General features: G+C 42.9%; 3 protein-coding genes and 1 long non-coding RNA gene across 7 annotated transcripts; 2 read left to right on the forward strand and 2 right to left on the reverse strand.

The window, feature by feature from the left end:
* Positions 1 to 262: 262 nt before the first annotated feature.
* MASP2 (mannan binding lectin serine peptidase 2) lies at positions 263 to 25,577 on the forward strand. The gene is made up of 11 exons (XM_023499871.2): positions 263 to 679; positions 1,347 to 1,566; positions 2,161 to 2,338; positions 2,753 to 2,884; positions 8,016 to 8,212; positions 9,943 to 10,090; positions 15,190 to 15,308; positions 18,001 to 18,079; positions 22,230 to 22,367; positions 22,889 to 22,963; positions 24,695 to 25,577. The coding sequence occupies exons 1-11, from the start codon at positions 666 to 668 to the stop codon at positions 25,459 to 25,461; spliced, it is 2,067 nt and encodes a 688-aa protein (XP_023355639.1). The 5' UTR covers positions 263 to 665; the 3' UTR covers positions 25,462 to 25,577.
* Positions 4,981 to 8,009, reverse strand: LOC116422850. The gene is made up of 3 exons (XR_004233388.1): positions 7,640 to 8,009; positions 5,773 to 5,876; positions 4,981 to 5,360 (listed from the first exon to the last, which is right to left on the reverse strand). It is a non-coding gene; the product is annotated as an uncharacterized LOC116422850 (long non-coding RNA).
* Positions 25,578 to 26,521: 944 nt separating the features above from the next.
* Positions 26,522 to 34,641, reverse strand: TARDBP (TAR DNA binding protein). Of its 2 annotated transcripts, none has more exons than XM_031962875.1 (6): positions 34,549 to 34,641; positions 33,240 to 33,492; positions 31,836 to 31,999; positions 31,167 to 31,307; positions 30,415 to 30,585; positions 26,522 to 29,956 (listed from the first exon to the last, which is right to left on the reverse strand). In XM_031962875.1, exons 2-6 carry the CDS (start codon positions 33,475 to 33,477, stop codon positions 29,426 to 29,428), a joined length of 1,245 nt encoding a protein of 414 aa, XP_031818735.1. In that variant the 5' UTR covers positions 33,478 to 33,492; positions 34,549 to 34,641; the 3' UTR covers positions 26,522 to 29,425. The 2 variants fall into 2 exon arrangements, with proteins under 2 accessions (XP_031818735.1, XP_031818736.1); XM_031962876.1 differs by lacking the exon at positions 34,549 to 34,641 and adding an exon at positions 34,157 to 34,267 and having other exon boundaries at positions 29,269 to 29,956.
* A 729-nt stretch (positions 34,642 to 35,370) lies between these two features.
* On the forward strand, positions 35,371 to 92,038 carry C3H1orf127 (chromosome 3 C1orf127 homolog). Of its 3 annotated transcripts, none has more exons than XM_031962872.1 (12): positions 35,371 to 35,451; positions 53,523 to 53,612; positions 57,466 to 57,554; positions 61,440 to 61,538; positions 67,059 to 67,183; positions 69,055 to 69,198; positions 74,519 to 74,557; positions 76,002 to 76,139; positions 78,159 to 78,243; positions 82,019 to 82,215; positions 84,822 to 84,945; positions 89,643 to 92,038. In XM_031962872.1, the coding sequence occupies exons 2-12, from the start codon at positions 53,587 to 53,589 to the stop codon at positions 91,763 to 91,765; spliced, it is 3,189 nt and encodes a 1,062-aa protein (XP_031818732.1). In that variant the 5' UTR covers positions 35,371 to 35,451; positions 53,523 to 53,586; the 3' UTR covers positions 91,766 to 92,038. The 3 variants fall into 3 exon arrangements, with proteins under 3 accessions (XP_031818732.1, XP_031818733.1, XP_031818734.1); XM_031962873.1 differs by having other exon boundaries at positions 84,825 to 84,945; XM_031962874.1 differs by lacking the exon at positions 76,002 to 76,139.
* Positions 92,039 to 124,764: the final 32,726 nt, after the last annotated feature.

Here is a 124,764-nt window from a genome sequence, read left to right on the forward strand (position 1 = left end):
GTAGAAACCTGGTCATTTGCAGAGGGGAATAGTGGGTTCAGTTTGGGACGTGATGAGTTGGAGATGGTTAGGGGAAGTGTCCATGAGGCAACTGGTGTTAAAGGGAGAATAAAGATAGATTATAGATCTGGGAATCATCTACATAGAGAGGATAATTGAACCCAGGGAACTGAGGGAGTCACTGAGTGAGATAATATGGAGGGATCCAAGCCAGAGCCTTCGAAGACACCCTGGTCAGTGGCTATGACCTGGAGGAGACTGGTGAGGGAGGTGGACACCTCTGGCGTCAGCAGGGACTCAACAGCAGTGTGGGGGCTGGGGTCGGTCTCCGTCTGCTCACTGGGGGCCTCTGGACAAAGTTTGCTTCTTCTCTGAAGGCCTGCCTCCACCCTACCCCACTCCCTTGCCTTGTCCCACACTAGAGGGAAGAGGATCCTTTCATCCCTGGCTCCCTCCCCTGCCTGAGCACTCAGGAGGTGGGAAGCGAAGTGGGCAGCTCTGTTTGGGACCCAGGAATGGACGAGGAGAGATTGAGTCACTCCTGTTCAGGCTGGATTCCCAGAAACCCTGGGTCAGTGAAGGGGTGGGGTTAGACCTAGATAAACAGACCAAAGGTGAATGGAGCCTGTAGGCCTCTGAGTGAGCTCCAGCTAGGAGAAGGGGACATGGACTTCCTGAGGTGAGTGGGACAAGGGGGATACTGCACTGGACATAGGAAGGACATGAAATTTCCACCTTCCAAGAGGAAGGAATCCTTCTGCTGGGGCCTGGGGCTCTGAGCCGCAACCCTTGCCTCTGAGCCAGGTCTCCCGGCCCAAGTCCTTCCTTCAGCTTGTATCCCACACCCCGAACCTGAACTCTCTTCCGCTAATCCTTGCTTCCTGAGCCTGGATCTCACTCCTATGTCTAACCCTTCTATACCTCAGACACCATAACAGCCTTTGGATTAGTAGCCCACATCTGTCAAGATGTAAACTATGGCTGACTAGACCCCAACCCTGAGCCTTTAACCCTCATTCCCAAGTCCTTCACTCTATGTTCCTGACTCACCTCTCCTATCCCAGTCTCTAATTAGAATAATCTAAACCCAGACCCTTTATCCCCTTCCTGCTCTGTCCTCCTGGCCCTCCGGTCTCTGCTCCTTGTCCTGAATCTGAATGTTCTTACCTTGGACCCCCATCCCCTAAACTCTCACCACAACTGGCTCCCCAGTCTCTGCCTTGTGTCCTTCATCTGAATCCCCTTGGCCTTGGACCCCCGTCCCCCAAACCCTCACCCCTTGTCTTCTTCTCTCTCAGCGTCTCTGTCCCCCACTGCCCTCGTCATCCCCTGTCATCTCCCACCAGGCTGAGTTTCTTGCTGGCAATGTCCCTGCAGCAAGTGGGCGGAGACCCATGGCCGAAGGCCGTATTTGGGCGCCTTGCATCCCCCGGTTTCCCCGAAGTGTACCCCAACAATGAGGAGCAGAGCTGGAACCTGATGGCCCCCCCTGGCTACCAAATCCGACTCTACTTTACCCACTTCAATCTGGAGCTGTCTTATCTCTGCGAGTATGACTTTGTAAAGGTAGCTGGGGAAGCACTTGGGTGTGGGGGGGACAAAGGGAGCATGGAAGGAGCTGAGACCTCGGGGGCGGAGGGGACGCCAGCACCCACAGACATCCCCCACACCCCCCAGGTTGAGAGGGAGCGGGCTGCCACAGCGGCCCTGGCACGTAGGAACCGCCTCCCAAATGCTGCTTTGCCAGTCTGGCCCAGGGTTAAAGGGCTTCTAGAACCTTTAGTTCTACCGGGAGTTGGAACATGACCACCCAGCTCCCCTCTAAATGGATTAGGCACACTTCCTTCCCTGCCATGATCTACCTGGACCCACCCATTCTTATTTGCAATCCCTGAGGCATAAGTGAAGGGAATTGTCCAAGTGTCTGAGCCAGAATTCGAATCCAGGCCTTCCTGACTCCAGGTGCAGAGCTCTGTCCATTGCCTGCACTGTCTCCATCATCTCTGCCCTGCCCACCCTACCTCAGGGACCCCAGAGGGTTGCCCAGGGCTCCACTGTATAAGGGCTGGGAGACCTGGACTTTGGGGAGCCTCGAAGGGGCCCCAAGGAAAGGCTAGTCACCGATTGTTCCTCTCTCCCCTCGCCCTCCCTGGGAGGCAGCTCTACTCTGGGGACAAGCTGCTGGCCACCCTCTGCGGGCAGGAGAGCACGGACACGGAGCAGGCGCCCGGCAACCACACGTTTCACTCGGAGGGCAACCGCCTCCGCGTTGCCTTCCGCTCCGACTATTCCAATGAGAAAGACTTCACCGGCTTTGAGGCCTTCTATGCGGCCGAGGGTGAGTTCTGCGGTCCGAGCGGTCACCGGTGTGGAAGCCCACAGGAGAGGTGGGAGGGGAACTGGCCTGGTCCCCACACAATCCTAGGACTCAGTTTCCCCATCTGAGAAGCTGCGCTCCTCCCACCTGTTTCCTGAAGAGCTGGGGTCAAACTTAGGAGCTTAGAGCTAGAAGGAATCTTAAGAGACCCCTACCCCCATTTTACAGAGGAAGCAACTGAAGCTCGGCTGACTTTCCCAGCAGGATCTAAGAACACCCTAGGCAGGCAGTCGATGGTTGGATAGATGAGCTCTTTTAGGAACGCGTCCCCCTCCTTTCTCCGTCTGGGCTGTGGATCGGGGCCTGGGTCTCTCCTAACTCTCCCCTGGGCTCCAGCAGGTGGGGAGTCTGACATGTTGCCCCCTCCTCCTGCAGACATTGATGAATGTGAGGTACCACCTGGAGAGGACCCCATCTGTGACCACCACTGCCACAATTACCTGGGCGGCTTCTACTGCTCCTGCCGAGCCGGCTTCAAACTCCACAAAGACAAGCACACCTGCTCAGGTGAGAGGCTGCCCCGCAGCTTAGCTGGCCCCTTTCCCTGCTCGTCCTCCCTGCCCTTTCTGGGCACGCCGCTGCCCTTCCCCGCCTGCGGGCTGCCCCCCAGATCTAGGACTCAGGGGCTAAGGAGAAGGCGCCTCCCTTCCCAAGCTCTCTTTGAGGGGGACAGGGCACAGGGCACAGGCTGGAGGGTGAGGGAAGGGCCGGGAAAAGGCCAACGAGGGTCCAGCTCTGGGTTCCATCCGGCCCTTGAGGCTTACCTCCCCTCTGACTTCAGGTGAATCACATCACTTCTCTGGTCTCAGTTTCCTTCTCTGTAACATGAGGAGCCAGGATGAAGGGCCTCCAGGGTCCCTGTCCATGAGCCCAGAATGGGACAGCCCCAGATTTTACCTCCCTCCCACTCTATCCTCCTTGCCTTGTCTCCCGCTCACTCTAGCTCACTTTTCCCCAGCATCCTTTGCTGCTTGGCTCCCTCCTTAGTCACAAACCCCGATCCCAGGCCCTTCCGGGGGAATACAAACAACGGGCACCCACTGGTGGCTCGGCTGGGGGCCAGATCTTGGCTCTGAGGCTGATTGGGTCTGATGGAATCACTGCCGGCTTTATAAGAGATATTACTCTTATTGTTATTAACAGTTATTAGGTGGATCTTTCCTGCTCTCCTGTCTCTTTCTCCTTGGACACTTCCTGGAGCCCCTCCCCTTGCCCCCTAACCCCCTGTCCCTGTCTCAGGGTGAGAGTGGAGAGCCTTGCTCTTCAGGATGGCCTCTGATATCATTTCTTTCCTATCTTTATTTTCCAGCACAAGATAATTAACATCCCCTTAGCCAGGAAAGCCAGCGAGGGTCCTGGGGCCAGGGCCGGGCATGAGCCCTGCTGGATGAAGCATCAGTGCCAGGAGGCGGCTCTCTGCTGCCCACATCCAGACAATAAACCTGGCTTTCTCCCAGTGCTGCCCAGTGGCTGCCTCCAGGCGTGTCTTTGTGGGGGAGGGCAGCCCAGGGACCTAGAAGGCCGCTGGGAAAAGTACTGTGGCCTTGGAGACCAGCCCCTTCTGCAGGGGAAGTGGGAGGTGGCTGCTGGCCTATGGGGCTGAACAAGGGCATAAGGCTTTGCTTGTTTTCTCCTGTCTTTCTCCCTTTTCACAGAATTAGGGAATGTCAGAGCTAGGAGGGCTTAGAATACAAGATGTCAGAGCTGGGGGGGGGGCCCTTAGAACCCAGGAGGTCAGAGCTGGGGGGGGGGGGGGCCCTTAGAACCCAGGAGGTCAGAACTGGGAGGGCCCCTAGAACCCGGGAGGTCAGAGCCGGGAGGGCCCCTAGAACCCGGGAGGTCAGAGCGGGGAGGGCCCCTAGAACCCGGGAGGTAGGAGCCGGGAGGGCCCCTAGAACCCGGGAGGTCGGAGCCGGGAGGGCCCCTAGAACCCGGGAGGTCGGAGCCGGGAGGGCCCCTAGAACCCGGGAGGTCGGAGCCGGGAGGGCCCCTAGAACCCGGGAGGTCGGAGCCGGGAGGGCCCCTAGAATCCGGGAGGTTGGACCTGGGAGGCCTTTGACCACCCAGTCCAATCTCATTTAATGTATGAGAAAACTGAGTCCCCTAAATGAGAAGTGATTTTTTTCAGAGTCACAGGTGAGTTAGTGGCAGAGCTGGGCCCAGATTCCAGGTCTTCACCTTGTTTGCAACAACAGTTTTCCCAAGACTCCTGGTAGTTGTGCAAAGACAACCTCAGCCCAGCTGCCCCACAACCATTTGCTTCCTATCGAGGCATCTCTTGGTTTTTTGTCCCCGGGCCCCACTGGCCCTCCCTAAGGCACCACCCTGATCCTTTCCATTTATCCCCAAGACTTAACGTCCCCTTCCATCTCCCCCAGACCAGAGGCTCCTGCCCTCCCTCTGGTGGCTGCTGCGCTCACTTGCATGGGAAGGCTCAGCATCTGGTACATCTGGGGCCCGGCCCAAACCGCTCCCCCGCCCTGAGCCCCCACTGCTCGGACTTCCTCAGTCTTGGCTCCATGTTGGTCAACAAGAGAACTGAATGAGGCTCTGTCCCTCTCTCACTGCAGGAATGCTAAATGCCGGGGGGGGGGGGGCTCAAACCTGTGCTCTTGGGTCACCGGGGTCTGCACAGAGCTGGGGAAAGAATCCTGGCTTCGAATTCTGGTTCTGAGTCTCGCTAAGAGTGTAGCAAGTTGTTTGGGCGTGTCCCTTTACTAGTCTGGGTTCCGGTTGTTCATCTGTAAACAGGGCCAGAAGCAACACAGAAAGTCCCTTCTGGCTCTCAGCTGACCACCCTGTCAGCTCTGCAGGGTCCCAGAGTAATCCTTCTCTGAGAGGGAGCCAAGCGGCATCACTGCCCCGTCTCCAGGGAGACGGAGGCCGGCCTTCCCCAAAGCGCTGGATCCTCCTCCTGCTCAACTGCAATCTCTTGAGATCATTAGGTTGGAGAACTGGAAGCTCTGGGTTCTAGCCTTGAATGCTGAGACAGAGACAGAGAAAGATACAAGAGAGAGACAGAATGAGATACACAGAGAAAGAGAGAGAGAGAGAGAGAGAGAGAGAGAGAGAGAGAAACAGAGAGAGAAAGTGAGAGAGAGAGAGCAACAGAGACAAAGACAGAGAGACAGAGAAAGACAGAGAGACAAGAGAATGACAGAGGTGGAGAGGCAGGAATAGAAACAAAGACAAGACAGAGACAGACTTTATTTCCAACCCACTTGGCAGGTGCATAGAGACTTAGACTTACATAAGTGAGGTGGGCTCTGGGTTTAGATCCTGGCTCAGACACCAGCTGTATGATCTTGGACAAGTCACTTAATTGGGGCTCTCTGCCTGTTTCCCCATCTATAAAATGAAGCCGTTGAACTTCATGACCTTTAAGTCCCTTTTACCTCTAAATCTATGGTCCCAGAAGTCAGGAAGTTCATCTCTGCCGCAGACACCAGTTATCTGACCATGAGAAAGTCAGTATAATTATGTGCCTCAGTTTCCTCATCTGTAAAATAAGAGTTTTGGGCTAAATGACTTTGAATCCTCCAAACAAGTATTTATCGAGTACTGACTATGCGCTGTGGGCCTGGGCTGGGTGCCGGAAATATAAAGGCCCAAGTGACATAGTCTCTGTCTCCGAGGACCTTATGTTCTAATGGGGGAAGCGGCATGTGCAGGTTTGAGAACGGCTCAGAATCTGGGCCTCGGAGTTGAAGCACACACGTAACTTATATGAGTCAACAGAAGCTAGTTTGGGAGGGAGGCCTCAGGGAGCGTCTCAAGAAAGATCAGACGTTGTGCTTGAGCCCAACTTGGAGAACAGAGACCCCGAACCTGAGGGGGGAGAGCTTTCCGGGTCCTGGGAGTTAGGGGAGTGTGTCTAGAATATGGTCAGACCAATGTTGGCTTGGCTGGAAGAGTGGGGGGGGGGGGAATAATCCGAGAGACAATTGGAAAGGGGGGAAGGGGCCAGTCTGAGAAGAGATTTAAATAGCAAAGAGTATTTTATATTTTATTCCAGAGAGATTAAGGAGCTGCCAGAGCTATTTTGAATAAGTGTCTACAATGAATTAGGCCTGGAGAGACACAAGGCCCTGAAACCAAATAAGGGCCAGACTGGAGATGATGAACTACGATTGTGGCCGTGTGAGGGGAGTGGAGGAGGCTGTGAAAAGACACTGTGGGGGGAGAAACAACAAGATTTGATAAAAGAAATCTCTTGTGGGGAAAGTAATAGAGAGGAATCGGGATGACAAGGAGGTTGTGAGCCTGAATGACTGGGAGGCTGACGGTGCTCTTGACATTTAGGAAAGCCAGGAAGAAGGAGGGGTGGGGAAAAGCTAATAAGAGAAAAGAAAGAGAAACAATATAATAATATATATATATATATATATATATATATATATATATATATATATATATTATTATATGTACATATACATATATATATATATATATGTATATGTACATATATATATTATGTTATAATATATAATAGTAGAATAATAGCATAGAGTATATAGAATAGTATACATATATAATAAATATATATAATAGTAATATAGTATAGAGTATATGTATAGAATATTATAGTATATATATAAATACATATAATAGCATAGTATTATATATATACTAGTAGTATAATAGTATATATATAATAGTGTAGTATAATATATAACAGTATAAGTGTGTACATAAATAGTATACATATTATATATAGCATATATATAGTATAGTACATATATAATGTTATAGTACATGTATAATACCATATATAATAGGTATACATAGTATATATGTAGTATGTATATACTATATAGAGAACACATAGTATGCATAAATATATAATACATATATAATATTACACATGTAATAGCAGATGTATAATAGTATAATATAATATGTAACAGTTTAATAGTATATATATAGTAGTATAGTATAATAACATATATAATAGTACTATAATAATACATTTATAGTGATATAGGATATATGCAATAATATAGAGTATATAGAGAAAATATGGTAGTGTATATATATATATATATATATAATAGTATAGTATATATATAAAAGTAATATAAATAGTATAGATTATATATATATATAGAGAGAGAGAGAGAATTTAATAATATAGAGAAAAAAGAAAAGAGGACCAGACACCATTAATAGGTGTGTTGAGAAGTGAGCGAGGAATGTTGCAGGTGCCATGATCAGCCAGGCTGTCCGGGTGGAAAGCCAGCACTCTTTGACTGTTCCACTTACCTCCCAAAGTGGCCGATGGGGGTTCCAGGGGCTCTCTGGACAATGGTCATTTGCAGGCAGATCTGAGTTTACCTGAGAGGTTTAGTCATCTGAAGACTTCTCTGGGCCGGCAAGTTGCCGACACTCGTGGTCAAGCCTTGACTCTGCGGACCAGTGGAAGCAGCCCCAAGGGCCGGACCTGGAACCCCCTGATAGCTGGGGCCCAGCTTCCCAGCTTTGTGACTCAGGCTCCTTCCTAAGCAAGAAAGGGATATTCCAGCTCTGGGTCTGGAGTTGGGGAAGGTGGTCAGATGTAACCAAAGGTGATTTCTCTGGTGAGAGGAGTGAGGGGAAGGAGTCAGGTTCTTACTCTGGCTCTTGTCCATTCTCTTGATAGCTCAGTGCTCAGGCCAGGTGTTCACCGAACGATCCGGAGTGATCATAAGCCCTGACTACCCCCAGGTCTACCCCAAACTCTCCAGCTGCAGCTACAGCATCCAGGTGGAAGATGGTTTCAACATCATCCTAGAATTTGAGGACTCCTTTGATGTGGAAACTCACCCAGAGACCTTGTGTCCCTATGACGTCCTGAAGGTGGGTTGCCCGGGATGTTTTCCAACAACGTGGCTCATGTGTTTAGACCAGCAGTTCCCACACTTCAGCCCACTATTTTGTTTCCTGCTCTTGGATTAGCTTCCTACACCCCCCTTCCAATAAACATGCAGATGGGAGTTTTGTGCTTCTGGACCATATTGCTGCTATTTACCCAGTATTCATTTCCTTTCACAGAATCAATCCCCAAAGCTCTTCTGCCCTTTTTAGCCTCAAATAAATTTCCAAGCCCACTTGAGGTGTCTGTGCAGAGAAGTGAGTGACCTTCTCATTATGTCGGGCATCCTCTGTCAATAACTGTCCTTATAATGAGGAATATTCTTCTCCCCCCCCCCCCACCAAGGCAATTGGGGTTAAGTGACTTGCCCAGGGTCACACAGCCAGAAAGTGTAAAGTGTCTGAGACCAGATTTGAACTCAGATCCTCCTGACTTCAGGGTTGGTGTTCTATCCACTAGCTGCTCCATGTCCTTATAATGATATAATAAACTAGTAGCATGACTTGAGTTTCCCCAAGGGGGTCTTGTTGTGCCCCCAGATCCCTTCCTCTTCCCAGGAGTCATGGAGCTGGGAATCCTGGCATTACTGTCTTCTCTCAGATATGCTCATGGTACTAATAAATAACAGGAGAAACATTAGCTTCTTCATCACAGAATGTTAGATGTGTAGGGAATCTTGGGACATAGAATGTCAGAGCTAGCAGAGACATTAGAACATAAAATGTTAGAACCCAGGATGTCAGAGCCAAGAGGGGACTTAGAACCCAGGATGTCAGAGCTGGGAGGGCCCTTAGAATAGACAATGTCAAAACTGAGAGACACCTTATAACAGAGGATATCAGAGCTAAGGGGACCCTTAGAATATACATATAAGAAAATTAGAAATAGAATGTCAAAAATAAAGATGGAGAACATCAGAAATATAGACTATGGAATGTCACAATATGGAATATCATGAAATGTTAGACCATAGAATGTAAAATCGGGAGGGATCTCAGAATGTAAAATGTCGGAGCTGGTGGTGATATTTTTAGAACATAAAATGTTAGAACACTGAACATCAGATCTGGAAAAGACCTTAGAACATAGAACATGAACTGTTAGAGATGGAAGGGAATTTAGAACATGAAATGTCAGACCAAGCTGGAAGGGATTTAGAATATAGTCTGTTAGATCTCCAAGGGCCCTTTAGAGACCAGTTTATTTTCTGTAGGAGGAAGCTGGGTCTCGGAGAAAGGCAGTGCCGTGTCCAAGGTCTTTCAGTTCAGAGCCCAGGACAGGGGTTTCCCCCTATGGGACATTGTTCATGTTGGGAAGTGCTGTCTGGGCTTTAAGTTCTGGCTCCTGTTATAAGACAGCCCAGTATGGTTAAATGCTGCCAGGGTCAGATGACAGCCCTCACTTTGACTGGCTCTCCCAGAACCTGGGAGCCCAGACTGAAACATTTCCCTTTAACAGTTGTCCATCGGGGCCCAGACCATCTTGGAAAACTGGACCTGTGGCGGTCAGATGTGGGGGACACACTCGCTGCTCCCGTCAGTTTCTTCCCTGCGCCATCATCACCATTCCCACCATGGCTGTTGCCACTGAACCTTCACTGCTGTTGTTCTTTTTGGCTTTCAATGTCATGCTGCCAATTCCTTGGGACCCTCCTCCCACTTCCATTTTGTCCATAGAGATGTACCTTCAACTTTGTGTGACTTTATTGTTTCAGATTAAAACAGACAAAGAAGAATATGGTCCATTCTGTGGACAGACCTTGCCCCCCAAAATTTACACTAAAAGCCACAGTGTGACCATCACCTTCATCACCGATGACTCGGGAGACCACACCGGATGGAAAATCCGATACCTGACCACAGGTAGGAGTCTCAGAACCTCATCAGAAGTCTCCGGTGTTACAGCTTTCAGCAGGCTTAGGAGTTTGTTAGGAGAGGAGGAAGTCACATCTTGGAGCTGTTATGGTGCTACCTTTAGCAGGGGTCCTCAAACTTTTTAAATAGGGGGCCAGTTCACTGTCCCTCAGACTGTTGGAGGGCCGGACTATAGTAAAAACAAAACCTTTGTTTTGTGGGCCTTTAAAGAAAGAAACTTCATAGCCCTGGGGGAGGGGGATAATCGTCCTCAGCTGCCACATCTGGTCCGTGGGCCGTAGTTTTGAGGACCCCTGCTAGAGAGTAGCAAGGTTACTGACACTGGAACCTGAGGATCTGTATTCAAATCCTATCTCTGACATTTACTACCTGAGTGATAAGACAGTTTACAATCTCCCTGAATCTCAGTTTCATCATCAGCAAAATGAGAAGATTGGAGATGATTTCTAAAATCCCCTCCAGATCAGTGGATGAATTTGGCCAAAAACTGATTTGAACTGATGACGCAGATGGTCATGTCCGTTTTGGAGGGATGAGGCTCTCCCTTCTTCAGTCCAAACGAATCTTCCAGTACTTTGAAATGTCACTATGAGAGATTCATTTCTTTGGGTGAAGGTTTAGGGCAGGTAGTCTTACTTTTTTGTGTGTTACGCTGGGTAAAGCATGTGGACCCTTTCTCAGAAAAAAAGTTTGTGGCCATTATTCATCATTGAAAGAAATACTAAAGTTTTAATGTTTTTGTTTGTTTAATTGTTCCTGACTCTTTGTGACCCCATTTCCAAATGGGAGTTTTCTTGGCAGAGATACTGGAGTGGCTTGTCATTTCCTTCTCCAGCATTTTGCAGCTGAGGAAACTAAGGCAAACAGGATGGAGTGACTTGCCAGGGTCACTCAGCTAGGAAATGTCTGAGGTTTGTTTTCCTGACTCTAGGCGTGGTGCTTTACTCATTGCTCCATTTGGCTGCTCCAGTTTTAAGTAACAGGTCAGAGAAAATAAAGATACAATTTTTTCCCGATCCAAGTTCAGAGGCCCCACTGAAATCTATTCATAAATGACCCCTTGAGAGTCTAGGAACTCCAGAGACTAAGGATCTCTGGCTTGGAGATTCTTTTTAATGAGAAATTCCTAAAAATAATCCTGGATAGAAGACATATTAACTTAATCCCAGCTTTTGTTTCAATTTAACAAACATTAGGAAGTGCCAAGAATACAAAGAAGGAAGGGAATAAACACAAATATAGCAGTTATCACACACTAAGCATTGTTAACAAATCTTATCTAATTCAATTCACACAAGAATCCTGGAGGTATATGTTATTACTATTTTCATTTTACAGTTGAGGAAACTGAGGCAGACAGAGATTAAGGATTGGAACTCTGTCCTCCTGACTCCAAGTCCAGTTTTAGCTGCCTCTGAGACAAAAAGAAAAAATTCCTGCTCTCAAAGTGTTTATGTTCTACTGGGTGAGGGTGAGATAACAGGCACACAGATACATAAAAATAAAGTGATTTGAGGGGCAGCAGTATAGATGGCACAACGGATAGAGAACTGGTTCTGGAGTCAGAAGAGTTTAAATCCAGCCTCAGACACTTATCACATCCTAGCTGTGTGCCCTGGGCAAATTAACTCCATTGACTTGCTTAAAAAAAAAGTGATTTCAAAATGGAAGATTAGGAAAAGGTTTCAGGTAGCCTCTGAGCTGTGCTCTGAAGGAGCCTGGGGATTCATTCTAAGAGATAGAAGTGAATAGGAAAAACATTCCAGGAGTGGGAAATAGCCAGGTGGGAGAAGGATTAACTTATTTGGGGAACAATCAGTGGGCCAATTTGACTGGAATGGAGAGTAGATGGGAAGAGCTCCCAAATAGGGAGCTCTCAGTGAGGAAATAACCTTTATTAATGTAAGTCAGCATCTCTAGGTCATTTACAGCGTTCCCTGGGAACACTGAGAAGGTGAAGGTCTTGACTTGATTCCAAGTCTTGGGCTCTAACCATTACACACACACACACACACACACACGGGCTCAACTAGGTCAAGTGGTCTAAAAGTTCCTGTGAGTCTCAGAATATCCAATTAAGAGAAGAGTTTGTATCAAACTGATAAAAGGAAAGAAAATGGGATTCTATATAGGGACAACCAAAACCCAACTAATTTATAGAATGCCCCTGAATCCAGATCTGGGAAAAGAGGCTATGGCCCCTTAATCTGGGGTCACATAAAGGCAAGATGAATTTACTTGTTTCTCTTGAAGATCCTTTCCAACTTTGGCAATCTAGTTTCTAAGTTTTAAGTGAGGCCTTTTTCCATACTGGATTGGCAGTTTCCTAGGTTAGGTCCTGGGGAAGGCTTTTCTAAAGCCAAATACATTTCTTGAAAGCTTTATTTGGCTTCATGTGGGGAATTAGTTAAGCAGGGAGCACTGTATCTTGACTCCAACATGGTGACATTATTTTGGTCCTTTTTGAAAAAGAACAACCAATCATTACAAGGCTCTGGGGATATAAATACATAAAAGGAAATAATCCTTTTAAAGATCTTATATTTTCATGGAGGAGACAACAATTACACATGAGATATAAACTGAGAAATCACTAACATCTACAAATTAATTCAATACCAGATGGTTTGGAAAGGAGCAAGGGTGTTAGCAGTTGGTGAGATCAGAAAGAGTTTTATGTAGAAGATGGTGTTTGAACTGGGACTTGAAGTAAGGATTCTGTGAGGTGGAGATGAGGAAGAAGGGCATTCCAGGCATAGGAGATAGCCAGGATAAAGGCTTGGAGATGATAAATGGAGTGTAGTGAGAAACAGCCAAACAACCACTATGGCTATATTACAGAGTGTGGGAAGGAAAATAATGTCCAATGAGGCTGGAAAGGGAAGGGCTAAATTGCTTAAGGCTTTAATTTTTTTTAACGGGCTAGCGAATTTATTGGAGTTTTGTCAAAATGACACTTGAACAATCATGTGGATTTTTAAAATAGTATTTTACTTTTCAAAATATATGTAAAGCTAATTTTCAACATTCATTTTCGTAAAACTTTGTGTTCTATTGCACAGGTTTTTTTTAATAACAATAATTTTTTAAAAAAATATTTTTAAATACATGCAAAGATAGTTTTCTACATGAACCCTTGCATAATCTTGTATTTCAAGTTTTTTTTTTCCCTCCCTTGAGGATAGGGGCAGGGAAGAGGGAGAAAAATTTAAAACACAAAGTTTTTTTCTTCTTTAATAGTCTTTTATTTTTCCAAATATATCAAAGATAGTTTTCAATAATCACTGTCACAAAATTTGTGTTTCAAATTTTTCTCCCTTCCTTCCTTGATTCCTTCCTCAGGGCAGCAAACAATCTGATATGGGTTAAAAATGTGCAATCCTTTTAGACATATTTCCACATTTGTCATATTGTGCAAGAAAAATCAGACCCAAAGGGGAAAAAAAAAACCACAAGAAAGAAAGAAACAAGCAAACAAAAAAACACAGAAAGTGTTTTGAGAGTTCTGGACCATTCCTCACATAGCTGCCAAAATAATTCCCCTTAAATCCAGATTTGATCTCATTGCTCCCTGCTTAATTAACTCCCCACATGAAGCCAAATAAAGCCTTTCAGAAAGGCTGTGATTGGCATTCTCCATCCCAAATCCACTGGAATTATTAAGGTTTTAAAATTAAACAGGGGAATTTATATTTTATCACAGAGACCAGCATTGAAGTTCTGTACTTTAGGAAAATCCTTTTGGCAGCTGCATGGAGGATGGACTAGAGTGGAGACAAATGGGAGGCAGGGAGACCATTTGGGAAGTTATTGCAATAAAATGGGTGAGAGGAAAGACTAGAGCCCAATCTAAGATAGCAGCTATGTGAGTAAAGGAAAGGAGTCAGACGAGAGCAATTCTATGAAGTTATGGAAGGGCCAAGATTTGATGACTGGTTGGTACACAGTGAGGAGGAAAGTATAAAGATCAAGATGAGGGAGTCACTTTGTGGGTCATTAGTGGACAACAAGCTCAGTATAAGACAACAGTGTGATATTAGGCTGCTGAGAAAGCTTAAGCAATCTTAACCCATACTGAGAGAGTTATCTAGGACGGAGGAGGTGATCCCCTTGTTTCAATCTGCCCTGAAATTGTGTCTTCATTTCTGGCTGCCCCAGTTTAAAAAAGGTGAAGAACAAGCAGAAGAAAACAGAATGCTGAGGGTTGTATTTGGTATCGTGCCATATGAAGCTAGATGACCGCTAAGATAGTCTGGACTAATCAATCTCTGAGGCCCCTTCTCTGGTTCTAGGAAAAGCCAGTCCTTGGTTCATCATCATCAGGTGCTCTTCACCCCTTCCTTTCCTAACTATCCACTCTACTAGTCCTGTATACCCCAAATCCATCCAGACAGCTTGACACTCATATAGCTGGGATAAGACCAGAGTGAACACTCCCATTTCTTCCTGAAAGATGGAAGAATCATCAAGCCTTACTCCTGTCCATGTTTTACATATGTGACCTGCTGATGCACCCTGGGAACCCCTCTGCAGCACCTTAGAACTTTGGGGTCGTTTGAATGGCCCTCTATCTAAAACCGGCTGTCACCCCAATTAGAATGTGAGCTTTCTGGGGCAGGACTTTGGGGGTTTTGTTGTTGCTGTTGTTGTTTGTTTGTTTGTTTTTGGTCTTTTTGTTCAGCACAGTGCTAGATACATGGTAAGCATTTAATACATATTCATCTACTTTCACCAGATTTGGGGGAGAAAAAAGTGGGACTGTACACTGAGGCCTCTGCTGCACTTTAGAACTTTGGGGCCGTTAGAATGGCCCTCCATCTAAAACGGGCTGTCACCCGCATTAGAATGTGAGCTTTCTGGGGGCAGGACTTTGGGGGCTTTTTTTGGTTTTGGGTTTTTTGTGTTTTGGTCTTTTTGCTCAGCACAAGGCTTGATACATAGTAAGCACTTAATACGCGCCTTTTCATCCATTTATCCATTCACTTTCACCAGGTTGGGGGGAGAAAAAAAGTGGGACGTACATTGAAACATTATTTCTTCTACCACCAAGAGTTTAATCTTGTAACATTTCTTCTCCATCCGCTCAGCTCAGCCGTGCCCTAATCCAATATCGCCACCTCATGGTCGCATCGCGCCAGTGCAGCCGAAATACATCTTGAAAGACCATTTCTCTCTCTCTTGTGAGACGGGATACGTCCTTTCCAAAGTAAGTTCTAGAGAGCGAGAGGGTCCTCCCCCGGAAGCCCCTTCTCTTTGGAGGCGGGGACAGAAGGTTGGGGATCAGGAGAGTCGGTTTCTGTCTGTGTGGGCCCCCCAATTAGGACCTAACGTGTGGACAAAGGCTGAGCCCAAAGGCGGGCAGGAGGATGAGTTACCTGTCCAGTGAAACACCTCGGTATTAAAAAGGAGGCAGGCAGGCAGTCCCCCTGGCCCAGAGATGACCTTCCTCGGCAACAGCTCCTGGGCCCCCATGCACCAAAAAAATGAGATGCCAACAGGAATTCGTATATTCTGCAAAGTTATAAATAGTGATCACTGGTCAGGGAGAGGGAGTATAATTTTAAAAAATGCTTAGCAAGTTGCTTAAGTGGCCCAGGTAGGAGATTAACATGTCCTCTTTATGTTCTTCAAAATTGTCACTAAGTCCCTGTAGTAAAAAGTAATAATCCTGAAATGATAGCTAGGCAATCCACAGTCCTGCAGAGGGACGAAAGAGAAGAAGGTGAGACACTTTTCTCACCTTAGCAAAACTTCTAGTTCCCCTTTCCCATGATGCCTCGGCTAACACCGATGCCAGATTGTCAGGAAGCCCGTTCCATGAGTCTTTGCGTCACAAGGAGGTCTCTCTGTCCAAGCTGCCTCCTTCCTTGTTGGAGGCTTGTTGGTTTTCCTCCAGTGGGGAAGAACTTCGGGGTCACTTAGAATGGCAGAATGGGAAAGATTTGTAAAGATCTTCTCTTGTGCCCTCCTATATTTTTAAAATAAAAATGGAGGCCCAGTTGGGTGGATGACTTGCTCATTCCTAAAGTTACTAAATAGCAGAGACTCGATCCACACCAAGATTCTTGGATGTGGACTCTTTGTTATTTTAATAAATATTGTATTGTGGCTTCTTTTTGACATCACACACACACACACACACACACACACACACACACACATCTCATAGAATCTTCCCAGGTAACAAAGGCCAGGGTAGCAAAGAAATCCAACACATTGACCATATCTGACAGCTTCCCCTTGTGCTGCACCTGTAAACAATGGATCACACACACAGATTCAGAGCCAGAAGAAACACGGGGAGCCATGAGCTCAGACAGAGATGGAGTGATTTTCAAAGAGGCGCTCAGCTAATAAATGTCAGATTTGAGCTGAGAGCTTCCTGACTCCAATCCTGGAGCTCTAGCCACTGTGACTTCTCTTCCAGGGAAGATACAACTTTTCTAGCCCCGCCTACCCCTTCTTTCTCCACCCCCTCTCCCACTGCCTCCCTCTTCCTCAATCTTCTTCTCTTCTTGAATTGAAAAATTAAATGAACAGTTATCTACCCTCAGATAGTTCCTAGCTGTGTGATCCTGGGCAAGTCATTTCACCCTTTTCTGCCTCAGTTTTCTCATCTGTAAAATGAGTCAGAGAAGGGAATAGCAAACCACTCCAGTATCTCTGCCAAGAAAACCCCAAAGGGAGTCACAAAGAGTGGGATATAATTGAAAATGACTGAACAACAACAAACATCCTGCAACTAATATTTCTCAAAGAACTAACTTAGACCTGGGTCTTCCTGAGTTCAAGGTGCCCCGCCATATGATCTCCACATCATATGTGAGTATATGGTATCTGAAAAATAATACAGCAATTAAAGCTAGATTACACAGTGAATCCAGAGCTGAACTAAAAGTCAGGAAGTCCCAGATTTTAGTTCTTCCTCTGACATTAATTATCTGGTAACTCCCTATACTGATAAAGGTACAAATTCTCTTCTCTCAAGGGAAAAATAACATCTTTCCATCCTGGCATACAAAAACCCAAATACAGCTCAGAACACAAAGAGATAATAGATAGATAGATGATAGACAGATAGACCAATATACATATGGATGGATAGTATGGGTAAATAGATAGTAGATAATGGGATGATAGATTGGATAGATGGACCAATAAATGGATGGATAAAGGGATAGATAGTAGATATAAATAAATAGATAGACAGATGGACCAACATATATATGGATGGATGGATGGATGGATGGATAGTAGGTAGTCAGACTGAATAGAATAGATAGATGGATCAATAAAGGGATGGATGAATAAAGGGATAGATAAGTAGACAGATGGGTCAATAGAAAGATAGATAAATGGACGGATGAATGGACTAACATATATATGTATAAATAGATAGATGGCCAGGTGGACCAACATATATATTGATAAATAGATGGGCCAGCATACATATGAATGGATGGATGGATAAATAGAGAGTATTTATTAAGCACTTACTTATATGGAAGAAACTATGCCGAGTGCTGGAAATTCAAATACAAGCAAAAAGAGACAGCCCTGACCTCAAGGAGCTTACCTGCTAATGGGAAAGATAGTATATGAGAGCTGAACAATAGGAGGAGGCTGCTACCTATAAGAAGGAACGAGACAAAAGTACAGTGGACTTACACACAAGCCTGAGCAGTTCCTAAAAGGAGGTTCCATGCATGGACTCCTCAATGGGAGAAGGGAAGTCCCAGGAGTGGAGGTTTCAGGCCAAGAGGCAGCTGCTAGCCAGGAGAGTCAGGAGCAGAGTGCAAGAGAACACTAAGGAAAAGTCAGTTTCTACATTGCCATTTTTGTGATGTCCCCAACTTAGAAAACTTTTAGAAACCAATGTTTTCTCTTTTTCTCCTCAGGATGAAAGGATTTTGGAGTCTTTTACTGCAGTCTGTCAGAAAGGTGGAACCTGGGACCAAGCAATGCCAAAATGCAGCAGTAAGAGGCTGATTCAGACAGTAGGGATGATAATGGTTCTTTTATCTCGACAGAGCAAATCAGAAAATAGGGTATAAAACCAAGCCTCTAAACCACGGAAGGGATATTTAAGTCCCACAAAGTCACCAACTTGTAAATCATGCTTTCTTCACTTATTTTGATACCAAAAAATAGCAATAGTGATCAAAAATCAGAATGCTCCAGAATGCCAGATTACAAAATAGGAGAAGCCCCTGACCATATCCTTTTTTATGTTTTTAATGCAAAACAAAAAAATATATGAGTACCTGGTAGAAAGGCTATTGTAAACTATATAAATGCGGTGTTTAAATTACCATGTTTCAGATACACTAAATAGTTATTGAGCATCTGTTGTATGCACAACTTGCTTTTTGGATCTGATTTAACTACCTTCAAGAGGCCTTTCCCAAGTAGTTAGTGCCCTTCAGGACCTCATATTATTGTGTGCTATTTTTATATTTCTACCACTGTTTCTCTCAAGTCTCTCCTTGTCTGTAACTGTTTCTGTCTCACTTCCTCTTCCTCTCCTTCTGTCTCTGCCTCTTTTTCTCTCTTCTCCCCATCTTTTCCTCCTCTATGTCTCCCCCCTTTTCTCCTCTGTCCCCCTCTATCTCTGCTTCTTTTTCCTTGTTCCTCCTTCCCCTTTTCCTACTCTATCTCTTCCCAAATATTTGCCTTGAGGCAGGGATTTTTTTGGTTCTTGTCTTTGCATCCCAGCTACTTAATATAACACCTGGAACCTAATAGGTGCTTTAAGAAAACCCTTGTTGAAGTTTATCATGTGCCTCTGCAATCACCATTCCACATCACCTATTCATTTATTCAGCAAATATGTATTAAGTATTGTGTAGAGCTTGAGGCTGAAGGAGGAAGGAAACTTTAGCTACAATACGGTCTCTGTTCTCATGGAACATGCAGTCCGACAAGGTTAGGGAAAAATGCAAATACAGAGAAATCCAACACACAAAGGTACCTGATCTGTTCATTAGAGAGGGGCAGAACAGAAAGCCAAACTTTCCCTAATAAATGGAGCCGTAAAACTTTAAAATTCCACATTTTATGGTGCAGCCCAATGTTTTCTTATCTGACCATTTCCAGATCGTAAAGTGATACTTCTGAAGACAGTCACCCTGGTGCCGAGGTGAAAGTTTTTACATTCTCTTCACAGAAAAAAATCTAGCGATAGTGAAGAACTTAGAGGTCATATAGCCCTTTTCCCATGTGTAGCTTTTTCAAGGTCCTTTCTGTTCTAATGTCTCGCCAAGTTATAAATTGAACATTATCCTTGGAGCCAGGTAGACCGTGTCCAATTTTCTGCACCTTATCTCTCTATATCGGTTATCCCCCTTCAGCACTAGAATAAGATAGACAGGGGACTCTGGAAGTCCTTTGAAATCCCTTTTTCTTAGGAAGGAAAGAAAAAGGGGGACCTGGTGGATGAAATTGTACAGGAGAAGATAACTTAGAGAAAGAAGAAAGAGGATCCTGTAGATTAAAAATTGTAAAGGAATTGTCATTCCAGGAGACACTGAGTGGTCTAAAGCGATGAATGTGGATGCACAGGGAACTCATTGAAAAAGCTAGAGTTTTAAAAGGCAGGCGCAGCCGGTGAAGCAAGGATAGGATAAGGAAGGCCAGAGTGACACAGCCCTTTGAGAATTGTGCCAGAAGCCCCTGAACTCAGGAGGAGCTGAGGCTGGCAAGGAAAGCTAAGGACAAGGAGGATTTTAAAAAACTTATCTTGGGGCAGCTGGGTGGTGGTGCAGTGGATAGAGCACCAGCCCTGAAGTCAGGAGAACCCGAGTTCAAATCTGGCTTCAGACACTTAACACTTCCTAGCTGGGTAACCCTGGACAAGTCACTTAACCCCAATTGTCTCTGGGAGGAAAAAAGAAAAAAAAAAAGCTTATCTTGGAGAAAAGCGGATTGGCAGAAATGATAGAACTACTGTGAGAGGGATAGATGAGGTGACAGTAATGAGTATGGAAAACTAGAAGTGTCCAATTCCAGTTGTGTTTCTGGATCGGTTTTGCTATTTACCGGCTAAGAAGAATTATCTTTAAAGTAGAAGGGGGTGGGAGGGGAAGAAATGCTGACGAGGGTGTTGTTTCCTTTCAGTAATAGTAAGAGAACACCTAGCTCTGTTTCATAGGTTCAAATGACCAGATTGGCATTAATTTTTGGTCATGTCTCTTTATGACTCCAATTGTGGTTTTCTTGGCAAAGATACTCGTTTGTCATTTCCTTCTCCAGCTCGTTTTACAGATGAGGAAACTGAGGCAAACAGGGTGAAATGACCTGCTCAGTGTCACACAACTAGTAATAATTGAGGCCAGATTTGAACTCGGGAAGATGAGTTTTGATATCAGCTCTGGCACTTTATGCACTATGGAACCCCTGAGTCCACTCGAACTGTGCTGGTAGATGAGACCTTCTGGCCACAGTCAGCAATTATGGGGAGACTGTGGAAATGGGGGAAGTGTCGAGAAACTGGAGAAAGGCAGCACTGTGAACTTTCAAAGGAAGGAAGAAATCTGAGGAAAGGCTTAAACATGGGATCAAAAATCCCCAACCTCCCCAGGCTAGGAAAGGTGCAGCTAGGCGGTAATTTATCTGAAAAAGATAAAGGTTTTAGTTGACTGTAATCCTGACTTGCGTCATTAGAGGCTGCCAAGTAGTAGAATGTCATCTGAGATTAGATTGAGCAACAATCTAGGCAGGTGGCAGTTTTGCTGCGCTGGATTCTATCCGACCACATCTAGGGTATTGTGCTGAGTTTTGGGGTCCATATTTTGAGAGGGACTCTGTTAAGGTCCTTGTGATTAAGTCAACAAGCATTTATTAAGTACCTACCATATATCAGATGGAGCAGCTGGAAAGTGTCGAGTTCAAACCTGGTCTCAGACATCTCCTAGCTGTGTGACCCTGGGCAAATCACTTCACTCTGTCTTAGTTTCCTCTTCTGTAAAATGAGCCAAAGAAAGAAGTGGCAAACTGCCATGAAAATCCAAAATGGGGTCATGAAGAATTGGACACGATTGAAAAAATGACTGAACTGAACCCATAGCTAAGACTCAGCCATTGTTCCTGGAATGGACGGATGCCTCAATCTATTTTTATACGGCTCCATTCATTCTTCTGTATCTGTATCCCCACTGCTCAGCACATAACAACCCCTTAAAGGATACCTATTTATTCATTCATTCATCCATATAGAAGGGATAGATTTTTTGTTGTTGTTTTGCCCCAAGAACCAGAACTGGGATCACGGGGCAAAAATCACAAAAAGATAACTTTTATAGAAGGGAACTATCTCAAAGTAGAATTGACTGCCCCAGAAAGTAGCGGGCTCCTCATCAGAGACCTTGAGTGAGGGCTGAGTGTCCGCCAGTCAGGAACACTGCAGGAATCCCTTCCAGGAATGGGAGGCCATGTGGTCTCTTAAGGTGACCCAACTCTGCAAGGCAACTTGTCCCTTCCTTTAGGAAGGGCACCGTCAAAGCCTAACAGTATAGAAATAGCAATTTGCTTATCTGTGGCCTTTTATGTATTAAATGCTTTGCTTAATTTATAACAAAAGTTCAGAGAAATTAGGTGCCTTTCTCATGATCACACAGCTAAGTATTGGACCTAGCACTTGAACTCTGATCATCTGACTTTAAGCGCAGGCCTTTTTCCATCTTATGGCAGTCAGATGGTGCCAAGGATAGTGCCAGGCCTGGATAAAACTCCTCTTCCCGAGTTAAAATCTAGCCTCAAACACTAGCTGTGTGGCCCTGGACACATGCTGTTTGTCTCAGTTTCCTCATTTGTCAAATGAGCTCAAGAAAATGGCAAACTACTCCAGTGTCTCTGCCAAGAAAACCCCAAAATTGAGTCGGACACAACTGAAAATGACTAAACAAATTGCATCTTAAGGATGCAGGTAATGTTTTGAAGTTGCTCTACAGAAGAAATTAAGCGATGCCCACTGTGTGCAGGCTAACGACATTGCCTGGGGATGGATGGCTCCATGCTGCCACGCGTCCGAATGAGTTGCTTACAGGCTCTAGCCCATTTTCATCTTGGTACATAAACTATTTTACTTCATTTGCTTTTTCCTCCTCCTCTCCTCCCCCATCTTTATTAGTTGTTGACTGTGGCCCGCCTGATGATCTATTCAATGGCCAAGTGACATACATCACAGATAGTGAAGTGACCACGTATGAAGCCGTGATTCAATATAGCTGCAAAGGCCCCTTCTACACTATGAAAATGAATAATGATGGTAAGATAATTCTTTTTCGGCACTGGGGATGGACGATGTTGGGAACACATACACTCAAGGCCTGAAAATAAACTTTAACCAACATTTTTGGCCAAGGCTAGAAGAAAGATTAAAAGGCACTTTTCCCATTGCTAAGTGAAATATTATAGCTCAAGTGACATTTAATGTCAATTTGCTAGAATTCGAAAACAGATCTTATCCAGTAAATGACTACTCCAAACACACAATATATTCCAAATGGTTTAATTTAACAAGCCAAAAACCGTATCATTAAGCACTTGAGATCTTGATACATATTCAAGTTACACATCTAAAAGGTTTCCACTTTGCAAGCAAACATGGTAATGCAGAGACCTCCTGTTTATGAAATCATGTAAAATGGTTATTCAGACGCCTCTATTTCCTACTGATGCTCAAGAGTCAACATCCTTCAAGGTGGTATTCAGACAAATGACAACCATCTTATATATGCAGTTAATTTAAGCTTTTTTTTTTTTTTTTTCCTTTTCAATGATTTGCAGGTAAATATCAGTGTGGGGCTGATGGCTTCTGGAAAAACTCCAAAGGAGAATATTCACTCCCAGTCTGTGAGCCTGGTAATGGATATACTTATATAAGAAATTTATAATTGATGGAGGGCAGAACTACTTGGTATTAGAATATAACTAGGGCTTTTAGCTGTAGTAGGCAAAATCTGACTCCAGCGACTGGCCCTTAAACCCAGTTACTAGTGCCAGCTAACAAATTCTCATTACTCCCTTTCCATATGGAGCGGTTGTTAGGTGGCAGCTACATTAGCTGTTTGATTGTGGTTGACCTTTTAACTAGGCAAGCATAAAAAGTTAAATGATTTTTTTTAAACTACTATCTTTACCCATTTGTAAATATGTTCTTCCACTGAGTTACTTTCCTTCTATGTTAAAAATGCTATTAAAACCCAGAGCTAATAACTTGTTGATTATTTCCCTAAGCTGCAGCTTTCGAAGGCATCTCATTTTTAAACATTAATGCAATTTGCCTTTAATAGTACTTTAATTTAAAATTTTACCAGAATTGGCTCTCAAGAAATATTTGAGCAAAGTGATTAAAGTCGAAGAACGTGAGGGTAATAAGTGTGTTATTACCTTCCTGCTTTTTTTTCTTTTACTTAGATTCTATCATATAACACTTGTAAATTGTTGTTTTTATAAGTATCCTGCCACAACGGGAAGTTGAGAGATGTTGTAATAATCGGAGTTTAGTTAGCAATAAAGACCTCAAGTAAAATGTAATACTCATAAAAGCCAACCAGGGAATAATAATTTCTGGACTGTAAATGCCCCAGCAACAACAGTACCAGTGTGGGTGTCCTATTTTTATACATTAAAACACAGCAAACCGAATGCTCCAAATTGAAAGTACTTTGCTAATCTTGACATCCTAATCACAACAGCACCTGTTGTACTAGGATGGTAGGATGGCAGATTGCCCCATTTCTAAAGATGGGGAAAACTGAGGCTATGCAGGGTTTTATTCTTAGATACTCCAGCATGATTCTTTTATGAACTAGTCTAGGCATCTCATTCTTTATGGTCATCATCCTTTAAGTTAATTTGCTTCTATCATGTTTATGGTCACAAAATGATTTTCAGAATCTTCAAAATTAGGAGCTATATAGCAGCTGGGTAGTGCAATGGACAAGCCAGTTAGAGATGGAGTCATAAAGCTTTGAGTTCAAGCGTGACCTCAGCTATTTCCTAGCTGTGTGATGTTGGAGGCAACTGTTAAACTTTCACCATTAGCACTTACACCTCCAAAATCAAAAGCTACAAATTAGGGCTTGATTTAACTTTGTAAACCTAAGGGGACACAATGTTAATGCAGGTTAAAACTGTGTCATGTACACTTTGGGGAAGGGGTGGGAAGAGCTGGTTATTAAAACATTTTACTGGTATACCCTGTGTAAAACTCTGGATAGGTCACATCCTCTGCGTCAGTTTCCTTATCTATGAAACAGTGATAATAGCACCTACCTCCCAAATTTGTTGAAATGAGGTAAAGTGCTACATATCCTTATAGGGTGAAGTTTCTGGCAGCCCATAAAAGTATAAAGGCTCTCCTTGAGCACCTGACAGTCAGCAGGATACTCTTAATGCTGCTCAATTCTTAGTGCTTCGGGGAGCAGTGAAAGCTAATAAGGCGTGCCCCATCCCCGAGATCTGCATTTTTTAAAACCATCACCTCATATGAACAATCTGAAAATGAATTTCCGCCAACCCCTTTACATATTCCAAGTTTTCCTTGGCTTTGAAGTCGTCTCCTAACATAACTATCTGTTCTCTCAACAGTTTGTGGCGTGGCATCTCAGAGACTGGAGCGAGTACTTGGAGGGAGGAAGGCCAAGCTTGGCGAGTTTCCCTGGCAAGTCATGCTCCTTGGGGACGCTCTCGCTGGAGGTGCACTTCTGCACGACAACTGGGTGCTTACAGCTGCTCATGCAATCCATGAGCAGAGAGACCTAGGATCTCTGGAAATCAAGATGGGGCTTCTGAAGCGATCCTCGCCTCACTACACAGAGGGCTGGGCAGACAAAGTCTTTATACATGAGGGTTACACCTACGATGGGGTCAACTTTGACAACGATATCGCACTGATTAAGCTGAAGAATCACGTGCAAATCAACAGTAATGTCACGCCAATCTGCTTGCCAAGAAAAAATGGAACCCGTGTGAAGACAAATGATTTGGGAACAGTGTCTGGCTGGGGAAGGACTGAAAAAGGTTTCAGAGCTCACAGTCTCATGTATGTTGAACTACCAGTTGTTGACCAGCAAACCTGTCGAGCAGCACTAGAAAATAAGACGTCCCCAGAAGGCAAATCTCTCATCCTAACTGACAACATGATATGTGCTGGTTTTCAAAGTGGTGGCAAGGATTCTTGTTCTGGGGACAGTGGAGGGCCCTTTGCATTTCAAGACCATGAAACCAAAAAATGGTTTGTAGGTGGGATTGTGTCTTGGGGTTTGGGATGTGGTGAGGCAAATCAGTATGGAATGTATACCAATGTCATTAACTATATTCCTTGGATTGAGAATATAATTTTGAATAACTCTTAAATTACAGACACTTCCATTATCTTCTCCCTTAATAAAAATTATTTTCCCAGCAATCTGTATTGTAAGCTTCTAACAAAGTAAACTGAATTTGGAACACTAACATGAAACTCAAAACAATAAGCCCAAACATTCTAAGACGAGGTTTCTGAAAACACACAAGAGTACATTTTTAACAGCCCAGGTTAACCTTTGTACAAACAGGAAACATCTGCTCTGAAGAGGAACTATAGTTGGAATTGCTTCTTACTAGCAGGATTCCCTTCTTTCTATCTACTCTTCAGCCAATCCCCCTTGTGACCAATGGACAGAGTATTGTATTGCAGACCAATCATTATAGATCACTTTTGTGCATCTCTGCCATCATTTTGTAAAATGGAAGCGTATACTTGGTACTATTGCTTCCAAAAACCAAAAAGAAACTGAAGCTTTTTTGTTTACAATATACTAAATAAATGTAAATGGTAAATGCTAAGGTACAAGTCTGGGAAGGATTATCATACTGAGCATTCATAAGGTAGAACTAAGTTCCTCAGAATTTAAATGGCAACAATTGACAAGAGCAGCAGAAAAACTGTTCCCTGTGGTATGAGACACCCTGGCTTGAATATGTTCATTGAAATTCACTAGATATGAGCCCACTAGTCAATTGTTAAGTTCTTGAGTCATGCCTGGGATGCATAGGATCAAAAATGTACAAACTTTAAGGTGCCATGTTCAAACTATTATGCAACCACCAAGCTTTCCATCAATTCCCAACATACACAAGATAATATCTGCAGGACAGTGCACTTAAAAAATGCTTTGGTTCAATCTTCTAATCTCTTTGATATTTAATTAAGTCTATACCCCTAAAAACATCATGAAATCTCTTCATTTCAGCTGCTCTAAGAAAAGTACCATCATTAAGCTTCACTGTGGGGCTCAGTTAACTATATACTTTTATGTATGAGGCACTTGCTACAGATGACTGTCTTCCAGTTTCCTAGGTACAAACAGAAGAAAAACAAACCAATAAAAACCCACCATGCTTTTTTTTTTTCCAGTAAGACTCCAGACACAATTATGATGGCAACAATAACTTTTATTCAATTAGTTTAAAAATATTTAGAATAAATGCATTTAGAGAAGACCAAATAATTTTAAAACAGTTCTACACCAAATAGTTTAAAAAATATATTTTTGTATATTTTTTTCTGAGAGCAAACTAATACCCCACCATAGCTATTTAGTCCCATAAATAGATTTTAATAGGAGACTACTCAACACTGTACGCATTCTATAATTTGATTCTGGACTTATACAAGTGTAAATAAGGGATTAAAACCATGCCATTGACAAGTTAACTTACCATTGGGTTCCTTGAAGGCTTGCCCGTTTAGTCTTTGGAGGTTCCCGAATACCATTTTAAGTGTTACCATGTTACTGCTGCTGAGTAATAGTGCAAGGGCTAAAATGCAAAATTCAGATGGTACAGGATTTGGACATCATGCAGCTTTAGATGCAGAAAAAAATTAAAACAACTCAAGATCCTTTTTACAGAGGAAAATGAATAATGAAACAATTTGGGGATTACTTAAAAAGCTAAAGGAAATCATGACTTCATTGTTTGAAACAGCTTGCAAAATGACAAACCTATTTATTGTAACCCAACTAGATAAGGGCATTAAAGGCAGTAACAACACAAGAACTCTAATGCTCTTACATGAAATACAATAATAAAGAATGAACATATTATTGCTTTCACATACTTAACAACGCAGCACAAGAGCCTAATCTGAGGTTTGCAAATAATTTTATTTACCATTACTATACTTCCACTTCAAAAGGGGAAGAGAGGGGAGGGATTGAGGGAGAGGATAAGGACAGAAATTCCTAAAGGTTCTCCCCCCTCCCTCCCCAGTAAAATAAGAAACCAACCCTATCAGTTCATAAGCTGTCACGTTTCCTAAATGATTATTTTAGGCACAAGACAAACTTTGTGGTTTCTTCAAACTTATCCCCCATTACAATTAACTTCACTTTTCCCTCTTACATCCATCAGGTAAGGTGTCTGTATAACCATTTTTAAAAAGAAAAAAAAGCTTATCTGCTTTGCTACAAAGCATAAGAGAAGAACAATCTTTTAAACATTAACTGCTCTACCCAATTCCCCCAAATCAAAACATTCTAAAAGGTAGACATGATTTCCCCAAATGGAAATTCATATAAACTGTGTAATAAGAATATCACCTAATGTGCAGAGGCACTAAGGAAAGTTGGAGGGTACTGCTTACCATTTTAGGTGAGGTCACCCAGACTCATTAAAAACTAGATTAAAAAAATACAAAAAACAAAACTTATTTTGGACAATGCAAGAACAAATAGCAATTAAGTCTGGGTATCAGGTGTCAATGCATGACAGGTGATGAATCCATTTGACTTGAGACAACTTTTCAAACATGTTTATTTGAAGCAAAATGAACTATTGCCAAGAAACTTATGAAAGTTCCATCTCAAAAGGGCCAAAAAAGGGGAATTAACTGCTATGAATTCTTTGCATTCAGGGCTGCAAAACAAAGACACATATTATTTAAATCAGTTTTATTTAAGAATTTCCAACATTGACAAATCTTCTAAAAAGCATCCAAGCACAGAACACAGAACTGCAGCAAACAGCATTCTTAGGGGTATCTTACAGACATTAGAACTTCCACCCTTCTTTGAGACACACCCTGAGCTCACTGGTGGACTCTGCTTCAAAGAAACCCTGCAAAGCACACCACAAGCTCAGTCAATGTTCCCAGTCACAGCCCCCATCATCTTCAGGTCACATTACCACACTTACATATCATTAACAGAAAAGAACACACACCATACAGCATTCACAGCAGTTGACATAAGGGAAAAAATACAAATAATTCATTTCACTTAACACATTCAACTAGTTGAACTAGGAAGAGAACTCACTTAAAAGTCTTCCAACACATGTGGATGTCCTTTGAATGCAAGAAACATTCGTACATTACTGGCTATCATTGCTCTCTGCACACTCTCTCACCAAAGCCACAGGATCGAGAGACACATCTCGCCAAGTTCAATGCACCACCAAGTCTCTGCACGCGCTCTCTCCTGTTTCTCGCTCATACCATCCTCTCATGCCTCGGCACCACCATCAATCCCACACAAGGTTTCAGAAGTTCAAACAGCCTTCTGGTTCCATATCACAGCCTTGCGTTCATAGCGTTGATACGACTCCATGAAATAAAGAGTAGCGGATAAAAATGGGACACCCACCGTCAAAGACGCAGCATGTGCAGGGTGAGGAAGTATTCTTGAATGAGAAAGCATGTAGACAGAAGTATTCCTATGGCGGAATATTTACAGCACTACTTTCAATGAAGTGCTTCTTCCATAAACATTTGAAATGAGATGAACTGCAGAGATTAAATGAAGCCTTCATATCGTACTTTAGTATATGAGGAGAGACAGTGTTAAAAAACAAAACAAAAACCAAACGAAACAAAAATACCAACATCATGACACCATGTACTCCAGATCGGAGATTTTTCTAAGGAAAAATCTGTATGGTGGGGATCAAATTAAAACAAGGAAAATGTAAGTTCTGACTAATGGTTTCCATTTTGAACATGCAAAGAAATTCACTTGACGAGAAGTCCAGGGATAAAATATCACAGGAGAAATCTTTTTTTTTTTCTTTTTATAATCAATTGTAGTGTGTTAGTTTACCCATCAGGCAAATAGCAGTTCACTTTCAACCATTCAGTATTTCAACCCTTTATGTAATAAAACTTATAAAATTCCTTTATTTTTTTTTCCTCTTTTCCTAAAGAAAAATGTCAAAAATACTGCTGAATATACTGCACACGGAACAAACTGATTCTGAAAATTTTAGTACATATGTATTTTACAATATACTTACCATGAGTTTAGAAAAATTTAATTCCCACCATAGTATCAGAACTGTCTACATTCCCCAACCTGACGATTTGGAATCCATGCTTGAACCAAAGCCTCCATTAAATCCACTGCCTGAGCCCGCATTTGATGCTGAACCCCAACCAATAGCTGCACCAGAGTTAGAGCCACTATATGAGTTATTTCCAGAACCAAAAGCCTGGTTGGGTTCCCTCTGCATATTGCCTTGACTTTGGTTGTTGCCTGATGGGCCTGACTGATTCTGTTGACTGGCCAACATGCCCATCATTCCCCAGCTGCTCTGCAAGGCTGCCTGGGCTGCAGCCATCATGGCAGGGTTGATGCTGAAAGCTCCAAAATTCATCCCTCCACCCATATTACTACCTTGGTTGTTTCCCAAACCAGCTCCACCCCCTCTACTGTTACCAAACCCACCCTGATTTCCAAAGCCGCCTGGATTACCACCAAATCTTCCACTTCTTTCTAACTGCCTATTGCTATTGTGCTTAGGTTCAGCATTGGATATATGTACGCTGATTCCTTTAATGATCAAGTCCTCTCCACAAAGAGACTGGGCAACCTACAAGAAATAAGGGATGCAAATAAATGAGGTTAAACTATGGTTTAGGATAGTTAGAAAAGGACACTATTAACATCAAGATTAAAATCAGTATTTAAGAAAAGTCCCCCCTAGTTGATTGTATTAAAAAAAATAAAGACCACCCTTTTTAACTTGGGTAAAAACAGCAGGGATTTTTAGCTAATTGGTTTTTCAGAAAACACAATACTACCATCAGTTGAAATGCATGCATTTACAGAAATTGATCATTCACAACACAGTGGTGTATTTCCACAAATAAATCAACAAATACTTTTAAAAAGTACACATATGTCCAATATCCAGCACCCCACATTCCAAGTTTTATATAAAGGCCAAGAGAATTTGATAAACATCTAAACAGCTGGATGGATAAAATTTATGAAAAAATTACCTAAATAGCAGGGACTAAAAATTTAAAATTAAAAAGAAAAAGATACCTGATCATCTGCAAATGTAACAAAGGCAAAAGCCCTGAATGGTTTGGGAATGAAGACATCTACCACTTCTCCATACTGGCAAAAAAACTGTCGCAATTCATCAGCTGTCATGTCCTCTGTACAGCGCCCAACAAACACCTTTCTGCTTCTCAAAGGCTCATCTGGGCTTTGCTAAGTCAAATCACATAGGAGAAAAAAGCAAATGAAAAACTGCTGATGACACAATAAATGTACTTTACAAAATTCATGGCTTGGATAAAAAAGGTCTGCTGAGAACCCTTATCTATTATGATGAAGACTCTTGTGTTCCTAACAACAAGAGGTTTCTATGAAGAATCAAACTCGGGATTTTGGAAACATGGCTAGATTCAAATTCAATAAAAAAATGTTACTAATAAGTAACATACATTATGTCCTGGCAGAAAGTAGCAAATGGGCAAAGGTAGGTCTTACATGAAATATATTCTAATTGTCACCAAGTACAGATTCTCCAATTTAAGAGATGACTAATTAAGCCAATTAGGCTAAGCCAGGAATAAACCAAATACAAGTGAATAAAAATTGGTGAAGATGTTATTTCCAGTTCTACTGTGCAGTGCAAGGGCACAAAAACTTAAAACCAAGATTCTGGAGCCCCACCAAAAAAAAAAAAAAAAAAAAAAAAAAAAAAAAAAAAAAAAAAAAAAGGTGGTTTAAATGCAAAACTTTGTCATCTTTTTCTTCAATGAATTGAAAATAATAAAAGAAAATACCTTGGAATTAGGAAGTTTACAATCACACCACCGTCCATCTATCATATGGCGCTGTGACATCACTTTCACTTGCGTTTCATACTCCGTGAAACGTACAAAACCAAATCCTTTTGAATGGCCAGTTTTTATGTCTTTCTTGACCTGAAAAAAGTTTTTGAAGTCACAACAACAAAATTACAGGCACAAATATCAATTGTATCTAGTCATAAAAGCTGAATGGGGACATAAGTAATCTTGTCATGAAACACAAGGCAAGACTATACTGACAGAACCTCAAAACAGTTAAGCTCCTAATCTTTATTTAAACAGAAGCTGGTTTTTTTTGCAAAAGGAAAAATCATGAAATCAAGATGGTGTAAAGTGATATTTGAGAATTTGTATTTAAGTTTCAGGTATTTAATTCATTTTTACAGGAGCTGACACTCTTTTTGTCTTCAGCATGACCTGATACTTGACCGACCCCCTCAGTAATAATGGGACTTGACTTTACCAAAGCATTACCATATATGTACCTAAAGCAAAAAATAGAGAGTCGCAAGTCTCATATGTTCTGTTGAGCACGAAGGATAATTACTCAAATAATACTGGTGGAAAAGCCAAAGATACCATTTACTATAGGGAAAAATGTAAGGACAGCAGAAATTTTGAATCAGCAAAAGCAAGGCTTACCTGCACCATAAGGACTTCTCCAAAAGTGCTGAAATATTCTTTTAAATCCTGCTCAGTTGTTTTCCAAGGAAGACCTAAGACTATTAAATCAGAGGTCTTCTGCACAGCTCTTTTCACTTTTACTGCTGATGAGGCATCTGTTTCATCCATTTTCCTTTTGTTATCTGAACAAATTGAGCAAGAAATCTTTTTAAAACATTTATTCTGAAGCCAATCAGAATATACACACATACTATCTCCTGAGCTTTTGAGAAGCTTCCTCTTTTGAGGGTACTATTAATCCACTAAAAACACTATATTGAGGTTTTTCCTGAGCTTACTTGGTGCTAGTCATTACAAGTTCTGGTTTTGCAACACCCAAGAACACTTAAATCTTGGGGGACTCTGGAGATAAACCTATAATCAAGATAAATCAAAACATGTTCTATATAACAGTATAGAAAGGAGAATGTTGTTAAAAAAAAAAAAGAACCAAAAAACCAACAAGTATACCAGCTGTAGCTATTTAGCTAAGCACTAACTTTCTGGCTACTTCTTCAACACAAACTTTCTAGAGTGCCATTTAAACACTTTTCACATCCACGCCAACTTTAGTATGTCTAGAAAGATCAGAAAAGACATGCAAAGGGACAACACGATGAAAGTACTACTTAAAAAAAAAAAACAAAAAAAAAAAAAACTCCAAATGCCATAATGGAGTCACCAATCAATTTTAAATAGCATACAACAACCTTCCTCAAATTTTTTTCTTACTTCTCCTAGATTTAGCATGTAAACTGCAAAGGCTAGAAGGGAGGAAGAATCAAACTAGTTTTTACCACTTTAAAACTTTGCCAAATTTTGCCCTTGGGAATAAAAAGGTTTGCTTAAGTAAGCTCATAGCACAAATAACTTATCAGAACAGAGTCAATCACCCAAGTTTTAAATACTTTAACAGCATGACCTCAGCAACAGTAAATTTACTATATTCCCAGGTCAACTTAACATTATCCATCAAACTAGGTTTCCTAAAGGTCTTCACTTAAAATTCACAGAATGTCAGAGGGTAAGAAACTGGATGTAGTCAGAAGACCCGGGTTCTCCCCATCTGGAGAATCTGAAGTCACTTTCATTATAAAATGGAGCCGACAACACCAGATACTACCCCACTTTCCCTGAATTGTTGTTAAATGAAATTATCTATGCAAAACACTTGTATCGCTTTGTAAATGTTGCTATTATTAGAGCCGGATAGCTTTATTCAAATAGCTATGTTGAAATCAAAAATCATTGTTTTAATAAAGTGACATTTAGCCGATACATCTTTTAAAACAGTTGCCTAGATAAGAAGAGCTCACAACTCTCTGGAGTGACGGGGCCTATCTCCAGTGATTCTGCAACGACACGAACCGCCAGCACACACACCTTTTGGGTAGTTGACGACGTACACCAGATTTCCCCAGCCAGCGTCGGGAGCATGCAGAATTCCCTCTACCAGCCGGACGCCCCTCATGCACTGGGACACCGGATTCCGGTAGCGGAGCCCACACGCCCCTGGGAACTGGGCAGTGACCGTGGACAGCAGCACTGTCCCATCATCTTCTGAGGGGATTTCAATGGGTTCATCGTTCTCATCCTCGGTTACCCGAATGTATTCGGACATCTTTACTTAAAGTTCCTAACAAAGGAGATGTGAAGAAATGCTTTTTAATCCCAACTTTACTTTTATCACAGTAACAACCAGATAACTGGAGTCAAGGAGCCTCGCGCTAAGTCGGTGTGGTCACGTTCCACTATTACTAAGACCTACGAGGAGTAGGGGAGGGCGGGTCAAGGGTCAGGGTTAAAGGCCCTCACCGGGCACTGGCTCGGATACGGCCGTGCCCTTTCTGGTCTCCGGATGGGAGATGGGGCAATCCGGCTGGGTCTCGCGCGTCCGGGCCTCCGTCTCCGCCTGTCACAGGAGGCCGGCCGGCTCGGACGGGGGAGAGCCCGCCGCACGTCCTCCCACGCCTCCCGGGGCAGGCGGCAAAGTTTGGGAACTTCGTTCTCACCTTCCCGAGGCGGCCGATGGATGACGACACGCTGGGTCTGCCCCGCCCCCACCCCCCGGAGGCTCCCCCCCAGGTACCCCTAGTTTTGGAGCCCGGAACAAAGGAGCCGGCGGCCTCCCTCCTCCTTTCCTGGGGGAGTGTGAGGAGGACCCCGCCCTTCTTTTTCTTTGTCTCCCTCTCTCCCAGGACTGAGCGCCGGCCCGGAGGAAGATTTGCCGAATGAATAACGGACTGACTCTGGGCTCGGCTGCCTCCGTTTCCCCGTCCGTCCCCGGAGGTCAGGCCTACCTCCCGGCCTCAATAGCAGGCCCCCCCCACGCCAGAGCCTCGGTGATCGGGGTGTCAGGCGGGCACAAACTGATCCTCCGGCCGGGCCTCTGCGCGGGGCCCCGGGCCCGCAGCGGCCGAGCCGCCGGTAACCATACGGCCACGGGCGGGGCGGCGGGGGGAGGGGGCGGCCGGAAGGGGGGGAAGCGTCACCGGCACGTGGCCTTGGCCCACCCCACCCCCACGGTGGGGGAGGGGGCCCGCCCTCCCCTCCCCGGCTCGCCCCAACCCCGGCCCCCCCCCCCCCAGGCCGGCCCAGCCGGAGGCCCTGACAGCCCGGGAGGCCCCCGCTCTCCCCCCGCCGCCTCCGGGCCAGGCCGGCGCAGCCCCGGGAGGAGGGGGCAGGGACTCACCCGCGCGGCCGCCTCTGGGCCCCGGACAGGCGAGCGAGTGGAACACAGGCTGGCCTGGCACCGCCGCCGACACCGCCACCGCTGCGCTCCGACAAAATGGCGCTCGAGCCGCCTCCTCCCCTCGCCGGACGTGGGGCCGGCCCACCGGAGCCGCGCGCGCGGGGGGGGTGGGCCGGCCGCGGGACCTTTCGGCCCCGTCCCGAGCCCCGCAACCATCGCCGTGGCGAAAGCCGCAGCTTGAGAAAGACGGGAGCCGGATTTGGCGAGGGGACTTAGGGCCTGGTGGGGGAGAGCGGCGAGGGGCAGGCGCGGCGGGCGAGCTCCCCCCACGCGCGGTCGCGCAGATGGTTCATCCCGGCCAACCGACGCTCGGGGTCGGGAGGGGAGGGAGGGAGCTCGCGCCCTTTGGGAGCACGCACGCGCGTCGGCCGGCGGGACGCGCGGGCTCCGCTCTGCCTTCCTGCGGCCGCGGCTCTCGGCTCGCGTCCGGGGCGGGCAGGGGCCTCCGAGCCGCGGCCCCGGCGCCCCCTGACGGGCCTCGCTGCTGGCCGCCCGTGGGCTCGCGCGGCGCCGGTCTCCCGGGGGGCGCGGCTTCCCCCCGCAGGAAGCCTTCCTCGCGGCCCGCGCTGTGAGGGTCCCGGCAGTGCCAGCCCGCGGCCGTGCGGCGTCCTCTGCTTTTTGTCTCGCGGCGCTTTGCGTGGGGAGTGCTTTGCGAACGTGCTTCGTTCTCTGGCGCACGGTGTGGGCCGATGCTATTATCAGCCCCATTGTACAGAGGGGGAGCCCGAGGTGGAGCACTTCCGCGGTCGGAGGCGGGGTTCTGCTCGCTGTAAAACCTCTCCGCTGCCTCCGATCGCTCGCTGCTTGCTAGTTACGTCACCCCCGCAAGCGGCTGGGAAGCAGGTGCGTTAGGGGAGGCGCCCGCCCCCTCCCCACCCCGGGAGAGAACGGTGTGTAATTAGCGCTCTGCACTGACTGCCGCTACCGGCCTGCAGCAGGTGCTTAATAAATGCCTATTGACTATGAACCCCATTTTATGGTTAAGCAAACTGAGACAAACGGGATGGAGGTGATGGGGAAGCCTGAAGCTGCCCTTGACCTCTGGAGAGCGCCCTGGAACTCTCCTGACAGGGACCCACCCTTCCCGGCGGTTAAGTGGTTCCATTAAGATTGGCCCGGGACCACTCCCCACTTAGCTCAAACTTAAGCGGTCTCATTTAGCTGGAGACCTAGATTTGGTATTTCTACGGAGTTCTATGGAGCTAAAAATTGGCTCCGGACCACTCCCAGTAAGTGGTCTCATTCAACCGGAAATCCAGGCCCAGGGACAATGACAACACTGAAGTAATCTCATTCAATTGAAGCTTCAGATTCAGATTTCCTATTTTTTTTTTTTTAATAATTATAACTTTTTATTGACAGAGCCCATGCAGGGGTAATTTTTACAACTTTATCCCTTGCACTCACTTCTGTTCCGATTTTTCCCCTTCCTCCCTCCACCCCCTCCCCCAGATGGCAGGCAGTCCTATATATGTTAAATAGGTCACGGTATATCCTAGATACAATGTATGTATACAGATCCAAACAGTTCTCTTGTTGCTCAGGGAGAATTAGATTCAGAAGGTATGAATAGTCTGGGAAGAAAAACAAAAATGCAAACAGTTTACATTCATTTCCCAGTGTTCCTTCTCTGGTATAGCTGCTTCTGCCCATCCTTGATCAATTGAAACTAAGTTAGATCTTCTCTTTGCCGAAGAAATCCATTTCCATCAGAATACATCCTCATACAGTATCATTGTTGAGGTATATAATGATCTCCGGGTCCTGCTCATTTCACTCAGCATCAGTTCATGTAAATCTCACCAATCCTCTCTGTTTTTATCCTGCTGGTCGTTTCTTACAGAACAATAATATTCTATAACATTCATGTACCACAATTTATTCAGCCATTCTCCAATTGATGGGCATCCATTCATTTTCCAGTTTCTGGGCACTACAAAGAGGGCTGCCACAAACATTTTGGCACATACAGGTCCCTTTCCCTTCTTTAGAATCTCTTTGGGGTATAAGCCCAGTAGTAGCACTGCTGGATCAAAGGGTATGCACAGTTTGATAACCCTTTGGCCATAGTTCCAGATCGCTCTCCAGAATGGTTGGATCCCTTCACAATTCCATCAACATTGCATCAGTGTCCCAGTTTTCCTGCATCCCCTCCAACATTCATTTTTTTTCCTGTCATTTTAGCCAATCTGATTTCCTATTTAAAGGGCAATTTGGGGGCTCATTTCTTTGTAGAAGCCCAAAAGCAGGACCATGCCTTGTCAAGGAACCCCTCTCTCTCCTTGGCATAGCTGCATGCCAAGACCCTGCCTGCTGAGAAGACACCCTTTTCTCAGTGTTAACACCCCTCTTTATTGCTCTGCACCAGGATTTCTCTGCTAGACCTTTACTTTTCTGTCAGTGCCACTGAGAACATCAGCCTCCTAGCAAAAGCTGACTTCTCAGTGCCAATAAACTTCTTTTTGCCAGTCTAACTTTTCGGGTTCATGAATTCTTTCATGTTGGGTCTGTACCGACCAGAAGGGTTTCCCACAATTCTCTGCCCTTCGCCAAGCCTCATCAGAGGGACTTGCCCAGGGTCATACAGCTAGTGTCTGAGGTGGGATTGGAAAACTGCAAGATGAATCCAGACCAGGCACCCTAGGCACCGTGGCAGGCCAGCTGCCCTCCACCAGTTCTCTCAGTGTACCCTAATTTCCAAGTATAAGATCAGAGAGGGATGGTTCTTATGCTTATACATTTTAATATGAGACATTTAAGAGATAAATTATTGCCAAGATTCCCACTCACCCCTCTTCCGTTTTGTTTATACAAAAACTTTAAAATTTAAAATCAAAATTTCCCCATTTTGTCTTCTGTGATCTTTGTATTTAGTGATGGACTCTTTCTCTATCCAAAGACCTGACAGGTCATTTTTAACTTGGTCCTCTAATCTATTTTTGATGTTATCTTTCATGTCTAATTTAGATACCCATTTTGAGCTTATGTTGGTATATGGTGTGAGATGTTGGTCTAGACCTAATTTCTGCCAGCCTACTTTCCAGTTTTCCCAGAACTTTCTGTCAAATATAGACTCTTTACTCTAGTAAGTGAATTGAGTTGGTTAAACACTGACCTATGTTCATTTGCTTCTGTATATTGTTTTTATTTGCTGTAAAATGTTTTATACAGTTATGATTACTGTGTATTTCCTTCCTATTTCTGCTATCTATCCTCTTTTTCTCCTTTCTCAAAAGTCTTTTACTTCTGAATTCCCCAGTCTGCCATCCCTTCTATCAGCATGTCACTCTCTTATCTCCTTCATTGTAAAGCAAAATAGATTTCTACACCTGAATGTTTATTTTATTTCCTCTTTGAGTCAATTCTGATGAAAGTAAGGTTCATATGTTGTTCCCACCCTACCACTTTCCTCTCCATTGTAAAAGCTCTTTCATATCTCTTTTATGAGATCATTTACCCTGTCTCTCTCCCTTCTTCCTTCCTCCTACCCCTGTCTTTCTCACCTCTTAATTTTTAAAAAATATTATTCTGTCATATCAACTGTATCTATGTATACTCCCAACTGCCCTAATAATGAGAAAGTTCTTAGGAGTTACAAGTATCATTTCCCACATAGGAATGTAAACAATTTAACTTTATTGCACCACTTAACACTTATCTTTCCTTTTTACCTTTTTACCTCTCTTGAGTTTAGTATTTGAAAGTCAGTTTTTCCATTCTGCTCTGGTCTTTTCAGCAGGAATGCTTAAAAGCCCCCTCCTCCCATTTTTCCTAGAAAAGGATTACATTCAGTTTTGCTGGGTAGGTGATTTTTGATTGTAATTATAGCTCCTTTGCCTAGAATATTTTATCATTGATCTGTTAATTCTGGAATTTGGAATTTTAATTTTGGGATTTCTTTTAAGAAGTGAGTGGTTAATTCTTTCAAATTCTATTTTATTCACTAGTTCTAGACTATCTGGGAATTTTTCCTTGATAATTTCTTGGAAGATGATGTCTACTGTTTCTCTCTGTTTCTCTGTCTCTCTTAATCTTGGCTTTCAGGCAGTTCAATAATTTTAAAATCATCTCTTCTGGATCTATTTTATAGCTCTGTCGTTTTTCTAGTAAGATATTTCACATTTTCTCTTTTCTTTTGTTTGATTTTGTTTGATTGTTTCTTAATGTGTCATGGAATCATTAGCTTCCACTTGTACAATTCTAATTTGTAAGGAATTATTTTCCGCAGTGAGCTTTTGCCCTCTTTTTTCTATTTGACCAATTCTATTTTTCTTTTCTTCTTTGGATTTTTGTGCTTCTTTTACTATTTGGCTTATTATTTTTTTAAGGTGTTAGTTTTTTTAGTGTGTGTGTGTGTGTGTGTGTGTGTGTGTGTGTGTTCTTTACCAAACTATTGATTCTTTTTCATGATTTTCTTGCATCACTCTCATTTCTTTCCCCAATTTTCCTCTGCCCTCCCTTATTTGATTTTTAAATTTTTTTAAAGCTTTTCCAAGGAATTCTTTTTGGCCCTGAAACCAATTCACATATATCCTTGTCACCATAGTAGCTTTCTATGATCAAGTTCTTTTGTTAGCTTTCTGTGATCAAGTTCTTTTGTTGTTTTTTTTTGCTCATTTTCCCAGTCTATTTCTTGACTTGATTTTATGCTAAAATTGGGCTCTGCTCAGTAGTTGGTGGAGCTGTGAACTGATCCAACCATTTTGAAGAGCAATTTGGAACTATGCCCAAAGGGCTATAAAACTGTGCACACCCTTGACCTATCAATATCACTATTAGGTTTTCATCCCAAAGAGATCAAAGGACAAGGAAAAGGATCTATATGCACAAACGATATTATAGCAGAGTGGCAAGGAATTGCCCATCAATTGACTGAACAAGGTGTAGAATATAATTGTAATGAAATACTATTGTTCTATTAAAAATGATGAGCACTGTCCTAAACTTCAGAATTTTTGTTCTATTATTTTCAGAGCCAGTTCCAGGGGGTTGTCAGTTTTCAGTTCTTCCAGGGTAGTATGATTTAAGGAAAGGTGTGGTCACTACTCTCCTAATCTGTGCTGTAGTCTGTGAGTGACCACAAGCACTCTTTTCAGCCCTGGAACTGGGACCAGGGTCTTTACTCCCCTGTTGCCACGAGCTTTGGTGTGCTAGTGCTTCTCCCTATCCTTGAACTGCAACTCAAGACTATAACCTGATTGGCTTGGGCAATGTAACAGAGCCTTGTACCTTGTGCCAGCCAAGGGACCCCTGTAATCTCCTTCTGATCATTTGTCCGACCTTCTCCCCCTTGCCCTCTACCCCTCCCCACCCCGACTCTTTACTGTCTGGACAGAGAGCTCCAGAGCCATCAATGTGAATTCACCTTACCCAAAGTGCTGCTGCTCACTTGCCTGGCTGCAGCCTATGCTGGACTGTGCTCTATCTACTCTCACTCCAGGGAGACAGACCTTTCCTGACAACCTTCTAAAGTTGTCTTGGACTGGGAAATTGTTTTACCCTGTATTTTTTCATGGCTGCTGTCACTCCAATATTCATTTTGAGTCATGATTTTTAACATTGTTTAGAGGGGAACTTGGGAGAGCTCAGGTGAATTCCTGACTTTATTCTGCCATCTTGGCCCCATTTTCTGTCTCTGAAATTATTGAAAAGGCCTCTTATTTCTCTCCATTACACATAGTGATTGCTCTTAGTTTTAAATAGATATTATTTCCTTTACCATGGGCAAATCTTTTGTAGTATTTTTAATATAAGTGGTTGTTGGATTTTGTAAAAAAACAAAAAAACAAACAAAAAAAAAACTGCTTACAGCATCTATTGATATAATTCTACAGTTTTTATTTTTTAAGTTATTATTATGTTTATGTGATTCTTTATATTGAATGTGTATTTCTAGTATAACTCCCATCTAGTTATAGTGTATATCTTTTTTGACATATGGCTAGTAAGTATCAAGTTGTCTGTGGCCAGATTTGAGTGGTGGTTTCTGATTTAGCTTTCAAGATCCTATTTGTAGCAAACAAGAGATTGGAAGGTAACCATCTTTTTGCTCTTTTTGAAAATTTATATAATATTACAATCAATTCTTTAAATAGAATTTACTTTTTTCCATTTTTTTCTGATTTTGTCTATCCCCCTTTTTCCTTATAACCTCATTGATAAGGGACTAGTTAAGTTCATCTGGGTCCAGAGAGCCTATATTCTCCCTGTTAACTAATCTTGCATAAATCAGGAAACTTTCCACTCCTGTATTTTCATCACCATCAACCAACTACTGCACTCACAGATCTCAAAGAGTTTTTGTAGGAGCTGAGAACGCAGATAATACCTTACTTTATCAGTTATCATCCTGGAATCCCTGAAAACAAGGGGGAGCATCTCCAATGCATGTCAGAAATACAACTTTCCATATACAAGAAGGGAAATCTGGAAAGCCAGCACAGGAGTTTCCATACTTCCTGGTTGTCCTGGTCAGGATGCAGATTTGGATACCCACAGTAGTCCCTTCCTGTCAATGGTTACTTAGAAAAGTTGTATCTTTTTTTGGTAGCTAAAGGACTTTTTCCTTTTCCTTCCATCTCTTTTAGATATAGGTCTTGCAGTGGTATAGTTAGGCCAAAAGACTATATAATAACTTTTTGAGAAAAATTCCAAATTGCTCACCAGGATGGTTATATCTATTCCCATCTCACCATCATGTCTTCAATATTTATAATTTCCTTCCTTTCTCCCTCCCTCCCTTCCTTCCTTCCTTCCTTCCTTCCTTCCTTCCTTCCTTCCTTCCTTCTCTCCTTCCTTCCTTCTTTCCTCTCTCCCTCTTTTCCTCCCTGCTTCTCTCCCCCCCCCCCCTCTCTGTCTCTGTCTCTGTCTCATCTTTGCTACTGTAATGTGTATGTGAGGCAGAATCTCAGAATCAATGTTCAATGAGTTCTCTTCTTCTCCCAAATGTGGATGTTAGATCACCACATAATCTCTCATTTGGAAAGGAATTTGTCACCAAATGAAGGAATTGAAATGGACAGGAGAAGCCAATCACATCTCCAATTCAGTGAACCCTCATACCAATGAGAGTGACTCTTCCTACTCCCCCAAGTTTTCTACATCCCCAGTTCTTTCAAATGATCCTCAAATGTCACAAGCTCTTCATCATCCTGGTTGCCTCTCTGTAAATGCCTTTAGTGTAGAAATGCCTTTCCTATGCTGAATCAGACACTCTGCTACAGATGTTGTCTGATCAGGTCAGAGAGTAGCCAGACTATGGCTTCCCTACTCTTGGATACTGCCTTTTTTAAGGCAGTATGAGGTTGTATTATTTTTCTTGAGACTCATACTGAGCTTTCAGTCTCACTTTCTTTTTGGATGAACTGTTACCATCTAGTCCCACTTCTCCTATCTTGCATTTGGAAGGGAAACAACTGGTGGTGGTGGTGGAGGGAAACATCTATTGAGCAAGTTTCTCTAATAAAGGTTTTATTTCCAAGATATAAACCACTGATTCAAATTTATAAGGATAAGAACTATTCCCCAGTTAATAAGTAGTCTAAACATTTGTACATATTAACAGGTTGTTCTGAAGGAAAGAAATTCGGGCTATCTATAGCCATAAGAAAAAATGTTCCAAATCACTACTAATTAGAGAAGTGCAAATTCAAGTAATTCTGAGATTCTGCTTCACACACATCATAGTCACAAAGATGACAAAAGAAAGAAAATGATAAATGTTGGAGATGTGAGCCAAGGATGGCAGAGTTGGGAATGCGTATAATCATTCTAAAGAGCAATTTGGAATTTTTCTCAAAAAGTTACTGTATTGTCCTTTGGCTCAGCTATACCACTGCAAGTGTATACCCAAAAGAGATTGAAGAAAAAGGAAAAAGTCTTTTAGCTACAAAAATATGTATAGTAGCACTGATGGTGGTGGCAAAAAAAAAAAAAAACTTGAGCAAACCAAAAAGGGTAGCTGAATAGCACAATGAATAGAGTAGCAGGCCTGGAGTCAGGAAGACCTGAGTTCAAATCCAACTTCAGACATTTATTAGCTGTGTGACCCTGGGCAAGTCACTTCATCCTGTTTATCTTAGTTTCCTCATCTGTAAAATGAGCTGGAGAAGGAAATGGCAAACCATTTCAGTATCTCTGGATAACCCCTCAAGGGAGACATGACTGAAATGACTGAAGAGTTTTCCTTCCCTCCCCCCAAAACTCAGAAACTCAGGGGATATTCAACAATTGGGAATAGCAGAATAATTTGTTATATAAAATTAATAGAATACCATTGTGAGAAATGAGAAAATTTCCAAAAAATCTGGAAAGACTTCTATGAACTATTATGGAGGAAAGTGAGCAGAGCTAAGAAATAATTTATACCATGAGTTCAATATTATAAAAATGAACTATTTTAAAGCTTTTTAATAAACTGATGAAGAATGAAATTCAAAAAATGAGAACAATTTGTACAATAACAACTCTGTACAAAAGCAACAACCAGGAAAGTCATAAACTGATCCCTGAAATGATCATCCATGATACCAGTAAACCAACAAGAAAACTTGCTGTTACAGGAAAGTGATCGTGCATGTAGGGCATGTGATGAAACATCTTGATAATTGTGAATTTTGAGACATTTTAATTGATGATGTGGTTATAAATGATAAGTGGAGTCACATTAAATAGTCCTAATGTCCATAAATTTATAAGCAATGACAGACAATTTGTTCCTTTCCATTGTCCTTACTCATTTTGACCTTGGGTAAAACATGTCAATGATTGGTTTGAATTGGATTGTCTTCTGATTGGACTGGGCTCTGGTAGACTACCATGATTCCTTGTCAGTGCTCTTTTGTAGGGTCCCCATTATCAACTCAAACCCTTACCCAGTTTCTGGTCCCAATTAAGAAACTCCCCCATCCAATTCTGCTATTGATAAGTAGTCTGGGAAAATTCCCTGTTGCATATGGGTCTAATTAGGAATATTCCCTCCCATCCCTGGCATTGATTACCTGTTCTCAGCTAAGCCCATCACTAAAGTGTAAAATTGCCAGCTCACACCCTCACTCTGAATATGTTTTCCCACCAAGGTCTTCACAACAGTATAAATCTCCTGGTACATGCCTTCCTGCCTCACGTGGGCAACCCTGGTCCTGTGTGTGTCCGAACCTCTATTTCTCTGTATTGTTTATATAGACTATGAGCTTATGTATGCTTTGTTTTTGCTGACTTGCTGTATCACACAGTAATAAAGCTCTTGCTTGTACCACCTTCCTGACTACCAATATCCTTCAGCCTGGGTCTTTGCTCTATTCTGTGCCATGAGGCCAATAAAAACTGTTATATGTATATGTGTATAAACACATAGTATACAATGAAGACATATATACATAAATATAGGTATGTATATAGATATACACACATGTATATGTGTGTACACATATATACACATGCATATTTTGGCTTTTGTTCTCAAAAACAACTAAACATCAGGGAGATGATGCCGTGACATGCAAGTGAATTGAATTTTTAAGTGAGGGAGGGCTGTGCAAGGTCACCTGCCTCACTTTCTCCTCTAGAACTATACAGGTCCAGTGAGCAGATATAGAGCAGGATTGGAGAAGAACCTGGGTGTAACGGGAGACCTTGGCCCTTTTAAATTAATGTCTTTAATAGATCTTCCCAACTACTATTTTTCCTATCTATACTTCAAACTGGGTCTTTGTTCAATCCTGTGCTATGAAGCAAATAAAAGATGAGTGTGTGTGTGTGTATACACATTAAAAACACACATATGTATATGCATGCATATATATTTATGTATATATGCACACCTGTGTATATGTCCAACCTGTGAAAGTCTGTGTGCGTGTTGGTGTGTGTGTGTGCTGACTAGCAGAGGGAATATGATAAAACAAAAAACATGCTTTATCTGGAGATAGAGGCCCTGAGTTGCAATCTTGGATCAATCTTATCTGTGTAATCTTTTGTGAATCTAATTCAGTACCCCTGGCTCTCAGTTTCCTCATCTTTAAAATGAAAGAATTGGATCAGATCATCTTTAAGTTTCCTTTGAACTCTGAATCTATGATCTTAGATGATATATCACTGCTACCTTCATTCCCATGGAGGGGTGAAGGATTCACAATGCACATTGAGACACAGATTTTTATATAGACATAGGCTAAAAGGGAATTAGTTTTGCTTTATAATGCACATTTGTTACACAAGTTTCTTTGTGTGTGTGTGTGTGTGTGTGTGTGTGTGTGTGTGAGAAAGAGAGAGAGAGAGAGAGAGAGAGAGAGAGAAAGACACGAACAAAAAGAGATAAAGAGACAAAGGGAAAATAAATGCTTATTGGAAAAATAACCCAAAAATTATAATTAAGAAAAATGATCCTTTGATCCTCATTCCCACTCTTGGGGCTGTGATACCTTGGTTTCTATTATGCCTTAAGATCTTCTCTTGTCCTGTCATTTCTTTTCAGTCTCTTTTGCTGGTTCACCATCTGTCTCCCGACTCTAAAGCTGGTCATTCCTCATGGTTCTTTCCTGGCCCTCTTTCTTTCCTCTGTCTCTTGATGATCTTATCCATTTCTGCTGCTTTCTTGTCATCTCAAAGCTTGTATGTGGGTCTCTTCTGCTTCCTAGCCCTGGGCCCTGAGTTCCGATTGGTTAACTCTCCCCAGGCCCACTCTTCAACTTGTGGGCTATCTCTAAGCCATGTCATCTGTGCTGTGCTGGCATCTCCCATTCCCTCTTTCCAACTTCTAGACTTGGTATTTTATTCCAGTAGAATGTAAGCTTTTTGAGGTCAGACATGGTCTTGCTTTCTTGGGTGCTTAGCACAATACCTAACACATAGTAGGTACTTAACAAATACTTTTTCACTTCATTTTAAATAAATTTTATTTTATTTATTTTTTATTTTTTTATTTATTTTTTTTTAAAGTTGACATGGATATTTATGAATCTTCTTCTTTAGCAATGACAGATCTGAATAGAATGGAGTAAATTTCTTTTTTTTTTTTTATTTAATAGCCTTTTATTTACAGGATATATACATGGGTAACTTTACAGGATTAACAATTGCCAAACCTCTTGTTCCAATTTTTCACCTCTTACCGCCCCCCCCACCCCCTCCCCTAGATGGCAGGATGACATTTTAAATAAATTTTAATTAAAATCTCAATTTAAAGCAATCCATCTTCATGGATTTAATGATCAACTCTACATAGATGCTTTCCCAATCTATCTTTCTAGGCTCCACCTATATCCTGGGCAATAGTATGGTAAAACCAACTACCTGCTGGTCATCTCCTGAAAGTCCAAAGATATCTCCAACTCACCATTCTCCCAGTCACCTTTTTATAACCTTGGAGTCATCCTTGATGCTTTCCCCAGGTATCCAATCAGTTATAGAGATCCACTGCTATATAGCTCTTACAGTGCCTTCATTCCATTCTAATCCTATAGCTATAAATAGCCCTTATTACTTGTCATTTAGACTTTTGTAATACCTCCAATCTATTCTGCAGAGTGTCTAAAATACCCTATTTAAAAGTACAAATCTGATCATTCTCCCTTCCCCTGCTCCAATATCTTCAATGACTATTGCCTCTAGAAAAAATGGGAATTTTTTAGTCTGTTATTTGGCATAATTTGACTCCAGTATATTCTTCCATTCTTATATTGCATCATTCCCCTTCCAACCAAACCAAATTTTTGGAATTATAGCTGTTCCCTGAACATGACATTCTATCTCTCACATCTGTGCATTTGCAAAAGTCATCCTCCATGGTTCATCTCTGAAAAAAAGGTATCCTCCTCTAGGAGATCGTTCTAATAACTCCAAGCTTCCTCTTCACACAATATGTTTACTTTTTGTGGACATGCTGTTAATCCCCTCAGTAGAAAGCAAGCTTCTTGAGGATAGGGATTGTTTGGACCTCACTGCCATGAATCTATCCCAAAGATTTCTATGGATCCAGAATCTTATCAATGAAGATCTACAAATACTCTGCTTCTTTTCTGGTCATCCATTTTCTAGGGGGCTGGAGTTAGTGAGGAGAGCAGGGAAGGAAGCATGTATTTGTTAAGCACTTACTGTGTGTAAAGCAAGTTACTAAGCACTTTACAGATATTACCTCATTTGATTTTTGGATCACTAGGTGCTAATCTTAGCACCTCATTTTACAATTGAGGCAACTGATAGGCTAAGGTGAAGTGATTTGCCCACAGTCATAGAGCTAGTGAGGGCAGTTAAGTGGTACAATGTACTAGGCTTGGAGTAAGGAAAACTCAAATTCAAAACCAGCCTCAGAAAATTTTTAACTGTGTGATCTTGAACAAATCATTTAACTTTTGGTAAACCATATCCTCCAGTATCTTTGCCAAGAAAACCCAGAGGTCCACAGGCTCACAAAAATCTGAACTCAGGTCTTCCTGACTCCATGTTACAGGGTCTACTCACTAGATACACAATGTATGTCAGATTGAAAATTTATTGCAGTCTATTTACTTCCATTGTGTTTCTATTGTCCTTGGGCTCACCTATAAGGTTTGACTCTTCAGAAATTGTGGTGTTCCATGATTCACAATTATGCAGTCCATTAGCAGAACATTTGTACTTTTAAAAGACAGGTCTTTGGATTAAGGAGCAGCTCAGGATCATTAAAAACACTGTAGCATTGCCCCCAAATAATCTAAGCTGTTCTTTTCCTCCCATTTGGTTTTGGGCCCAACTCACTGTATATCTTAAGTGTCTGTCCTAGATTTATATACTGATAAATTAATTGGCTTGCCAATCCAGACAGGAAAGATAAAGTGGATGAAAAAATTGCCCTGCATGTAATCAGTGTTTAATAAACATTTGCATACATTAGTGCCTAATAATTGTTAGCCAAAATGAATTCTAGTGTCTTCATCTGCAAAATGTCCTAATCATGATGAATCTCCTAGAGATTAGCTAATTGAAAATGCTTTGGGAACTTGACCTTTGATCTCACAATATGAAAAGAAGCCAATGAGTGGGTCCATAGTTTCTGCTTTTAAGAGTGGGCGGAAAATAGTTCAGCACACAAAATAACATGTAGTTTAAAAAGGATTTTGCAAGTTCTTATTTGAAAGAGAGGGAGGGTATTAAATCCATGATGAAAATCTAGTGTGGGTGTGATAATATACATATATAGCCAACACCCAGTGATTTACATCTATTGTGTAAAAACAGCTGAAAAATAATTTTCAACTTGACTAAACCGAGAGAAAGACAAAAGTTGTACTCAACAATGCAATATGAGATTCTATCTGATGAAGTACAAGAATCAAGGGCTTGAGTTCAAATTCTACTATCACTGTGTGTGGTTTTATGCAAGGTCCTTAGGCTCCTTGGGGATCAGTTTCCTCATCTGTAAAATGAGAGGTCTTTTAGCTCACATATATGATCAAAAGCTGATACTGCTATTGTATTTTAGAAAGTTTATGTACCTTATCACATTCAAACCATAGAGGTATTATTAGCTACATAAGCAAACTGACATTTTTGGTCATCAGTAAGTATAGTTGATACCAAAACTTACAGTTTTGGGGGAAATGTTGCCGGAGTAGTAAATTAGAAGAGGTGATAGGATGCAGTGGAAATTGTAAATTTAGAGTTAGATGTCTTGCCATGAACCACTTGTATGAACTTAGCCAAAACACTCCACCAATCTCTGGGCCTCTTCTTTTTCCTCTGTAAAATGAAGAGTTTGGACTGGGACTAGAAAACCTGTTTTGTCTATTTTCTTGTCTGTTTTTTATCTGTTTTCTCTTTTGCGGTTAAGGGACATTGGGGCAGGGGTGGGTAACCTTAGCATTTCTGTGTGAGGCTTGGTGGGAAGGGGCAAAATGTCCAATGGTCCTTTTTAAAAGGCAGGGGCTCAAGGATTTCTAAGGAGCCCCTCTGAGTTCTCACCCAGTGAAGGATCACTTTCCTATTTGTTTCTCTCTGGGCTGGCAGGGGGCCCCACATCTGACATACCCTGGTGATTGGTGACCAGCAGACCTCACCCGCATCCATAAATGTCACATCAAGTCTTCATTGGCATTTCCCAGTAAACCAGTAAATGTTTGAGTGTTGCCTGGGAGAAGGAGGATTAAAGAAAGAACTCATTGGCATTAGAGTGGTGAGGTGGGGGGAGAACTTCAGAGCTTTAATGTGCCTGGTGACCATTCCAACTGGAAAAAACAAAACAAAACAAAACAGCCAACCACTAACAAAATGAGTGCCTGAATTCATTACATTTCAGTCTGTGGGAGAGAAAAGTGAGGAGATACTGAAGCCTCCCTAATCTTTTTATGAAAGATTATTAAACTTCAATACTACTAGTTAAACTTGCTTTGTAACTGTGAATTTAAATACATTTCAACATAGAACATGTCATAACTTTTCAGTCACTACAAGTCTGGTTCTGCCTGCTTCAAATCTTTCCCCACTCCAGTCCAGCTTCCATTCAGCCAACAAAGAGATTTTACTAAATTGCAGATCTGACCATGTCAACCCCTACTCTCCACTCTATAAACTTCAGTTACTCCCTATCACCCTCCAGGATCAAATACAAAATCCTCTGATGTTTGATCCAGTATCACTGAAGAAAACCCTCCATCTCTCCTCTCTAGACATTCTCTTAAACTCTTTCTCCATGCCTGGAATGTTCTGTTCTCCCTTCTCCCACCTCCCCAGATTTCTTTAAGTCCTGATATGCTACTTTCTATTGGAAGCCTTCCTTAGCCCCTCTTAATTTTAGTACCTTCTTTTTCATAATTATTCCCCATTTATTCTATATATAGCTTGTTTGTTTGCTTGTTGTCTCTTCTATTAGATTATAAGCTCTTTGAAGGGCAGGGGCAATCTTTTGTCTTTTTTTGTAACTCTAATACTTAGTTCAGGGGCTCACAGTAGATGCTTACTAAATGTTTATTGACTGACTGCATCATGAGCCATTGTTTATTCATTCTTTCCTTCTTTTATGTGATTCCAATCAGTATACATTTGCCCCATTCTTTGACTTTTGCCTTTTTTTTAAACTTTCATTATTTCATATAGTTCTCTCAGATTTTCTGCATTTTTCATACTTGTAAGTTTTAATTGCCATTACATTAATATGCCATAATCTATTTAACCATTTCCTTAGTGTTGGACATTTAGTTTGCTTTTATTTATTTCTTTTACAATTGGATTTTGCTTCTATGACAAATTTTTGAATAGCTCCTTTGTTTTTGAAAGTGCTCATCTATAGAGAGTCCAACAATAGAATCAATGAGTCAAAGGATATGACTATTTTTTGTAGCTTTCATTGCATGCGGCTGGAATATTTTTAAAAAATTGAAAAAGTTTGCAATTCCACCAACAATGAATGAGTATATCTGTTTTTCTATAGCCTGCCCCTGTCACAGCATTGAGTTTAATTGAATTCAGTTATCTTCATTAGTTTGATGAGTGTGAGGAGTTATCTCAAAGTTGTTTAATTTTTTTCTCTTTGGTTATTTGTGTTTGTTATACTAATGTAATTAATTATACCGAGTGTTATGGGTACTGTGTTGCCTATGTAAATTATGTAGGTCCTTTTTAGTCTGGGAAGCTCAGTGGCTCAGTGGATAGAGAGCCAGGCCTGGAGACAAGAAGACTCGAGTTCAAATCTGATCTCAGATACTTATGTGACCCTGGGCAAGTCACTTAACCCACTTTGCTTCAGTTTCCTCATCTATAAAATGAGCTAAAGAAGGGAATAGCAAACTACTCTAGAACTTTTAATAAGAAAACCACAAAAAAGGTCACAAAGAGTCAGAAATGACTAAACAATAATATGAGTCTAACCTGATTTGACTAGCAGTGAGGCAAGAATAGATATCTCTAGAATTTCTTCCTCTTATACTTTTTAACTTTTACTTTATTTTAGTTTTCAACATTTACTTTTATTTATTAATTATTATTATTATTATTTGCTGAGGCAATTGGGGTTAAGTGACTTGCCCAGGGTCACACAGCTAGGAAGTGTTAAGTGTCTGAGACCAGATTTGAACTAGGTCATCCCCCTTCAGGGCTGGTGCTCTATCCACTGCACCACATAACTGTCCCTCAACATTTACTTTTATAAGATTTTGATTTCCTTTTTTTCTCCCTCCCTCCCTCCTTTCTCCATTCCCCAAGACAGCAAGCAATCTGATATACTTCTTATACTTTTCCAAAGAGACTTTGACTCCTGCCAGTAAGGGAAACAAGAGGTTGAGGCCAGAGTTTGGTTATTCCATTTTCCTTAGAAAGAGAGAGTAATAGGTTAGATTTATATTTTTTTGCTCCCCTAAATATTATTAGTTCAAAGGATATTCTTTAAACATTCAAACTATACTCTCTAATCAGAAAGGGAGGAAAGGAAGGGGAGAGAGACAGAAAAACAGAGAGAGGGGAGGGGTGGGAGAGAGAGAGGGGGGAGGCAGAGAGGGAGGGAAGGAAGAGGAAGGGAGGGAGACCCCATTTCCCATAGGGAAATTCCCTGAAGTCTCTAGTACAGCAAGCTGGAGATAGGAATATGATAGAGACTGACAGTTCCTCTTTTGTTGATTTCTTCCTGGGGTCTTTCTTTCCCTTCAGCAACCAGGAGAGAAGTTGGAATGGCCACTTTCTCTCTCAAAACTGGAAGTCAAAAGAACCTAGGATCTCTCTCCTTTTTCTTTTCTCCTTTCCTATCTTTCCAATTCCAGTCCTAACCCATGGTCACAGAATAGTAAGAACTGTTTTTGTACTTTTAGGACAGAGTTCTTGGAGCTTTGTCCTAGGATCTCTTGGAGCCCCCAGGACCTTTTTAAGGGGTCTGTGATGTCAAAACTATTTTTATTTTAATATCAAAGCATTTTTTGTGTATTAAAATCATTCTCTTTTTTCCAACTACATATTTGTGTAAGTTCAGGTTTTCTTCATAGATTTCAAGTAAAACAAGATAGCACAACAGATTAAATGCAGAGAGAAAATCTAGTTATTTTCTGTTAATCTAGAAATTAAAGAGATAGAGCAGCTAGATGGCACAGTGGATAAAGCACTGGATCTGGAATGAAAAAGACATCTTCCTGAGTTCAAATCTGACCTCAGAGACTTATTATTATTAGCTGTGTGATGACGCTAAGGCAAGTTGCTTCACTTCTCTCATCTGTAAAAAGAACTGGAAAAGGAAACGGAAAAATTTACAAAAAACAAATAACAAACAACATGACATCAAATGGGTTATAAAGAGTTGAACATGACTGAACAACAAAACAAAGCAAAAAATAAAAAGATTTGGGAAAATGTATAAAACAATGCCACTCTTCTCACAAGTTGTTTTTATTTTGAAAAATATAGTTTTTTTTATAAAAATGATATTTATGTCAGCATGTATATAGACTATTACTAAATGTTCTAAAATGAATAAATATTTTGAAAATTTATGTTTTGTTTCTAATGCGGTAAATATTGAAAGATATGATTCACATAAACAAAAGCTCTTGGGGGCCTCCATAATTTCTTAAAATATAAAGGGGTCTTGAGACAAAAAAAAAATGTTAACAACTTCTGCCCTAGAATTAAGCAGGCATCTAACAAATATTTATCAAATTGAATTGAGGTGGGATTTGAACCCAAGTCTCAATTTGTGATATGTTAGGGCTCTTGCTACTGTATCACATTATCTTTGTAGAAGAGCATTGATAAGATTGCTGGACAGGGATGCTATTTGCCCATTAACATTATAATTTAACAGTGGTAACAGGTGATCAATGTTCTGTTCTAAATACTAAGCAAAAGTTGCAAGGAGGAAAAATTTGGCTAGGTGCAAGAGAATCTTTAGCAATTAGAAGTAGCCCCAGAGTGGAATAGACCAGTGGTTCTCAAAATCTTTATACTATTAAAACTTCTTGAGAATCTGTCCAAAGAGTTTTTTTTTTTAAATATGGGTTGTATTTATAGATATTTATCATATTAGAAGTATAAGTTAATTTTGGATTAATAGACCCTCCAAAGGCTTTCAGAAGCCCCCCTGTATTCTCTGGACCATACTTTGAGAACCTTTGGAATAGACTGCTGTGGGGGAGGAGAGTTGCTGCTCTTTCAAGTTGCTGGTCTTGTTCAAACAAAGGTTAGATTTGTTTGAATCTATCTAATGGCCTCTTATTGGAAGATCTATAGAAAGGAGTCTTGTTCAGGCAGGGATCTTTCTAGTCCAGGGATTGTGAATTTTGTCTGTACTATGGATCTCTTGGGCAGTCTGATAAAGCCTATGTTTTAGGCAATCATGTTTTTAAATGAATAAAATAAAATGCCATGTATTACAAAAAGAACCAATTATAAAGATGCCATTTTTCTCCATCCAAGTTCATCCTTTTTCCTTCCCTCCCCCTGGAAATCTATGCATGGACCCACAGGTCCATGGACCCTTTCATCTACAAGATGGCCACCCAGACCTTGATATGATATTAAAATTAAAACTTTTTTTTTCTTGTAAGTGGGAACAATTCAGATATAAGAGCTCTGAGGAATTACTTTATTATCATCTTCCTCATTATTATTATCTCAAGTGCCCTTGAAGCTAAAGCAGGCAGTCTCACCAAAGTAGAATTAGTTTCTCTCCCTCCTTCCCTGCCCCCCCCCTCTCCCTCTCTCTCTCTTTCTTCCTCTCTATTTTTCTATCCCTGTATCTCTCTGCCTCTCTCTTTTTCTCTATTTCATTCTCTTTTTTTTCTTTATTTTTCTGTTTCTGTTTCTGTCTGTCTGCCTATCTTCTCTTTCTCTCTCCCTTCTGTGTTTTCCAACACCTAGATGACATTTTGAACTGAGGATTTTACCACCTGGGAATGCTTTGCAAATTTGGGCTGAGGGGAGAGGCATTGAGTTTTCATTCAGGCTGTTGTTTCTACCCATAGCAACTGGATAAATTCCCCTCCTGAGTCTATATTGGGCAAGAGAAGAACCAGCAGAAAAATAAGGATGAAGAGTCCATCAGCTACAGTTTGGTAAGTGCCCCCTGACTTAGTGAAAAAGAGGAAGGAAAATACAGCTTTAGGATGCTAAGGCACAATCCTACTAAACCATAATCAGGAGAGTGTTTAGTCCGTTTCTAAGAGCTTCAGCAAAGATTTAAGGAATCTTCATTAAGCACCAATTAGTATGTTCCAAAACTGTGTTGAATGATGTGGTCTCTCCAGATTTTCAGTGGGTCTTAGATCATTGTGGACATTCCCTCCAATGATACAGATTGCTACTCATTCATGCTATAACTGACCTACATCTATGTCCTCCCATAAATCCAATCCAAGTGCTAGGGGGTACAATAAAAAAAGGACATTGTATTGGTGGTAGTTAATGTCACCTGTACATAGATAAGTATAATTCAAAGTGGTGAGGTTGAAAGAGAAATACAGACAAAATGCTCTAGGAAAACTGGGGGAGGGAGAAGATTTTTATCTGGGTAAATTAGAGAAGGCTTCATGATGGTAGTGGAATTTGAATGGAAATTTATAAAAAGACAACATTTAAAATTTTTAAATAAATATTTATTATTTTTGAATATATTTTTTTTCAAAATGAGTTTCAAATTCTCTCCTTTTATCCTGTGCTTCCCCAGTCCACTGAGAAGGCAAGCAATGTGATCAGTTATACATCTGAAATCATTCCATGTTAGTCCTATCACAAAAAAAGCAAGAAAAATGAAGAAAGTAAGAAAATTATACTTTGTTTTACACTCCTAATTCATCAGTTCTGTCTCTGGATGTGGATAGCATTTTTCATTATGATTTCTTTGGAATTTGCAGGCAGTACTTTGGAAAGACCAAGATTTAGCAAGAGATCCAAATCTCTTAACCCCAAATTAAAGAGAAGGAAATTGGGTTTGAAAGAAGTGATATTAAATTAGGAACGATAGAAATGATTTGATTGAGGGTGAGATGATCTGATTATATATCACTTATTGCCTGTTTCTTATGCTAGAAATGCTGTTCTATACCATCTAATAATTTAAGTACTTGTATAGGAGCTGAAGGCCCTGTTATTCACAGGTGTGGAAACATAGACATAAGTTGTAATTACGTTCTCTTTTTAAAAGTTCCAAAGTAAATTCTGAGTGGAAATTATGATTCAAAGAGAGAATGCTCTTTTGGGGTAGTTTCCAAGATGGAACGTGATCCATCTGAGCCATTATCAGGATCCATGGACCATGAACCCTTCATATTTATTTTCAGAAGACTCTACAATTCTGTGGTTGGAAAATAGGCCTGGAGCCTAGCTTCTAGATTCTCTGCTTTAGTAATGATGACTTATTCACTCCATATCACTGTGTGACTCAGTTCTTTCCCTTGTCAAATTACCAGAATTGTGTTTACTCATGAAGTGCTTTGAAATTCTTTGGAGTTCAGTCCTTTTGTGGGGGAAAAAATTACATATTGTTCTCCAGGAAAATACTTTCTGTTAGCCAAAAAGCTAATGATCTTGGGCTTCACTAAAAGAAACTGAGTGTCTAGGACTAGAGAGGTGAGAAACTTGACTTTTACTCCCATCAGAAACCATCTGGGATGTGGTGTGCTGTTGTGGACATCGTAGGAAAAACATTAATAAGCTGGAGGAGATTGTCCAGATGGCAAATGGCCTGGGCATCATGGCATGTGGGGAGTTATCTGAAAGATCTGGGGGGTCTTTAATGTAGTGAAGCCTTGGGTAGGGCCACTGTCTTCAAATATTTGAAGGTTTGACTCATGGAACAAGGACTGGATTTGTTCTGTTAGACCTCAAACAGCAAAATCAGGAGCAATAGAGGATTGGAGAGCAGGATCTTGGCTTGACAGAAGGAAAAAATTGCTAGCAATAAGAGTTATCCTAGAGTGGGATGAATTGTGCTGGGAAGTAGTGAGTTCCTTGCTTTTAGAGACCTTCAAAGACTGGCTAACCACTTGGTGGAAATGTTGTACATGGAATTCTTGTTCATTAGAGGTTGGGCTAGCTGACCTCGGGAGTCTCTTTCAATCCTGAGATTCTGTGAGATGTTCTTCAAGGTGTCAGGTGTAACAAGGCGTGTTTGAATTTCACTGACTCTGCAAATAAACATAGTTTGTCCTTTCCCGGGGATTTTAGCACTAACAAAAAGAAAGGGACCAATGTCCTAGCTGGCACTTTGTTAGTGCTTTCATTTTAAAGGATTTTTTGTTGTTGTTGTTTTGGTGTGGGGTTTATAACTGGGGATACAAAAAGGGCAGGGCAGTATCACCATCTGGCCTTGTTTAATCTGGATTGACTGTAATGTTAGGAAAAAGATCCTTTCCCCCCCCCCCCCCCCTTTGGGACCTGGTACTAGCATCAGCCTACCCAACTTCCCCTTTTCCTTAGTTAATTCTCTTCCTCTATAATTTCAGATTTACTCTCCCTCAGAGAACCTTTCTTCAAGTCCAATTGCACTGGCCAGGTCTTTGTTTTGTGAATTAATCAAATAATAATAACCTATTCTCCCGCTGGGTGCTGAATGAAGGCGGAGGGTTCCAGGCCTCTGACTAATGGGGTGGCCAAGGTAGGAGGGCGTATTAGGAGAAAGCTCATTGTTCCCTCCCATTGAAATAGAATATAAAGCGTCTAAATTGTGTGGTGCTCTCTCCTCTTGGCTTGGCAGTTTCCTCTGCTTTGGGAAGGATTTTTGTCTTCCCCATAAATGAGTCGGAGGATAGCTGTGGGACATCATTAGGTAAAGGTTTGGCTGATTTGACAACTGCTGTGTTAGTTTCCTGGCTGGTGGTGATTTCTACCTTATGTCCTGAGACTGCTCAGTTCCTGTTAGATCTCTGCAGAGAACCAAGGCCATGCATATGGATGCTGTTGAAACTCATTTCCCTATGCCATCTAAAACCAGTGGAGATATAATGAGGGTGGGGCAAGTGGGGCTGGTTTCCAGGCTTCTGAAATTTAGAGAGAACTGACCACATTTTCAGGAGTGTTGCAATGCAGAAATGACTAAAGTAATAAGTTAAAATATTTAGTTAAACATGAAGTTGCTAGATAGATAGCCCACTTCTCTCTCTCTCCCCTTGCTTCCTTTCAAAGAGAGCAACACACTTAAGCTTTCCCCTGGCCCAGCATAGAAGACTTGAGAAATACTCCTGGGATCCCTCTTCTCCTTCCATTGTAGTTATTTTTAAGTTCATTTGAAAGCTATTTCTGGGCTGCTTGCCCTAGGTACAAAAATGGCTAGTAACAACTAGAAAGTCCAAGGGAAATAGGAAATAATGAAGATGTTTAGCTGGTGGGCTGGGGGCTGAGGTTAGATCCTCACTCCAGGTAAGTGGGCACTTTCTTCCTGGTCAGATTGTAGCCTCTCTATTCCACTGAGCAGGAAACTGGGACTGCTTTGCAGATGCTCTGCTCCAAGCTTCTGCCTCTTGTTTAGCCTGTAATGCTCCCTTAGGAGCTGTCCAGTCAATCACAGAGTATGCTGGAGGGCGCCCTCAGTGCCTTGGCTTTCAGTATTACATCACACACTCCTGCAACGTGCAGCAAATCCCTGAGAGGTGGTGTGGTGGAAAATAAGGAGCTGGATCTGGAGCCAGAAGCCCTGGGTTCAAATTTCAGCTTTGCTGCTTCCTGCTTATATGATTTCATGGAATTCTTTAGTTTTTTGATACCTCAGTATCCTTATCTGTAGAAGCAAGGAGCTGGACTTAATGGCCGCTGGGTACCTTCCCATCCCCATTTTATAATCATATGCCATATCCAGCAATTTTGCCTTTTAGAAATTCTCGGCTAACTAGCAATGACCTCAGGTGGTGCCAGTTTTACCACATAGCTGTGCAACGAACCCAAGCCTCCTTCCCTTTTCTTCTTCCATTGCAGGGTCATTTGTCTGACATGTGCTCTTCCAGGAGTTCTCCCTGTCAAGTCAAAGGAGGACAGGCCAGACCAAGTGGTTGAAATTTCAGCAGGTAAATAAATCGTCCTTTTGACATCTTGGGAGGCATCAGCAGCCACTGATGTCCAAGAGATTTCTTTGCTGAGCAGAGTAACAATCTTACATCATTATATTGGAGGGACTTCTAAGGCAGGGAATGTTCAGCGAATGTTCAACCATTTTGGGGAAATCCCAGAACCTTAGAACTGAGAGGATCTTTAGATATAGGAACAATTGCCTTATCTCTAGAAGCATTGTTTTTTTGATTCATTTTTTAAATAGTATTTTATTTTTCCAAATACATGTAAAGGAAACTTTCAACATTCATTGCTGTAGAACTTTGTGTTACAAATTTTTCTCCCTCCCTTCTCCTCTCCCTGCACCCCACTACTGCGAGTAATGTAACATAGGTTAAATATGTACAACTCCATATTTGTCATATTGTACAAGAAAAACCAGATCAAAAAGGAAAAAATGCAAGAAAGAAAACAAACAAACAAAAAGGTGAAAATACTATGCTTCAATCCACATTCAATCTTCATAGTTCTCTCTCTGGATGCAATGGCACGTCCCATCCCAAGTCTATTGGAATTGCCTTGAATCATCTCATTGTTGAAAAGAAAAGATGATACATATCATCACATAGTCTTGCTGTTGCTGTGCACAATATTCTCTTGGTTCTACTCATTTCATTCAGCATCAGTTCATTTAAGTCTCTCCAGGCTTTTCTGAAATCAGCCTGCTCATCATTTCTTATAGAACAATAATGTTCCATAACATTCATATCCCATAATTTATTCAGCCATTCCCCAACTGATGGGCATCCACTCAGTTTCCAGCTCTTTGCCACAAACATTTTTGCACATGTAGGTCCTTTCCCCTTTTTATATGTTATCTTGGAAATACAGAACCATTGACACTCCTGGATCAAAGGTCATACAATTTTATAGCCCCGTGGGCAGTTCCAAATTCTTCTGATACTTAATTCACTCTGGGGAAGTTAAGGCTTGAAGAAGGGCATCTAGGTGATAGAGTCAGGCCTAGATTCAGGAACACCTGAGTTCAAATCCAACTTCAGACCTATGTGACACTGGGCAAGTCACTTATCCCTATGTGTCTTGATTTTTTCCTTCTCTAAAATGAGCTGGAGAAGGAAATGGCCAACCACTCCAGTATTTCTGCCAAGAAAACCCCAAATGAGGTCATGAAGAGTCGGACAAGACTAGAAAACTACTGAACAACAAAAGGCTTGAAGAAAATGTTTATTCCTTCATCTTGTTGACACAGAAGTCTGTAAAGGTTCTTAGACAACATCTTATCTGATCTCTTCATTTTATTACATTAGGCAATCACAGGATGTAAGTTCACATCTGGCTGCCTCAGTTCTTAATCTGTATAATGGAGAATTTAGAATAAATGGATTCTTCTTTAGAATAAATGGATTTAGAATAAATGGAATCTCGGATCCTATTATTTGAAGTCAAAGGCCCTGGGTTTGAATCCCATCTCTAACACTTTACTTAGGTGACTGTAGGGAAGTCATTGGCCCTCTCCTCTTGTTTCCAATCACCTCCTTAATAAAACGCAGGAGTTAGTCTGGACCAGCACTTATTAAACTTTTTCCACTTATGACTCCTTTTTGCCCAAGAAATTTTTACATGACCCTGGGTATATAGATTTATAAAATGGGTATACAAGTCAAACATTTACTGATAGCAAATCATAATTTCATGACCCCCACATTCAGTTACAGGACCCCATGGGGGTCACAACCCACAGTTTAAGAAGCTGAGCTCTAGATGACCTTTAAGATCCTTCCTCGCTCTCCATCTATGATATATTTGACTTTTATTGACTATTTCCATCACAGATCTTTCATTAATAAGAAAGCACTCCTGTTTCATTTGCCAAACCTTTCTCAGAGAAAGGATTATGTAAATGCATATTTCATGGAATCACAGCCCTCAAGGGGACTCTAGAAATCATTTCATCCAACCCTGTCACTTTACATGGGGAGGAGACCAAAGTCTAGGGAGAGAGGTTGAACGACTATGCCCCAGGTCATGAAAGTCAGTAATTGAGCTAATAATGGAACCAGTGACAGAGGCAGTGATAGAGCCAGTGATTGAGCTACTGCTGGAGCCAGTGACAGAGGCAGTGATAGAGCCAGAGGGATAGACCTAGCTTCAGAAAGACCTGAGTTCAACTCTAGCCTTGGTCACTTATTAGCTATGTGATTTTAGCCTCACTATCTGCCTCAGTTTTTCGCATTTCTAAAATGGGGGTAGTAATAGCACCCACCCACCTCCCAGAGTTGTTGTGAAGATCAAATGAGGTATCTGCAAATCACTATGGAAATACTATCTTAATTCACATCGTGCTTTAATATTTTCAGAGCACTTTACATACATACATCATCCCATTCAGTCTTCACAATAATTCTATGAAATGGTGCTATGGGTATTATTACCTCTCTTTAACAGATGGGGAAACTGAGGCTCAGAAAGATACACAAGCCAGTGTCAGAGTTGGAACTTGAACCCAGTCCTCTCTCTGACTTCAAGTTTTGCCCTCCTTCTTCTCTATTGTGCTGTCTCATGTCAGATGGAACAAAGGCCCTCCCCCAGTCTCCCACTTGGCAAGTTACATTTTTTGGTGTTGAGACCAATCATGTTGTAGCAGATGGTGTCCAGGAGTAGGAGTCAAGAAGACCTGGGTTCAAATTCCATCTCTCACATTTACCAGTCATGTGACTAGGCAAGTCTGAGAAATGGGCTAATAACTCAAAAGAACTGATTTCATTGGGATATCCTGAGGCTCAAATGAGACAATATAAACAAAATGCTTTGTCACTCTGAAGTCACTATGTAAGCATTAAATATTACTGTCATTTCAACAAGTTCTATTATTCAGACTTCAAGCCACTGGACAGCTTAAAAGAAAAGAAAAAAGGAAAAAAAAAGAGAATTTCTTGTAAGTATTCAATGACAAGGGAACAAGTTAATACCAGGGACTAATTTTTAAAAGGGACTATCCAAACCCAAACCCAACTTCTTCTACCTCCTAAATTTATCGTCCTAGACAATATGAATCTGTATTCTAAAAGTTGCTCCTGAGACCCTCGGAGACCTTGATGTGCCTTCTGAGCCATCAGTGCTTTTTATAGTATTCTAATTCTTTAGATTATTCAAAACCCAATAATTAATGAATATTTACTGATCATCAATTATATATCAAGCACTGTGCTAGGGAGGCATTAGGGGCAAAAGACAAAATAATAATAGATACTATCCTCAAAGAGCTTACTTTCTATCAGGGTAGACAATAAGTGCCTAATATAGGTATATGAAAAATAAATGCACTATATACAAGGTGGTACAGGCTGGAGAAGGGGCACTAGCAACTGAACTGGGAAAATCAGCAAAGGTTTCATGTAGTAGCTAGGGTCTGGAAATCTAAGAGGCAGAGGGGAAGAGGGAATGCATTCTGGGTAGGGGCACAGCCTGGAAAAAGTCTCAGAGATGGGAAATGGAGACCTGTGTATGAGGAACAAGAAGTCCAGTTTGATAATCAAAAAAACATTAAACTAAGAATCTGGATAAGAAAACTGAGTCCTAGGGAAGGACAGCTAGAAGTATCAGAATTTGAATCTAGATCCTTTCTCATAAAATCTAATAGTTGGATGACCTAGGGCAAGTGGATGAGGGGTTTAGTTTCCTCTTTCTTCTGGCTAGATTCCAGACTCCAAGTTCTCCATGAGTCTTGAAATTCTATGACCTACGATCTCTGGTATATGTGCTTTCTCTTAGTCTTCCCCAGCTCTTCTGGATAAACAAGAGTTTACTGTCTCACTGCTCGCTGGACAGTGCTCAGCACCAAGAAGCTCTTTTTTTCTCCTTGATGTTTTTGCCTTTGATAGATGACATTGAATGCTTCTCAGATTATATGGCACTGTGGATCCCTAAGAGCCATGTCCATGGCCTGAAGCACTGGCTGTCCAGGACCCTGCACATGCCAGGTAAGGCGATACTTTTACATTTCTGATGTCAGAGGGCTGATGATGAAGGATGCTTTTCATTTCTAAGCAAAAAGATGGTACAGAGTGAGACATATGTTTTCCCATATGGCATTGGGTTAATTTGTTGGATATATTTCTTTGATACAAGAAAGGGTTCCATGGGAGTGAGACTGGGGAGAATCTTGGAGAAGTGACAATAATGAGAAAAAGAAAAGAAAAACATCAATAAAAATGAAAATTTAGAATAAAAAAGAAGGCATAACTACCTGGAGAGGGGGCCAACAATAATTATCTCTGACATTTATGTAACACTTTGAGGTTTCGATAGCACTTCTCGTATATTCACTGGAATCTTACAATCATCCTGGCTAGTGATGATGACAGGTATTATGGCCCCATTTTTCAAAGGAGGAATCTGAGCTACAGAGAAGTTAGATGGTATGACCATTGTCACACAGCTATTCTCCATGGCAGATCTGAACTATTTTTTCCACTTATTTTCCAATCTAGACTTCTTCTTCCAAAAAGCTCTAGATCAGGGCTGGGGATTATTTGCTAAGGAAACTGCAGGCGATGATGAACTGAAAGCTGCATATAATAGCGTCCCATTGCTTGAGTTCTTTAAGTTGATAATTTTGTATGGTCCATGAATGATGTTATAAATATCCAAATGGCCCTTGGCAGAAAACAGGTCCCCCACCCCTGTCTAGAAAAGAGGTTCCCCATCCCTGCTGTATTACAGATGGTCTTTCTAAGGAGAGAATTTTGATTCAGAAATTCTAGAGCTCAGGAGGAAGCATTGTACATTGTACATTGTACATTGAATAGAGCTCCAAAGCCAAAAGATATGAATTCAAATCCTACTTCTACCTCTGTGTGTCATTTATACTTCTCTGATCCTGTTTCCTCATCTGTAAAATGGGATAGTTGGACCGATGGCCTCTGAGAGCCTTCTCAACTCTAGGTCTGTGATCCTATCATCTTGAAAAGCCCACTTGGTTGTCAAGGAGCTCAGAAATAAAAACCACTAGGGAGGAGAATGAATCAGTAGATGAAAGGGGGATCCCAATCATCCCTGCACACCTAGAAGAGAAAAGTTTTCCATGCTTAGTGAGGAAAATGCACTCCTCGAGTAGCAGTACCTGTAGGTCCCCATAATTATTTCACTCCCAGAAGCCCCCAGCAGAGAAATGAGAATGGAATGAACTCAGAGTTGGTTGTATGGGAATATCTTGTTGTACAAGGTCTGGGACCAGGGTGCTGGGACGGGGCAGAAACAAGATCAGGGAAAGAAGCCTGAAGGGATATACTGTCCTCCTTCTACTCATAGTATACATATAAATATATATATATATATATATCTGTATAGAAAGAGAGAGAGGAGAGAGGGAGAGAAGGAGAAAGAGATGAGAAAAAGATGGGGATTGAGGAGATAAAGAGAGATGGGGGAGGGAGGCAGGGAGAGAGAAAGAGAGAGAGGAGAGAGTTTTTCAAAGTTCACAAACTTAAGAGGATAGCAGTTTTATTTATATTCTCTCATTTGAACCTTAAAAACAATTCTTTTTTTCTTTCTTATTAAAGCTTTTTGTTTACAAAGCATATGCATGGATAATTTTTTCCAACATTGACTCTTACATAACCTTTTGTTGCAAGTTTTCCCCTCTTTCCCCTCACCCCCTCCCCTAGCTGGCAGGTAGTCCAATACATGTTAAATATGTTAAAATATATATTAAATCCAATATATATATATATATATATATATATATATATATATATACATATTTATACAGTTACCTTAGTGCACAAGAAAAATTGGATCAAGAAGGAAAAAAAAAATCTGAGAAATCAAACAAAATGCAAGCAAACAGCAACAGAAAGAATGAGAATGCTATGTTGTGTTTCACACTCAGTTCCCACAGTACTCTCTCTGGATGTAGATGGCTCTCTTCATCACTGAACAATGGGAACTGGTTTGAATCATCTCATTGTTAAAAAGAGCCCCATCCATCAGAATTGATCATCATATAGTTTTCTTGTTGCTGTGTATAATGATCTCCTGGTTCTGCTCATTTCACTTAGCATCAGTTCCTGTAAATCTCTCCAGGCCTCTTTTTAAAAAATTTTTATTAAAGCTTTTTATTTACAAAACATACGCATGGGTAATTTTTCCAATATTGACCCTTGCATAACCTTTTGTTGCAAATTTTCCTCTCCTTCTCCCCACTCCTAGCTGGCAGGTTGTCCAATACATGTTAAATATGTTGAAATACATGTTAGAAGTATTTATACAATTATCTTGTTGCATAAGAAAAATTAGATCAAGAAGGAAGAAAAAGAAAAACTGAGAAAGAAAACAAAATGCAAACAAATAACAACAGAGCGAGTGAAAATGCCAAAGAAAGAAAACATAATGCAAGCAAATAACAACAGAATAAGAACGCGATGTTGTATTCCACACTCTGTTCCCATGGTCCTCTCTGTGGATGTAGATAGCTCTCTTCATCACTGCACAAGTGAAACTGGTTTGAATCATCTCAATATTGGAGAGCCACATCCATCAGAATTGATCATTGTATAGTCTTATTGTTGTCGTGTACAATGATCTCTTGGTTCTGCTCATTTCAGTTAACATCAGTTCATGTAACCCTCTCTAGGCTTCTCTGAAATCATCTTGCTAATAGTTTCTCATAGAACAATAATATTCAATGGCATTCATATATCACAATTTATTCAGTCATTCTCCAATTATTGGGCATCCACTCAGTTTTCAGTTTCTTGCCATTACAAACAGGGCTGCCACAAACACTTTTGCACATATGCATCCCTTTTCCCTTCTTTAAGATCTCTTTGGGATATAAGCCCAGTAGTAGCACTGCTGGATCAAAAGGTATACACAGTTTGATAACTTTTTGAGCATAGTTCCAAATCACTCTCCAAAATGATTGGATCCATTCACAACTCCACCAACAATGCATCAGTGTCCCAGTTTTCCCACATTCCCTCCAACATTCGTCATTATCTTTTCCTGTCATCTTAGCCAATCTGACAGGTGTATAGTGATATCTCAGAGTTGTCTTAATTTACATTTCTCTGATCAATAGTGATTTGAAATACCTTTTCATGTGGCTACAATTAGTTTCAATTTCTTCATCTGAAAATTGTTCATATCCTTTGACCATTTATCAATTGGAGAATGGCTTGAACTATTATAAATTTGAGTCAATTCTCTACATATTTTAGAAATAAGCACTTTATCAGATCCTTGGATGTAAAGTTTATTGCTTCCCTTCTAATCTTGTCTGCATTAGTTTTGTTTGTACAAAAACTTTTAAACTTAATATAATCAAAATTACCTATTTTGTGATCAGTAATGATCTCTAGTTCTTCTTTGGTCACAAATTCCTTCCTTCTCCACAAATCTGAGAGGTCTTCAGGCCTCTTTGAAAAAAAAAAAAAAAACCAATGCTTTAAGGAACCAAAGGAATTAGGCCCCTTATTTAAAGAGTAAAGAGCCCATCTCAGAGAAGTTAATATACTCACTTAGGGTAACACAGCTAGCAAATATCAGAGACAGGATTAGCTCCTGAGGCATCCTGATAACCAAACCCATTCCACTACTATTCATTAAATAATTCTATCTTTATGCTCCTGTCCCTGACATATTTGAAATTCATTTTCCATTTCCATCTAAAAGTTGAAGTTGAACTTGAGGGTTTAGACTCTTTTCTTTAGGGTTGTGGAGTAGATAAAGTATTGCACATGGAATAAGGAAGACCTGGGTAACTATCAACAAATCTTCATCCCCCTTCCCAATCTTTTTTTTCCCTCTGTCAAATGAGGGGACTGGGCTAGATTAGCTTTCAAAGACCCCTCTAATTGCAAATTCAGGTCCTCTCTTTTAAGAGATGGCAAATCTGTCAGCCTTCCCACTTTTCACCAAAGGTCCACAAGGGCCTGGAGGAATACTGCAGCCAGTTCTTGGTTGACAAGGTCAACAACCAAAGGAACAAGCCACATTTGAAGGCTCAGCTTTGTGTGTTAAAAAGCCACTTTCCCAAGAAGAAACCTTCTGGATACATTAAGCTGTCGCCTGGATTTCAGTGGGCTATTATTAATGGAAAACAATAGATTAATAGTTCTTAAATGCTTGTTCAATAAGTAATTTTTATGGCCCCGGATAGAGGCCATTAAACATTTCTGTGTGTTATTATAAAGAAGTTTTAAGCGTAAAATCATAAAGTCAATAATCGGAGAATTAGTCGCAGCGGCCAGCCACAGACCATTAGTTTTAGGCCCTGTCAGGGACACCTGTAGCTTTCACAAGGTACTTTTCATTTCAAGCAGAGGCCCCAGCACCACCAGGTGGGATCAAGGAAATGATGCTGCCTGCTGTCTTCCATAAACTTAAGAGGACAGCAGGCAGGTGCAAACAGCATGGAGCCAGGCAAATATTTACAAAGTGCAAACCTGAAGGCAAAACAAAAATGTGCCAGGTCAATTTGCACATCTAGACCTAGACACTTTATTTCCCCAGTGAGGTTGTACCTTTCATATCCTCTCCTTTGCCAAAGGCACGACAATGATCTTGTTCTAAAGTGTGTTTAGGCAAGATGGGAGCCTCTCAGCATTTTTTTTCCTTGTAACAATCTTAAGAATAATTTTCTAAAATAGTGCATTAACCTTCGTGATATAATATCTGAGGTGCTTTACATTCACACACATCCCAAAACTACCCCAGGACTAGGTTCTTTGTGGGTCAGAATCCTCTCCAAGTCATAGCTATTGAGCCCCCACCAATGTTTTTATTTTTACTAGTCATCCAGAAGACATATTTAGTTCAAAGCAAAGGCATTTAATGCGACAATGTACGAGAGCTGGAGGGGATTTCAGAGATCAACTAGTCCTATGTCCTCAGGCGTCTCTGAATCAGGAGTTCCTAACCTTTTTGTGTGTCAAGGACCCCTTTGGAAGTCTGGAGAAGACTATAGACCTCTTCTCATAAAATAAAGTTCATGGAATTACAAAAGAAATCTACTATATAGAAGTACAATTATCAAGATGATTTAAAAAAAAGAAAAAGGCAATATCATAGACCCATGGTTGGGAACATTTACTCTAAATCATATGGAAGTCAAAGGAGCCCCTTATTGGTACTTTGTTGTCCTAATCCAGGTAGATCATCGGATCATAGCATTGGAGCAAAAGGGAGGTTTTGGAAAGAAGAAAAAAGAACCCCAGAGTCACCCAGTTAATAAGTGACTGAAGTGGGATTCTAATTCAGTCCAGTGCACTCTTCACTACAACATGCCACCTCTTGTTAAAACAATAAGCCCTCTCATATTTAGAATCATGATAAATGTAAAAGCCACAAAGGGACCTTATAATACATATAGTCCAGTCTCTACCACCATTTATAGAAGAAAAAAAAAAAAGACCCAGAGAATGATTTGCCCAACCTTACACAGGTCTTAAGTAGCAGAGACAATATTTTAATTCAGATTTATTTTTCTCCATTTCTAGTGAACTGGGGGTCCTTGGAATGGTTAAATTCTTTCCTGGCCAGGTGTGGTTATTTCCTACATCCTGACTCAGCTGGCAATTATATTTTCCAAGTACGCTACACAGCCTGCTTTGTGCAGCAGGAGGTAGGTCTTTTTTCTTCCCTGTTATTGTAATTCTTCCCCAAAATATGTTAATGTTCGACGGCTATGGCTTTTATATAAAATATGGGAAGAATGATCCACTACCTCTTTAACTTCCATTCGGAGATACAAAAGGAGTGAAACACTTTTAAAAATATAGGAGGCAAAGAAGCTAGTCAGTTGACTGACTTCTTGTTGCCCATACTTGATATTCTATCTCTGTTTCTCTTTGGATATATGCCTGGAAAAGGGCAGCTGGATGGATAGAGCGCAAGGTTCGAAGGCAGGAAGACTCGTATTACTTAGTTCAGATCCAGCCTTATTTTTATTAGTTGCGTGACCATGGGCAAGTCACTTCACTTAGCCTCAGTTTCCTTATCTGGAAAATGAGCTGGAAAAAGAAATGTTAATCCACTCAGGCATCTTTGCCAACAAACCCCAAATGAGGTCATGGAGAGTGAAAACGATTAAACAATTGCTTGCTTGGAATAACCCTCCTTACCTCTAAACTGGTAGAAATTTTCTCTATTCAAGGCTTTGTTCAAGGGCCACCTCTTCCAGGAGGCCTGTCCTGATTCCCTCAGTTGCTACTGCCTGCCATCCAAAGTTATTTTGTATCTACTTTGAATAGATTTCCTTTTTACTTTTCTGTGTACATATTGCTTATCCCGAATAAAATCTAAGTTCTTTAGGGCAGGGACTGATTCATTTTTTTTCTCTGAATACCCAGTGACTGATAAAGTCCTTGCCATGTAGTAGGTGATTAATAAGTGCATGTTAAATAAATGAAGAGAAGTAGCATAGCATAATAGATAGGGTTCTAAACTTGGAATCAAGGAGTCCTAGGTTCAAATCCTGATTCAGATAATTATTAGCTGTGTGGCTATAGGCAAGTCACTTTACTTTAATGGCCTTCAGTTTCATTATTTATACAATAAGGTTTGGACAGATGACCTCTGAGATTTCTTGAAGCTCTTGATCTAAGATTCCATGAATGAAGATTCGGGTACAAGTGCCCTGGCATGGAAGTAATGTAATAATGTGTAAATTATGATCTGTGAATTGTCCCTGGTCTATATCTATAATTGTTGTTGTTATTCATTTGTTTCCAGTTGTGTCCTACTCTTTTTGACCCCATTTGAGTTTTCTTTTCCTTTTCTATGCTTTTAAAACATAGATATTAATTCAATTTTTTTCTACCAACTTCTTTGTAGCTCTTAAAAAAAAAAAACTCATTATGGCAGCTCAATTTTTTTAGCATCTGGTTAGAGTTAAATTTTATCAATTGTTATGTAGAGCAACTTAACACTGACTGGGTACTCTCCTCAGTTCTCAGAAGAACACCATCTATAAAACAAGGCACTAATAGTAACACAAACACCTGAGGTGACCTAATTTCCCCATTTAGGTTTTTCTTGGCAGAGATACTAAAGGGGTTTGTCATTTCCTTCTCCAGCTCATTTTATAGATGAGGAAACTGAGGCAAACAGGGTGAAGTGATTTGCCAGGGTCACATAACTAGTAAGTGTCTGAGACTAGAGATTGAACTTGTCTTCCTGATTTCAGGCAGAGCCCTCTATCCACCTCACCAACCAGCTGCCTCCATATTAATAATATTTAGCATTTATATAATATTTTAAAGTTTACAAAATGCTTGACCTATGTTCTCATTATTTGTGAGATAAGTACTATTATCCCTATTTTACAGATGAGAAAACTGAGGCAGATAGCAGTTAAGTGACTTGTCTAGGGTCATAAACTAGGAAGTATCTAGAACAGGAACTGATTTCAGGACTTCCCAGAACCACTTAAATCCCTGTTCACTGTATTTTCCTCTTTCATTTTCATGGATGAATCCTACATCACTCATGAAGGAAGCAAACTACCTACTGGAAATCAGGATATTTCAAAAAGGCATAAACCGTTTTGGCCAAAGTGATCGTTACATACTGAAGTGTCCAGTGATAACTTCCAGACTGGGCCAAAAAAGCATCCTTTGTGGACCAGACACCATTCAGGTAATGGGATCCCAGAGCGGGTTATGTATCTGTTTCTTCAGCATCTCCTGTCCCTCAGATTCATTGTGCTTGTTCATTGGAAATGGCGATTCACATACCATGTGATCTGGGGAGAAAAGTTGGCTTTTTGAACAATTTGACACCTTCCACATCAGTGCCCATGGAGGGAGACCCAGGAAGTAGACACAAGGGCTGACTGCAGCCATCCCCTCATTTGGGTATATAGCACCAAGAACATAGCAGCATAACCTTGGGTAAATCAAGTTATTTCTCTGGGCTTCCATTTCCTCATCTGTTAAAATGAGATTGGCTGATGTCAAACTCAAATAAAAACTGATCTTTATGAGCTATATATTGTCTTAGAAAACCACAGATTATCATTCTCTTTGTTGCATTGCATTCTCCATGACCTTGATATCTTACTTAGGGGAATCCCAGCTCAATAGGTTTGGTTTTATAAAACCAGTCCTGCAGAAGCTAGTTATTTCTAACGCCAGGCTTGCAAATATGGCAGCCACCAAGTTTCTTTCTCTGAAACCAGCTCAAGATATCTCAGAAGTCACCTAATCCAAACCTCCCATTTTACAGATGAAGAAACTGAGGCTCAGAAATGACTTGTCTGAGATCATGCATCTAGTCATTAGCAGAGCCGGGAGTCAAACCCATGGCCTTTCGCTCTAAAGCTAGCATTTTGGGGGCCAGCTTTCCACCCTACCTTGCTTAAGAGCAAAAATAGCAATAGCAAGCATTGGGTCCCACCATTGCTGCTTTCTCTAGAATGAGCCCAAAGCACTTTCTAAATCTGAGGTCCCTGGTTCAATTCAACTTGGTTCAGTTCAATGTAAAGTACCTACTATGTGTTAAATGCTCTTCAACAGAAGATACACAGTCAAAAAGAAGGCAGGCCCATTATTCAAGGAGTTTATAATCTATTTTATGTAATATCCCTTGTATCCCTAAGAGGGTGTTATTATTCAGTCTTAAATAACTCTTTGTGACCCCGTGGACCATAGCACACAAATGCTGTCTTTGGAGATTTTTTTGGCAAAGATGCCAGAGTAGTTTCTCATTTTCTTCTCCAGTGGATAAAGGCAATAGGGTTATAAAGATTTAAAGCTGGAGGGGAGCTTATATGTCATATAGTCCAACTCCTTCATTTTGCAGCTGGGAAAACTGAGGCCCAAGGAGGTAAAATAGGTTGAACAAATGAATGAAAAAGCATTTGTTGCTTACTATGTGCCGAGCGTTGTGCTAAGAGTTGGGGATACAAATGCCAAAAGCAAAAAAACCCTCTATCCTCAAGGAGTTTATATTCTTTCTTATTAAAGCTTTTTATTTTTCAAACATATGCATGGATAATTTTTCAACATTGACCCTTGCAAAACTTTATGTTCCAAAATTTCCCCCTCTTTCCCTACTCCTTCCCCTAGATGGCAAGTAATCCAATATATGTTAAACATGCTAAAATATGTGTTAAATCCAATATATGCATACATACTTATACAATTAGCATGCTACACAAGAAAATCAGATCAAAAAGGGAAAAATGAGAAAGAAAACAAAATGCAAGTAAACAACAAAAAGAGTGAAAATACTATTTTGTGATCCACCCTCAGTTCCCATAGTCCTCTCTCTGGGTGTAGATGGCTCTCTTCATCACAAGATCATCGGAACTGGCATCAATCATCTCATTGTTGAAAAGAGCCACGTCCATCGGAATTGATCTTCATCTAATCTTGTTGTTGCCATGTACAATGATCAAGGAATTTATGTTCTTTCTAATGGATGAAAACCTATGTGAGGACTGATGGTTGGGGGGGTAGTATTTTGTTTTGGAAAATAACAGGGTTGGTATGTGACACCCCAAGAGAGACATTCCTTCCAGTAGTTGTGGCAGGATTTGTTTGAGATCCTACATAGAGTGATAGAGTTCATACCCTTTGTCCTTAGACCCTAAATCTGTGTGTTGTTAATCCACTAAGGAAGCTAAGTAGTGCAGTGGACTTGGAATTGAAAGATTCAGCTTCATGAATTTGAATCCAGCCTCAAGCTGGATCACTTCACTCTGCCTCAATTTCCCCATCTGTAAAATGAGGTAGAGAGGGAAATGGCAAATCATTCCGGTATCTTTGCCGAGAAAACCCTAACTGGGAAGAAGAATCAGACATGATTGAAATAACTGAACCATAGTCCCCAAGAAGAGAAGTTACTTTCTTTGAAAGCAGCTGAAGAGGTCTCAGAAGTCACCTAATCCAAACCTCCCATTTACAGATGAAAAAACTGAGGCTCAGAAATGACTTGTCTGAGATCATGCATCTAGTCATTAGCAGAGCCGGGAGTCAAACCCATGGCCTTTCATTCTAAATCTAGCTTTTGGGGGCCAGCTTTCCACACTACCTCCCTAAAAGACAGTGACAGATTATAGTCCACCCTCCCATCTCCAGTTCCTTTCTCCTTACCTCGGCTCTCCTTCCCAAAACACCTCCACCTAATCGATTGATTCATTCTCCACAATTTCTGCAACCCATTTTCTCTGCTGCCCTTTGAACTTGCATTAAGTTTTAATTAAGCCAGTTACGCCAGCACTGCCCTTGGTTAAATGCAGCAGTGGGCACTTGGCACAGAGCTCTTTAATACCCTGGCTCTCCCCTGCTGATGGCTCAGTGTGCCCAGGGGTGTACACAGAGCTGGTGCCCAGCTAGCAGCTATTGAGCGCAGCTCACTTAAGTGTGCCCATAGGCACAGCACGCAGTGCAGTACAATAACTATCCATTGCCCTGGGTTAAGTGTGCCCAGGGGTGCCCCTAAACTCAATGTACTGATTAGCTATTGCTCCCAGCAAAGGGGACCCAGAGGTTCTAATGAATGTCCACAGGCACCTAAATATAACCTTGTACTCAAGGATTCAGCTGCAGACATTTAAAGAGCCCTGAGTGTTTGTCTCTGGGTAGTTTAGAAATGCTTCCTTCCCCAGCTTCTTATTTAGAATTTCTCTCCCCTCCTCCTGAAATCCAAGCTCGGTCAGTAATCTCATTTCCTTCTCCCCCCTCTCTCTCCCTCAAATCAAAGCAAAGCAGTTTGAAGCGAGGAATAAGTCGGACAAGGATTTAGAAGCTTAAAAAATATTGGCCACATCCTACTCTCCTTCTTCCCAGCAACCAACGGAGCCTTTCTCACCTGTCCTCTGCCGCAGAGATGCCACAGAGATCTAGATTAGATTGGAGACAAGTGATCTCCCCCCCTCTAGAAAATAAACTCCCTGAGGACAGTTTACTTTGGTCTATTTCTTTGTACCCCAAGCACTTAGCACAATGCCCCGCACTTGCTAGGGGACTAATAAATGCTTGTTGATTCATTTAGTGAATAATATCCAAGGATGGGAGCATAGGAACTAGTAGGAAGTGGAAGGAACCTTACAGGTCATCTCCAAGGTACCAAATTTAAGGCCCCACCTGCTGCAAGAGGCTGCAAAATAGCCAAGTGCAGCCAGAAACTGATTAAAATATAATTGGGATTGTTTAATAAAATAAAAACGTAATGCAACAAAGAGAATGATAATCTGTGATTTTCTAAGACGATATATAGCTCGCAAAGATCAGTTTTTATTTGACATCAGCTAATCTCATTTTAACAGATGAGGGAATGGAGGCCCAGAGAAATAACTTGATTTACCCAAGATTATGCTGCTAGTAAATAGTAGAACCAGGATTCCAATTAAAGTCCCCCCACTCCGAATTCAGACACTCAAGAAAGAAAAATTAGCCAGGAGCTGAGCACAAGGAAGACTTACGATTCCTGATAGTAGTGGCCATGGGGGAAGGCTCCTTTCTCAAGAAAGGAAGCTACAAAAGAAAGGACCACATGAGCTTCAGCTTCCACAAAATTTGACATTAGAAAAGCCATTTACTCTAAAATCAGAAGACCTTGGTATAAATCTCTCTCCCTCTCCCTCTCTTCCCCCCTCTCTTCCTTTCTTTCCTTCCTTCGTTCTTTCCTTCATTCCTTTCTTCCTTCCTTCCTTCCTTTCTTTCATCAGAGTTAAGTGACTTGCCCAGGGTCACACTGCCAGTAAGTATCTAAGACCATATTTGAACACAGATCTTCTGACTCCAGATTCAGAAGCTTTATCCACTGCAACCCCCCAATATTTATTTCTTGTGTAACCTTAGGCAAATCCCTAGGCTGTGTCTTCATGTCACATGATGAAGTTGGGTTGGTTAGCCTTTGAGATCTCTTCAGCTTGAGATCCAGGAGCTCATGATATGTTAGCTGTTGGACCGTGGGCAAGTTCCTTCTCTCTTGGTGTCTTAGGTAACTCCTTATGTTATAAGTGAATCAGAGATGCACCAGAGTCAAAGACAAATGCCAAATACTCCCTGCCTTTAGAAATTTACATTCTAATGGGGGGAGGCAGGGAAGGGATAACTGGACATGTAGAGCTGTCTACATACATACAGTCTAGCAACTCTAAGATTATTAGGCTATAAATTAATTGCTGACATGGGTCAGCAGATGGGACCATTACACTAGTGATGAAATCCCAAATCTGTAATCCCACTCCCAACCATGTAATTTCACAAGGGAGAATGAAAAATTGGGATAGGCCTCATGGAGGAGGAGGCACTGATTTGAACTTTGATTCTAGTGGATGATTATAGAGGGGAAGGTGAGGAAGGCTGAATATAATCAGGAATGGGGGACAGAATGGGAGATGAGAACCATGGGGAAACCAAAGCCTTTATAAAATGTGACTTAAAATGGAAAGAAAAAAAGAATCGATAGAGTATTCAAGATGGGAGAATTTAGGAATGAAGGGAGAACACAAGGAATCAATTTTAGATTGAATTGTCCTGCTGTTTTGTTCCTGATTACCCGGCACCCACAACCCACTTTCCGTTTTCAGTCCTTTCACTCGCCCCTTCTCTGCTTACCTTAAATCTCCCCACGCTCTTGATGTCCCTCTGTGGTTGCTCCCAGACCACTGCGACAGCCCTGTCTCCCCCAGCCTTTCCCCCACCCCCAGCCCTCAGTTCCCCTCCAGTGAAGCCAGCTTGAGCACCTGAGGCTTCCGACAAGCCAAGGCAGCCAGAGACGTTTCCCTGGGTCTGCTGCAGAGACTGTTGACACTTCGGTCCCCAACATAAATGACTTTCTTGTCTTAATGAGCAAACATCCTGGGCTGAAACCTTCCTCTCTTGTCTGGCCCCCTGCTGCGCTAATTGCCAGCTTTTAGATGTTTAGGTAAAAACGGTTTACTCACTCACCTTTGCTTACTGCTTACTGGAGAGATGGAAGGTTCCTCACTCTGGTTTTTTTGCAGGTTTCTCGGCCCATGCCCCAGGGAAATGCCAGCCGACAGGTAGGTGAGGAATCCTTTTTCTGCCCCCCCCTCCCCCCCGCTGCCTCCCCAGGATTCTGTATCTTGCAGACCTCTTCCTGCCTGGCCCTCTGTGCCTTTCCCCAGGCCGGAAGATGCTCAGGCAGCCAGCTGCCTTGGTCTCTGGTGTCTGCATTTCCTTGTCCCCTGAATTTTGAGAGTGATCTGGAAACAGAATGTCCACCAGAGGCCAGTTCTTCCTGCCCCCACTTCTTCCTACCCAAAGGACATCAAAGGACTGTGACAGCTGTTTCAGACCAGGGGTGAAAATCTCCAAGTGTTCAAAGCAAGGCTGGCTAAGTGTCAGGGATGCTGGAGAAGATGTTCCTGAGTGGGGTTGGGTCGAAGGGATTCTGTGACTTAGGGCAAAGGGTGGAGGAGAGTGAGGAGCAGAGTGAACAGAGTGGGGGACTTGAAAAGGGAGACCTGGATTCAAATTCTGCCTCTGACACTCACTAGCCACCTATTCTTGGTCAAGACTATCTTGTCTATAAAACGGGGATATCAGTAGCCTCTGCCTAGAGGGCTAGCTTTGGAATCGAGAAGATCCCTGGAATAAGATCTGCCTCCAACCACATGATGGTGGACACTGAGAGTCACAGGTTCTGGGTTCAAATAATGGTTTAATAACAGCAATAACTCACACTTATATAATACTAAGGATTTGAAAACACTTTCCATATTATCTCATTTGCTGATTATAATAATCCTGTGAGGTAGATACTATTATACTATACATTCCCATTTTACAGATGAGGAAAACTTTAACTGATCGAGTCTTTGCGACTCTGGGTGAGTTAGTTTCCTAAGTAACTGTAAGTTACAAATGAGCTGGCTAGGGAGGGTGATGAGAGGCCCCATCCTGAATGAAATTTGGGGGACTCTGTTCCTCCACAAAATCAACAACTCCATGCCTGGTGTTATTTGTGAGACTCCAATATGAGTGAACTTGAAAGGGTCATGCAAATGTCAGCCATAAATTATTATCATTATTATTATGGTGCAGTCCAGAAGGATTCTTTTCTGTAGAAAATCTGCATCTTTTGCTCCTCAGTTCTCTTTTGTTTTAGTGCCCCTGATGGATCCGAGCCCCTTGAACTGTGTAGCTGATTCACATCAGGATAGATCTCTGACTCAGCTGATATATCTTGGGGATTACTGGTTTCTTCCTTGAATTAGAGGCAAAAGGTCCTTGTACTCCCTGCCGCCTCCTGCCAATTGTAGATTCTTACTGCTCAGTTGGTCCACCTGATGACCCTCCCCTCCCTTTGTTGTTGCCATAATCCCCTTCCCCATCCTCATATCTCAGAAAGCCTGTCCCATCCAGGAGCAGGCTCTCCTCTGTAGAGATTTCCTGCTGCTTTCCTCAAATTGTTAGGACCTCGCCTAAGAGAGAGGTTTCTGGGAGCTTGTTTCATTTGTCCAGAGCCCCTGGCTGTTGTCTCTCCGAGGTGAGCTGGTGGCTTTGCTGGAAGACGCCAGTCTTTTGGGTTTATATGTAGAAGTTAATAGCACTACCATCACCATCTTGGGCTCAAGACAGCAGCTTCTACAAAGGAAAGAGGTAAGTGATGAGCAAAGGAATAATTTGATAAAAGTGTTAGGATTAGACCACCAGCCTTGGGCTTTAGTGGACCTGGGTTCGAATCTCCTCTTGGACAATTATCAGATAGAGGGTTCTCGGGGGCTCTATTTCTCCAACTATAAAATTGTGTATGTGTGTGTGGGGAACTAAATGACTTCAAAGTCCTTTCAAAGCTCTGTTCTTAAGACCTGAAAAAATGGCCTCTGAAATGTGACATTTCTGCTTTTGATTCTTAAATATTTTATGAATTCTATTTATAAGAAAAAATCAGAATTCTTTGCTGATAGTCCCCTTCTGCCTCTATAACCATAGTCCTTCAAACCTTCCCAGTAACAAAGCTAGCTGACTGATTAGTCAATGAGCATTTATTACACGCCTACTGGATGCTAGGCAAGCAAACCTCATTTACTGAGCCATCAGAGTAGTCCTGCCTTTGACAAATACTGGCTGTGGGTCTTTGGGCAAGACATTTAACTCACTGGGTAAATAAATCTATGTAAGTAAATCTCCACATCAGAAGTTCCCTGTGCTGATGAGATCACAGGTTCAGAACTACTCTCTGAGCCCTCCCCCCCTCCAAAAAAAAGGCAAGAAGGAGGAAAGGAGAGGTGGTCTGACTGATCATGACATTAGAAACACCTTCTTTGGATTCCTGCCTTGAATCTGACCTAGGGGATAAACAAGGGAAACCATGGAAACTCTCAATTCAATTCAACAAGTATGAAGTTTCTAAAATCTTCAAGGCATTGTGCTAGAGACAGGATACAAAAATGGAAACAAATTACTCATTGCCTTCAAATATGTTCCATTCTACTAGGAGGAGAGAGGGAACAACAGGTACAAAATATACACATAGAAAGTAATTATACAAAGTAACTGCAAAATGAGGTCAGGAGAAAACACTGACACTGGAGAGGGAGGGAATCATGAAATGTGGGAGCCTCTTGAGCCCAGTCTTGAAAGTAGCTGGAGATTCCAAGAGGCAGAGGTGAGAAGGGGGCATTCCTGGTATTGGAGACAACCTATGCAAAAGTGTGGAGGAAAGAAATGAGTTGTGTTTATATGTGACATATTTTATAGATGTTATATATATATTTATATGTTTATATATATATCAGCAAGTAGATCAATTTATGTTTATATATATATATATATATATATATATATATATATATCAGCAAGTAGATCAATTTGGCTGAAAAGTAGTGTGCTTAAGGGGTGGACGTTAATGTGGAATCAAACCAAGGAGTAGGTTGGAGACAGATTGTAGAGGCATTTAAATATCAAATAGGTGATTTTTAAAAATTTTATCAAGGCAATAGGAAGCTAGTGAAACTCCTTGAGCAGAGGAATTATATGGTGAGATATGCTCACTCTTAGATTAAAAAGAGAAAACATTTGCTGGTCAGCATCAGTGGAAGGAATGAAATCACAAGTTTGAAGCCCCATGGATCCCCCCAAATTTAATATTTTGTCCCGATAGTCTCCCTACCTTTCCACTGAGATCTGACTAGCATCTGCATGCTTCCCTACAAGGGTTTAAATGTCCAAATCTGGGACTGGTTAGATACAGGCACCCAGATTTAAAACAGGGGCCCCCATTAGTGTATCACCCTCTCCTTGGGAGATGATGGCATTCTGTAATCACGGATCCCGTTCATCCTGATCACAGCAGCAGGCACATAATTACCATCTCCTGAAATAGCCCAAAGTTACAGTGTAAGTGAAGACGACTCACATGACATTTGCTTAGAGTGATATTCTTGCTATAAATATCTTGGCTAGATAATATCTCCCGGCTAAGTCATAGCAAGAATTATGGAGCCCAGTTTCTGGACATGTGGAGGGACTCCTTGTAGGGACCTTGACATGAAGGATGTGGGGATGGTTCTGAAGGGAACTAGTTTTGTGGAAAGGGTGGTTTTGGTTTTGGTTTTGGTTTATTTTGGTTTTTGGTTTTTTGAGATCACAGATCATGAATCTCTCATGACTCGACAGGTGCTGAACACAAGTGTGGATTTTTTGTCCCTCTGGATGGTCAGTGGATATTATGCCTATTCCCTGGAAGCGATGTGTCCCCTGGGTAAGGGTCTGTCCCCAAACCTTACTCCCTCTAAACTCTCAATACCCCATATTTCCTTGCTGTCTTTCGCCACTCCTGATGAGCTTCTCTTTTTTCTCCATTCCTCCCTTATACCTACTCCCATTTAGTCCCAAATATAGATCCAGAGACCAACTAATCCTCTGAAAAGGGACCCCTAATTCCTGTACTCCTATCTCTTTTAGGAACAATATAAGGTAGGGGAGTGCTACAGGATAAAATAGCTAGACTGTATTTCCCAGCTGCTTTGCTCAATTAGCTTTAATCCAAGGGTAGCTAGGTAGTATAGTAGATAGAGTGCCAGAGCTGAAGGCAGGAAAACATCTTCCCGAGTTCAAATCTAGCTTCAGACACTAAATGTGTGACCCTGGGCAAGCTACTTTTAGCCTCAGCTTCTTTGTCTGTAAAATGAGCTGGAGAAAGAAATGGGAAATTATTCCAGTGTCTTTGCCAAGAAAGCCCCAAATGGAGTCACAACAAGTCAGACTTACTTTTTTTTTTTTTTAAAGTTTTTTATTTTCAGAACATATGCATGGTTAATTTTTCAACATTGATCCTTGCATAGCCTTGTGTTTCAGATTTTCCCCTCCTTTCTCCACCACCTCCTCTAGATAACAAGCAATCCAATATATCAGACATTACTGAAACAATTGAACAACAGCCACAAACTCAAGTCAACAAGCGTTTATTAAACACTTACTGTGTGCCAGGCACTTATAAAAAAGACAATGCACAGATCCTGTCTTGGGTCTCGCAGCCTCACAAGGAAGACAACATGCAAAAAGCAATGTACACATAAGATAAATGCAGGATAAATTTGAAATAATCAACAGACAGAAGGCATTAACATTGAGACATTGGGGAAAACATCCTGAAAAAGGAAGGGTTGTAGCTGAGACTAGAAGAAGACCCAGGAAGATGGAGGCAGAGATGAAAAGAGAGAGAGTTTTAAGAGTCAGGAGGGCAGTCAGTAAAAATTCCTGGTGTCAGAAGATGGCTGGCTTGTTCGAGAGACCATGAAGAAGGTAAGTGCTGCTGGGTCAGAGCACTATGGGGTAAGGTAGAAGATGATCAGAAACATAGGAAGGCTTAGGTGAGCTTTAAAAGACCACAGAAGTCTTTCTATTGGATCCTGGAAGCAATAGGGACTCAATGGAATTAATTGAATGGGGAAGGTGATATTGTCAGACATTTAGGAAGATCAATCTGATTTTTCCCAATCTGTTATTTTTTTCCAAATACATGTAAAGATAGTTTTCAACATTCATTTTTGTAAGACTTTGTGTTCCAAGTTTTCCTCCCTCCTTCCTTTATCTCCCTCCTTCCTGAGACAGTAAACAATCCGATACAAGTTAAACGTGTGCAATTCTTTTAAACGTATTTCCATAGTTGTCACATTGTGCAAGAAAAATCAGATCAAAAGGAAAAAACCATGAGAAAAAAAAACAAACGAAAAAAGTGCAAAGAGTATGCTTCGATCCATATTCAGTGTCCACAGTCCTCTCTCTGGATGCAGATAGTGTTTTCTTGGCATAGAAACTTTTCTATCCCAAGTCTATTGGAATTGGCTTGAATCACCACATTGTTGAACGTGTATCAACATTTATCAGTGTATCATCACATAGTCTTCTTGTTGCTGTGTTCAATGTTCTCCTGGTTCTGCTCGCTTCACTCTGCATCAGTACATCTAAGTCTTTTGAGGCTTTTTTGAAATCAACCTACTTATCATTTCTTAAAGAACAATAATATTCCATTACCTTCATATGCCATAACCTATTCATCCATTCCCCAACTGATGGGCTTCTACTCAATTAGGAAGCTCAATTTGACTGCTCTGTGGGGAATTGATTGGAATGGGGAGAGATTAGGGGAGGGAGACCAACCAGCAGACCATTTCCATAATCTGTTTATGAAGAGATCAGGGTCCATGCCAGGGCAACAGAGAGAACAGAAGGGTATATATATATACGATGAGATGAAAGTAAAATTGATAGGACTTGGCAACAGATTAGATATGGGAGTTACAGAAAGTGGGTGGTCAGGGATGACACCTCGCTTGGGAGCCTGGGCGACTGGGAGGAGGATGATGACCTTGACAATATAAAAGGGAAATTGGCAAACGGGGAGAGCTCTGGTACAAAGATAATGAGTTCAGTTTTGGACATATAGAATATCTCCATTGCTTTGCATAGTGGTTGTCATATACTGGATTGTTAATAAATGTTTTTTGATTCAATTTAAGTAAGTCAGGTCCATCCAAACTCTGCTACTTATTACTTAGCTTTTGTGGACCTCAGTTTCCACATCTCTAATATGAGGAGTTGGATTTAATAATCTTTACGGTCACTTCTCATTTTAGATCTACGATCTTCTAAGTCTTGGGGAAGTGGATGTGATAACCACAAGGAGTGTGACTTCAAGTTTTTCCTGTGTCCCCATTCACTCTTGATTTTGTTCAGGGACAGCAAGACACAGGCTTGCAGTGAGAAATGAAGCATCAGGCTTGAAATGTAGATACTTCTTGAAATGGAGAGCACTGAGTCTGGAATGGGGGAATCCCAAGTTGGGGCATTGAGACCAACCCATACTGGGAAAAAATCCCCTCTACCACCATTCTGCAAAGGGTCATCCAGTTTTTGTTTGAATAACTTCAGTGACAGGGAACTCACTACCTTAAGTCAGCCATCTTGGACAGTTATCATAGTTAGAAAGTTTGTTTGGTCATGGAAGGCATGATGGTATGTCAGAAAGCATACTGTCTTTGCTGTTAGAGAATCACCACACTACACACAGTGTTGAGGTTGGAGTTAGGTAGACCTGAATTCAAATCCAGATTCAGACAGTTCCTAACTGTATGACCCTAGATGTCTTTCTGCCTCAGTTTCCTTGATCATAAAATGTAGATAACTTTGCAGGGCTGTTTGTGAGGATCAAATGAAATAATATTTATAAAAGTACTTGGCACATAGTAGGGACTATAGGGAATGCTTGTTTCTTTTTCTTTATCTCTCTTAGTGCATTGTAAGATCTGATGACATTAAATTTCTTGGTTGCCACAGCACCCTCTTGACCCTTATTGAGTTTGGAGTCCATTAATACCCCCAGATCATATTTCGGCAAACTACTATGGAACCATATCTCTGCCATCTCATTCCTTACCAGAAGACCTGGATCCAAATCTTTACTCTCCTGTGTGTATTGACATTAATAAATGCTTATTGACTTGATTTGACTTGACTTCCCCTCATGAGGTCTCCATTTTCTTATCTGTAAAATGAGATCACTAAAGTAATTTCCACTTCTGCCGTCTGTGAACTCAGATGGCAGATCGGAGATTCAAACCAGGTTTCTCTAAATCCACCGGAAAGTGCTAAGGAATACGACTTGCTCCATTCCTTGAGAGCAGCATTTGATAGGAGCTAGGAGATGGGAAGGAGGATATAGAAAGCCTGGCAGAAGACCTCGCCTATTTGACAACTTTGCCCTGAATGCAACATCTGCAAACTTTATCTGTTTACATAAGTTCCACATGGGACCCGTTGAGTAAGGGTGACCTTCATCTCTTAAGTATTGGTTCAGCCTAGTTCAGCACAGGCTAATTATAAGAGAGCACAAAACAGTCTTAGGATTCTCCCTAGGAAGGGATGTTGGCCCAGCCAGAAGCTCGGGCTGTCAATTAAGATGCTGGGGGCAGGGTGGCTTTTTCAGCTGTAGGAGTTTACCCTTGATTATGTTTTATGGTCTTTTTCTGTCACAGTCTCATCTCAGCCGGGCCCAGAAGTCTCCATTCAAATCCCCAAACAGGGACTGGGGCTAGTGAAAAGAGGATTTAGAAACACAGAAGCGCTGACCCTGAGAGATCTCAGAGTCATCCAGTCAAACAGCTTCACGGTCACTGAAAACAGAGACTTTGTGGTGGTCAGCATCCCGGCCAGCAGTGTGCTCCACAGCCAGGTCAGTGAAAAAGAACCCCAGCTCCAGCTTAAACATTTTCAAACTAGCTTTTGCCACTTATCCCGTAATGTATCTTGACACTCTCCCCTACCAGCAACTCACAAAACAGACTTTCTGGAGAACGGCTACCCTAGAACTGCCTCCCAAAAACTATAGATCACAAGCCCCCACCGATGTGTTTTCTCTTGACAGTCAGCCAGATGACACAATTAGCTTAAAGCAAGGGAATTACTGAAATAGTGTAGTAAGAAAGGTAGTAATAAAACATTCTGCATGCACGAGGGGCTCACGCTTCCACAAATACATCAAGCGCAGTGCTTGACATCTGGTAAACACAATAAATATTTTTCATTTACTTATTCATTCATCTAAACAAGGCACGAAAGCATAATTGAAAGTAGAATTGGACTCAGAGAATCTAACTAGGAACAATCTCCAGTTTTTTTACTTGGTGATCTCTTTAAGTCTCATAGACTCATAGGAGACACACACACACACACACACACACACACACACACACACACACACAATACCTGGACAGCTAGATGGCATAGAACACCAGGTCTAGAGTCAGGAAGATCTGAACTCAAATTCAGCCTCAGATACTTACTAGCTACAATCTTGGGTAAGTCACTTAACCCTATTTGCCTTAGTTTCCTCATTTGTAAAATGAGCTGGAGAAAGAAATAGCAAACTACTCTAGTAATCTGCCAGGATAACTCCAAATGGAATCATAAAGACTTGGATATGATTTAATTGACTGAATAACACATGTTACAGATATATATGTAATACACATATATGATATGTGTCACACATATATGATATAGTTCCTCTTAAGATCCCTCCCAATTCTCAATATTTACGTATATGTGTAAATATATATACATGCACACATATATGCATAATATATGTATATGTATACACACACTCTCTCTGTGTCTCTCCCTCTTTTTCTGTCTCTGTTTCTTGCTCTCTCTGTCTCTGTGTCTCTGTATCTCTCTCTCTTTCTTCTGTATCTCTCTGTCTCTCTCTCCATAGATATTTGGGAGGGACTTTAAAAAGTCATCTACAAAACAAAGTAGTTCAACTAAACAACCTCTAAGCTTCCTCCCAACTCAAAATTTGTGATTTTAAAACTGGTATCTCAACTTCCTAGTTCCCACTGATATGAATTGGATTTGATTGCTTGTTGGTGGTGAAGTTGTTCAGTAATTCAGTTGTTTCTAGCTTTTTGTGACCCTGTGAATCATAACATGCCTTTGGGTTGTCTTGGCAAAGATTTGGAGAGGTTTACCATTTACTCCTGCAGCTCATTTTACAGATGAGGAAACTGAAGCAAACAGGGTTAAGTGACTTGCTCACTTGCTCAGGATCACAAAGCTAGTAAGTGTCTGAGACTGTATTTGAACTCAGCTCTTCCTGCCTCCAGATCTGGTGCTCTATCTACTGACTCTCATTTGTAGTCACTCTCAAATGTAGTCACATTTAGGTGACTACCTAAATACCTCTTATTTGAGTTCTATACACACATGCACACACATACTCTCTGTTCAAAGCTATGTGCTCAGTGCTAGGATTAAAAACCAAAATGGGGGGGGGGCAGCTAATTGGTGCAGTGAATAGAGCACCAGCCCTGATGTCAGGAGGACCTGAGTTCAAATCTGGCCTCAGACACTTAACACTTCCTAGCTGTGTGACCTTGGGCAAGTCACTTAACCCAATTGCCTCAGGAAGAAAAAAAAGGTTTCTTCTCTCAAGAATTTTTTTTTTTAAATAAGAGAAAAACCACAGGTTTTGCTAGCGATATACATAGTTTGCATATTCTACAACTCAGAACTAGAACTTGAATGTGGCCGGGTGGAAGGTCAAGGTTTAGGGATGTATAATGCTAAAATTAATAATTAAGACAATAGCTAGAAGTTATATGCTTTAAGGTTTGCAAAATCCTTTATATGTGTTAACTCATTTGATTCTCACAATAATCCTAGAAGGTAAGTGATATTATTATTCCCATTTTATAGATTAAAAAAAAATTGAGGAAGAGGTCAAAACAATTTGTCCAGGGTCTAGAATTAGTAAATGTCTATGTCAGGATTTAAAGTCAGGTTTTCCTAACTTCAAGTCCTAGGCTCCATCCACTGTGTAAGGAGGGACTTAGCTTCCTCCCCAACCTTCTCCCTCCTTTCCATCCCTCTTGTTTTCCTGATCTCTCTCTGGCCATTGGATCTAGAGGCTCTGGAGGGGAAAGTGAGTCAGATGCCTTTGCATAGCCCTCTCTCACTTAAGTGATGTCATGGTCATTCAAACCATAACCATCCAGGCAGCTAGATGGTGCAGTGGACAGAGCAATGGACCTGGTATCAAAGGAAACTGAGTCCAGATCTGGCTTAACACTTTCTACCTGTGTGACCCTAAGCAAGTCTCTTCCTTTCTCACAGCCTCAGTTTCCTCAACTGCAAATTGGGAATAGTCACAGCACCCACCTCTTGGGGTTGCTGTGGGGATCAAATGAGATAATATTTTTAAAATGCTTTGCAAGCCTTAAAATGTTGGATAAATGCTGACTATGCACCATGTGATGGAGGATAATTGTTGCCCTTCAGCAGTGCCAGGAAGCCCAAGAAGTCCCCAGGATGCAATCGTTTTATAGGGTAGACCTCAGCCTGGAGTTTGCAGAAGTAGCTCATCCAGTCCACTGGACAGTGGAGAATTTTTTCCATTGTTCTGGTAAGTAAGATGCCACAAATGTTCTTTGCATATGATCTCTGAGACCATTTCAACATTTATTAAGCACTTATTGTATGCCAATGATGGGGACTCCCAATCCTCAGGGAGTTTCCAGTCTATGGGGGGTGATACCATCCTTAGATTAGTAAAGCCGAGTATCTATAAACAATCAGAAAATGTGTTCAAATGATTTCAAGAGGAGGGAAGGAAAAGGAAAGGAGAAGGAGAAAGAGGGAAAAGAAGAGGGAGGGGGGAGGGTGAGAGAGAAGGGGAAGAAGAGTGAGAAAGAAGGAGGCAGAGAAGGAGGGAGAGAAAGGCAGGGAAGGGGGGAGGGAGAGAAGGAAGGAGGGAGAGAGACAAAAGTCATACACAGAAAGACACAAAGCGACGCAGGGCAACAAAGAGAGAGAGACAGAATGAGAGAAAGAGAGAGATTGAGAGAGAAAGTGAGACACAGAGAGACAGAGAGACAGAAAGACAGAAACAGAGAGACTGAGAAAAAAGAGAGAGAGAGAAAGAGACAGAGACAGAGAGAGAAAAAGAAGATTGATAGAGAGACAGGGAGAAAGAGACATATATATATATATATACATATATACATACATAGAGAGAGGGAGGGAGGAAGAGAAACAGAGACAGACAGACAGACAGACAGAGACAGAGAGAGAGAGACAGAGACAGACAGAGAGACACAGAGACAGAAAGAGCACATGAGCTGTGTGTGCTTTGAAGGAAATGAATGATTCTCAGAATCTCCTCTCACCATATAGTGTCTCTGAGACTTCCTTTCCTGTGGACAGGTTTCCTATCTGATAAAAGAGGTTGGTTCAGTAACTGGTGAAAAGGGCTCCGAGGTAGGTCTTTCCCAGAGAATGGCAGCTTCTGCAGGGTTTGCATTGCTGATTTTTGTCTGTCCCAGCACTTAGCACAATGACTTGTCTCATAGTAGGCCCCTAATTAGTGCTTGCTGAATTGCTCCTCAGCCACTCATTAGACTGTGTGACCTTGGGCCGGTCACAGCCTCTCGAGGCTTCGTTTGCTCATCTCTAACATGGGGTGTGAGGGAGGTCTGGATCTGATCATGTCGAAAGTCCCTTCCAGCTCTAAATCTGTGATCTTAAAGATTCTGAGGGGCAGAGGTGAGAGCTTTTCCAGGCCTGGAAATGAAACTAGCATGTGGAATTTGGGAAATAGCTGGCAAGCCAGCGGGGCTGGAATATGGAGGACATGAAGGAGAGTACCATGAAATAAGTATGAAAAAGGGAATTGGAGCCAGATTGTGGGGACTGTCGGTGCCAGGCTGAGGGGCTGAGAGCTTATTTTAGATCAAGGATTCTGCCCTTTCTCTGTGCCCCAGATCCTGTGGGCAGAGCGGTGAGGCACACAATCCCCTCTCATAATGATGCTTCAAATACTGTGCAGAAGATCATAAAGAAAGCCAGTTATCTTAAAATATTGTGATCTATCCATGTCTAACTATGGATAGACTATCTACCTATCCCCTTCTCCTATCGATCTATCTTTTTATCACTTCTTTTTCCATATTTACCATTTGTAGCTCTCTAACTCTTCTACCTACTCTCCTATATTTAGCTTTCTATCCTCTATTCATTTATCTATATTTTCTACCATCTTTATCTAACTTCTACCTACTCTATCTCTATTTATGTACCTATTCAATCTATCACCCATTGATCTATCCATCTGCCTGTCTAGCTATCTGTCTATCTAATCTATTATCTACCTATTCAGTTTATCATCTATCTATTCACCTATCTATCCAATTTAATATCTATCTTTATCAATCTATCTATTAAATCTATCATCCATTCACCTATTATCCACCTCTCTCTTTCTATCTACTCTATCATCTATCTAGTCAATCTATCATCCATATCGTCTTCTGTCTCTGTCTCTCTGTCTGTCTCTGTCTCTGTCTGTCTCTGTTTCTGTTTCTCTCTCTCATTCTCTTTTCACAGACTCTTGCGCTAGAGACAGAATGGGGAGCCATTGAAGATATTTTGGCCAGGAGAGTGACACTTAAGTCTAGCTTCAGAAGAACATTTTGGCAGCAGTTTGGAGAACGGGGAGCCGAGGGAGAGCCTGAAAGTGGGCAGACCCCACAGAGGAGGCTACTGCAGTGGTCCTGGTGGGATGGGATGTGGGCCTGAGCTGGAGCAGTGGCCCAGTAAGTGTAGGGGAGGAAAAGGCTGGGAGAGGATTTGCCCTGCCATGACCCAGCTTCCCAGCAACCTGGTATCAACACACGCAAAACCACCAGAAGCAAAACCTATTAAAATCTTTGGGGAGGAAATGTACCTAATTCACAAACGCTGTGGCCACTTTCATCTCCCGGCTCCTCACTGTCCTCAATAGAAGGCAGACCGTGAAGTATATTTGACTCAGATGTTTGGGGCACAGGAATGCCCTGGTTACCAGGATATGATGTTTCGGTGCCGCAGAAAAAATGTAATTATATTCAGAACCATATTTAAAGATTAAAGGGGAGTTGCCTCCACATCTAGACCCCAAATTTAGATTTTAAAAGGAAAGCCCCGTGGGGATGGGGAATTAGGAGGAGGTTCTAAAGCCCTGCCCCAAATGGAAAGATTTCTTTTGCAATTTGACACATTTCAGGAGCCCATTTTGGCTCCCTTCTTTACACTTCCCTGTAAGATTGGTATTAGTTCCAAGAGCACTGGGCTTGTGGTGGGTTTTTTTCCTTCCTAGAAAATAGAAGCCCGAGAAGGCTTTGGCAACTTTCCCTCAACTAAAGGGAAAATGCTCATTGTGGCTTTGTAGCCAATAGTGAATGCGATGCCAAAATCAATACAATGAGCAAAACAGACTTTAGAAAAATTTGTGCATCTCTTGAAATGTGCATGGAGGAAAATAAACTCATCCTCCTCAATTTGGTCGAGTAAATATTATCACCTCGAGTAAGTGGGGTGGACTGGCTAGAGTGCTACAGAGAATCGGGTTCGGGTCCTGCCTTTGATACCTGGTAGTTCTGTGACCACGGTCAATTTACACAACCTGAATCTGAAGGGCCCTTGTCAAATGCTAGACCCCGAGTCTGGAGAGATCTAGCTGGAAATTCTGCCTTTGACACTTAAGTGCTATTTGACCATGGGCAGATAATTAAACCTCTCTGATGACCAGCTTTTATATTGTGATTTAAGGTTTGCTCAGAAATTATCTCATTCAATTCTCAAAACAACCTCCGGAGATGGGTGCTATAATTATCCTCATTTTACAGCTGGGGAAACTGAGGCAGACAGTAGGTAAGTGACTTGCTCAGGGTCACACAGTTTAAAAGTACTTGAGACCAGATTTAAATTCAGGTCTTCTTGATTCTAAACCCAGAATTCTGTCTAAGTTAAACAAATACAATCTGTTGGAAAGGGAGTTTATCTTCAATTCAATTAGATGAGCATTGATGAAGGAAGGACTTACTACTGCGTGCCAGGGACTGAGCTATGAGACAAAAACTAACAAATAGTCCTTTCCCTCAAAGTATTTGCATTCTACTGGAACCAAGAAGAACTGAGTCTGATTCTTATGTGACCATGGACAAATAGACAATTGATCTCTCTGAAACTCACTTTCCCCATCTGTAAATTATACTCTATCTAGGAGGGCTCTTGGGGAAATTAAAAGTGATAGCTTTTTGTTTACAGGATCACAGATTTAGAACTGGATGGGATGTTTTTTAGGTCATCTGGTTTGACTTCTCATTTTTTCGAGGGGGAAAACTAGAATGCAATGAGGTGATCGGGTTTGCCCAATATTATTCCTATACTAACTGGGAGAACCAAAACTCAAGCATGGGTCCTCTGATTCCAAACCCAATTTTTTCTTTGTTTTCTTTTTCTTCTTATCACACTTCTTCTCTTATACATAAGGCTTTCTGGTTTGGTGAGCACTACTATTCTCATCTATAAAATGGGGACAATGATCCCCGTGCATACTCGGCTCACAGGTTGGTGAGGAGAGTCAAGGAGTTAATGGGTAGAGCACTTTCCAACCTCAAAAGCACTATATAAATGTCAATTAAGCCGGGCTCCAGCCCTGCCTCTGACATATATTGGCTCCATTGTGATCCCGAGGAAATCATTGAACCTCTCAGGGCCTTGGGCATCCCTCCAAGTTCATCAATTGCAGGACTCTAAGTGACCTGCACTGGGAGAGGAAGCATCAATATTCCCAACGTGGGTGGGTCAGAGATCTGGAGCAGAGGTTCTTAACCTGGGGGCCCTGGGCTGATTTTTAAAAATGTGTATTTAGATACCTGTGTTTCAATAGAATTGATTTCCTCTGTAGTTCTCTGTATTTTATTTTGTACATTGAAACACATGAGTCTCAGAAGGGACCCACAGTTTCACCAGATTGCCTCCGGGCTACAAGGCACCTACACATAAGAAGTAAGGACCCTAATCTGTGTCTGCAAGGGACCTCAGAGACCATCCAGCTGAACGCTTCTGCTTTTTGGATGAAGAAGCTGGAAGCCAGAGAGTGAATGGCTTGCCCGAATTACACAATAATAACTGGTACTGTTTACAGAGCTCTATTACTCTTTTTACAACCACCCCATGAAGTAGTGTTGTGATATAGACTCCATGTTTAGACCAGGAGGGAAAAGGAGTTTATTTTGAGGAATTGTCTTTTTTTTCTTCTGTTGATACTCATTTTCCTAGCCCTCAAAGAGCAGCCTTCAGCATCGGGAATGATGGACCCTGGATCCTTTTTGGCAGAAGTCGGCCCATCAGTCAGCACCCATTTAAGTCCTTACTTTGTGCCCCCTGCGGGAGAGCTGGAATCCAACTTGCCCCCCTCATCGGCCATCCTGACTATCGGGCCCTCACCTCTGCCATCTTCTCCAGCTCTGTCACCATCGACTCCGTCAGTGGGCGCGCAGTTAGCTTCCTCATTCTCTCTCCCAGCAGCAGGATCAGCTCCATCCGATGGCCTGCAGAATGAGACTTGGGGGAGCTTTGCCTGGGACAGCAGGCGACCCGACGGGGCAGTGGGCTCCACCCCAAAGCCACGTCTTCGTCCGGGAATCTTCTCCGATACCCCCGAGGAGTCCACGATACCTGCCAGCTCCAGGTCCCCACTTGGTTTGGGATGCCTGAGCAATCCCACTGCTCCTTCAAACTCAGCCAGCTCGACAACAGGAGCAAGGACTTCTGCTCTTGTTTCTTTCCAGGAGAACAGTGGAAGTCCCAGGAGTCTCCAGTCCACAACGCCATTGCCTGGTCTCTGGCTTCATTCTCGTGCCCCAAATAACCATAAAATGAGATCATTAGGGGTTCTGATGAGTGTCCCACCCGACAGAGGATCCCCTAAGAGTAAAAAGCCCCCAGAAGCCACGGAAAAGATCACAAAGGATGTTTCAGAAGCTATTGTCCCTGAACCATCAGATGCAGACCCGCAGGGCCCGACCTTCCTGCAGGTGTCCACTACTTTGGCCACAGGTCAGAATGATAGCCCAAGGAGACATCCAGGGTCCCGAGGAACAAGTGCTCTTCTTTCCAAAAACTCTTCAGATGGCGTCATCCACCCTATTTCATCTTTAACTACCCTCTCTCCAAAGAAGAAGCAAGAACTTATCATGAAGTCACAGGCTTTGTCTGTGGGGATCGGAAGGGACTCTAGCACTTCTGGTAATCCCGGAGCAGTGATGGATCAGCAAGACACAGAGGACCTCACAAAGGAAGTCGTGGCCCAGTTGCCACCTTCAGTCATGCTGCAGGATGAGTCTCTATCTCCTTCAGCGGCCACAGGTGCTGTCCCAGTCCCAGTAAGCTCAGGGTCTTCAGCTGGTCAGCTCTTCTCAGGGCCAGCCACAGCTCTGGCCCTGCCTCAGTTGGTCTCCTTTAGGTCTGCAAAAGGGGTACAGTTTCAAAAGGCATTTACTACCCAAACTGACAGGTACAGAGAAACAAGACCTGGACAAGACCTGCCTCAGTTGCCAGGACATTCTAACCAGCTCAGGAGGTTGATGGAGGGAAGCAGGGCAGAGGCAGATATGAAGCTCCAGAGGGAGAGGAGCAGGATCAGTGATCTCCAGGATGGTGATCACCTGGCAAGCAAGTTCTTGGCCACCACAATTGCTGGAGGAAAGACAGATGCCCGTCATGGTCACAACCGGACACGGGAAGGTCCAGGTCTCCGGGGAACGCACTTCTTCATGTCAGAAATCACTGAGATGACTCAGAGAGACCCTCAATTTCTCCAAAACAGGCCTGAGGGGGTCTTGGTTACAAATCTGCCTCCGTCAGCATCAGAAGAGGTGAGCTGGCCAGTCCTGCAGGCTGAGTCACAGAGTAACAGTCCTTTGTCCTGGAGAAATGTAGCCCATACCAACGGAGGGAGAATCTTAAATACTTTATTTCCAGAAGACATTGTATCTGAGAGCTCTATCACTTACCAAAAGCAGCCAAAGACCGACAGACCTGCTTCCTCTCTAGGACACGAGCTCAGAAGTCAACAGGCTTTTGGCCAAGCAGCTACCCAGCCTTTCCTCGTCCTCTCCAGATTGCTGCCAGAGAAACAGCTGGCAGATCCTCGGAAGAAGGCCCTGAATGGCATTACAGGATCTACACTGGCATCCTCCAAGGTGACCGGGGAGCAGCTGTCTGGGAGCTCTGAAGCTGTCAGGACCGAGGATCCAGGGTCATCCCCAGCTGGGACACCCAGTTTGTGGCCTTCCTGGACACTGCACCCTGGAGTGTACCTCTCACAAGCCACTGAAGTTGCTTCCCCATCCATTTCTGACCCAACGGAGCCTGGAGGCCCTTTCCCCACAGGCCACTAGTGTGTCATTTACCCTCAACAAGTGCTTCTGGGATCACAGTGGTCGTTAGTGGCAGAATTGCTCGGAGTATTGGAAGAGAAATCATGGTACAAATAGGCCAAGTTTGCCCCATTCAATCATCTCTCCCTCACCCTTCCCCACTCTGCTTCTGACCAAACTCTTGACTCAGCCAGAAGCAGCCAGATGGAGCAGGGAATACGACAGTGGTCAGAAAGACCTGAATTCAAATCCCACCTCAGACACTTCCTACCTGTGTGACCCTGGGCAAGTCACTTAACCCTGTTGGTCTCAGTTTCCTCATCTGTAGAATGAGCTTGAGAAGGAAATGGCCAATCCCTCCAGTACGTTTGCTAAGAAAATCTCAATTGAGGTCACCAAGAGTCAAACACGACTGAAATAACTGAACTGGAAGCCATCCAGGGGCCAGGAGTTGGGAGTACAGTGGCAAAAATGAAGCAAGCCTTGCCTTCGAGAGGCTTCCATTCTATCAGAGGAGATGTGGATGTGTGTGTATATGTGTAGATGCTCACAGACCTTGGGCATTTGTAGTGGATAGAGCTGGAATCAGAAACGAGGAAGCTCTGAGTTTGAGTCCAGCCTCCGACACATCGTTCTGTCACCCATTCTCCTGTTCCCTCCATGACTGCAAGGTGCACCCGAGCAGTGCAGTTCTAGATTGATAAAGACCCAGAACATGAAACTTGGGAACAGACAGAATAATACGGACACTAACGTCACTTCTAGTCCCCTTTAGGGTTTCCAAAACATTTTACACATGTTATCTCATTTATTCCTCACAACCCTGGGAGCTGGGTGCTGGGACAATCCCCATTTTGCTGATGAGGAAACTGAGGCTGAGAGAAGTTAAGGGACTTATTCCCAGTCACCCAGCTAGTATCTGAAGCTGGATTTGAACTCGGGTCTCTACTCCAAGGCTAGCCCTCTGGGCATGATGATCTGACCTCATTGCCTCATGAAAACCATCAAACCCAAGCCCTTTCAAGAGGAATTAACAATGGCTGATATACAGTGTAATAAATTCTTATTTCCTGGCTGACTTTAAACACATTTGAAAAGACCCAGACATCCAGGATTATCTGCTGCAGAGGGAGCTTGTCTCATCTAACGCTTTCACTGAGAAAATATTTCAAAAGTGCTAAGCTACTATATTCTAGTATCTGGCATATAGTAGGCACTTAATAAATGCTTATTCCTTCCCTCCCCCTGCAGATAAAGAGACTAAGGTCTAGAAAGTTTAGAGCATTTGCCCAAGGTCACATCGGTGTTAATAGCAGGAAAGACAAGAGAATATCTTTGTTATATATAGCCCAGTAAGGAACGAATCATACAATCTAAGTCACGTATCTTTTTCTTTTTTTTTTCTTTTTATTGTTTTTTTTATTAAAGCTTTTTATTTTCAAAACATATACGTGGATAATTTTTCAGCATTGACCCTTGCAAAACTTTGTGTTCCAAATTCCCCCCACCCTTTTCTCTCCCTCCCTCCCCTAGATGACAAGTAATCCAATATATGTTAAACATGTGCAGTTCTTCTACATATTTCTACAATTATCAAGGCCCGCTTCTTTGTGCTGGGTGTGTTACTTTTTGCTACTGGAACTAGCTGGATGCTGAAGTTCATGCTCATAAGACTTAGAAGCCCCCAAAAGGAGTTGGGATCTTAGGGAACAGAGCAATCCAACCAGCACCATTGTTTTAGGCTGTATTCAGAGAGACACCCTCAGTGTCCAGAACAAAGGAGCCGATAACTTTGCCCAGCTCAGTCCAGCTCAAACCACAGCTGAACTACTCAGTTCTGAGAGCCTTACTTTCAAGCACTAATAGCTAGCATTTTTATAAGCCTTTAAGTTTGCAAAGTGCCTTATATACATGATATCATTTGATTTTCACAGCAACTCTGGGAGGCAAATACTATTATTGTCCCCATTTTATAGATGAGGACACTAAGGCAGAACAGGGTTAATTTACTTGCCCAGGGCCACATGGCTAGTGATGGTTGGAGACAGGTAAGTCTAGCAATCACTCTATTGTGCTACATTCAGGAGATGGGCTGGGCTATATCAAGATAAGCTGAAGGAATTGTAGAAGAGATGGTTGGAGCATGGAGGGAGGTGCAGTAGGGCTTATTGTGTTAACTGTCTTTAAGCATTTGAAGGGATGTTAGGACTAATCTTCCTTCCCTCCCTCCTTCCTCCCTTCTCTCCCTCCCTCCTAACCTTCCCTCCCTCCCTCCCTCCCTTCCTTCCTTCCTTCCTTCCTTCCTTCCTTCCTTCCTTCCTTCCTTCCTTCACTCCTTCCCTCCCTTCCTTCCTTTTTCCTTCCCTTCCTCTCTCTTTCCTTCCCTCCCTCCCTCCCTTCTTCCTTCCTTCTTTTATTCTGCATCGACCTGGTTCAGTATCTCTGGGGTCCTTGGGGAGATGTAGACTTTACAGGTCATTGACCCAAGAATAACCTTGAGGAGTTGGGGGAAGGATATATTCAAAAGCCATTAGGAAGAAGGAATCCACATTTAATGTTTGGTTTAATTTGAGTAGCAACAGGTTGAATTTGCAGAGAAGGTTGAGGTTCTATTGGAAGGAAGAAAGGTCCTACTGGAGTTGCTGCCACTTGGGATATGACATCCCTGGAGGTCATAGGTTGTAGGGACACAGAACATCTAAACCTGGAAGGGACTCGGGAGCCCGTCTAGCCCAGCCCCTTCATTTCACAGATGAGCCCCTTAGTGATTCTGGAATGGAGTCATCCAGGTAGGAAGCGGTAGAGGCCATTTTCATGGGTTGATTCAAAGGGGATTTCCACTTAGCTTTGCACTAGCTAGCCCTGAGAGTCAATAAAACACGGGCCAGGCTAGCTTCCAAACAATAAGGTGGGAGTGAGGGGGGGATGGAACCTCAACAAAGATGTCTATGAAAAGGGTGGTGTGGGGGCTAAGGGAGAAGATGTGGGGCAGAGAATCTGTTACCAGAGTCTCCCTCTTCTCTCTTTCCCCCTTCCCATACCAGGAGAGCCCTGGGGGACCCCCAGGCCCGACATCCCCATCCCTCAGCCTCAGAGGTAGCCGGGGTGGTGGTCTCGGCCTGGCTGGGGCTCCCCAGCCCCAGCGGCCACAGCCTGGGCCTTCAGCCTGGAGGGCCGGCCGGTCCTTGGAGATGCTCGAGCAGCCCCGGCTCCCTGTCAGTCTCGGCCATCATGGGAAGTAGGTTTTGAACCACTGCCAAGGGAGAGAGCAGGACTGTCAATTACTCGCGCAACATTAAATAAATAAATAAATAAATAATCAGCCTTGTCTTGGCTGATAAACTGTTTCTACCTCAAAAGGCTCTTCCCCCTCCCCGGGCCCGCTCCCCTCCTTCCTCAGTCTCTTGGCAGACGCAGCCCAGGCTAAGCCTAATAGCCCCATTTAGGGTGTTGTTGTGCATGTGGTTTTTTTCCCTTTTCACCGCGGAATTGAACTGCTCCTGCCCATTATGAGGTTTTCAGGTTCTCTCTGAAATCAAATTACCGAGTCCATTTAATTTTTTAAAAGCTCAGATGATTTCCCTTCTCCAATCGAAGAAGTGACTTCAAGGCCAGACCCCCTGGCAGGCGGCCGATTCCCCTGCAGGCTCTGCCTTGGGAAGACAATCCCGTGTTCGGGACAAGGCTGACATCTAGAGGGGGAGCCAGCTGGGGACCCCAAACTCCATGTGCTCCCTGGGTCCGGGGGGACTGTCACAAGAAAAAGGGGTCCCAAGGGCTGAATCCAGAACATCTCCCTGTAGCGAGGCCTGAGCAGGCCTTAGGTCTAGAAGCCACTGTGTCCGATCACCTCATTTTACAGTTGAGGAAACTGAGGCACCGAGAGGTTAAGGGATTTTCCAGGGTTATAGAGCCGGTGAGCATCTGAGGTAGGATTTGAACTTTAAGTCTTTCTGTTTCCATGTCTAGTGTCCTATCCACCATCCAGAGAAGAAATCCTGATGTGCAAAAGAACCTAGGGTAATCTTAGCAAAGTAGGGGGACGGAAAGGGAGGGAAGGAGCAAGGGAGGAATGGAGGGAGAGAGGGAGAAAGGGAGGAAAGGAAGGAGAGAGAGGGAGGGAGGGAAACAGAAGAAGAGAGAGAGACACAGAGAGAGAGAGACACAGAGAGAGAGAGACACAGAGAGAGAGAAAGAGACAGAGAGAAAGAGAGGAGAGAGAGACACACAGAGAGACAGAGAAAGAGACAGAGAGACAGAGAGGAGAGAGACAGAGAGAGAGAAAAGGAGAGAGAGACAGAGATAGAGTCAGAGACAGAGAGGCCTCTGAATCAGTGAATGAATATGGATGGCTTAGTGCAAACCTATTTCTACTATTGGAAAAATTTTTTAAAAGTTCAGGAGGCAGGACTGCTTTGTTAGCAGAGGGAGGTCAGTGGTGCTAAAAGGTCACAGGTACTTGCCAGGAAGGCACCTGGAAGGCATACAGCACTTTCTATTTTAGAAAATTGATCCGTTGCCTTTCTATTAGCGCTGTTTTTTTTTTTCTCTTTTCATTCATTCATGTATTCATTCAACAGACATTTCGTTCAAGTTACAGTTCTAAAGTAACTCCCATGTTCTAGGTACGTCTGGACATTTGAGGTAAAATGACAAAAGACTTAAAAAAAAATAGTCCCTGTCCTCAGCATTTTGATGGGGAGAATATGTGCTTCCTTATTTATGTATGCTATATTATGTATGCTCCCTCTCTATAAAATAAAGGGATTAAATAGATTTCTTATAATTCTAACATCCTATGTTCTAAGGACCCTGTCTAGAGTATGACACGTTTGTTAATAAATAAGCATACTATAGAAATAAAAGCATACGTAGTATATAAATAAAAGCATACATAGTAAAGACATGATAATTGGAGGGTGCATTAACAACAGGGATGGGGAATGAAGGACGTGGTTTCTACAGGAAGTGAGGATTTGAACGGAGCCTTCAAAGACACTCAGAACTCTACCAAACTGATGAGGAGGGAGATGTGGGATCCTGGGCTTCCTTTTGAAAGACAGTTTTGTTACAAATATTTGCCAGTCACAGCCACCACCTTCTCTCCCACCTTAACCAGTAAAAGGAAAAGACTTAATGAAATCATTGCCATTTACCCTGTGTAAATGGTACAAATGAGTGGCTATTTGCAAGGCTAAAAGAGACTGAATATTAAATGTTTTGGGCAATCTTCCCAGTTCTACTCCATGGGCAATCTGGAAAAAGCCACCTCTCCCCCTCATCTCTAGATTGTATTTCTTCTCTAAAATGAGGAAAGCAACGTACTGCCAATGTGATTTTCCTCAGACACAGATCTGGCCATGTTACTATTCACCTACTCAATAAACTTCAGTGGCTCCCAGTTGCCTCTAGGATCAAATCTAAGTTCTTCTTGGCTTTAGAAACCAAGTCTTTGGACCCAACCTAATTTTTTTTCAGCCTAATTACACATTTCTTGCTTTGCTGACTCCTACAGTTTAGTCAAACAGGTCTTCTCTCTGTTCCTTAGGCACAGCACCCTATCTCCCATCTTTGAATTTCTATTCCAACATTTAGCATGGTCCCTGGAACGTAGTTAAGGGCTTAATAATTTCTTGTTAGTTGTATCTATTCTACATGTGTGAATTCTGCATGTACTCATTTATGCACATGTTGACCACCTTGAGAACATAGTAGGTGTTTAATAATTGCTTTTAAAATAGACTAACATATTTAACATGTATTGGTCAACCTTCCATCTGGGGGAGGGGGTGGGGGACAAGGAGGGGAAAAGTTGGAACAGAAGGTTTCACAAAAGTTAATGCTGAAAAATTACCCATGCATATATCTTGTAAATAAAAAGCTATAATAAAAAATAATTGCTTATTAACTGAATTTATTCTAGATATGTGAATCCTGAAGTCATTTATACATATGTTGACTGCCTTGAGAGAATTTCAATTACTTGAGAGCAAAAATGATTTCACTTTTTTCATCTTTTTCTCCCCAGCACCCTCTTATAGTACCTGGAACATAGTAGGTACTCAATAAATGTTTGTTGATTGAATTCTTGGGAAGTGCTTTGAGATCCCCACACCCGCCTACTCCTCACCCAGGGTTTTGACAAGGGCACGAGCTCAGTCTGATCCTGGGTGGCCGCTGGATCACAGCATGTTTCTGATGTGTGTGTGTGTGTGTGTGTGTGTGTGTGTGTGTGTGTGTGTCTGGGTTCCTTCCCCGATGCTTAGACCTCCCAGGCCTTACTCAACCATTTGTTGTGTGACTGACATATGGGCCCGGAGCCAGAGGAGGATGAGTGGAGATCGCGTCAGGGTGACGTGTTCCCCCCGGGGAGCAGCACCCGGGCAGGCTGTGATCATCAAACGGTAACGGGAGTCGGGAGGATTGTGCTCTGGGCCCTTCCACGGCCACGCTTGAACCAGTCTGGATTCTCGGTTTGTTGTCAGCAGCTGTGGTGTGTCTGCAGGATCCAGGTGTGGGCATGTGTTTATTTCCTTCATCCCCAGTTAAAAGGTTACAGCAAACTCCCATCCTGCTTCCTCTCCGACTTTTCCACAGCGACCAGGAGGCAATCGCAGCTTCTTTCTTTCCTCCATCGCCATCTGAGGCGGGTGATTGTTAGCTTATGGTTGAGAGTCAGGGTTCAGTTTCCTCTGAGAATGAGGATCTTCTCACAGAATATAGAACTGAAGAAGCACAGACCACCAGAGCTGAGGAGGGGTCTTAGAAATGTACAAGAGAATGTCAGAGCCGGGAGGTCCCTTAGAACCCAGGAGGTCAGAGCTGGGAGGGCCCTTAGAATATAGGAGGTCAGAGCCAGGAGAGTCCTTAGTACATAGGATGGCAGAACTAGGAGGGTCTTAGAATCTTGGAGGGACTTTAGAGGTCATTTAATTTAATTGCTCTGTCCTTTAACTGCAATTCTATGGCAGACATTTAAGCATTACTTAAATTAGAATTATCTTGATTAGCTTAGCCAGCTCTGAATTGCCTTATCAGAGAGGCAGTAGGGTACAGTGGAAAGTGTACCAGACCTCAAACCAGGAGATGAGTTCAAGTCCTCACTCTATATTTAATTTGCTCCATGAATTTGGGCAAACCGTTTCTTTCTTTGGGACTCAATTTCCCTCTCTGTAAAATAAAGGGATTAAATAGATTTCTTATAATTCTAACATCCCATGTTCTAAGGACCCTGTCTAGAGTATGACACGTTTGTTAATAATAATTTGTATTTCTATAGTTAGCATTTTACATACATACATACATACATACATAATACACACACATATACACTCATTTAAGCCTCACAACGAGTCTATTGAGGTAGTTATTATTAAAATCACCATTTTACTGATGGGAAAAGTGAGACTTAGAAAGGATAACTTACTTGCCCAGTTAGTAAGCATCTAAAGTGAGATTTGGTTTAACATGTATTGGATTACCTGGCAGCTAGGGGAGGGGGTGGGGGAAAAGCAGGGAAAATTTGGAACAAAAGGTTTTGTGAAGGTCCATGTTGGAAAAATTATCCATGCATATGCTTTGTAAATCAAAAAGATAAACAAAAAAAAAAAAAAAAAAGGTGAGATTTGAACTCAGATTTTCCTGACTTTCAGTCCAGTCTTCTTGCTTACTTGGCGCTTTATTCTAAGTTCTACATTCTCTGGTTCTTTTCCTTACACAAAGCTTGGTCCTCACAAGTGCTTGGCTGAGAACTGCATTTCCTTAAGGGGATACTCTGTGCTCGAGGCACCTTGCAGTGCTACCTGGCTGCACCTTCTGGCCGCCTATCCCTACTAACTCAGTCTGGGCCTGGTTCCCCCTGAAGTCTGCCAGGGATGCTGAGTGATGTCAAGCTCTCTGGGGTGATGGACTGACGTAGGGATTGATACTTATCACCCACCCAGCCAGAAGCCAGGCCCTCCTGCCTTGCTTAGCAGGTGAGTCATAGTCTTCACATTGGCAGGGCCTCCTCCCAGAATGCCCTGGTCCTCCCAGATCTTAGCTCTCAAAGGAAGGGGACCTCGGAGGATGCTGAGAGGCAAAAAGCAGACTTGTTAGCTCTGGGTGCTTGGCTCAGAAAGGGTCTAACTTTTTCTAAGTAAACAAGAGTCATTGATATGCAAGAAAATGTCCGTTCCCAACCTCACCTTTTGAGAGGAGGCATCCAGGAAACATAAATTCCATGAGGCAGCTGGGTAAAGAGCTTTGAAAGGAGTTTCATGTCAGGGAGATGGGACTTTATTCCTCAATGAAATAGCCTTTTTATGGTTGGAATAAAAATGCCAGGAAAGTCTAATGCCAGGAAGTCACATACTTGATAAACTTCTTGGTGGGGGTGGAGGGAAGAAGAGGAAAGCTCCGATTCACAGAAGGGAAACCTGGCTGTCCTTCTTCAAAGAGAGACAGACGGAAGGATGGAGACAGAGACAGGGAGAGACAGGGGGGACAGAAGGAGAAAGGAAAGAGGAGGAGGAGGAGAGAGAGACTGACAGAGACAGAGAAAGGAAGAGAGAGGCAGAGACAAAGAGACACAGAGAGACAGAGGGGGACAGAAAGAGAAAGGAAAGAGGAGGAGAAGGAGGAGGAGGAGAGAGACAGACAGAGACACAGAGACAGAAAAAGAAGAGAGAGACAGAGAGACTGGTAGAAAGGGAGAAAGAGACAGATGCAGAGACATAGAGAGAGAGACAGAGGGAGACAGAAAGAGAAAGGAAAGAGGAGGAGGAGAACAGAGACACAGAGACAGAGAGAGAGAGAGAGAGACAGAGAGAGGAAGAAAGAGGCAGAGACAGCAGACAGAGGGAGAGGGTCTTGCTCCTGCAGCACTGCGGTTCTCTTCCTTTGCTCATTGTCCTGGAACAGGAAAGCCAGGAGACACCCCGCCAGCGGAGCAGATGCTGTAGAGCAGAGTGGGCAGCAGGGGGCAGCATTTTCCACTTCTCCGTCTTCTCTCCGGGTTCCTTCTGGCTGGGGGTGTGAAGCAGAAGACCCCAAACACAATCTTGCTCCCAGACGGTGGTCGCCATCTGGTTCTCCCTCCGCCATCCCTCTCCCCTCTCCTTGGGCCTTTCAGGCCGGGAAATGGAGAGTTTCTCACCCACTGTGTAGAGCCCCAGCACATCCCTGCGCACCCCCCCCCCCACACACACACACACACACACACACACACACACACACACACACAAACTGATTTTCGTAAGGCACAAGAAAAATATTGGCTCTCCACATTTTGATAAAATTCCAGGAGAGATGGGGTTAAAAGCTTTTCTTCTGGCAGCAGCAATAACAGCTGCTGCCAATTACTAAGAAGCTGCCCGACGGAGGCTTCTGCTCAGACCTTCTGAGCCTCCCCAGAAACAGGCCGGGTCCGGTCGCTCCCGGGTTCGTGGGGTTGTGGCTCAAAAGTCAGAAGACTTGGGTTCAAAAGCTACCTGTGTGATCTTGGGCTAGTCAAAGCCCCGATTTTTCCCTCCGTAAAACCAGGGGGACTGGATGGTTTCTGGGGTCCTCACATGATCCCTTGTTGCCCAATCTCTCGCCCTCAGTTTCCTCCTCTGTAAAATGAAAGGGGGGGCTGGGCTCAGGTGGTCTCCGGTCACTTAACCTCCCACAGTCTCTTCCTTTGAAAAACAGGTGGTGGTGGGGGGGACCAGATGGCCCGGAGTCTGTTCCCCCTCCGGGAGCTGCGACCCTCTCTGAGCTCTTGTTTCATCTCCTGTAAATATGGGGATAACAGCGCCCGGGGTGCCGCCCTCCCAGCGCTGCTGCTCTAATGAGATAATCACGGCAGAGGATGCTGCCCGTGGTTGTTACTGCACGGGACAATTAGCGTTTGGGCTTCTTGGCAGGCCTGGAGGGACGGCAGCGAGGCTGGACCCGGCCTCGGGGAAACTTGGGCTCGAGCCTCACCTTCTCCCTTTCTGGTTCTGTGAGATGGGCCAGAGAATCAGAAGAAGCCGGATGGAGTGGGGGAAGGTCCGTAGGGGTGGCTGATCCCTGCCTTGTATGTTACAGAAAAGGAAACTGAGAGCCACAAATGGTGCCTGACACACACTTATTTTAACTAGAATTTGAACCTAGGAGTGCTGAGTTTTGAACAATGCTCTTTCCACCAAATTACCTTCTTCTCTCCTTCCCTCCCTTTTCCTCTTCCCTTCCTTGCTCCTTCACTTCCCCTCTTCCCTTCCTCTTTTTTTCTCTTCTCCCCTTTCCTTCATTCCTCTCCTCTCTTCTTCCCATTCTTCTTCTCTCCTCTCTTCTCAGCTCATATCTTCTCCTCTTCTCACTTTCCCCAGCTCTCCTGCTTTCCCTTCTTTTCTCTTTTTTCCATCTTCTCCACTCCTCTGCCCTACTCTCCCTCCCTTCTCCTCCTCTCTTTCCCTTTCTTCTCTTCCTCTCTTCCTCCTTTGGGAATCACGCCCCTTTTTCCTTCTGTTCCATTTTGTCTTTCTTTAAGATTTCCCTAAATTTTAATCAATCTCGAGGATGGCCCTTTTCCTCTCGGTATCTGGGGACACTAGAAACCCAAATTTTGGAACTATCTCCCCTTCTCCCTCACTCTCTCTGGCACAATCCACCTCCCAACCACCAAAACAAATCCTTCTAACCCTCTAGCCCTCCCCATTCCAAAAAACCCCCCCTCCCTCCCCTTTTTAAGACCAACTCCTGTTTTCCCCTTTTCCCTTATTAATCTTTCCAAACTTATTCCTGGTTTCCCCTTATTCCTTTGCTTCCCAGCCAAATGGGAAATTTCCCACTTTCCTTCCTACCATTCTTCCTTTCTTCCTCATGTCTCTGCAAAAACCTTCCCATCCTAAACCCCCCTCTTTCCAACTCTTAAAAACAACAACTTTCTTTAAACTCCTCTTGTCCTAACTCCTTCCAACTTCTCTTCTTAAACTTTTTTATATTTTTTATATATCTGTATATTATGTCTATTTATTTAATTATAATAATATTTATAGAGTGATTTAAGGTTTGTGAGGGGTTTTATATATTATTTCAGTTTATACAACAACCCTGGAAAATAATTATTATTCCCAACTCACCTATGGGAAAACGGAGAAGCAAAGTTAAAAATTTTAAGGTTCCAATTAATCTCAATGGCAGGGAACTTTCATTTGGGTCTTTCTGACTCCAAGTCCAAACCTTCCCTACCACCTCCACCTTTTACTGTTGGGTTTGTTTTATAAACCATAAACTCTGGAAAGGGCAAGGTCTTTCCTTCTTGTCTTTTTTACTTTAACACCCTAAGGCAATACCCTTTTGAACTAAAACTTGGTAAATTTTTAATTTTCTTTCAAATATAACCCTTTTTACCCCTCCCAGAAAGAAACATAAGGTTTTCCTTCCCGGTATTTTACTTAAACACCTGGGCAGCCCGGACACACCCTAAGTAAACCTTAATCAATTTCTAGGTTAAATTTTTTAAAACTATTCTTAAACTCTTCCTAAATTCTTTACAAACAACCCCTTTTGATAAAAACCAAAAATAAAAAAAAAAAGGAAGGAATGGGAAAAAAAGGAAGAAAAGAAAGGAAGGAAAAAGAAAAAAAAAAAAATTTCTAATTTTAAAAAATTCCTTAATTGGCAAATTTACACTCAAAATCGTCAACCCACACAATCAATCATTTTAAAAATTCCTCAAATCTACACCTACTAATTCATTTTAATAAGTCTCTTAAAATCTTGCCATATTTTTAATATCTAATATTAAAATTAAAACCAAGGGAAACTTAAATTTAATAAAAAACCATAATTTAATGTTTGGGAAAACAAAACAAACTTAAAATTTTTTTTTTTTTTTTTTTTTTTTTTATTTAAAGGGGACAAACTTTGGGTTTTTAACAAAACTTACCCTCTCTTCATTAAGAAAACATTGGCCCCACAAAATCCCCTTCATTCCAGTCTGACGGACATTTATTAAGTCCCAACTATGTCTGGAAAAAACATGCAAAACTCCAAGGAATCCAAAACCAAACGGAATTTCCCTCCCCCTCAAAACTTTCCATTCTCTAAAAAGAAAAAAACACCATAACCCAAACCCACAAGGGAAAAAGGCAAATCACCCAAGGCCCCCCTCACCCTTTGAAACCATTTTCTGCAAGGTAATGCCAAATGAATCACCTTGGCAAAATCCCTCCCTAGTAAAGTAAAACCAAAACCAGGAACTTCCCCAAACACCTTCTATAAAAACCTCCATTCTTCCCAAAAACCAACTTCCTTCTCTCAAAAAGAACATAGTGGGCCAAAGGGTCCATTTCCTAAAAAGTATTAATCTTTTTTCCCAAACCTCCCCCTTCCCTCAATTTTGTAAAACAAAATCTCTGAAAGGGTTTCATTCTGAATCGAAAATCTTAAAACCAATTACTTTCTTCCTAATCCCTTCCAACCCCGTCTAACCAACATGTCCAAAACGTCCCAGGAATCCTTTCTCTCTTTCTCATTGGGAAAGGGGACGGCCAAACCCTTCCAAAGAAATTTGGTAAGGCAACCTTTGAGCCCCTGGCGAACGGCTGCATTGAGCCCCATCACAGGCCCCGTCCGTGTTGCCCCGTAAGAAGGCTATTTCGACGCCCAGGGCAGGAAAAAATCTTATTACAAAAATAAATGCTTGGGGTGAGTTATAGTTATATATAACCAAGAGAGCTGTAGTAGGTGAGTGCAGTAGGTGAGTATGGGATATTGGAGACCCCTTCCCTCATCCTCCACCATTTAAAGAGACTTTTGGAGATTCACCTCCCCATTTCCCCCTGGTTGGCCCCCTAGATAGCATGGACTCCAGACCCTGAGAACTCATCATTCTGAAGGATGAAATCCGCTCTAACTCCCACCTCCTCATTAACCCTCCGGCCCCCAGCCTCTTTCTTACATGCTGGTTCTCCCATTAGGAGTGACGGGACTGTCTTAGCCTTTTTTTAAAACCCCCTACGTGCTTTATCCAGGGCCTGGCACATAGTAGGCACTTAACAAGCTTTGATTGACTCTGAACTTGACTCTGATAACAAAGCTTTGGCCGGGGGGATGCTGGGAGGGCCGTGTTGTAGATCACCCAAGCCCGACTGCTCTGCTGGGGCTGGGGCTTAATTAGCCGCCTTGTTCACAAGCTCTGGAAAGTCTCACCTGGCCTGCGTGTCTCAGAGACCACCGTCAGCCGGCTGCTAGGGTCTGAGGCGGAACGGAACAGGGGCCACCTTTAGTCCTGATCCCGATTGAGCTCTCGAGACGCTCGGGGACCGACCTCAGGCCCCCTGGTCGGGGGCAATCTCGGCCCCCCGAGGACAACAGCCCTTCTTGGCCCCCCACAACACTCGGAAGCAGCACGGCCGGGCCTGCTGGTGCTGAAGGCCAGGATGGAAGGGATGGAGGGGACCTCCTTCCTTCCTGTCCCCGGAGCTAAACGGCTGCCCGGGGTCTCCCTCCTCTCCTGCAGGCTGGGAGGCACATGTTGAGGGAACTTCTTAACAGGAAGTCGACGTCCAGGTCATATTTAGCCCCTTTCATGTGGTTCTTTTAATCCCTCGGGTTGGATTTCAGACGAGTTTTACAGTTTCAGTTTTACAAAGCAAATCTTCCTTTAATGTTGGCATTTTTCAGGAGAAGGGGGAGAGAGACTTCAGTCAAAACATGTGCGTTTTACATTAGCCAGCTGCTGCCTGGTGGGGTTGGGGGAGGGAGGGGGAGGCCCGCAATGTGGCAGCCAGCACCCCGGCCCATGGGGGCTTCCCAGGAGGTGCTCCCCAGACGGCGATGTGGGGCCCCGGAGCAGGGGGAAGGAGGCGAAGGCCAGGAAGACCCATTTCACTCTCTCTTGCCTCTCGCCCCCCAAGCCAGCTGCCTCCCTTTCCCCTTTCTCCTCCTGTCACTTCTCTGTGCTAGCCTTTCATCCGTATCTGAGCTGGGGAGCAGAGTCCCCCTCCTTCCCTACGGGAGAAAAAGGTGGGTCTCACGGCCACAGTCTGCAGATCCCTGACTGACCCGGGACCCCCTCTGAGCCCCCCAAGGCTAAGCAGCAGGACTGATGGGGCCACATAGGACACCTCATTTCCAAGTCTGTCTCCTCATCTTTCTCACTCCCCCAAAAGCCAGAAAGAGGCAACTTAATGGTGGGATGAACACAGGGCCCTACAAGTTCAGATCCAGCCTCAGATATTTACTAACTAGTGAGCCTGGGCAGGTCACTAACCCCTGCCCGCCTCAGTTTGCTCCGCTGAAAAGTGAAGAAGAACAGCACCTACCCCATAGGGCCCTTTTGAAGATCATATGAGATAATAATTGTGAGCCCTCCTTAGCCCAGGGTCTGGTTCCCTCAAACACTTCCCCAGGACGAGAGGAGAGCTGGGAGTTAATGCTTACGAAGCCCGAGACTTTCTGGGAAAGCTTCAGCCGGTCACTCACTTCAAGCATAAAGCTGACAGCGAACTGACCCACCCGGGGCTTCCACAAGTCTGTGGGAGACTGAGCTCCAGAGCCTGAATTAGGAATCGAGTCTCTGTCACTTCCTTGATATGTGTCCCTGGGCAGTTGCTCAGCTCTGTAACATGAGGGGTCAGAATGGAAGAGCCAAGTCCCTTCTAGTTCTAAATGGATGGTCCCCTAGCCCAGCTGCCTGCTGGGTAACATGGAATGGGTCCTGGGGTTCCTTCTGGGTCTGCCACCGGACCCACAACCCAGGTCTGTGGTTCTTTTTCCCGTCTAGGACTCGTTGAGCTGGAGAGGCTCGGGAAAAGGCGATTAGGATGGCTCGGAGGTCCGGTGCCACTTGGAGGATGTAGGGATGCTCAGCTCGGAAAAGAGAGGGCTTGGGCGGAACCGCTGCAGGGGCAGAGGGAATTCTGGGCAGAAATTACAGAGATTAATCCGGAGAGGAAACCTGGAAAGATGATGGGAGCTGTCCAAAAGTTGGGCGGGCTGCCTCCTGAGGTTTGAGGGGTTCCCTTCTTGGAGGTCATTCTATAGAGGTCAGATGTCCACGTGTTTTTGTTGTTTTATGAAGGGAGAGAGAAAGGAAGAGGGAAAGTTAGAAGCAAGTCTTACTGGGCAATCAGAGCTTATCTGTGTTTCTGCCTCTTCTAGCTGGGGGTCTTCCATCAATTTTCAGTCATATCAGACTCTTCATGACCCTATTTGGGGCTTTCTTGGCAGAGACACTGGGGTAGTTTCCCATGTCCTTCTCCAGCTCATCTTACAGATGGGGAAATTGAGGCAAACAGGGTGAGGTGACTTGCCCAGGGTCACGCTGCTAGGAAGTAGCTGAGAATTTCTTTCTACGAGATTCTGTGCTTTGGGTCCTACCCCTCCCCCCCACCTTTTCCAATTTTTACCCCTTAGGAGGTGTAATGGCTAAAGCACCAGACCTGGAGCCAGGAACATAACTCTTCCTGAAATCAAACCTCAGCCTCAGACACTTTCTAGCTGTCAGCCGATTGGCCTCAGTTTCCTCATCTGTAAAATGAACTGGAGAAGGAAATGGCAAACTGCTCCAGTATCTTTTCCAAGAAGACCTTCAGTGGGGTCATGGAGTCAGACACGACTGAAAAACAGCCACAGAATTGTTTTAACCTGATGGGAAACCTGAGGGCCCAAGGAAGTTTTGGTCCCTGCCACACATCTTGCTGGGAGGCGTCGAAAAACCAAAGGACCCGGATTCGAATTCTGACTTTGTCTGTGTGATGCTGAACATAAAATAATGTTATTATGTCACACCTCTGAGCCCTGATCACTTCAACGAGAAGACCTCTACACTTGCTTCTGGTTCTAAATTTTGTGTGACGAATAGAGAGTGTCCTAAAACCAGGAGACTTGGCCCTGAATCCCAGTTTCTATATTACTAGAGATGTGACCATGGATGGGTCAAGAGTCTCAGTCTTATCTGTAAAATGGGCATCAAAACTTGTTCTAATTATATATTCATAGACTTAGAACTAGAGGAAGTCTTCAGTGCGCATTTTACAGAGGGGGAAACCGAGGCAGAAAGATGTGAAGCTCACACAGCTACTAAGTGGCAGATTGGAGGTTGGAGATTTGAACCCAGGTTCTCTGACTTCTCAGTGTTCTTTCTACTGACCCAGACTATCTCTAGAGTTGCTGTGAGGAAAATGCTTTACAAGCCTTAAATCTCTCTATAAATATGAAACGATAACTTTCCCTGGCTGTGTGGCCCTGGGCAAGTCACTTAACCCCAATTGCTTCAGAAAAAAAATAATAATAATAACTTTCTGTTATTGTTCAGCCACATCTGCCTCCCTGTGACCTCATTTGGGATTGGAGATACTGGAGTGATTAACCATTTTCTTCTCCAGCTCATTTTATAGATGAGGAGACTGAGATTAAACAGAGTGAAGTGACTTGCCCAGGATCACCCAGCTAGGAAGTGTCCGAGGCTGGATTTGAATTCATGAGGATGAGACTTCTTGACTCCAGGCCTGATGCTCTATCTTCTACACCCCCTGGCTATCCAATTAATAACCAATTAATTATAAATATGCCGGTTTAATCCAGGTCACGATTTCTTTGGTAGAGGGAACTCGTAGTGAGAAATTTTCTCCACCAGCAGCTTATCTTAGAAAACCATCTGGGGCACAGAGGGTGGGGATCAGCCCAGGGTCTCACAGCCATTCTCTGGCAGGGATAGATGATCCTCCATCCATAGTGGCCTCCTGTCCCCCTAATATGAACATGGTGCAATGAACATAGGGAGAAATCAGAACAGAGTCAGTATTTGAATCCAGGGCCCCTCATTCTGGGTCTGACGATACCATGCTATTTCCATAATGCACATGGTAATTTGTGGGGGAGATATCGGTTGGTAAAACCTGCTGACCATTGGATAACCACCTACCTGACTTTTTACCAGTGGGTGAGGATGACCCTATCTCTGTGGTTTGCCTCCCGATTCTTTCCCTCTGAGCCCCTAATCAGGTTTCTTAGGCCAGAACCTATTTGGGGAGGGTCCCAACACACTCCCCCCCCATGCCCGGCTCCCTGGAAGCCATCCTGGGGGGGGGTAGCACTGAAGATTAAACATAGGAAACCCAGGACTGGCCTTCCCACTACCCTCCAACCCCTAGGACCCTTTCTTTCCTCCCTTCTCCACATAAGCTCCCTCCCCCCCATCCCCGGGGCCACAGCCTGAATTTAGGGAAGCGGGGCTGGAGGAAGAGAGTGGGGGCTGCAGCTGCAACAGGGCCCAAATCAAAGACAGCCCATGTGGGCCCCCCTTTCATCTCCAGCTTCAAAGAGGTGCAAACAAACCCTGTCTTCTTGCCAAGCAACAGCGGTGGGGCTCACTCCTCACCATCCCGTCCCATCCCTCCTCCCTCCTCTCCCTCGCTCTCTTTCCTGCCTGGCTCTGTGTGGAAGTCTGGAGCCCTGGAACGGGGCCTGGTGAAGGGCCCCCTGCTTCCTCGCTCCCTGCCCTCCTGCTCGTCCCGCCACCCTGCCACGGGGGCCCTAGTGATCCCCGCTCTTCACTGGCCTAGCCCTGGGCCAGTCAACGGAGGGAAGGAAGAGGCAGCTTGAAGCCGGGCACATTGTCCTGATTTTGATACCGGAGGACGGAGGCTCAAATCCTGTTTCTAAAATGATCACAACCTGTGTGACCCTGGACAAATGACAGCCTCCAGTTTCCTCATCTGTAAAATGAGGATTGGATGGGCTTTGGTTCCTTAGTCTGCATATCTTTGAGATTCTAAGACTAGATGATTCTTGAGGTTCCTTGACTAGATGGTCTTTGAGGTTCCTAAGTCTAAATGGTCATTGAAGTTCCTCACTCTAGATATTCCTTGAGGTTCCTTAATCTACATGTCTTTGGGGTTCCGTAGAATAGACGGTCCTTGAGCTTCCTTAGTCTAGATGATCCTTAAGGTTCCTTAGTCTAGATGATGCTTGAGGTTCCTTTGACTAGATGGTCTTTGAGGTTTCTTAGTCTAAACCAGTGGTTCTCAAAGTATGGTCTAGAGAATCCTGGGGATCTCTGAAACTCTTTTAGAGGGTCTACAAATTCAAAAGTAGTTTTTATTTCCAATATGGTCAATGTCTATAACTATAACCCAGATAAACAAAAACGCTTTGGAGAGGTCCTCAATCATTTTTAACAGGATAAAGATACTGAAAACAAAAGTTTGAGAACCAGTGGTCTAGATAGTCCTTAAGGTTCCTTAGACTAGATGGTCCTTGGGGTTCCTTAGTCTAGATGGTTCTTGAGGTTCCTTAGTCTAGGTGATCCTTAAGTTTCCTTTGACTAGATGGTCTTTGAGATTCCTTAGTCTAGATGGTCCTCGAGGTTCCTTAGACTAAATGGTTTTTGAGGTTTCTTAGTCTACATGGTCTTTGAGGTTCTGTAGTTCCTTCCTGCTTAAGATCTGAAGGCAGTATGAATTTCCAACCAGGACCTTCATTCAGCTCCCAACCAGACCACTACCTGAGCATCAGTTTTCTTATCTGTAAAATGGGTGGTCTTACTGACTCTAACTCCATATTTCTAAGGTCGTAGAACTAGAGAGTTCCCTTCAGTCAGCTAGTCCAGTCCCAGGATGCTCTTGGGCAAACATTAGACCTTTCTTTTCCCTTATCTGTAAAAAGGAGCTGTTAGACTGGATGCCTGTGAGATCCCTATGAGTCAGGGATATACTGATTTGCCTTCTTACAGACCTTCTATGTTTAATCATTAGTTTTTTCCCCATTACTTTCTTAAGTCTAGACAATCAGCATAACAACAAATCAGGTTCCGATCTGCAGCATTCGCTGATTTCTGACACGTAAATGCTCACACTAAAAATTTAACCATTAGCTCGTGGGGCCCGGTGTGAGCCGGGCCCGGTGTGAGCCGGCTCCGGTGCGCTCCTTCCCGTGATCCTACGAGGGGACCATGTCCAAGGCAAACCACTGAATTGAGGCAGCATGAAATAGTATCGAGAGGGGAAACCTGGGTTTGATTCCTCTGAAGAGACCTGGGTGAACTCTCAGAGTCTTAATTTCAAAATGATGTGACCGTCACCTCACAGAGTCGATGTAAGGACCCACTGAGGAGATATGGAAGTATCGCCTGTTATTATTTCAAGCCTGGATCCATAAACATCAATTTGACTCCTACTGTATACAATGCCTTCAAGTAAGGAAACTAAGATCAGGTGACTCACCCAAGGTCATACAGCTAGTAAGCGTCCAAGCTGGATTTGAATTCCTCCTCCTGACTCAAGGTGTGGTGTTTTAGCCACTGCACAACCCAATTAGATACAACTGGATCCTTTTCCCTCTTCAGTTAGTCCAAACGCTTCGGGTTAGTCCAGGTTCCTATTTGGTCTCTCTGGTGTCTGGGCGTCCTATTCCTTCCTCTTGGAAAATGGGCATGAATACATTGGATTTAACATATATTTAACGTGTTTAACGTATATTGGACTACTTACTTGCCATCTAGGGGAGGGCGTGGGGAAAGGGGGGGGAATTGGAACACAAGGTTTTGCAAGGGCTAATGTTGAAGAATTGTCCACAAATAAGTTGTGAAAAATAAAAAGCTTTAATTTAAAAAAAAGAAAAAAAGGAATGTGGCCATGGGCTAAGATACGGGGCAAAATGAGCTGTGGTCTATGGTCCAAGCTCCAGGACCTGTCGTCATTGGGCATCATGGGTAAGCAAGAATTACCACGTGATTTTTGTCCTTGTATCCTCGGTGCCTACTACAGTGCCCGGTTGGATGAAATGAATAGAAAGTGACCTCAACAACCATCCAGCTGAGAAGGGGAGGCATTCATCAATCTGTCTAATCTATCCACCAATATTCATTAAACGCCTACTGTATACCAGCATTGTGTGAGGGGATTCAACTTCAAAGAATGAAATAGTCCCCACTTGCAAAGGGCTTATGTTCCAGCGAGGGAGACAAGTCAATATAAAAATTATACAGCCTAAATATTGTTAATACATGCAAATATATACAAAACAGCTAAATACAAGGCACTTTGGGAAGGGGACACACTCAATGGAGGGGAGCAGCAGAAGATGGAGCTTGAGCCTCCTCTTAAAGGAAGAGAAGGATTCTATGACTTGAAGGTAAGGCGGGAAGGCATTCCAGGCACGGGGAAGGCAGGGAGGAAGTGGGGGATGGAAGGGCCAGCTTTGGTGATTGACTGAGCATGGAGTGGAATTCTCTCTTGGTAAAGTTTGGGCATGGGTCCTTCCTATCAGTGCAGACTGATCCTGTGATGCTGGCCATGGAGGGCAGCGGTTAGAGCCCTCCTCCCACCCGGCAAGGCTGGATCTTACAGATGCTTCTTCGTTTCTGGGCTCTTATTCAAAGCTGGAAAAGACCTTAGAGACCATCTGGTCCTACTGTCCCTCCCCATTTTTACAAATCAGGAAACAGAGACCCAGGCCGGGAAAGCAGACCCCCCCCATCCCTGATTCCAGGGGCAGCACTTGGCCAAGGTCTTGCTTGGCGGAGGGCTGGGATGTTACACACTGGGTGATGTTTCCTGAAGGTTTGGGGGATTGGAGGGTCCTTCATTAAAGGGGGGGGGGGAGAGGAAAGCACAGAAGGTCATCCATTTCTCCCCCCCCCCCAGAGAGCAGTTAAGGTAGGTCCTGGCCCGGGATGGATGGAGGAGGCTTTGGGACCTTGGCCCCCTGATCCCCTTCTCCAGGACAGTAGCAGGAAACAGGGGGATTGGAACCAAATGAGAGTTGTAGAGGATCCAGATGTGACCCTGGAGTGAGAGGGTCTACAAGCTCAGAGATGTTTTCCTTCTGTCTTACCCACCAGGGGAAGGTCTTGGGGGCAGCGGCAGCTGGTTCCCAGCCCCCTCCCACCAGAGGCTGCAGCAGCATCAGCTTGCGGTTCGGCTTCTGAGGGGTAATTGAAGCCAAATAGAGGTGGGTAATTTGCATAAGCATTCCCATGTTGCCTTGCGGCCACGGAGAAATTACTGAGATGGACCATGGCACGGACAATTTGCCCGGAGCAATGAACGCCCGGCAAGCTAAATGAATGTTGTCTGTTCTTCCCAAAAAGGCAGAAGGCTTGGTTGCAGGGGATGTTGTGTGAGAACCTCAGTCATTTGGGAACAATATGCATTTATTAAGCACCAACTATGTGCCAGACACTGGAGATGTAAAAAATGCACAAGTCAGTCCCGGCTCTCAAGGACCCCACAGCCTGACGGGGAAGCAACAAACAGCCGTGTACAAAAAGCTCCTGGCGGGACTAAGAGGAAACACTTGAGAAGGAAACAATGGAAAGAGTACCTGCATTGTCACGTGGGGTCTTCCTGGGGTCTGGGATTTAGCCCCTGTTGGGTCAGGAGACAGGGCAGCTGGGGATGCCATAGTGAATAGTGCTGAGTCTGGAGTCAGGAAAACTCATCTTTCCAAGTTCAAATCTGACCTGACCAAGTCACTTCCCCTGCTTGCCTCAGTTTCCTCATCTGTAAAATGACCCGGAAAAGGAAATAACAAAATGCTTCAGTCTCTCTGCCAAGAAAACCCCAAATAGGGTCAAAAAGAGCAGAACACAGCTGAAAAAAATAAAACTAAACTGACTTATAGAAAATAGGGAGTACAGCAATCCCACAGCTCCCTTAGAAACTCACAGATTTAGAACTAGACCCTGGCATCCAGCCCTCTCATTTTACAGATGAAGAAACTGGGACACAGAGTGGCTGAATGTTTTGTCCAAGGTCACACACTGGGACTCGCACCCGTTACTTGTGACTTCTAATTCCATGCTTCCTGGGCTCTGCAGAGAATTCTTGGTCAGTAGCCAAGTCCAGGCTCTCAGCTAATCTTTCCCTTCTCCCACATCTTCCTAGAACCCTGAAGAAGAGGGAGAGAAAAGCTCCTCTTCCTCCTATTCAGCCGCTGTTGGGTTCTGGGCGGGGAGCAGGAAGGCAGAGTGGTCAGAGCAGTGAGGAGAATGGGGGTGGATAAGGGGACCAAAGGGAAGGGAGCAACCAGAGGCTCGGCTTCCTCTCTAAAGCACTCCCTGAACGCTGCCTTCCCCTCCTGCCCGCATCCCTCCCCCACCAAAAGCTCATAATTGGGACACAAAGGAATTTCAGGCACTCTGGGACCCCCGTCCTTTGAGTCCCTGAAAACATGCTATAATTAATTAAAGACTTTGGATTCGGAGGGGCCTGCGCCTGCCGCTGCCTCGGCTGGGGCCTCAGACTTGTGTCTCTCCCGTTGCCTCTTCTTGCTAAATTTTTCAGTGTTTTTAACATCAGACTGATGTTACGTATAATTACCGACTTTGCACCCAAATTATATTTGACATGGCTTGTGTGGGAAATTAGACCATTTCAGACACTACAAATTCACCTGGGAAGTCAAGGCAGGCAAACCGCAGCAGTGTAGAGTGGAAGTAATTTGAATATTACATGTGCCCTCGTGAAAACGCCAAAATCATTTAAACCACAAGAATAATTTTTTTTGCTTCTCCCCCCCACTCAATTTTCTACCTGTGCTAGAGGGACTAGATCTGAGGCCTCAGCAGAAGCTTCAGGGGGCTCCCCACCATGACACCGAACAGATGGACTTCTCTTTTCCTGGGGCCCTGGAAGCCACGGGAGACAAAACCGGAGACAGCAGGGAGCTCCTGGATGTTCGAGTTGGAACTGGAAGATCTCATCCAGCTGCTCGTTTTTGTGGATGGAGGACTAAAACTGGAATGGGAAATGGCTTGTCCAGGGTCACACAGTCACCCAAGGGGTATTTAGGTGCTCCAAGCTCCATGGCAGCTCTCTACTTACTGAGCAGCACTAAATGGGCACAGAATAAACCAATACACAGGGATGGGCACTGTTGTCATGGCAAAGAATGTTGGGGCAGCCATGATGGTGTGGGCCCTTCTCCTAAAGCTGCCAGGACAAGTGGGTGCTCTGAAAGGGAGCTGTGGTCCTGCTGCTGGGCCACAGGGAAGCTGGACCCTCAGACCCCAGACTCCACTCAGGCTGTTGAGGCTTTATCCAAGAAGAGGGCTGGAGTTCATGGAGCCATCAGCTTATTGTCATGTCTCAGCAGCCCCGAGGCTTCTGGAGGGCAGGAAACCTTCCCTTCATCCCTCAGCTCCTGGTACGGTGCCTTCCTGGTGCAAGATGGGAGCTTCTTATCTGCTGGGTTGAATCAAATGGTTTGTCTGTAAGAAGAATATAAATCCTTTAAGACCAGGGACCGGCTTCATTTTTGACATTGTAGCCCCAGTTGCTCAATGCAGTGCCCGGCGCACAGTAGGCACCTTATTGGGTTGGACAGGATCGATGGCGCTCTTCCCCCAACCTCTACCCCTGGGGACTATTCTGAACAAGTAAATCCCCAAAGTGGATTCTCTTGGCCCTGAATTAAAACTGGTTCTTGGGTCGGATAATTCCCATCTTAACCAGCTCTGTTTCATAGGGTTCTGTGCAGCGGCTGCCTAAATCACCTGGCCTGGCCTGGCTGTTTGGGGCCAAAGTTGTTAGGAAACATCTACAATATATTGTGGGGGAACCACTAGAGAGGCACCACACAGGAGCTGCCCGTCACTCTTAGTTTCTTTGGTCCCTGAGAATCTGTCCTAGCACTGGTAGTTTAAGTTCTAAGGGCCCTCCCAGCTCTGACCTCCTGGGTTCTTAGGGCCCTCCCAGCTCTAACCTCCTGGGTTCTTAGGGCCCTCCCAGCTCTGACCTCCTGGGTTCTAAGGGCCCTTCCAGCTCTGGCATTCCGGGTTCTCCCCTATTCTTCCCAGGGCTCTACCTCTCTGCTGGCCCTGCCAACTGATCCCTCAGCTCAGCCAGGGCAGGGAAAGTCAGTGCGAGCAACGGGAGAGGGAGCTAAATGTGAGAAACCTCCTTCTTTCTTCTTCTCTTCCCTTTCTGCTTTCTGATCATTGATTTGTTTAATGTTAACCCAGCGTCTGCTGCAAAGGAAGAGATTCAGAGCTTTTTCGAGGTTTTCCTGCCCATGGCGTGACCGCACAGGCCACCCACCGGCTGGCAATAATGTAGGGAGGTCCCACCTGCCGCCGCTGGGAACCCACTCCCCTGCTCTCCAGTGGGGCTCCGGAGTGCTCCGGCCTCCCTGCTCCTGCGGTTTAGGGCAGGGCCAGGAGCAGCCCCAGCCGTGGTTAGATTGCAGTCATTAGCACGGGAGAGCTGAGGCTGAGAAGGGAGCGGGAGACACAATTAGCTCCTCACAGCCTGGGCGAGCAGGGGCAGACGCCAGACGGGAGAGGGTTTCAAGAGAGCTCAGAACACGAGGGAACTCCCCGCTCCTCCCACAGCCCCTCCAGCTCTGGGCTTCTAACACCTCCCAGGGGCCTCTGGGCAGCAGGGATAATGGGGCCGGCCTCTCTGCTGCTAAAAGGGGGCCTTCCTGTGGTTGGGAACTGGATGCTCTTTGGGGGGTTTGTGAGGCACATGAGCCATGATCTAGGCTCTGGCAATTATGACTCAGAGACCCTCAGAATCATGGAATCTTGGAGCTGGGAGGGCCCTTAGAACCTGGGGGAGGGCCCTTAGAACCCAGGAGGTCAGAGCTGGGAGGGCCCTTAGAACCCAGGATATCAGAGCTGGGAGAGGGCTTAGAACCTGGGATATCAGAGCTGGGAGGGCCCTTAGAACATACAATGTCAGAGGTAGGAAGGTCTTGAGAAGAAAGAATTTCTGAGCCAGGAGGACCCTTAAAACAGACTACTGGAAATGGAACAGATTTTTGAATCTAGAATGTCATAAATAGAAAGGACCTTGGATTTTAGAACATCACTGCTGAAATAAGTCTTAGAACATGGACCATCAGAGCTAGAAGAGCTCTTGACATTAGTACCTAGAATAACAGAATTCAGAAGGCCTTGAAAATAAAATGTTGGGGCCTGTAAAGCCTTAGCATTTACCATGTCACCTCCAGAGGAGGCCTGAGAACAAAGAGCTCAGAGGAAGCTTACTTGGAACATAGAAAATCAGACCTAGAATGGGTCTTAGGACAGTGTCACATATGGGAAGGGGGCTTTAGTACAAAGAAGTGAATTCAGAAGTAAGAATATTCAGAGCAGAGACCTTTGAAAACTTGCAGCCTAAATTTTCCCTGCCCCCCCCATATCATACAGAGTAAGAACCTGAAACCCAGAACGGGGAGCACAAGTCTGTCACAAGTCCCGTTCCTCAGCTGGTCTGGGCGTCACCATCAGGACCCAAGGGGATGCTCAGGCTGCTTTTTGCAGTTGAATTTCCAGGATCCGAGCAGCGGCTCCAGTCTCTGGCCCAGATCTCAGAGCTCATCAGTCCAGGTGTGGCTGGGGTAGCTTGGACAGGCAGTTTTGGGGCTATCGCTGTGGGTCATTCTTTGACTTAGCTCCCTAGAGGAGGGTTCCTAATCGACTGTAAGTTTGCTTTAATTGTAGACCACATGTAACTTTAATCTTTAACACTGCAAAATCCCTGTCCGTGCTCACGAAACAGGGAGAGCATGAGAGGCTGGTACTGATGGAAAAATAAAACCCCAACAACTTTTAATTGGCTGTGGAGCAAGAACTGATGACTCTGGAGTTGGGAAGTGGAACTGAGGAGGTATACAAAATCCATTTTCAGCTGCAAGGAGGCAGGGCTACTTTGAGCTACCTCCATGAGCACTGGCTGTCACGTCTTCCTGAGTTCCATCTAGCATCAGGTACCAGCCGGTGTGACCCCGGGCAAGCCACTTCACCCAGTTTGCCTCAGTTTCCCCATCTGTAAAGTGAACTGGAGAAGGAAATGGCAAACCACTGCAGTATCTTTGCCAAGAAAGCCCCAAATGGGGTCCTGAAGAGCCAGACGTGACTGAACAGCAACAATAGCACAGTATTCGGCACATAGCAGGTGCTATATAAAAGCCAGTTATAATAATAATAAGTAAACTACAACCTAAAAGTGCTAGATAAGCGTTGTTGTTGTTATCATTGCCATCATTATCATCATTATTATTATCGAATAATGAATGAAAATGTATCTAACTCATTATATCTCACTGGCCCTGGACCACGTCAAGCTTTCCATTCCATCCAATTTTGTGATCCAGGCTAAGATGCCTCTAAGAAGGCAACTTGAGATTTCCTCTTTCCAATTATCAATTAATTAAATCCATCTCACCCTCGCTTCTGGACAGAGCAGGTCAACTGACTGTCTTATGAACCACAGATCATAGATCTGGAGGCATGAGGGGGACTCAGAGACCATTTATTCCAATCCCTCTCATTATACAGATGAGGAAACTGAGGTCCAGGGAGGCTAAGTAACTTCCTCCAGAGGATGCACGTCTAGTTATCCCCTCTACATTGCAACTTTACCCAACAAGGTCTTGATATACCACAGGTAGCTTAAGAAATTAAATAGGAATTTTTCTGGAATTTTATGGAAGCCTCAGATAACACACACAAAGAGCTTTTGACCAAATACTTAACCCCCAAATGACAATAATCTACTGTAAACACCCCATAAAAGAAAAAAAAGAAAAATTCAGAATTCTTTGGTTTAAAGGGGGGGGGGAACCAAAATTTTTCATTTAGATTTCCCCGTCACTACCCTCTGCAACATGAAAGGGTTAACTGTAGTAAGTAGCAGCATCAGGATTTGAATCCAAGTCTCCTATCTAAGAGCCAATGCGCTTTCCAGGGTACCATATTGTGTTCTCCTGTTGGATTATAAGTACCCTGAGGTCAGAAAATCTCCCTCCTTTTTGCATTTGTATTCCTAGTGCTGGGTACGGGGCCTAGCCCAGTAAATGCTCCATTTGTTCTTGTGCATTACTGCTACATGCTGAACATACTCCATGTTCTGGATGTTCTGGATGTTCTAGAATTGCATCTCTCTATTTTAGGCTTCATTTGTTTTTGTTTTTAATCAGTGGGTACATCTTTCAAGGAATCTCATACCATCCTGACTGGGAATGGGAGATGTCTTGTGGGAAGAAAATCTTCAAGTTGGCATTTTGCTCTCCGGATTCCCACATCTTTGTTTACAGGTGACAGACATTTATTAAACCTCCTAAGGTCTGGGCTCTGGCTGCATAGCCCACAAACAATAACCATCGTGAGGTCTTATGTTTCCTGAACCTTTGTGTCCACTGTGGGGCTACTGGGGCTATATATAGATATATTTTGCTATAGAACATCATTCACAGAAGATGTTCTTCTCTTCCTGCACAGTCATCAAGAATACCCTTAGTTAGAGTGTTAATTATTTTTATTTTTTAGAGTTGAAAAGGTAGGTTTAGTGGCTGATCAAAGGACAATAGAGAAGTGTGTTATGGACTCGCGCTTTTGTCCATAGGGTTCCCCCATGCTGAAATTCACTCTCTCCTGGCCTTTATGTGTCTGGTCCAAGGTAGATGCTTAATAAAAGTTTATTCCCTTCTCTTATCTCTGCCTCTTAGAATTCCTGGCTTTCTTTAAAGCTCAGCTCAACCACTACCTCCAATAGAGATCTTGCTTGGGGACCCTCTGATGTTAGTTATGTTGGGAAGGTGCCTGGTTTTTCCTAAAACTGCAATATATATATATATTTATATTTAAATTTACATATATTATATATATATATTTATATATATATACACACACATATATGTATGTATGTATGTATGTACTAGGCTAGTTTTTCCTTAGAAAATATTAAGAGCTCCTGACACCTAAAAAATGGCCCAAAGGACCAAGACTTGGACCATTGATGTAGCTTCCTGGTGGCTTAAGTACAAAAACCAGCCGGAAGATTCAGAAGGGATCTGGCCCCAAACAGGGCAGGGAAGCCAGGCCCATCAGAATCCATGCTGCCTCTTCTCCAGGTTCTGACTAAGTGAGCTTCCTTTTGTTGACTGTTAGAATTGTCTTATTTTTTTCCATTCCTCCACCTGGCTGTGGGACTGGTCAGAGTTAGGTCTGTTTTATGACATTAATACTCTCTTCCTTTTTAAATTATTTTGTATTTCTCTCTTCGTGTGTATGTGTATTTATATATATGTGTGTGTGTGTGTATGTAAATTCAGCCCTGTCCAATGTCTGTCTTTCTATCCCTAGCTCTTAACACAATGCCTCAACCATAACAGATATTTAATAAGTGTTGATTGAATTGAATTGAATGAAGAAATGAGGGGGGAAATAAGCATAAGAAGGATGTTAAGAGAGAGGTATGGATGAGAAAGGGAGGCTGTTTTGTGAGAACAAGGGATAAAAAGAGAGAGAGCCTCTGTGCACAACTATTGTGTCGAGACTGGGAAGAGAGCTAGAGCATTAGTCAAGAAGCATTTATTAAGCCCCCACTATGTGCCTGGTGCTGGTGATAGCGATAGAGTACAGCTTCGAGGGGAAATATAGCAACAATTTTAAGGTCCCCTGACCTTAGAGTGCTTCTGTTCTAACAATCTGTCAAAGATTCTAAAGTCTTCCGGCGGTCCCCCTGACCTATTGTTCTAACAATCTGTCCGTCAATGATTGAAGTAATCTTCTGGCCTAGGAATATAACAATATTTCTTCCCTTAGACTTTAGGGAAAGTATATTAGGGATCTTGAGGCCCTCTGACCTTAGAGTGCTTCTGTTCTAACAGTCTGTCTGTCAATGATTCTAAAGTCTTCTGGCCTTAGAACAGTTCTACAAACATTATTGTCAGATAGATAATCTGTTGGTCAGTGATAACCAAGTTCCTGAGACGACAGTGAGCAGACCACCCCTCGAACCTACCTGAAAGCTCGAGTCTAACTGTCCTATAAATCTCTCTTCCTGCTCTTGGTTCTTTGCTAAATTCTTTTGGAACTTAGCCCGCTTCAATTGGCGTTACAAGTACAATAAACGTTGCCCCTTGACTTAGAGATGGGTTCCAGCCTGTAAATTCTTTTGAGACACCTTGCGACACTGGTCTGTGATCCCCAATCTTTTGGGGTCCCTTCTGAGCCATAAAATAGGAAGTCCCTGGTCTCAAGGAGTTCACAATCTAACTGGGTCTAACCTGCAGACTATTCTGTGCTAGTAAGCTGTATCAGGCGGAGAACCAACAGAGGAAAGACATGGGCAGTGAGGGGGATCAGAGAAGGGTTCTCATGGAAGATGGTCAGCAAATCCAGGAGGTGGAGATGAGGAAGGAGTGTGAAGAAATCCAGGAACCAGAGGGGAAAATGTGGAGAAGATCATTTTGGAGAAGATCAGTTAAGGCAGAAACATATGTGTTATTGCCATCAGCACGTTTTTAGCCACCTGGAAAATAAAGGGAAATCGGTAGGAAATTTGGGGAACCGATCAGAAGCCTGGCACAGATAGGATATAAAAGGGTCTTTATTATCCAGACAAAATCTGAGAGTTGGCAGGGGCCTTCGAGTCCCCCCCCCCCCAATTTGAACGAACTCTCCACCATCACGTACCCAATGATGGCCATCCAGCCTTGCTTGCAGATTTCTAAAGAGGAGGCATCCACCGTCCCTCCAGGCTGCTCGTTTCAGTTTTGGACAGCTCCAATTTTTAGGAAGTTTTTCCTGAGCTTAAATTGGTCTGTTGGCAACTTCCATGAATTGCTTCTGGACTCGAGGTCCTGAGCCATCTTGGTGCTCCCTTCTGGACCCTCTACAGCTTGTCAATGTCTTCTGTAATTGGTGGTACCCAGAAGTGAGCACCATGTTCCAAATGAGGGCTGATAGGGGCAGAGGCCAGCGGGTTATTACTTCCCTGTTCCTAGAAGCTTTGCTTCTCTTAATGCAGCTAATTGCATTAGCTTTTTTGGAACTCTCTGCCAAGAACAGAGCAACTTATAATTTCTTGACTAGCTGTAAGGTTAATCTCATTCTTCAAAAGTGGAGGAACCAACAAGGGGAAATTCTGTTTGGGGGCCTGATTTTCTTTTTTGGGGGGGAGAGAGGGGAAATCTGATTTTCACCAGTAAGGAGAACTGGTTACTATGGTGTGAATGGGAAGCAACCACTCCATCTCAGAATTTGTGATAGAGGAGAGGAAGGCTGGAAATCATCTGATATACATCTCAAATGAAGGGAAGCATATTTCAAAGGATTTCGAAAAAGGAGATCTCAATGACTAAAATTTTGCAAGGAAAGTCAACTCGAGAAGAATAAGAAATTCTGAAGAATAAAATCCTGAAGACACAAAGAGAAATTATTTTGATAAGAAAAAAAGTAGTCCATAAGACTGATGTAGATCACAGAGAGCTCCCCAACTGACTTAGATTTTAAAAGGACATGTAAGCAAGGGTAAATAATAAAGGAAAGGTACAAAAGTATTTCAGGATTCTATAAGAATAAGGTACTAAAGCTCAGAATAAGCTGACTTTGGGGAGAAAACCAATAAGAAAATGGGAGTTTGTCTATTTTTAAAAAGCATAGTAGGAGGACCAAAGGAGATATTGGATTACTGCTCGGGGTAGATGGAAGAGTGATAATTGATGAGAGAGAAAAAGCAGAGCAGCTTAACTCTGAATTTTTGGGTTGTTTTTTTTTGTGGGGGGAGGAACAAAGTATTTTGATCTGGAAAGCATCTAAAAATAGCTAATAGGGAATCTATAATCAAGAAAATAAGGATATTAATGGAGCATGTAGTCAACCTCGATGAGTTCAAGACATGTGTGACTAGGGTACCAAAGACCCTGGTATATAGTTTGCTGGATCATTGTTGGTTATCTTTGAAGGATCACAGAAAACTAAAGAGGTACCATGGGATTAGAAAAAGGGCAAATGTTCCCGGTTTATGGTGAAGAGAAGAGAATGGATTCAAGAGAACAGTGAGCTTTATGTTTAATTCTTGCAAAAATTGTAGAATGTTTATGACTGATAAGCATGTAGAAAGGGAAGCAGTGATCACAAAAAGCCAGCAATTCTTCATCAAAAATTGGTCATGCCAGACTAAACTTCTTTGACAAGATTACTAAATTGGTAACCCATCAGGAAATGCCATAGATATAGTTTACCAAGGATTTGATATCTCTTATTCTATTCTTATTGAAAACATGTGGGTTGGATGAGAGAACAGTTTAATAGATACAGAACTGGCTGAATTGTAGCTCCCAAAGAGAGAAGATGAACATCCCATAATCAGGATCCATAAAGATCTTGAGAGGCCAGAATAGTGAGGAGAATCGAATAAGATGAAATTGAATGTCGTCTTCCTCAGTTAAAATTTAGCCTCAAACATTAGATGTGTGACCCTTGTCAAGTCACTTAACCCTGTTTGCCTCAGAATCTCAGTAGGCAGCAATAAAGCAATCAATGAAATCAATGTAATCTTTGATATTAAGATAATCATATACATGTATACATATATTGTATTTAACATATGCTTTAACGTATTTAACATGTATTGGTCAACCTGCCATCTGGGGGAAGGGGCGGGGGGAAGGAGGGGAAAAGTTAGAACAGAAGGTTTCACAAGGGTCAATGCTGAAAAATTACCCATGCATATATCTTGTAAATAAAAAGCTATAATAAAAAAATAAATAAAAAAGGTAATCATATACCCAGAATTCAGGAAGTGATAGCTTTTGATCAGACCAAATCTAGAATATTTTGTTTAGTTCTTGGCCCCACATTTTAGGAAGAATTTTGATACTCTGTACAGAGTGTCTAGAAAAGGGGCAAAAAAAAAAAAATGGTGAAAGACCTTGAATTCATACCATGTGAAGATTGATTAAAAGAACTGGGGATGGTTAGCCTGAAGGTAAGAAGACTTTTGGGGAAAGTTGCAAATAGACACATTTAAATTTGATAATAGAACAACTTTCACAACAAGTTTAAGTGCAATGTGCTCCTGCAGGAGGCAGTGGGTTTCTCCCCACTAGAAGTCTTCATACAAAGGTTAGATAACTATATGCCGTATATTTTTAAACATGGGTATTTATTGGGTTTTAGTAAATATTCTAAGTCTAGATCTAAGTTGAGATAAATAGCCTCTGAGATGTCTTTCAACTCTGAGATTCTATGATTTTGTGAATCTGTAAAGTTTTAATTATTTTTTATGTTTTAAAAATTTTTTTCAATATTATTTAATTTTCCCAAACACATGTAAAGATAGTTTTCAACACTCATATTTTTAAGACTTTGTGTTCCAAGTTTTTCTCCCTCCATCCCTTATCTCACCCATCCCCAAGATAATAGGTTAAATATGTGCAATGCTTTTAAACATTTTTCCATATTTGTCATGTTGTGCAAGGAAAATCAGACAAAAAGGGAAAAAGCCATGAGAAAGAAAAAAACAAACAATAAAAATGGTGAAAATACTATGCTTTAAATCCATATTCATTCTCCACAGATCTCGCTCTAGATATGGATGACATTTTCTTTTCTTTTATTTCAAAATAATAGCTTTTTATTTTCAAAATACATGCAAAGTTACTTTTCAACAAACACTCTTGCAAAACCTTGTTCCAAATTTTTCTCCTTCCCTTCTTCCCACTCCTCCCTGAGACAGCAAGTAATCTAATATATGTTAAAATTCTTCTACATATATTTCCATATTTATCATGCTGCACAAGAAATATCAGATCAAAAAGAAAAAAAAATGAGAAAGAAAAGAAAACAGAAGCAGAAAACAAAAAAGATGAAAAAACTATGTTGTGGCCCACATTCAGTTACCACAGTCCTCTCTGGGTGCAGATGGTTCTCTCCATCACAAGTCTGTTGGAACTGGCATGAATCACCTCATTGTTGAAAAGAGCCAAGTTCATGAGAATTGATCATTATATAATTTCGTTGTTGCCGTGAACAATGTTTTCTTGCTTCCACTCACTTCACTTAGCATCAGTTCATACAAATCTCTCTAGGCCTTTCTGAAATCAACAAATGACATTTTTCATCTCAAGTCTATTGGTACCTTAATTTCCCATTGCTGGAAAGAACGAATCCATAAGTTGACATCCATAATCTTGTTGTTACTGTGTACAATGTTCTCTTGGTTCTGCTCGCTTCCCTCAGCATCAGCTCATGTAAGTCTTTCCAGACTTTTCTGAAATCAGCTGAAATTTTAATTTTTAAAAATTAGATCAAATTGAAATCTTTTTGT

This window comes from Sarcophilus harrisii, chromosome 3, assembly GCF_902635505.1.
Source record: "Sarcophilus harrisii chromosome 3, mSarHar1.11, whole genome shotgun sequence".
Taxonomy (NCBI): domain Eukaryota; kingdom Metazoa; phylum Chordata; class Mammalia; order Dasyuromorphia; family Dasyuridae; genus Sarcophilus; species Sarcophilus harrisii.

What these genes read in the sequence shown, in the direction of transcription:
- MASP2 (XM_023499871.2), top strand. An exon ending in GGCCTTCTATGCGGCCGAGG is followed by an intron (nt 2,339 to 2,752) that starts GTGAGTTCTGCG and finishes CTCCTCCTGCAG; the next exon opens with ACATTGATGAATGTGAGGTA. An exon ending in AATCCGATACCTGACCACAG is followed by an intron (nt 10,091 to 15,189) that starts GTAGGAGTCTCA and finishes CCATCCGCTCAG; the next exon opens with CTCAGCCGTGCCCTAATCCA.
- TARDBP (XM_031962875.1), bottom strand. Translation starts at nt 33,477, where the DNA reads ATGTCCGAATACATTCGGGTAACCGAGGATGAGAACGATGAACCCATT. An exon ending in GAGAAGTCCTTATGGTGCAG is followed by an intron (nt 31,308 to 31,835) that starts GTAAGCCTTGCT and finishes AACTTTTTTCAG; the next exon opens with GTCAAGAAAGACATAAAAAC. An exon ending in GTAAACTTCCTAATTCCAAG is followed by an intron (nt 30,586 to 31,166) that starts GTATTTTCTTTT and finishes GATTTGACTTAG; the next exon opens with CAAAGCCCAGATGAGCCTTT.
- C3H1orf127 (XM_031962872.1), top strand. Translation starts at nt 53,587, where the DNA reads ATGAAGAGTCCATCAGCTACAGTTTG. An exon ending in AGTGGTTGAAATTTCAGCAG is followed by an intron (nt 57,555 to 61,439) that starts GTAAATAAATCG and finishes TGCCTTTGATAG; the next exon opens with ATGACATTGAATGCTTCTCA. An exon ending in AGCTTCTACAAAGGAAAGAG is followed by an intron (nt 76,140 to 78,158) that starts GTAAGTGATGAG and finishes ATGACTCGACAG; the next exon opens with GTGCTGAACACAAGTGTGGA.